The following is a 144,179-nucleotide window of genomic DNA, read 5'->3' as shown; positions in this document are numbered from 1 at the left end:
TCATCTTCTTCGGTTCTGACCGCGACTAGAGACGAGGCTCCTCCATCCTCGGGACCTTCAGATATACCTGTAGAGACTCCACAGACACATCAGGAGCCTATTCAGCCTCCTGTTATAGAGCAGCCTATATGTTCCCCTGTTGTTCAGAGCCCACGGACGACAGACCATCCAGGATTAGAGGCCCACCCTAGCGTGGAGGAGCATCCTGGAGTCGAGGACCGCACTACCCATCATGCCACAGAGCAGTGTCCCCGATTCGTATCACCCAGTATTTCTACATCTGATGCTACCTTAGCGCATTGGGGTGCTACGATTTTACGTGAGATATCGAGTTTTCGTGACGATATCTCTTCCCAGATGACCCGATTACGTGACGATGTCTCTTCTCAGATGACTCGATTAGAGGATCGTATGACTCGTTTGGAGGACATCGTCACGCGTACATATCCAGCCTTCGTCGCTCAGGTTGTAAAACCACTTATAATTTATTACTTATATAAAATGTCTACAGTGTTATAATTCTGACAACTATTATTACATTCGCACAGGAGAGGGACGAGGATATCCCACCGACATCCCCCGTTGATACCGCAATACCATCCCGTCACCCACACGAGGTCCGTATGATGTTTGAAATTTATATTTATTGTTAAATGTCATTATTATATTATAGTATTGTTATATATGAAATATCACTAATTAAGTTATTATTACTAATATGTTAGGGTAGTCGCCCCGAGGACGCATCGATTAGTCCTTCTGTTGCATCGATCGAGGGTTCTCCCCGAACACCTTCCCCGGAAGTTCAGGTTAACTTTATTTTTAAATTGTCATTGATTGATCTGTCTTTTCAATTATATCATTTATTTGATGATGTTTTGACTGTTTTTCAGGACGAGCGATTATGGTTACTTGCTGATATCCCGAGCTCGACCAAAAAATTAGTGGATATTGGTTCACAGGAGGAGGACTTCCAGGAGGATGATTTTGAGGCCATCCCTATTGAGGTATATCAATCATACTTAGTATATAAATAGTTGTATATATTGGTTATTGAGATGTTCAAAATTTATATTTTCTAGTCTGCCGAGGGAGCACGTGTGGTGGACTTGACCGTGATTCAGGATTCTCCAGCTAAACCTCCTCCCGCATACTTGGAGAAGGTAAGATAAATCGATTAATACTAATTGTAACGTAGGATGAATGACGAATTAATTATTTTTTTGGGATCATGCAGATGATTCGTACAGCACGTGGCCGGATCGTCCGAAAGGGTCCGCTGGTTCACACCCCGTATACGAATCCACTCAAAGGGAGGGCGAAACGGCAACCTACGACCATTCCATCCTCTGCCTCTGAGCGTGAGGAATCTTTCCTCACGTGGTACACCAGCGCTGCAGCTTTCGACTCACATGATGTCTACTTCATCGGGTCGAAGTCGAAGGCCAGCTTCTGGAGGCTTGTTGTAGAGTTGCGCGAGTGGTTGACCGACGATGTGAGTTGTCTATAATTTCATAAAAAGCTAGATATATTTATTACTAACTAACACGTGAACTTGTTTAAACCATTTTAGCATGTGGACTCCTTTTTGGCTTTATTACGTCGACAGCAGGCCGATCACCAGTCGACTATCTCACAGCGTTGGACGACTGCCCACACATTCTTTGGAGGCCATATTGAGATGGCCTGGAAGAGTTGGCAGACCACACCGATTGGAGAGTTTGAGTTTTCGGGGCTCTTCACGAGGATGGTTGATGCATCGTACACCCCGGGATTATTGTACAAACCATGGGGGATGGTCGATCAGGTAGAGTTTATATATATTTCTATTATATTCAATTGGTTAACGACAACGATAAGTAACTAAAATATCTCATTGTTTATAGGTTTTCATCCCTATAAACTTCGAGAACGCACATTGGATCGCCGGAGTTATAGATTTCCGTGAGTGATTGATTACGGTGTACGATTCAGAGGTTTCATTTTCAGGGAATATAGGGACTCTAGAGCAGCGCATGCGACCATACATGACCTTTATTCCCGCATTATTAGAGGCGACGAGTTTTTGGACTGCTTCGAGGATGACTCCACGACGTGATCCTTTCACTTTGCATCGAGCGTCGGATGTCCCTCAGCAGGGGGTAGGCTCCGGTGACTGTGGCGTGTTTATGTTGCGATTTTTTGAGTGTTTGGCGTTGTCACGGAGCTACGTTTTCCCCGAGAGTCGTCTACCTCTATGCGTCGACGATTAGCGACGCAGTTGTACTTTCATTGTATCGAGTAGCTCACGGATGTATATTTATCGTTATTCCTATGTTTAGATGTATATATTTAGTGTATGTTCATATGTATATGATATACTTTATTTGTGGTTATATATAGATGTGTATCGTATTTGAGTTCATTTTTTACATAATCTTGTCCTGAAAAAACAATAAAAACGTATAATTACTCAAACATTTACACAATTGAAACAATTAGAGAAAATAAAGTAATACTGAAATAAAGTAACACTAAATTTATTACATCAAATGACAATACAATTACACATTTGAAACAATAATAAAAATACATCGGTTACATAAACCTGGAGTACAACAATGAAGAATCATAAAAAAAACAAAATTGAGTATAAGCATGTCAAGATCTTGTTCCTTTGCCTTTTGTATGTGAACGCTGGGGGGCAGAGCTCGGGACAGGTGCTGGAGATTTACATTGGGTTCGTGTATGCCCCGGTTCATGGCAACGACTGCAAATCCTCGGTGTAACAATTTCTCCTTGTGATGGACGTCGATTTCTATTGGCTGGACGACCTGGACGATGACTATCGAGGACGGGGGGCAATATAACTCTGTCTTCCGGTGAGTGTAACCAATCACATTGATTTCCAAGAGGATTGATTGGTTCCTGATATATTGCACGATAAATATCGGTGCGGAAGAATGGATGAACCCATGCGTGCACATTTGTCAGTCTCATATGTCGTGCAACGGCAATGGCATGCTTGCACGGAATACGTGAAAGCTGAAACTTTCTACACGTGCATGACATGTCACCAAAGTCCACAATACCCATGAATCCACCAATTTCAACAACCTGATACCGAGTAGGTGTAATCGGTCGAACATCCAAACTTGCAGACTTTGAAAGACGATCACTGATCTTATCTTCCGCCCAAGGAGTGAGGAAGTTATGACATTCACCTGTAATTCAGAAAAAATATTAAGAACACATTTGGTAATATGATTAACAAAGTGGAAAAAAAGTATATGAGACAACTTTTAATTAATATCGATTTGATACTTACTTGCATGAGTTCTCCTCTCGTAAAACCATCGTTGCATTGTACCACGAATAAACTCCAAGAGCATGGTTATAGGTAGGCCCCGTGCATGTCTGACAAGGGCATTAAATGACTCAGCAATATTTGTGGTCATGATATTATATCGATGCCCTGGAAAGTACGCTCTACTCCAACGGGTAAAGCCGACATCCCGTAGATAAGCTCCAGCTTGGGGGTTCATTGAGTCAATGGATTGCATCATCTGCCCAAATTCAGACTCTGTGTATGATTTAGCGGCTTTCCAATATGCACCCGCGACCTGTAAGAGGGAAAAAATATGAAAACTCATTGTAAGCAAAATGTTTGAAAATGATAAACTGTTATAAATGTAATAACTTGTTTACAATATACCTTTGAGTCTCGTTTATACTTTGCCCGCATGTTACACAGAAGGTGATGACAACAACATCCATGGTGGACATCTGGAAAGACTTCAGCCATTACCGAGTAGATAGCATGATGTCGATCGGAGATTATTGTAAGCTCAGAGAGGTCAGAGATGCATTCTTTAATTCTCATAAGAAACCAACACCACGTGTCGTGATCTTCTTTTTTGCCGACACCGAAACCAATAGGGTATATTTGATTATTACCATCAAGAGCCACCGCGATAAATAAATGCCCTAGATATCGACCTTTAAGGAAAGCAGCGTCAATGCAAATAACGGGGCGAAGATATTGACTAAACGCACGAACGGAACATCCTAACGCCATGAAAAAATTTGTAAATCGATGCTTATCGTCTGTTTCAATAGTAGTAATGGTGCCCGGATTAGTACGTTGTAAATTGTAGCAATAATCTGGTAACAACATAAAAGATTCCTCCGGTGAACCCCTCAATGAATTGATAGCCCAATTTCTTGCCCGCCAAGCCTGTGAGTAGGAAATATCAATTTTATATCGGTCGGCGATGTCTACAATTATTTCTTTAGGTCGATAAATTCGATCAATCATCACAAACTTTGATCTCATTAATTGACCTAAAGCTCGGGCCCCAGCTTGTCTGTGATGTGGCATGATTTGATCAACTAAACATGTGTGGGTAGGATTTATAGAGTTGATCCCCCACACATCACCGACAGTGGACTTGGTTGCATGTATATACCACTTACAATTTTCAGCCTTGCATTTAATTTCCCACCGTTTCTTGTCAGACTTTTTAACACCAAATTGAAATCCTTTTAGTAAGGCGAATTGTCTCATGGCGTCAATCAATTGGACTTTACTATGAAAAATATCACCAATCTTGACCCCATTCTCCTCTCGGATTGATCTGGAACCACTTGATGATGCTGATGGTTGTGGAGGAAAATCAGGAAGCCACCTAAATGGATCAGTGGGGACATTGTCAAAAAACGGCCCAGAATAATTTCCACCACCTGAAGTAGGATCTTCAAGCCGTAAACTATCTATACCCTCGGTTACTGATGTCATATACTCAGGCTCTACATCGTCTGAAGGAATGTCGGACATATCGTTTCCATCGAAATCACCCCAATAGGGAACTATATCTTTTTCTCCATGAGCCCATGAGTTTGCAATATATAATGGGTCATTACTGAAATCAATCAACTTTTCCAAATCGTATTCTTTTTTGACCCAATTGCTTTCTTTTTCATCTTCATCCTCATCTTCATCTTCATCCTCATCTTCATCTTCATCTTCATCTTCATCTTCTTCCTTCTGCCCTTCAATTGGGGTACATGTAACAAAAACAGGAATACATTCCTGAAAGTACTGGGACATATCAAGAAGACCTTGCACATCTTCATCATTTTGGATCTGGATGGGACAGTCGAGCTCAATTTTTCTTGGCTTCATTGATACTTGAATGTAGTTTTTCATTGGATCAATACTGCAATACTCCGTCAAAAGCTCAATAAATCCCTCGAATGTTGTTCCATAAGGGATTTTAATCAATTGTTTGGCTCCTCCAACATATTTCATTGTGTTGTTGCGACCTTGAATCCATTCTCCTTGGTAACGAACCGATGCATAACCCTCCATTTTAAATATCAATCCTGCAATGACAAGTTTTTGAAGATAATTATTCAGGTATAAAAAAAAATCAATAATAACTATGTAAATCAGCCGTACAATTATTAATAATTAAAAAAAACACCTCATATTTTTCTAATATGTTATTTATCCCCCTATAATTATTTAACAATTTATATAACACTTTCGTATGTTATCTTATATCAAAATGCATCTATCTGTTTATAACGTTCTATTTAAAACGTTTTTATAATATCTATACTTTGAAATAGATATTCAAATTCTATACTTTGAATTACTTTAAAATGTCAATAATAAATAATTTCTGCAGAAATCTGAAAAATACTAGTGGATATATCCTAAAACGATAATTAAAAAAAAAACTGAGCTTAAATTCGAATTCTAAAAATTGAAATACCCTAGAATGGTATTAATCGAACAATTCTAAAAAAATCTGAAAAATACGAGTTGATATATGCTAAAACAGTGAAATTCGAAAAAACAAAACTGAAATTTGAATCCTAAAAGTTGAAATACCATAGAATGACAACAATCGAAAAATTCTTCAGAAATAAGAAAAATGTGCATTGATATATCCTAAAGCGGTGAAACTCGAAAAAACCTATAATTTTAATTATAATGCGCCTACAATGTTTAATATGAAAATACGTCCTAATTTTAATAACATTTCATTTGACACCCTTGTATGTCGTCTTGTATCAAAGCAATCCCTATATATTTTTAACATGTTATATAAATCCTATATATATTGTAAAATATCTAAAACCCCCATAGCAATGTAAAATATCCAAAAACCCCCTATATTTATCCTAAATTATTTTAACCCCCATACTTGTCAAATATTACATTTAACCCCATTGCAACGACATAAAAACTATACTTAACAAATAAAATGAAGTTTTAGGGTAAGATTGACATAAATACCTTTTTTTGATGAATAGTATTTTTCGAATCAAATTCAGAAATACGAACTTCCTTCGTCCGAACGAATCCCTACTAATTGATGTTAACAAAAAAAATGAAAATGAGAGTGAGTGTTTGAGTGATATGAGAAGTGTGTGAAAATAAAATGAGTAAGGAGGGTTTATATAGATGAGGGGAAGGGTATTTTTGACATTTTAGAAAAAGTAATAAAAATATATAAATAAATATGAAAATGCCTTTACAATGTAAAATATCCAAAAACCCCCCATTTTTATCCTAAATTACCTTTAACCCTTAATACTTGTCACATATTGCATTTAACCCCCATATTACGACATAAAAACTATACTTAACAAATAAAATGAAGTTTTAGGATAAGATTGACATAAATACCTTTTTTTGATGAATAGTATTTTTTCGAGTCGAATTCAAAAATACGAACTTCCTTCGTCCGAACGAATCCCGACTAATTGATGTTGAAAAAAAATGAAAATGAGAGTGAGTGTTTGAGTGATATAAGTGTGTGGAAATAAAATGAGTGAGGAGGGTTTATATAGATGAGGGGAAGGGTATTTTTGACATTTTAGAAAAAGTAATAAAAATATATAAATAAATATGAAAATGCCTTTACAATGTAAAATATCCAAAAACCCCCCATTTTTATCCTAAATTACATTTAACCCCCAATACTTGTCACATATTGCATTTAACCCCCATATTACGACATAAAAACTATACTTAACAAATAAAATGAAGTTTTAGGATAAGATTGACATAAATACCTTTTTTTGATGAATAGTATTTTTTCGAGTCGAATTCAGAAATACGAACTTCCTTCGTCCGAACGAATCCCTACTAATTGATGTTGAAAAAAAATGAAAATGAGAGTGAGTGTTTGAGTGATATGAGAAGTGTGTGGAAATAAAATGAGTGAGGAGGGTTTATATAGATGAGGGGAAGGGTATTTTTGACATTTTAGAAAAAGTTATAAAATATATAAATAAATATGAAAATGCCTTTACAATGTAAAATATCCGAAAACCTCCCATATTTATCCTAAATTACATTTAACCCCCAATACTTGTCACATATTGCATTTAACCCCCATATTACGACATAAAAACTATACTTAACAAATAAAATGAAGTTTTAGGATAAGATTGACATAAATACCTTTTTTTGATGAATAGTATTTTTTCGAGTCGAATTCAGAAATACGAACTTCCTTCGTCCGAACGAATCCCTACTAATTGATGTTGAAAAAAAATGAAAATGAGAGTGAATATTTGAGTGATATGAGAAGTGTGTGGAAATAAAATGAGTGAGGAGAGTTTATATAGATGAGGGGAAGGGTATTTTTGACATTTTAGAAAAAGTAATAAAATATATAAATAAATATGAAAATGCCTTTATAATGTAAAATATCTAAAAACCCTCCATATTTATCCTAAATTACATTTAACCCTATAGTGAGTGAGGAGAGTTATATAAATGAAGGGAGGGGTAATTTTGTCATTTTAGAAAAAGTTTTAAATAAATAAATAAATATCAAAATCTTTTATAGTGTAAAATATCTAAAAACCCTCCATATTTATCTAAAATTGCCTTAAAACCCCTATAGTGAGTGGAAAAGTTATATAAATATGAGGGAAAGGGCAATTTCGGTATTTAAAAAAAGTCATAGGTTTTTTGTTTTTTAGAACAGTGATTTTGGGCATTTTGGCTTGAAAATAGTGATTTTGGGCATTTTGGCTTAATGGGAGGGTATTTTGGCTATTTTTTAAAATTTCCCTTATTATAATCTTTGGGCATGAAGGCATATGATCTCACTGTATACTTAAGATTTCCAATAATTAAATTACCCACCACACGAAACGATCAAGCTTGGTCTTAGTCGAGTGTTTGGGGAGTTTCAGATACAAGCTATGGTGGCAGTGGTGATAGTTATAGTAAGCCAGAGTGTTGGTGTGGCTCGACAGACAGCCGAGCCTAAGTGTTGTTTTTTTGTGCTTTGGAAGCTTAGGTCGTTTATCTGTTGAACGGCTGAAGGAAATCGCTGTGGGGTTGGAGAGAAGTGGCGAAAGGTTTTTATGGGTGGTGAAGAATCCACCTCACTTTGACGACGCCGATTTCAATTCGATTTTCCCAGCAGGGTTCTTGGATCGAACCAAGGAAAGAGGATTCATCGTCAAGTCCTGGGCTCCGCAGGTGGAGATTTTGAATCATGAATCGGTGGGTGGATTCGTGACTCACTGCGGGCGGAACTTGGTGCTTGAAGCAGTTTGTGCTGGTGTTCCAATGGTGGCATGGCCTCTCTACGCTGAGCAAAGATGCAACCGGATATTGCTGGTGGAAGAAATCAAAATCGCTTTACCGATGATGGAGTCGACTGAAAACGGGTTTGTCAGTTCAAGTGAAGTGGAGAAGCGAGTTAGAGAGTTGATGAACTCGGACGAAGGTAACTCAGTTAGGAGAAAGACTCAGGGCATGAAAGATGAAGCAAAAGCAGCATTGAATGAAGGCGGGCCCTCTTGTGTGGCCATATTCAAATTGTTTGAGTCATGGAAGCTAAAATAATGAGTTCGTTATGACTTGATACATAACTCATTCTGTATTGGTGGATTGGAATTCTATGGTTTTGGAATTTTAATTTGTTAATATAAAAAAAAATTTTAAAAATAATAAAATTGAATAATTTTAAATTAAAAATAAAATAATACATAATGATATATCACTTATTTACTTAATTATATACTTAAAAATATATACGTAAACCATTAAAAATATATAAGTAAACCATTACTCGTAGGGAGGTGGTAACATAATTTTTACAAGAGAGTAAATAAAATTTTCCCACCCAAGTTTTGGTCTAAAAACTTTTTTTTACTCTTAATTGACATTTATAACACTTTCTTACTTAAAATCAAATTTTGTTTTAAAAAAATTAATGATGTCAGAATAAAATTATAATTTCATCACAAAAACAATTTTTTATCAAATTTAAACGTCTTAAACATAATAATTTAACTCTTAAAAAAACTTAAAAATCTCATAAATTAATTTTTAAAATCTTTTCAAATCCCTATATGTTTTGAAATTAGTATATGGTCTCAATAGTTGTAATATGACATTTATACATTTAATTTTTTCATTCTGTTCAATTTTTTGGGGTATAACTATCAATTTTTTAAAATTTGGGAGACATGAAGGGTTGTAGATTGATATTTAAAAATTTTATAAAAGATTCAACCTTTTTTCTAAATTTTCAAAAACCCCAAGAATTTTCAAAAAGACCCCCAATATATTGAAAAATTATGTTTACCCTTGCTAGACAATCGGACTTTTTATATAATTTGGATGTTAATTTAAAATATTTTTTTATTTTTTTATTAATTTAAGATTATATTATAATTTTAAAAAATAAAATAATAGAGATAAAATAATAAATTCACTTCCTAATACTATTGTTTTATTAATTTAGTTTAATTTTGGGTGAAATTTTGTTAATTATACTTGGTTTTGAATGAAAAAATGTTATTCTAAATCAATTCGGGATGCAAAGTTCATTTAGGTCAAGCTGTAGGGGGAATATGTTATTTACTTTGTTACTTTTTATTTCTTAGAGGAAGGTATTAACATAAAAAAAAAAACAACTTTTTTACCGAAATCTTTTATAGAAGGCATCCACAATAACAGTAATTTATGCTGTCATCTTCTTAAGATTTGGCGCAAATTTTATGATCCTCTAAGGGTGTTTGGTTTCACGACTATTTTATTATTAAAATTAGAGAATTGTTTTGAAGGTTGAATATTTTAATAATTAATAGATATAAATTATTATTATATTTGATAAAATTTGATAAATTATATAGATATAAATAATTATTATATTTGGTTAGGGGTAAAAGAATATTAAAAAATATTAGTATATTATTTTACTTAAATACTTTTAGATATAATTATTTTAAAATATTTTTTATATTATTAAATATATTAATTAAAAATACGATTATTTTTATCTTAAAAAAAAATAAATAAGGATATAATTATAATAAAATAAATATAACCTTAATAATCTTTTAATACCTACGAAGGAGGTGTAATCAGATAACTCTTTATATTACTTATCACATCATTATTAGTAATAAAATATAATCAAATTTTTTTTATTATTTATAAATCAAATCAAATAATATAAATTATAAAAGATATATTATTAGAATAATATTTAATAACCCCTATCCAAATGCCCCTTGATTTGAAAAAACAATCATTTATTGTTGCAGACTAAGCACCAAAATGATGTGCAAATTAAGCAATTCAAATGACATGAACCGTTCAACCAATAGGTGATCAATCATGTCATGTGTAAATACAAGCAAACTAAAAACCCAATAGACTTATTGCCATCCAAGGTTTAATTCAATTACTAAAGTGACTCTTGTTAACTTTTGAAAATCTAAATAGTTACATATCATTTAATTTTTATTAAAATTTTTAGTTAGTTATAATGGTAAAAACGTTATTTAACAAGTAATATTAAAAAAAATAAAATTTTATCTTATTTCTCTATCTCAATTTAAATACAAATAATTTCTCTGTAACCTAAGTTTGTAAACTCCGTCGTTCTCTATATGGTTTAAAACAATCTTCTCACGCTTGGTTTGATCAGTTTAGTACTGTTATTCAAGAATTTGGGATGCGATGAAGTAAATCTGATCATTCAGTATTCTATAGACATACTTCACATGACAAATGTATCTATCTAGTGGTCTATGTTGATGATATTGTTATTACAGGAAGTGATCAGGAGGGTATTGAACAATTAAAGAAGCATTTGTTTAGTAATTTTCAAACCAAAGATTTGGGTCCACTAAGATACTTTCTTGGTATAGAAGTCACCCAGTCTAAATCTGGAATTGTCATCTCTCAAAGGAAGTATGTATTGGATATTCTGGAGGAAACAAGATGTTAGATTGCAAACCTATAGACTCTCCTATGGATCCTAATACTAAGCTCTTACTTGGACAGAGGGAGCCGCTTGTAGATCCTTGGAGATATCGAAGACTTGTTGGAAAATTTAATTATCTCACCATCACACGACCAGATATTTCTTTTGCTGTTAGTGTGGTAAATCAATTCCTTCAGTCTCCATGTGACAGTCGTTGGGATGTAATTATTCAAATCTTGAGGTACATTAAGAGGACACTTGGAAAAGGATTGTTATATGAGAATAAAGGACATACTCAAATCTTTGGGTACTCAGATGCTGATTGGGCAGGTTCTCCATCTGACAGATGATCTACTTCTGGGTATTGTGTATTAGTTGGAGGAAATCTAGTATCATAGAAAAGTAAAAAGTAAGATGTTGTTGCTAGATCTAGCGTAGAAGCAGAATATCGTGTTATGGCCTTAGTCACTTGTAAGCTTATCTGGTTGAAGCAGTTGATCTAAGAATTAAAGTTTACAGAAATATCACAAATGTCATTATTTTGTGATAATCAAACTGCTCTTCACATTTCTTCAAATCCTGTGTTTCATGAAAGAACAAAACATATAAAAATCGATTGTCATTTTGTGAGAGAAAAGATTCTGTCTGGTTGTATCTCTATAAGTCATATCAGTTGAAATGATCAGCTAACGAATATACTTACTAAATCTTTTCGAGGGTCTCGAATTAATTTCATTTGTAACAAGCTTGGTGCATATGATTTATATGCTCCAGCTTGAGAGAGAGTGTTGAATTAGTCCGTTTGATTCTGTTATATTAGGAAGGTTATCATATCATATATTGTTGATTTGATTCTATTATATTAGGAAGGTTATCAGTACATGTTAGGATATAATATATTTTTAGGGATTTGATTTGATTCATTTTTTGTTATATTTTCTCTGTAAACTGTATATATTATAATGTTCTGTACTCTGAAATAACAAAAAAACAATATTCTCAATTCATAAGTATAATACCCGCAACTGATTTTGCAGTTACTGGAGCTCAACGACCTACTTACCCATAATCAAAACCTACAAAAGATTGGGATAAGCTTGAAGCTCAAGTGAAGAAGGAGGTGTGCATACAATTTAGTTGCTTTTAAATTAGTTTCTATATTTATGGGTACTTCACTCTCTGTCAAAGCCATGATTGTTGGTCACTTGTCTTCCAGGAAAAGGATGAGAAGCTAGACGGTGATGCAGCGTTAAACAAGTTTTTCCGGGGCATTTATGCCGACGCTGATGAGGACACAAGAAGAGCCATGAAAAAATCTTTCCTAAGAAAAAATTCCCGTTTATCTGTATTAATTCTAACCCGGAATATGCACGCTAAGCCTTCATATTATTTTGCCTATTTTACAGGTGGAGTCAAATGGGACAGTGCTCTCCACAAACTGGAAAGAAGTTGGTTCCAAGAAGGTAGAAGGAAGTCCTCCAGATGGTATGGAAATGAAGCAATGGGAGTACTAAACTCTCTAATCGAACATGACTGTAATTTAGAGTTTGATTTTTTGTCTGTTGAAATTTGTGATCACTTGTTGAGAGACTCCATTTTATTATCTGTTGCTGGTTGTGTTCCAATGTCTAGATTTAATCATCATGTACATTTTCGTTGTTTGCTTTTATATTTTAGAGGTTTGGTGTTGATGTTGAAACTTGAAATGAATTTTAATCTCGTCACTTGTTTGTTGATTTCTTCTAAAATTAGGGCACATACTATGTACTCTTCTGTTTTGCCTATAGAGTACCATGAAGTGAATTTCATTTCCCCTGATCAAAGAAAATTATGTTGATTGAAATTTCATAATAACCATGATAAAATATAATACTTGCAGATATAAATCACCATTTTGAGCAAGCGAAGAGCACCCATTTGACTACAAATTGAAATGGCTGTCAAATTTATTCTCTCACCTAGGGTTTGATTCAAGTGGACCTGAATTCTTGTTTGGGTTTTTTGAGTTTAGTTCGTTTTAAGGGAGTTGAATTCTAGTTAGGTTTAAGTTCGGCTATAATGTTAAATACTATAGTTAAATAAAAAATGATTAAAATAAATAATGTTATTTTAACTAATTTGTATTAAATTTTGTTAGGTTTGTAAGTTTGATGAGTTGAATATTTATTTGTTCTGAGTTTGTTCAAACCGAGATTATTTTCGAATTGGAATAAGTTTGGTTCTGAATCCAGCCCAACTCTCACCACCCAAGCGTATCTCGGGGCTTCGTGCCTAGGTTTTGAATCGTGGATGCCACACATAATGGATTTGCAGATGGAGGCCGTGTATCTTTCTCTCTTTTAAAAGACCAAGAGAATGGATATTATATAAATATAAGTACTCTAAATTTATTGGACACCGTAGAGGTGACAGCACGGATGCAAGATTTCTGGTGCACTTTTTTATAATTAAGTTTCTATTTTTTTAAGGCAAAATAGTGTGTACGTTGTATCCAGTAGGACTTGTTTTATATATATATATATATATATATATAAATATAATTTTGGTAGGCTTATGATTAAATACCTCTCTTGAGGTGTTAGCTTTTTCCAATACACCTTCTACCGTCTTTAAAGAGAATAATTTTTTGGTACGGGATAAAATATCTCAATCTATAATTTGATTAGTAATAATGACTATAAAATCTATAGTTATAAGCCTCTAATGAATTGAGTTGTCAACTTAACCCATTTTTGGTAGGTCATTGTTTCAACAATCAAACACTTAAAAATCAATGGCTGTTACGAGATGAACATTATTTTTATGTTTGAATCTTGATGAAATATTTGATGACGAAAAGGTTTGATTACATAATAATTATATTATTGACAAGTTTATATTTTCCATCAACTCTTTATCAAAAGAGTGATCATGATATTTAACGAGAGATTAATTTTAATCTGTGAATAAAAAAATGACTAATTGTGTATTAATTATGATTCTATTTATCATCAACATGTAGAAAACTTATGAGTCACACACAATAGAAGTTTATTGCCAAAGTTTAAGAAGTTTTGTGCTTACTATAATATAGAGTGGATCACTACTAGTTTTTGTAAAATATCGCAAAATGGCCTAATATAAGTAAGGAGCTAGGACTTTTGGTAATCCTAGTTTAACTAGATTTCTTAGGTTTTCCAAAAATTTAGATTTTGATCTCTATTAATACATGATTTAGGTCTAGCTTTTTTTGTGGATTCGGGTCTTATTATAAATTGGTTTTAGTAACTTTTTAGGTTTCATGGATATTAGACTTAAGTGCGCTAAATGCTTACTTAAAGGCAAGTAGTAATGACACCCACAATTATGTTATTAAAGACTCTAATGAACAATAATTACAAGAGAGATATTCTGAAGAGGACTTGATTTTGATATGATCTCTGATAAAAGATAGTTATCTCTCTTTAAAAGCTTCATCATCTATCTAAAAAGTGATTCTTATATAATCCTCTATGCATGATACCCCTCTTTCTCAGAATTTTTTATATTTATAGAACATAGATGAAAAATTATAGTCTTATCACTTACAAGTTATATCTAAATTCAAAAATAAACTTTTTATTCTATTATATTAAAAGATATGATGACGATCTTATCCTGAATTATTGTTTTTTCATATTGACATGAGATAAACTTTAAACGTAAGTTGACAAGTCGATTTCTCCATATGAGGGACATTTATATATCCGTATGTCTGAATTGCTAGTCGTTAATTCTATAATTGACCATTTATGTGAATGTTATGTCCTAAGTTTAGTCAAATAAGAGCTTTACTTTGTATGACAATATACAATGCACTTAAGGTTAAGCTCCATAGAAATGGAAACCTTAGTAGTCAAACAAATCCCAAACTTTGTTTTATTATATATAGTATCTGGGAACTTGTTGCCCATGTCGCCATCATACTTCTTGTTCCTTAATTTATTAGCACTGAGTATGGGTCGTGCTATGTTATGCTTGACATTAATGGAAAAAACTAATTCTAAAAAAATGGAGACCTTATAACACTATTGAAACTTAATTAGGAGCCGTGTGATCCTGCACCAAGAATACTATTAGATATACAAATAAATTATATAATTTTTTTTTCTACAAACAAAGGTGATAGTTTGTGATTAAGTGATACGATTATTTTTTTTTCTTATTTTAAAATCATCCAATCAGATATTACCATACCATGTTATACAAAAAAGCTAATATAATTTGTTCATTCATTTTTTTTTATTAATAAAGAACTTCGCCTGAACCGGATCATTACATTGGATTAGAACCAACAATATTAAATAGAACAAACCTCGAGTACAGTAACTGATCCCATAATTACTGAATCAGGAAAGTCAATAGTTTGATCTTTGTATATTATCATATGAGATTTGGTCTTATATATTTTTTATATATAATGCCTCTTTTTTTTATCATTTAAACTATCAATTGGAGATGAGTATTCCTCATACTTTACCCAAAACACCTGTGAAATCTGTATTTGAAATCCTTATATTTTCATTAAGGAAGACAAAATATAGTGTTTTCGTGAATATAAATTAAATTAGAAAAACGATTTGACAACATATATATTATTTTACTAAATCACATGTGGGTTCTTGATTTGAGAATCCCCGTTTCCTTCATGAAGACGAGACCTTGTGATTTATAAAAACCATGTCACCTTTACGTTCCAATACAGTTGTTAGCCTAACAGGCAATACCTACAAGCATTTCTTCTTACCCTTATTCGCTGTTTTGTATTATAAATGGTAGAACCTTGTGTAGAATTTTTATTGAGATAAGAATTAAATTCGAATTGAATCAAACCCGTCTAAATTCGAGTTTGGTTTAATTTGAATAAAACCAAGGTTGAACTCGTTTCAAAGGAATTCAAGTTCGGTTTATTTCAAAAGAGTTAAACTTAAGTTTGAACTCGGTTTTATTGATTAAAACAATATCATTTTCTATTGAATTTTTTAAGTTTACAAGCTTGATAAATCGAATACTCTTAAAGTTTAAGTTTAAAAATATTAAACTTTTAAACTTGAACTTGTTTAAATTAAGCTCATTTTAAAATCATTTGAATCGAGTTTAAATTTATTCTCGAATAAGCTTGACTCTAATCCAACACTAATTGAGAAAGGCTAAAGCCTCCCCAAGGAGACCCATCAAGTTGAAATTAATTGTTATTTACACTCCATATATAAATAAATTACCGGTGGTTTTGACTTTTTTTTTATAATAAATTAAAATAGAAAAATAATATTATACTCACAAAGACTTTATATAAAATAACATGGTATCTATATTAATCTTCGTAAAATTTGAGGTCATAGGATAAAACAAATCCCGAAATATCATGTTGCAAGATTCATACATATTTGGGGACATCTTGTTTAGATTTGGCAATTTGCTAAAAGAGAAGATGCAAACCCAAAAAAAAAAAAAAAAAAAAAAGGGTTTAGATTCAGAATTTTTAATGTGAATAACAAACCGATCATGTTTGTATCAATTTATTTGCGAAATCAATCATGATTTGTATAAACATCGTGTCATGTTTGAGTCGTATTGTTCCGTGTTAGCCAATGAGGTTCAAACAGATGAATTGTCTACTTAACATTGTTGCCCATGTTTCCTTCATAAATATTAGTCTTTCCAGTATTAATTATGCCAAAGAAATGTCAGATCTAGATTTGAAAGTACCTGTTCTATTGGAGATGAGAGTTTTATTTTTAAAAGACTAAGAGACTATTTTCCATCCAAATTTTAGTTAAATTTCAAAAATGTATTTATATTAATTAAATAACTTATATACTTATTTGTAAACTAATTTCTGTTATAGGTAAAAGTAAAATTATTATTTTCTATTAAACCCTAAAATTTAAAAGTTTATATCATTTTTCTGTTTTATTTTAGACAACTAATAATTTCTCTTCGTGATAAAACTTTAAACAGCTAAAATTTCCCCGTTAGGGCTTTAATTTTTCAAGTGTTCCACCAAAATTTGGTAGCTCAACAGATCTAGCCTCCATGGAGAAGAAGATTCGATGAAGGATTCATAGGAGAACTGCCCTTCGTAGGTGCTTCTAGAGTCGACAAAGAGTGTTTCTTTAGTGCTATTGAGCCACTAGATTCTAGTGGATCATCTAAAAAATTGAAACCCTAGGGGAAAAATTGTAGATTTTCAAAGTTTTATTATAGGAAAAAATTATTAGTTTTTTAAACTAAGAGAGAAAAATGATATAAATTTTTAGGGTTTTAGGATTTAGTAGTAAAATGATGATTTTACCTTTATTTCTAACAGAAGTTGGTCTATGAGTAAGTATTTGACTTTTTGAACTATCATGGTTGTGCTTTTGAGATTCAACCAAAATTTAGGTGGGAAATAGTCCTTTGGCCTTTTTAAAATAAAAAGTTTTATACCTTTTATTTAAATGCAAGTTACTAGATCTATATTGAAAATAATAAAATTATGTGCGTATAATTTTGAATATTAATTAGATTATGTGTTATTATATGATTTAGTAATTTTAAATTAAATAATGTTATGTGTATATATTTTTGGTACATAATTTAGGTACACAGATGATGTATCATCATGTGATTGGATGTTACTGTATCTTTAATTTAAAATCATCTAATCACAAGATAATATATCATCTGTATACTCAAATTGTGTATAAAAAATATATAGGTGTAGTTTCATTGTTTTAAGTTAAGACCAACTAATACCCAATTTGAAAATATCTTTTTAATGATGTGAGAGTTGATATACTAGATTCAAATTTACATGATATGTCATTTTACCCTATTTATTATGAAAAACATTATACACCCTTACCATTCAAAGCAAAACACTTTGCTTATGGAGTAAAATGCTTCCACCACACTAATCACAATTGAATATTTTTTCACAAACAGTTGTTTAATGCTATCATTTTGTTAAAAAATGTTATATAAATATGTAATTAAATATTAATTAACTGGTGTAGATCATGTTTTCATCTTCTTCCTCATCCAAACTCCATTTTTACCCACCAAACCCCTCCATTTTTCTTCTTTCAGTCCCTCTTATAAGCTCTCCAATCAAACTAATCATGATTTCATATGCTAAAGATTATTTAATCTAACTAGGGTTTTACTTATCAAGGTTATAAATCAAATTAATTAGCAATCAATATATATATATATATACCCAGGAACAGCACTTGACTTAGGTGGTTTCTTCAAAGTCGAATCTATTATATTAAATATATCAAATCTTAGATATAATAATTAATCTTACCATCACTAAAATAGTTAAATCAAGAATTTGATCTTTAAATATAGAGATTTAACTCATGCTCTCTTATTATAATCAGCTGTATTTATAACAAGAGAAATTTGAGCTGATAAACAAGAGAATTCGACTAATGAATCGAGCAGAAGAGAAAAATTTTGGTGAAGATATGACTGAAATATGATATTCCAATTCTTAATTTATTTTCACATGCAACGTGAGAGGAGTTGGCAGGTTTTGATTCAACGTTCTATCATGTATAAATCGAGATTGACTTGTAGTTTAAGAAAATCTCTGATAAAATATTGGATCCTTGGGAGTAGTGACAGGCTTAGTGCTATAAGTATGTGTGTTTCATATTCTCTCTGCGAAATCACATGGAATCAAGCTTAATGGAGTCCATAGTTATGTACCCATCACCAGCCATTGGCCACATGATCTCCATGGTTGAGTTAGCCAAGCTCATCCTCAAACATAAGCCTTCAGTCTTCATTCACATCATCATCTTCGATTTACCCTACAACGATGGCTCTACAGCCACTTACATTGACAAAGTTTCAGCTACCATTTCTTCCATTATCTTCCACCATCTTCCCACGGTTACCCTTCCTCCATCAATCACCTCCTCCACTCGCCACCATGAGGAACTCACCTTCGAAGTTCTGCGGGTCAATAACCCTAATCTTCACCAAGCCCTCCTGTCTATCTCCAAAAGCTACACCGTTTCAGCTTTTATTTTAGACTGCTTCTGCACTACTGCTCTCTCTGTCACTGCTAAGCTCAACATACCTTCTTTCGGATTCTTCACTTCTGGTGCTGGTGCTTTGGCTGTGCTTCTGTATCTTCCCACAATACACAAAACCATCACCAAAAACCTTAAAGATATCGATACTATTATTCACATCCCTGGTGTGCCGCCGATTCCTTCCAAGGGAATGCCAAAACCAGTGCTTGAACGTGAAAACAAGGCCTATCAGTTCTTTATGGACACCTCGATGAAGTTGTCAAAGTCAGCAGGAATTATAGTAAACACTTTTGAAAAGCTAGAATCTAGAAGTATCAAAGCAATGAATGATGGACTATGCGTGCTGGATGGCTCCACCCCACCGATTTACTCCATCGGACCATTAACCACAGCTGATGATCCAAGCGGCGGCAATGGTGTAGATGACAATCATGATAGGCCCGAGTGTTTGAAATGGCTCGACTCACAGCCTCCCCAAAGCGTAGTTTTTCTATGTTTTGGTAGCCTGGGAGTATTCTCCGAGGAACAGTTGAAGGAAATTGCTATTGGGTTGGAGAAAAGTGGGCAAAGGTTCATCTGGGTGGTGAGGAATCCACCTTCTAAGAACAAAATGATGGCCATTCCGGAGCAATTAGACCTAGATTTAGATTTGATTCTTCCAGAAGGTTTCTTGGATCGTACGAAGGAAAGAGGATTAGTTCTCAAGTCTTGGGCTCCACAAGTGAAGATTTTGAATCACGATTCGGTGGGTGGGTTTGTGACACACTGCGGGTGGAACTCGGTGCTTGAAGCAGTGCTTGCTGGTGTACCAATGGTGGCATGGCCTCTGTATGCTGAGCAAAAACTGAATAGCGTATTCATGGTGGAGGAAATGAAAATCGCTTTACCAGTGAAGGAGTTTGAGAACGGGCTTGTAAGTTCAACTGAGGTGGAGAAGCGAGTTAGAGAGTTGATGGAGTCGGAGGAAGGAAAGTGTTTGAGGAAACAAACCATGGCAATGAAAAACGAAGGAAAAGCTGCACTGAACGAGGGCGGGTCCTCTTTACTTGCCTTGTCCAATTTGTTCAAGTCATGCAATTTACAAAGAGAGTTCTAATGACTCTTAATTAGAATCATACGAGTGTTAATTTTCTGTCATTCTATCCATTTCAAGACTGTTAATTTGCTGATTGTGGTGAAATAAAGTGTCTCCTATGCCCAACGCTATTCGAAAACAAACGAAGGATAGATCTCACAAAGGATATGAGAAGGTAGAACTTCGCTCGTAAATAATTTGTATTGCTTGATTCATTTGGCTATAGGAGCTTAAGTTAAATCGTTAACTATACAATAAATGTTATCCTCCAACACTCAATTGCCCAAGACTTTTATGGATATTTCCCGACGCCTAATTATCTTAGGTTCTTCTAATTGAAAGGCCGTTGACATATTTTAGAACTTGGACTGTTATAACATTTGGGTTTAGCTTCATTGCTTGACGGATGGAAAGTGGGTTAAACACACTCAAACTGTCTGTACTTCTGCATACGTTTTGAATTGTACTGTGACAATGTCCTGCCGTACTCCCACCTATCGGGGTGTCAATATTCATAGCCATAGGTTTACATTCTTTATAAGGGTTGCCGAATGATGCGTGGGCCACATGCGGTTGCTCAGCCCAGTTGGCTTCTCAGAGTAATGACATTTAAACAAGAGATACGGATTAAGATTCAAAAAGTGGTTCCCCAGAACTTATATGACACCAAGTAGGCCCTCTAACCTGGTGGTGGGAACCTTCTGAGGTAAAATGATGATGTCCAATCCATAGTACAACCTCGAACTTATACGGCAGAAGAAAAGGTTTCTCGTCAATTAATTTCTAAATGGACTTATTTCCACCGAGGATTCGTAAAATCTTACAGTCAACTCCGGTAAATTTTAAAAATTAAAAAAATATATTTATAAATTATTAAAATTAATAAAAATCTTTAGTTTTAGAGTGAAATTATTATTTAATTATCAAGATAAAAAAAAAATCTTATTTTTTATTAAACCTTAAAAATTAATATTTTTTTATGAGTAAATTTTAAAAAGTTACATATTTATCTATGTTAAGTTTCTAATTCTTCAGTGATTTTCTAACGATGTCTCTCCCTCTCTAATGTGTCTCTCTTTTTTGGTTATCTCCTTTATGTGTTGTCGACATCATCTTTCTTGGCGTTTCCATCATCGACAAAACCTAACAACGGTGAAGATGTAACTTTCAAAGTTTAATCTCTAGAAAAATTGTTAGTTTTCAAAGTTTGGGGAAAAAGGTAAATGAGAAAAATTTGAATTTTTTTAATATCACTAATTGAATGACAATTTTACTTTTAAAATTAACAAATTTTGTCAATTTTAACAGTCTATAGATGAGTATTTGAATTTCTAAAAATTAACGGGTATGACTTTGGAATTTCACTAAACCTTGGGTGGGAATTATTTGTTTGGCCTTTATGTTTATATCATATCCATGTTCCTTCAAAATGCCTTTTGTTGGGCAGTATTGGTTACTCCTATCATTTGCAAGCTTCTATTTCACTAAAATACATGTGAGATCTAGATCTAAAAATCCCCGTTTCATTAACGAATTAGAGTATATATTTAAACTTAGAAGTTATGGATAAAACTTCTTAGTCTCTTTGAGGAAAAAAAAAACATAACATTAATAGCTCAATTAAAGCCACAGTTAGGGTTCGAATTCACCGAATTAGAAAATTTTTGACTCAAACTCGAGATAGATTCAACTAACTTAAGTTTGACTAAATAAATTAAATCAAATTTCGTAACTTATATATTTATTTATTACTCTCACATACTATGTATTTATCATAGAAGATATTTGACACACTACACTTAAAATTAATGAAATGACATATTTTTCATCGGTTTATACAAGTACCCACTATCCCATTTTTCATAATTCACGTTACCACTCTTTACTTGCCTTTCATTAGAGTTAGTTAACCTAAAATTAGAAACCCATAATCACAATTAAACAAATCACATATGGACTCTTTTAATCTAATTGAAGTTATTTATTTATCTTTATTTAATAAATAAAATTTAAATTATTCTTCGACAGATAAGAACCACTTATGTGAATCCACTATCACCAACTTTATTAGACTCACAATCACTGTATTATATAAGTCAAAATTTCATAAATATTATAAAAACTCAAATTTAAATCTTCTCTTTAAAAGTTTTAATATTATGTCAGTTTTGCTAACTCCTAAGATCTTTCAGTCAATTATCTTCATCACACTTTAGTTCTTCCAGCATCTCATAATGCTGATATAACATTTGAGTTAAAAATTTAACATAATACCAAATAATTTAATATAATAAAAATATAAATTCATCAACATGTTAAGGTGTTTTTATCTTAATGTATCCCAACCAAATCCCGCGCGAGAAATCAGTTCTTCAATTTCACGATGGTTTTTACGTACACTATTGAATTTGGATTTTAGTTGAGACATCGTGAAACGTTTGTCACATACTTCCAGTAACTCATCAGGCCAAAAGACTTTTCCCACCTAACGTTAAGTGTAATTCCAAACTCATATTTTTTAATTTTCAAAAATTATAAAATTTTGTGTTAATTTTTTAAAAATCATGAAATTTTGTGTTAATGTTTAAGATAAAATCGTTATTTAAAAAAAAAATTTAAAACTAAATTTTGATTGTATTTTACCCTCTCAATTTGAAATTTTAACAATTTTTCCTCATTCAAAATTTAAAAAGTGACAATTGATCTTCTAGGGTTTTGAAACCATCACTAGCCATCTTCGATCACATTGCATCTCCCTCTCGGTTTATCTCTTCTTGCCAACTTGTTCTCACCTACCAATAACAATGATTTCCTTTAACAAAAATGAAATTCTCTTTATCTGAGACGAAAATAATTTTATCTTCGTTGGAGGTAATCGCTTTAATTAGAAGCATGAGTTTGATCGACAAGAAGAGATAACTTGGGTGGGAGGACGAATACAATTACAGATGATGAACTTTATCGTCTTTGATGATAGTTTCAAAATTCTAAGAATAAAATTATCACTTTTTAAACTTTACATAGAAAAAAATTATTAAAATTTTAAATTAAAAAAAGAAAAATATGATAAAATTTTAATTTTTAAATTTTTTAATTAAATAACAGTTTTATTTTTAATTTTAATTAAAAATTTTAATAAAATTGTAGTTATAGGTGAAACTTTAAAATTTTAAAAGTTCGAATACGGGAGTTTGACAATCCACCTAACCTAGGGTGAGAATAAGTTCATTGCCCGATTTGTGAACAACCCAAGCCACACGCGTCTTCAGTCTTCAAAAAGAGTTTCGAGATAGCCCCAAGATACATTGAACCTAGCTGGGAATCAGCTTTGCAAAGGTTCCAATGTGTAGTTGATCAATTGGGGTGATTGTGTTGATCACTTTATCAGAGGTGGCAATGTGGGAAGTAGGCCCTAAATACTTTAATTTTTGTCTTTATTCTCTTAAAGAAGATATTTTTTTATCCTTGTTTTCGCTTGATACAAGGATGATAAAAAAATTTTATTCACTTTTCACCGGAAAATTTTCTCCCTCTTTCCCCTCTCCTCTTCTCAAAAAAAATTTCCTACACTTCCCTTCTCATCTTTGTTAAAAAAATAAAAAAATATTTATTATATATAAAACCATATTTATAATAATTTAAGATTTTAAGGTAATTTAATATGTAAAACTCTAAAGAATATATAAAGGAGAAGACAGATTGAGATATATTTATATTTATCCTGACTGTAAAAATTTTGGTTATTATTATTTTTATCTCTGTTTTTATTAGAGGATCTTCCTTTTTTCAATTTGATGAGGATAAACTGATACCCTAATTTTACGAATTGAATTTATATCTTTATCACTTTATAAGAAATGCAATATATTTTTTTGATAAAAAGAAATTATATTAGAATCAGACTGTTATTTAAAAATAAAATTAATTATATTAAATAGTTTAAATTTTAAATCTAATAATAAATTAGGTAAGTCAAGTGTCATACCTCGGAATGTCATAATCAGATTTGAATTTAAAATCTCTACTTCAAAAAATTGTTCTTTTATCACTCAAGTTAGCTCGTGAGAAAAACGGTGCAATATTTGAAGCAGGTGAAATTCAATTCGACTTTTGCATGCTGGAAATCGGTGGGGAGTTCAAGATCAACACGTAAATGGGGAAAATTATTAAATTAATACATTAACGAGTTAAACTCAATTGTAGTTAAGTTATGAACCTTGGTTAATTTTTGTGAATTGAGTCCAAGAAGTGGGGAAAATGCATTGGCAATCACTTATTATAGAAATTTCTTGGCATTTTTTTCTAAGCTCGTTCTATTATTAAGTTGGGAAATTATTAAAAATAGACAAAATTAAAGGGGTCAAAGCGAAATTGCCCAAAAAATTTAGGTTTAAGCAAAAATGCCCATGTTTTGTGAAATGACGAAAATACCCCCATATATAAAGTTAACTAATTTTCACTGTACAACGGCAAGAATATTCCAAAGTTTCCCACCTCCCACGGCAATCCCACGGCGAGCGTCATTTCCGCCGATTTTCTTTCGTTCCGGCAACCGAAAATGGCAAATAAGGTTAGTATATCTCCCGTAATCTTCTTTGGATCAAGTTATTGCTAATATTATTGAGATTTAACTGAGAATTTTAGGTTTGAAATTTTAGGGTTTACGAGTTGAATAATGCTTAAAATGTTTCGATTTTTGGTTGTTTTCGTTGAATTGATTGAGGGGTTTTATGTTATAAAATGTGTAGATTTGATTTATGTGAAAATCGGAGGTCGAAACGACCAAAAATTGGCCGAAAATGCTGCCGAATGGATCGGCCGAACGAAGTTTCCCACGGCAAGAGATTTCTCCCACGGCAGCTAAATGGACAATGGGTTTTTGGGGGTGTGAAATGGCTTTTTTAAAACATTGGGTTTTCGGGGAAATATTTATCCCACGTCGGGTTTTTATGATATTTCGCAAGTTGGTGTGGGAAAAGCGCAATTACGAAAATGCCCCCCCTTATAAGCACAGCAAAATTTCATTTCCTCCCACGACAAGTTGCGTTCTTTTCCACGAAAATTCCAAAAGCATTCCACCTCCCACGGCAATTCCACGGCGATCTCATTTCCGTCGATTTTGAAGCTTCCCGGCAACCGCAAATGGCAAAGAAGGTTAGTGTATCTCCCGTAATATTGTTTGGATCAAGTTATTGCTGAAATAATTGAGATTTGATTGAGAATTTTGGTTTTGAAATGTTAGGGTTTACGTTTGAATATTGCTTAAAATCTTTCGATTTTTGGTTGTTTTGGTTGAATTGATTGAGGGCTTTGATGTTATACAATGTTTACCTTTGATGTATGTGAAAATTGGAGGTCAAAACGACCAAAATTGGGTCGAAAATCGCTGCCAAATGAATCGGCAGTCTGCCGTGGGAACGGCGTTTCCCACGGCAGCACGAGTTTTCCCACGGCAGCGAATTTTCCTTGTTTAGTTGGGGCTGAAGTTGGTTTTTTAAAACCTTGGGGAGCCGGATGAGTTTCGTTACAGCACAGGGGTTTTAGGAAATTTGGCATATAACAGTGGACTTTTTTGATTAAAAAATTTTCATGAGGGGTTAAATTGAAGATTTTCTTATCTACGCTTTCTGACCGTGTAGTTTTCGAATTTTATATCCGTTTTTTTTGTTTTAGGTTTTTGTATATCTATTTTTCAAATTTCAAATTCGAGTTTTCGAATTTTGATGCTTTTTGACACAACTTACGATGTAACGACGTTATTTAAACTTAATATTTTGATTTTTTTGTTTATAGGATATATCGATTCGTTTTTTTCAATTTTTCAAATGATTTTTCCGTTAGCGAAATTCATAGGTATTTCAACGTATAGAATTCGAATTTTAGTCCCGTTTTTTAGAATTTCACCATTTTAGGATATATCGAATCGTATTTTCACGATCTCCGAACGATTTTCCGAGTATCGTCACTTTTAGGTATTTCAACGTATAGAATTCGAATTTCAGTTCCGTTTTTTCGAATTTCACCATTTTAGCATATACGATTCGTATTTTCACGATCTCCGAACGATTTCCCGAGTATCGTCACTTTTAGGTATTTCAACGTATAGAATTCGAATTTCATTTTCGTTTTTCGAATTTCACCATTTTATGATATATCAATTCATATTTTCACGCTTCCCGAACCATTTTCTGAGAATCGTCACTTTAAGGTATTGCAACGTATAGAATTTGAATTTCAGTTACGTTTTTTCGAATTTCACTATTTTAGGGTATATCAATTCGTATTTTCAAGATCTCCGAATGATTTTCTGAATATCGTCACTTTTAGGTATTTCAACGTATAGAATTCGAATATCAGTTCCGTTTTTTCGAATTTCACTATTTTAGGGTATATCAATTCGTATTTTCAAGATCTCCGAACTATTTTCTGAATATCGTCACTTTAAGGTATTTCAACATATAGAATTCGAATTTCAGTTCCGTTTTTTCGAATTTCACCATTTTAGGATATATCGATTCGTATTTTCAAGATTTTCGAACGATTTTCTGAGTATCGTCACTTTAAGGTATTTCAACGTATAGAATTCGAAATTCAGTTCCGTTTTTTCGAATTTCACCATTTTAGGTTATATCGATTCGTATTTTCAAGATCTCCGAACGATTTTCCGAATATCGTCACTTTTAGGTATTTCAACGTATAGAATTCGAATTTCAGTTCCGTTTTTTCGAATTTCACCATTTTAGGATATATCGATTCGTATTTTCAAGATTTCCGAACGATTTTCTGAGTATCGTCACTTTAAGGTATTTCAATGTATATAATTCAAATTTCAGTTTCGTTTTTTCAAATTTAACCATTTTAGGATATATTGATTCGTATTTTCAAGATCTGCGATCGATTTCCTTAGTATTGTCACTCTAAAGTATTTCAACGTATAGAATTTGAATTTTAGTTCCGTTTTTCTGAATTTCACCATTTTAGGATATATCGATTCATATTTTCAAGATCTCCAAACGATTTTCTGAGTATCTTCACTCTAAGGTATTTCAACGTATAGAATTTGAATTTTAGTTTCGTTTTTCCCAATTTCACCATTTTAGGATATATCGATTCGTATTTTCAAGATTTCCGAATCATTTTCTTATTATCGTCACTTCAAGGTATTTCAATATATAGAATTCGAATTTCAGTTCCGTTTTTTCGAATTTCATCATTTTAGGGTATATCGATTCGTCTTTTCAAGATTTTCGAACCATTTTCTGATTATCGTCACTTTAAGGTATTTCATTGTATAGAATTCAAATTTCTATTCTTATTTCTTACGTTTTGTTATTTTCATTTTAATTATTTGATATTTCTCATCTTTTTATATTTTTTTCATTACTACATTTGTTTACATATTTATTTATATGAAAGTCTAACAATTTTTACGTGATTGTTACAGGATATTTCTCGCAAAAGAAGACGAGTTGACAGCGAGCTACGCATTCCCGACGAGTCCAGACACTTCCGGGCAGATGCGATATCTCGTGCACAGCGTACTGCATTATCTCGAATTTCTTCTACATTGACCCCGCGTCAGCAGCGACTATTTGAGAGGACATGTTTCGGGTCATTCCTTCGTTTACCCGAAACAAAATTCTGCGGGATATTAGTTCATGCATTTCTACTACGACAGTTACATCCACCATTTGCCAGAGACGAGTTTTGGTTTAGGATTAGCGGGGTCGATGTGAGGTTTAGCCCGTTTGAGTTTGCGTTGGTGACAGGGCTTTCGTTTAGCTGTCGGACTGATGTTTCTTCATATATTCCTCGCTCCTCCGGACATAGGATCAGATCTACGTACTTTCGCGGTTGTTCGAAGGTGCAGTATCACGACATTGAGCGTGTTTTCTTATCGAGGGCATGGGGGGATGACGATATTGACGCTGTCAAGCTCGCCTTGTTGTATATTCTACACATGGTTTTGTTGGGGAATGATCGACGAAAGAAGGTGTTCACGGAGTACTTACAGTTAGTTGATCATTTGGACGGGTTTAATTCCTACCCTTGGGGCGTCGTTGTTTGGCAGATGACATATGATTCTATGTCACAGACGTGTGAGAGACTCTGTTCTGGACGTATGCAGGAAATCCGTAAATACGACCTTTACGGATTTCCTTTCGCATTTCAGGTAAGTTTTATATTATTATTTATATATATTAATTGGCAAAAATATAAATTGATTTATTTACATCGTAAATGATTATATTGCAGTATTGGATATATGAGACTCTAGAGACGTTACACGAGTGGATTGACCTTGTTGATCTTTATGTGTCCCCACGGATGTTGAGGTGGCGTACGCGAGACGTCCCTGTTTGGACTCATATCGGTCGTATTTTCACTGGTGATCCGGTATGTATTAGTAAATTAATAAGTCGATTAATTCATTATATATTATAATTATTTTGACTTATATATCTTCATCATTAGGAGGATGTCACATTCCCTCTTCGTCCATCAGTCATCGAGGAGGGTTTACCGTGGTACACGGAGATTCGTGAGTACACCGGTTTACCAGATGCTGATTCCTCCTCATCTTCTTCGACCCCGACCGCGACTGCAGACGGGGCTCCTCCATCCTCGAGACATTCTGATGTACCCGTAGAGACTTCTGAGACACGTGAGGAGCCTATTCAGCCTCCTGTTATCGAGCAGCATGTATGTTCCCCTGTTGTTCAGAGCCCACGGACGACAGACCATCCTAGAGTGGAGGAGCACCCTACCGTGGACGAGCATCCTAGTGTGGAGGACCACACTACCTTAGCGCACTGGGGTGCTACGATTTTACGTGAGATATCGAGTTTTCGCGACGATATCTCTTCGCAGATGACTCGATTACGTGACGATATCTATTCCCAGATGACTCGATTAGAGGATCGTATGACTCGTTTAGAGGACATTGTCACGCGTACATATCCAGCCCCCGTCGTTGAGGTTGTAAAACTACTTCTAATTTATTACTTATATAAAATGCGTTTAGTGTTATTATTCTGACAACTATTCGAACCATTCGGACAGGAGAGGGACGACGTTATTGGGATGACCTCCCCCATTGATACCACAATACCATCCCATCAGTCACATGAGGTACGAATATAATTCAAATTTATATTTAATATCCAATGTCCAATGTTGTTATTATATTATAATATCGTTATATATAAAATGTCACTAAATAGATTTAATATTACTATTATCTTAGGGTCATCGACAGGATGGGGCACCGGTTGACCCTTCGGTGACTTCACCGATCCGATCTGAGGTATGTCAGTTATCATTATAACTTAATTTTTAATACTATTTTGTTATCGATTAATTCATGATATATATTTGTATAGGGTTTACCGATCGGATCTCCTATCATTTTAGATCATCCACTGGAGGTATAAAAATTATTGTTCATATGATATTTTATATTAAATATCATTAACCGTTTTTTCCTTTTCATATATATAGGGACTCCACATTGACATATCATCGATCGAGGGTTATTTTCGGACACCTTCCCCGGAAGTTCAGGTTATGGGGATTTAAGAAATATCATTGACCATTTTGTCTTTAATATTATATATTTTTTTAAATGATGTTTTGTCTCTTTTTCAGGATGAGCGACTCTGGTTACTTGCTGATATCCCGAGCTCGACCAAAAAGCTTGTGGATATCAGTTCACAGGAGGAGGACGTCCAGGAGGATGTTTATGAGACCGTTGACATTGAGGTTTGTCAATTATAATTACTAAATAAATATAATTGTTAAATATATGTCACTAAGATGTTTGAATATATAATTATGTAGCCTATCGACGGAGCACGCGATATTGACTTTACCGTGAGTCAGCATTCTCCGGTTAAACCTCCTCCCGCATACGTACAGAAGGTAACATAAATCGAATAATGTGTATGTTTTTGTTGAATGAAATAATGAATTAATAGTTTTTTGTAACATGCAGTTGGTTCGTACTGCACGTGGTCGAATCGTCCGGAAGGGTCCACTGGTTCGCACCCCGTATACAAATCCACTCAGAGGGAGGGCGAAACGGCAACTCACGACGATTCCATCCTCTGCGGCAGACCGTGAGGAATCTTTCCTCACATGGTATACCAGAGCTGCGCCTTCTGACACACATGATGTGTACTTCATAGGATCGAAGACGAAAGACAGCTTCTGGAGGCTTGTTGTAGAGTTACGCGAGTGGTTGACCGACGATGTGAGTTGTCCATATTATATAATTTGGTAAAAAGCTAGATATATTTATTAATAACTAACACGTGAACTTGTTTATACCATTTTAGCATGTGGATTCCTTTTTGGCTTTATTACGTCGGCAGCAGGACGATCACCAGTCGACTATCTCACAGCGTTGGACGACTGCGCACACATTCTTCGGAGGCCATATTGAGATGGCCTGACAGAGTTAGCAGACCACCCCGATTGACGAGTTTGAGTTTTCGGGGCTCTTCACGAGGATGGTTGATGCAGCGTACACCCCGGGATTGTTATACAAACCATGGGGGCTGGTCGATCAGGTATAGTTTATATATATTTCTATTACATTCAAGAACATAACGACAACGATAAGTAACTGAAATGTCTCATTGTTTATAGGTTTTCATCCCTATAAACTTCGGGAACGCACATTGGGTCGCCGGAGTTATAGATTTCCGTGAGTGGTCGATTACGGTGTACGATTCAGAGGTTTCATTTTCAGGGAATATAGGGACTCTAGAGCAGCGCATGCGACCATACATGACCTTTATTCCCGCATTATTAGAGGCGACGAGTTTTTGGACTGCTTCGAGGATGACTCCACGACGTGATCCTTTCACTTTGCATCGAGCATCGGATGTCCCTCAGCAGGGGGTAGGCTCCGGTGACTGTGGCGTGTTTATGTTGCGATTTTTTGAGTGTTTGGCGTTGTCACGGAGCTACGTTTTCCCCCGAGAGTCGTCTACCTCTATGCGTCGACGATTAGCGACGCAGTTGTACTTTCATTGTATCGAGTAGCTCACGGATGTATATTTATCGTTATTCCTATGTTTAGATGTATATATTTAGTGTATGTTCATATGTATATGATATACTTTATTTGTGGTTATATATAGATGTGTATCGTATTTGAGTTTATTTTTTACATAATCTTGTCTTGAAAAAACAATAAAAACGTATAATAACTCAAACATTTACACAATTGAAACAATTAGAGAAAATAAAGTAATACTGAAATAAAGTAACACTAAATTTATTACATCAAATGACAATACAATTACACATTTGAAACAATAATAAAAATACATCGGTTACATAAACCTGGAGTACAACAATGAAGAATCATATAAAAAACAAAATTGAGTATAAGCATGTCAAGATCTCGTTCCTTTGCCTTTTGTATGTGAACGCTGGGGGGCAGAGCTCGGGACAGGTGCTGGAGATTTACATTGGGTTCGTGTATGCCCCGGTTCATGACAACGACTGCAAATCCTCGGTGTAACAATTTCTCCTTGTGATGGACGTCGATTTCTATTGGCTGGACGACCTGGACGACGACTATCGAGGACGGGGGGCAATATAACTCTGTCTTCCGGTGAGTGTAACCAATCACATTGATTTCCAAGAGGATTGATTGGTTCCTGATATATTGCACGATAAATATCGGTGCGGAAGAATGGATGAACCCATGCGTGCACATTTGTCAGTCTCATATGTCGTGCAACGGCAATGGCATGCTTGCACGGAATACGTGAAAGCTGAAACTTTCTACACGTGCATGACATGTCACCAAAGTCCACAATACCCATGAATCCACCAATTTCAACAACCTGATACCGAGTAGGTGTAATCGGTCGAACATCCAAACTTGCAGACTTTGAAAGACGATCACTGATCTTATCTTCCGCCCAAGGAGTGAGGAAGTTATGACATTCACCTGTAATTCAGAAAAAATATTAAGAACACATTTGGTAATATGATTAACAAAGTGGAAAAAAAGTATATGAGACAACTTTTAATTAATATCGATTTGATACTTACTTGCATGGGTTCTCCTCTCGTAAAACCATCGTTGCATTGTACCACGAATAAACTCCAAGAGCATGGTTATAGGTAGGCCCCGTGCATGTCTGACAAGGGCATTAAATGACTCAGCAATATTTGTGGTCATGATATTATATCGATGCCCTGGAAAGTACGCTCTACTCCAACGGGGAAAGCCGACATCCCGTAGATAAGCTCCAGCTTGGGGGTTCATTGAGTCAATGGATTGCATCATCTGCCCAAATTCAGACTCTGTGTATGATTTAGCGGCTTTCCAATATGCACCCGCGACCTGTAAGAGGGAAAAAAATATGAAAACTCATTGTAAGCAAAATGTTTGAAAATGATAAACTGTTATAAATGTAATAACTTGTTTACAATATACCTTTGAGTCTCGTTTATACTTTGCCCGCATGTTACACAGAAGGTGATGACAACAACATCCATGGTGGACATCTGGAAAGACTTCAGCCATTGCCGAGTAGATAGCATGATGTCGATCGGAGATTATTGTAAGCTCAGAGAGGTCAGGGATGCATTCTTTAATTCTCATAAGAAACCAACACCACGTGTCGTGATCTTCTTTTTTGCCGACACCGAAACCAATAGGGTATATTTGATTATTACCATCAAGAGCCACTGCGATAAATAAATGCCCCAGATATCGACCTTTAAGGAAAGCAGCGTCAATGCAAATAACGGGGCGAAGATATTGACTAAACGCACGAACGGAACATCCTAACGCCATGAAAAAATTTGTAAATCGATGCTCATCGTCTGTTTCAATAGCAGTAATGGTGCCCGGATTAGTACGATGTAAATTGTAGCAATAATCTGGTAACAACATAAAAGATTCCTCCGGTGAACCCCTCAATGAATTGATAGCCCAATTTCTTGACCGCCAAGCCTGTGAGTAGGAAATATCAATTTTATATCGGTCGGCGATGTCTACAATTATTTCTTTAGGTCGATAAATTCGATCAATCATCACAAACTTTGATCTCATTAATTGACCTAAAGCTCGGGCCCTAGCTTGTCTGTGATGTGGCATGATTTGATCAACTAAACATGTGTGGGTAGGATTTATAGAGTTGATCCCCCACACATCACCGACAGTGGACTTGGTTGCATGTATATACCACTTACAATTTTCAGCCTTGCATTTAATTTCCCACCGTTTCTTGTCAGACTTTTTAACACCAAATTGAAATCCTTTTAGTAAGGCGAATTGTCTCATGGCGTCAATCAATTGGACTTTACTATGAAAAATATCACCAATCTTGACCCCATTCTCCTCTCGGATTGATCTGGAACCACTTGATGATGCTGATGGTTGTGGAGGAAAATCAGGAAGCCACCTAAATGGATCAGTGGGGACATTGTCAAAAAACGGCCCAGAATAATTTCCACCACCTGAAGTAGGATCTTCAAGCCGTAAACTATCTATACCCTCGGTTACTGATGTCATATACTCAGGCTCTACATCGTCTGAAGGAATGTCGGGCATATCGTTTCCATCGAAATCACCCCAATAGGGAACTATATCTTTTTCTCCATGAGCCCATGAGTTTGCAATATATAATGGGTCATTACTGAAATCAATCAACTTTTCCAAATCGTATTCTTTTTTGACCCAACTGCTTTCTTTTTCATCTTCATCCTCATCTTCATCTTCATCCTCATCTTCATCTTCATCTTCATCTTCTTCCTTCTGCCCTTCAATTGGGGTACATGTAACAAAAACAGGAATACATTCCTTAAAGTACTGGGACATATCAAGAAGACCTTGCACATCTTCATCATTTTGGATCTGGATGGGACAATCGAGCTCAATTTTTCTTGGCTTCATTGATACTTGAATGTAGTTTTTCATTGGATCAATACTGCAATACTCCGTCAAAAGCTCAATAAATCCCTCGAATGTTGTTCCATAAGGGATTTTAATCAATTGTTTGGCTCCTCCAACATATTTCATTGTGTTGTTGCGACCTTGAATCCATTCTCCTTGGTAACGAACCGATGCATAACCCTCCATTTTAAATATCAATCCTGCAATGACAAGTTTTTGAAGATAATTATTCAGGTATAAAAAAAAATCAATAATAACTATGTAAATCAGCCGTACAATTATTAATAATTAAAAAAAGCACCTCATATTTTTCTAATATGTTATTTATCCCCCTATAATTATTTAACAATTTATATAACACTTTCGTATGTTATCTTATATCAAAATGCATCTATCTGTTTATAACGTTCTATTTAAAACGTTTTTATAATATCTATACTTTGAAATAGATATTCAAATTCTATACTTTGAATTACTTTAAAATGTCAATAATAAATAATTTCTGCAGAAATCTGAAAAATACTAGTGGATATATCCTAAAACGATAATTTAAAAAAAAAACTGAGCTTAAATTCGAATTCTAAAAATTGAAATACCCTAGAATGGTATTAATCGAACAATTCTAAAAAAATCTGAAAAATACGAGCTGATATATGCTAAAACACTGAAATTCGAAAAAACAAAACTGAAATTTGAATCCTAAAAGTTGAAATACCATAGAATGACAACAATCGAAAAATTCTTCAGAAATAAGAAAAATGTGCATTGATATATCCTAAAGCGGTGAAATTCGAAAAAACCTATAATTTTAATTATAATGCGCCTACAATGTTTAATATGAAAATACGTCCTAATTTTAATAACATTTCATTTGACACCCTTGTATGTCGTCTTGTATCAAAGCAATCCCTATATATTTTTAACATGTTATATAAATCCTATATATATTGTAAAATATCTAAAACCCCCATAGCAATGTAAAATATCCAAAAACCCCCTATATTTATCCTAAATTATTTTAACCCCCCATACTTGTCAAATATTACATTTAACCCCATTGCAATGACATAAAAACTTTACTTAACAAATAAAATGAAGTTTTAAGGTAAGATTGACATAAATACCTTTTTTTGATGAATAGTATTTTTCGAATCAAATTCAGAAATACGAACTTCCTTCGTCCGAACGAATCCCTACTAATTGATGTTAACAAAAAAAATGAAAATGAGAGTGAGTGTTTGAGTGATATGAGAAGTGTGTGAAAATAAAATGAGTAAGGAGGGTTTATATAGATGAGGGGAAGGGTATTTTTGACATTTTAGAAAAAGTAATAAAAATATATAAATAAATATGAAAATGCCTTTACAATGTAAAATATCCAAAAACCCCCCATTTTTATCCTAAATTACATTTAACCCCCAATACTTGTCACATATTGCATTTAACCCTCATATTACGACATAAAAACTATAATTAACAAATAAAATGAAGTTTTAGGATAAGATTGACATAAATACCTTTTTTTGATGAATAGTATTTTTTCGAGTCGAATTCAGAAATACGAACTTCCTTCGTCCGAACGAATCCCTACTAATTGATGTTGAAAAAAAATGAAAATGAGAGTGAGTGTTTGAGTGATATAAGTGTGTGGAAATAAAATGAGTGAGGAGGGTTTATATAGATGAGGGGAAGGGTATTTTTGACATTTTAGAAAAAGTAATAAAATATATAAATAAATATGAAAATGCCTTTACAATGTAAAATATCCAAAAACCCCCCATTTTTATCCTAAATTACATTTAACCCCCAATACTTGTCACATATTGCATTTAACCCCCATATTACGACATAAAAACTATAATTAACAAATAAAATGAAGTTTTAGGATAAGATTGACATAAATACCTTTTTTTGATGAATAGTATTTTTTCGAGTCGAATTCAGAAATACGAACTTCCTTCGTCCGAACGAATCCCTACTAATTGATGTTGAAAAAAAATGAAAATAAGAGTGAGTGTTTGAGTGATATAAGTGTGTGGAAATAAAATGAGTGAGGAGGGTTTATATAGATGAGGGGAAGGGTATTTTTGACATTTTAGAAAAAGTAATAAAATATATAAATAAATATGAAAATGCCTTTACAATGTAAAATATCCAAAAACCCCCCATTTTTATCCTAAATTACATTTAACCCTCAATACTTGTCACATATTGCATTTAACCCCCATATTACGACATAAAGACTATACTTAACAAATAAAATGAAGTTTTAGGATAAGATTGACATAAATACCTTTTTTTGATGAATAGTATTTTTTCGAGTCGAATTTAGAAATACGAACTTCCTTCGTCCGAACGAATCCCTACTAATTGATGTTGAAAAAAAATGAAAATGAGAGTGAGTGTTTGAGTGATATGAGAAGTGTGTGGAAATAAAATGAGTGAGGAGGGTTTATATAGATGAGGGGAAGGGTATTTTTGACATTTTAGAAAAAAGTAATAAAATATATAAATAAATATGAAAATGCCTTTACAATGTAAAATATCCGAAAACCTCCCATATTTATCCTAAATTACATTTAACCCCCAATACTTGTCACATATTGCATTTAACCCCCATATTACGACATAAAAACTATACTTAACAAATAAAATGAAGTTTTAGGATAAGATTGACATAAATACCTTTTTTTGATAAATAGTATTTTTTCGAGTCGAATTCAGAAATACGAACTTCCTTCGTCCGAATGAATCCCTACTAATTGATGTTGAAAAAAAATGAAAATAAGAGTGAATGTTTGAGTGATATGAGAAGTGTGTGGAAATAAAATGAGTGAGGAGAGTTTATATAGATGAGGGGAAGGGTATTTTTGACATTTTAGAAAAAGTAATAAAATATATAAATAAATATGAAAATGCCTTTATAATGTAAAATATCTAAAAACCCCTCATATTTATCCTAAATTACATTTAACCCTATAGTGAGTGAGGAGAGTTATATAAATGAAGGGAGGGGTAATTTTGTCATTTTAGAAAAAGTTTTAAATAAATAAATATATATCAAAATCTTTTATAGTGTAAAATATCTAAAAACCCTCCATATTTATCTAAAATTACCTTAAAACCCCTATAGTGAGTGGAAAAGTTATATAAATATGAGGGAAAGGGCAATTTCGGTATTTAAAAAAGGTCATAGGCTTTTTTTTTTTGAAACAGTGATTTTGGGCATTTTGGCTTGGAAATAGTGATTTTGGGCATTTTGGCTTAATGGGAGGGCATTTTGGCTATTTTTTAAAATTTCCCTATTAAGTTGGACAAGTTAAGCTTGAATCATTGGATTTATGAAATTTTTGTATTCCCTTGGCTTGGGACAATTCCACTGGACCGTCTAGAGGCCTGCCTTTTCCTTTCTCTCCTAACACAGCCAACAGTGAAGCTAGCCCCATGGACGCCATTGCTCTTTATCCATCGCCTGCAATTGGTCACCTAATTTCCATGGTTGAGTTAGCTAAGCTCATCCTCAATCAAAAGCCTTCACTTTACATCCACATCATCATTTTTGAGCCACCCTACAACGCCGGCTCCACCGCCCCTTATATCAACAAAGTTTCAGCTACTATTCCTTCCATTATCTTCCACCACCTCCCCAGTGTTACCCTCCCTCCATCAGTCACCTCCACCTGTCGCCACCATGAAAGCCTCACCTTTGAAGTTCTTCGACTCAGTAACCCTAATCTTCAGCAAACCCTTCTTTCTATTTCGAATGATTACACCATCTACGCTTTTATCGCTGACTTTTTCTGCTACGCTTCACTGTCTGTCACTGCCCAACTCAATATTCCTAGTTATTTTTTCTTCACTTCTGGCGCTGGTTTTCTCTCTTCTATCCTTTATCTTCCTACGATTCACAGAAACAGCAACAAAAGCTTTAAAGATATGGATACCCTTATTCATATCCCCGGCGTTCCCCGATGCCAGCCAAAGACATGGCAAAACCATTGCTTGAACGTGGTGATAAAGCCTATCAGTTCCTCTTAGATGGGTCAATTCACTTTCCAAAATCAGCTGGAATTATACTCAACACTTTTGATTCTCTCGAGCCAAGAGCTGCCAAAGCAATGAGAGATGGGCTTTCTGTGACCGACGGTCCCACTCCACCCCTCTACTGCATCGGGCCGTTAATCGTATCAGATGATCGGAGCAGTGGCGGTGCTGTTGATCAGAAGCCAGAGTGTTTATCTTGGCTAGACACACAGCCGAGCAAAAGTGTTATCTTTCTGTGCTTTGGTAGCTTGGGATTGTTCTCTGTGGCGCAATTGACGGAAATTGCTTTGGGGTTGGAGAGAAGTGGCCAAAGGTTCTTATGGGTTGTGAAGAATCCACCTTGTAACGATAAAAACATGGCCATTCCAGAAGAATCGGATCCGGATTTAGATACAATACTTCCAGCCGGGTTCTTGGATCGAACCAAAGAAAGAGGATTCGTTCTCAAGTCCTGGGCTCCACAGGTGGCGATTTTAAATCACGACGCGGTCAGTGGGTTCGTGACTCACTGCGGGTGGAACTCGGTGCTTGAAGCAGTACATGCTGGTGTTCCAATGCTGGCCTGGCCTCTCTATGCTGAGCAAAGATTCAACAGGATTTTGCTGGTGGAAGAAATCAAAATCGCTCTACCGATGATGGAGTCGACTGAAAACGGGTTTGTGAGTTCAAGTGAAGTGGAGAAGCGAGTTAGAGAGTTGATGGAGTCAGCGGAAGGTAACTGGATTAGGAAACAAATAATAGCGATGAAAAACGATGCAAAAGAAGCATTGAGTGAGGGTGGGTCGTCCCGTGCTGCGTTATCCAAATTGGTTGAGTCATGGAAATTAAAATGAGTTGAGTTGAGTCGAGTCTCACCAGGTTCACAACTCGTATTGCCATGCTGGGTTTCTATTTTTATTAAATATTATGTATAATTTTTTTTTTATATTTTTCTCTTTTTATTTATATATTTGTTCAATTGCCTCTTTTGAGTTGAAAGTAAAAAATTTAATAAAAAATATTATTAAAAGATTTGAATCTTATTTTTATATGTAGAAACTTAATTTTTTTATTATTTAAAATATCATAAATATAATAACATTACAAATATATATTTTTTAAAATATAATTAAATATATAATTATATGTTAAAATATAATTAAAAGATTTGTAATAATATATTATTGGTATAACTGGGATGTCTCATTGGGGATTGCTTGTGGCACTTAGGCTGTCACGCTCCATGTGACCATTAATTAGAGGTTGGGCTTTCTGGTTCCATAATCATTAATTCCATGTAATGTAATAATTGAAGCATTAAAAGAAGCTCCCCAATCCCAACATGAAAACCCACTACTGTGACTCTGACTCTGATACCAACTGTTTTCCACCTAAAACAAAGCACATTCATGACTTTCTTTTGTGGAAAATTGGATAGTGGGTAATGAAAAAGAATAAAACTAGGTTAACAAGGTGATTTGATTTGTGTTTGATTTAATTTAAAAAATTTAAATTTATGTTTGATAAGATTTTTTTAAATTTATTTGAATTTATCTTGAGTTGAGTGAAGATAATTTTAAATTAGGCTTTGATATCAAGTGAATTCTAACAAAGCTTAGTTTAATACTGTAATTAAAATAAAATAATGTTATTTTGATGTATTTTGATAAAAAATAATATTATTTTAGTTAATTTAAGTCGGACTTAAAGCACCGCCCATATTTGTTTTACTTCATGGGCGGGAAACATATTCTTCATAGGTGGAAAATCTACCTTATATTATTAGTTATGGTAATTTAAATTTAAATTTAAGATTTTTGATTCTTTCTGATTAGCATGAGAAGAAAAATCTCTGATAAAAATAAAAAAAGAGAAAATAAATATTCTCGTAATAGATGATAGAGATACATATGTCTTATTCTTGTCTTTTCATATTAATATTTTTACTTAAAATATTAATATATTTTAATAGTTTTAAAATATTTATATTTTATAAATTTATTTATATTTTTATTGTGTATATTATGTTATTTGTGATATTTAAAATAGAAAATTAATTTTAATTTTATTATTTAATATATTTATAGTAGGTTTAAAAGAAAAAATTTCACGGGTATAAGAATGGAAAGGGAATTTTTTTTTCTGCTAATAAGGGATCAGGAGAAAATTTTTTAAATATTTTACTAGTAAATTATTTTATTTAAATGCCCATGAATATAATTATTTTGAAATATTTTTTATATTATTTGTCATATTAATTAAAAATAAATTTATTTTTATTTCAAAAAATTAATAAATACTAATATAATTATAATAAAATCAAGATTACTTTGGTAATTTTTAAATACCTAAGATGAAGGTGGTAATCAGATTACCACCTATATTACCTATCACGTCAGTATAGGTAATAGAAGATTACTGTAATTTTTTATTACTGACAACCCAAACAAATGAATAAAAAATAGATTATCAAAGTAATATTTAAAACCCATAACCAAACGGCCTTATGGATATTTCCCTACGCCTAATTATCTTAGGTTCTTCTAATTGAAAGGCCGTTGACACATTTTAGAACTTGGACTGTTATAACATTTGGGTTTAGCTTCATTGCTTAACGGATGGAAAGTGGGTTAAACACACTCAAACTGTCTGTACTTCTGCATACGTTTTGAATTGTACTGTGACAATGTCCTGCCGTACTCGCACCTATCGGGGTGTCAATATTCATAGCCATAGGTTTACATTCTTTATAAGGGTTGCCGAATGATGCGTGGGCCACATGCGGTTGCTCAGCCCAGTTGGCTTCTCATAGTAATGACATTTAAACAAGAGATACGGACAAAGATTCAAAAAGTGGTTCCCTAGAACTTATATGACACCAAGTAGGCCCTTTAACCTGGTGGTGGGAACCTTATGTGGTAAAATGATGATGTCCAATCCATTGTACAACCTCGAACTTATACGGCAGAAGGAAAGGTTTCTCGTCAATTAATTTCTAAATGGACTTTTTTCCACTGAGGATTAGTAAAATCTTACAGTCAACTCCTGTAAATTTTAAAAATTAAAAAATATATTTATAAATTATTAAAATTAATAAAATTTTTGAGTTTTAGAGTGAAATTATTATTTAAGTATCGAGATTAAAAAAAATTATTTTATTTTTTATTAAATCCTAAAATTAATAATTTATTTTATGATTAAATTTTAAAAAGTTATATTTTTATCTATGTTATGTTTCTAATTCTTTAGTGATCTTCTAACAATGTCTCTCCCTCTTTAACCTGTCTCTTCTTCTTGGTTATCTCCTCTATGTGTTGTCGACATCATCTTTCTTGACGTCTTCATCATCGACAAAACCTAATAAGGGTGAAGATGTAACTTTCAAAGTTTAATCTCTAGGAAAATTGTTAGTTTTCAAAATTTGGAGAGAGGGATAAATGAGATAAAATTTGAATTTTTTTAATATCACTAATTGAATGACAATTTTACTTTTAAAATTAACAAATTTTTCTTAATTTTAACAGTTTATAGATGAGTATTTGAATTTCTAAAAATTAACGAGTATGGCTTCGGAATTTCACTAAACCTTGGGTGGGAATAATTTGTTTGGCCTTTATGTTTATATCATATCCATGTTCCTTCAAAATGCCTTTTGTTGGGCAGTATTGGTTATTCCTATCATTTGCAGGCTTCTATTTCACTAAAATACATGTGAGATTTAGATCTAAAAATCCCCATTTCATTGATGAATTAGAGTGTATATTTAAACTTAGAAGTTATGGATAAAACTTCTTAGTCTCTTTGAGAGAAAAAAAAAAAAACATAAATAGCTCAATTAAAGCCATATTCAAGATTCGAGTTCACGGAGTTAGAAAGTTCTTAACTCAAACTTAAAATAGATTCAACTAACTTAAGTTTGATTAAATAAATTAAATTAAATTTCATAACTTATATATTTATTTATTACTCTACATACTATATATTTATCATAGAAAATATCTGACACACTACACTTAAAATTAATGAAATGACATATTTTTTATAGGTTTATACAAGTATCCACTATCCCATTTTTCATAATTCACGTTACCACTCTTTACTTGCCTTTCATTAGAGTTAGTTAACTTAAAATTAGAAACCCATAATCACAATTAAACAAATCACATATTGGCTCTTTTAATCTAATTGAAGTTACTTATTTATCTTTATTTAATAAATAAAATTTAAATTACTCTCTGACAGATAAGGACCACTTATGTGAATCCACTATCACCAACTTCACTAGACTCATAATCACTGTATTATGTAAATCAAATTTTTACTAATATTGTAAAAGCTCAAATCTAAATATTCTCTTTAAAAGCTTTAATATTATATCAGTTTTACTAACTCCTAAGATCTTCCAGTCAATTATCTTCATCACACTTTAGTTTTTCGAGCACCTCATAATGCTGATATAACATTTGAATTAAAAATTTAACATAATACCAAATATAATTTAATATAATAAAAATATAAATTCATCAACATGTTAAGGTGTTTTTATCTTAATGTATCCCAACCAAATCCCGCGCGAGAAATCAGTTCTTCAATTTCACGATGGTTTTTACGTACACTATTGAATTTGGATTTCAGTTGAGACATCGTGAAACGTTTGTCACATACTTCCAGTAACTCATCAGGCCAAAAGACTTTTCCCACCTAAGGTTAAGTGTAATTCCAAACTCATACTTTTTAATTTTCAAAAATTATAAAATTTTGTGTTAATTTTTTAAAAATCATGAAATTTTGTGTTAATGTTTAAAGTAAAATCGTTATTTAAAAAAAAAATTTAAAACTAAAGTTTGATTGTATTTTGCCCTTTCAATTTGAAATTTTAACAATTTTTCCTCATTCAAAATTTAAAAAGTGACAATTGATCTTCTAGGGTTTTGAAACCATCACTAGCCATCTTTGATCGCATTGCCTCTCCCTCTCGGTTTATCTCTTCTTGCCAACTTGTTCTCACCCACCAATAACAATGATTTCCTTTAACAAAAATGAAATTCTCTTCATCTGAGAGGAAAATAATTTCATTTTCGTTAGAGGTAATCGCTTTAATTAGAAACATGAGTTTGATCAACAAGAAGAGATAACTTGGATGGGAGGACGAATACAATTAGAGATGATGAACTTTATCGTCTTTGATGATAGTTTCAAAACCTTAAGGGTAAAATTATCACTTTTTAAAATTTACATAGAAAAAAATTATCAGATTTTTAAATTAAGAAAACAAAAATATGATAAAACTTTAATTTTAAAATTTTTTTAATTAAATAACAGTTGTTTTTAATTTTAATTAAAAATTTTAATAAAATTTTAGTTATAGGTTAAACTTTAAAATTTTAACAGTTCGAATACGGGAGTTTGACAATCCACCTAACCTTGGGTGAGAATTAGTCTTGCGGCCTAATAAGTTCATTGCCCGATTTGTGAACAACCCAAGCCACACGCATCTTCAGTCTTCAAAAAGAGTTTCGAGATAGCTCCTAGATACATTGAACCTAGCTGGGAATCAGCTTTGCAAAGGTTCCAATGTGTAGTTGATCAATTGGGGTGATTGTGTTGATCACTTTATCAGAGGTGGCAATGTGGGGAGTAGGCCCTAAATACTTAAATTTTTGTCTTTATTCTCTTAAAGAAGATATTTTTTTATCCTTGTTTTCGCTTGATACAAGGATGATAAAAAAATTTTATTCACTGTTCACCGGAAATTTTCTCCCTCTTTCCCCTCTCCTCTTCTCAACAAAAATTTTCTACACTTCCCTTCTCATCTTTGTTAAAAAAATAAAAAAATATTTATTATATATAAAACCATATTTATAATAATTTAAGATTTTAAGGTAATTTAATATGTAAAACTCTAAAGAATATATAAAGGAGAAGACAGATTGAGATATATTTATATTTATCCTGACTGTAAAAATTTTGGTTATTATTATTTTTATCTCTGTTTTTATTAGAGGATCTTCCTTTTTTCAATTTGATGAGGATAAACTGATACCCTAATTTTACGAATTGAATTTATATCTTTATCACTTTATAAGAAATGCAATATATTTTTTTGATAAAAAGAAATTATATTAGAATCAGACTGTTATTTAAAAATAAAATTAATAATATTAAATAGTTTAAATTTTAAATCTAATAATAAATTAGGTAAGTCAAGTGTCATACCTCGGAATGTCATAATGAGATTTGAATTTAAACTCTCTACTTCAAAAAATTGTTCTTTTATCACTCAAGTTAGCTCGTGAGAAAAACGGTGCAATATTTGAAGCAGGTGAAATTCAATTCGACTTTTGCATGCTGGAAATCGGTGGGGAGTTCAAGATCAACACGTAAATGGGGAAAATTATTAAATTAATACATTAACGAGTTAAACTCAATTGTAGTTAAGTTATGAACCTTGGTTAATTTTTGTGAATTGAGTCCAAGAAGTGGGGAAAATGCATTGGCAATCACTTATTAAAGAAATTTCTTGGCATTTTTTTCTAAGCTCGTTCTATTATTAAGTTGGACAAGTTAAGCTTGAATCATTGGATTTATGAAATTTTTGTATTCCCTTGGCTTGGGACAATTCCACTGGACCGTCTAGAGGCCTGCCTTTTCCTTTCTCTCCTAACACAGCCAACAGTGAAGCTAGCCCCATGGACGCCATTGCTCTTTATCCATCGCCTGCAATTGGTCACCTAATTTCCATGGTTGAGTTAGCTAAGCTCATCCTCAATCAAAAGCCTTCACTTTACATCCACATCATCATTTTTGAGCCACCCTACAACGCCGGCTCCACCGCCCCTTATATCAACAAAGTTTCAGCTACTATTCCTTCCATTATCTTCCACCACCTCCCCAGTGTTACCCTCCCTCCATCAGTCACCTCCACCTGTCGCCACCATGAAAGCCTCACCTTTGAAGTTCTTCGACTCAATAACCCTAATCTTCAGCAAACCCTTCTTTCTATTTCGAATGATTACACCATCTACGCTTTTATCGCTGACTTTTTCTGCTACGCTTCACTGTCTGTCACTGCCCAACTCAATATTCCTAGTTATTTTTTCTTCACTTCTGGCGCTGGTTTTCTCTCTTCTATCCTTTATCTTCCTACGATTCACAGAAACACCAACAAAAGCTTTAAAGATATGGATACCCTTATTCATATCCCCGGCGTTCCCCCGATGCCAGCCAAAGACATGGCAAAACCATTGCTTGAACGTGGTGATAAAGCCTATCAGTTCCTCTTAGATGGGTCAATTCACTTTCCAAAATCAGCTGGAATTATACTCAACACTTTTGATTCTCTCGAGCCAAGAGCTGCCAAAGCAATGAGAGATGGGCTTTCTGTGACCGACGGTCCCACTCCACCCCTCTACTGCATCGGGCCGTTAATCGTATCAGATGATCGGAGCAGTGGCGGTGCTGTTGATCAGAAGCCAGAGTGTTTATCTTGGCTAGACACACAGCCGAGCAAAAGTGTTATCTTTCTGTGCTTTGGTAGCTTGGGATTGTTCTCTGTGGCGCAATTGACGGAAATTGCTTTGGGGTTGGAGAGAAGTGGCCAAAGGTTCTTATGGGTTGTGAAGAATCCACCTTGTAACGATAAAAACATGGCCATTCCAGAAGAATCGGATCCGGATTTAGATACAATACTTCCAGCCGGGTTCTTGGATCGAACCAAAGAAAGAGGATTCGTTCTCAAGTCCTGGGCTCCACAGGTGGCGATTTTGAATCACGACGCGGTCAGTGGGTTCGTGACTCACTGCGGGTGGAACTCGGTGCTTGAAGCAGTACATGCTGGTGTTCCAATGCTGGCCTGGCCTCTCTATGCTGAGCAAAGATTCAACAGGATTTTGCTGGTGGAAGAAATCAAAATCGCTCTACCGATGATGGAGTCGACTGAAAACGGGTTTGTGAGTTCAAGTGAAGTGGAGAAGCGAGTTAGAGAGTTGATGGAGTCAGCGGAAGGTAACTGGATTAGGAAACAAATAATAGCGATGAAAAACGATGCAAAAGAAGCATTGAGTGAGGGTGGGTCGTCCCGTGCTGCGCTATCCAAATTGGTTGAGTCATGGAAATTAAAATGAGTTGAGTTGAGTTGAGTCGAGTCTCACCAGGTTCACAACTCGTATTGCCATGCCGGGTTTCTATTTTTATTAAATATTATGTATAATTTTTTTTATATTTTTCTCTTTTTATTTATATATTTGTTCAATTGCCTCTTTTGAGTTGAAAGTAAAAAATTTAATAAAAAATATTATTAAAAGATTTGAATCTTATTTTTATATGTAGAAACTTAATTTTTTTATTATTTAAAATATCATAAATATAATAACATTACAAATATATATTTTTTAAAATATAATTAAATATATAATTATATGTTAAAATATAATTAAAAGATTTGTAATAATATATTATTGGTATAACTGGGATGTCTCATTGGGGATTGCTTGTGGCACTTAGGCTGTCACGCTCCATGTGACCATTAATTAGAGGTTGGGCTTTCTGGTTCAATAATCATTAATTCCATGTACTGTAATAATTGAAGCATTAAAAGAAGCTCCCCAATCCCAACATGAAAACCCACTACTGTGACTCTGACTCTGATACCAACTGTTTTCCACCTAAAACAAAGCACATTCATGACTTTCTTTGGTGGAAAATTGGATAGTGGGTAATGAAAAAGAATAAAACTAGGTTAACAAGGTGATTTGATTTGTGTTTGATTTAATTTAAAAAATTTAAATTTATGTTTGATAAGATTTTTTTAAATTTATTTGAATTTATCTTGAGTTGAATGAAGATAATTTTAAATTAGGCTATGATATTAAGTAAATTCTAACAAAGCTTAGTTTAATACTGTAATTAAAATAAAATAATGTTATTTTGATGTATTTTGATAAAAAATAATATTATTTTAGTTAATTTAAGTCGGACTTAAAGCACCGCCCATATTTGTTTTACTTCATGGGCGGGAAACATATTCTTCATAGGTGGAAAATCTACCTTATATTATTAGTTATGGTAATTTAAATTTAAATTTAAGATCTTTGATTCTTTTTTACTAGCATGAGAAGAAAAATCTCTGATAAAAATAAGAAAAGAGAAAACAAATATTCTCGTAATAGATGATAGAAATACATATGTCTCATTTTTGTCTTTTTATATTAATATTTTTATTTAAAATATTAATATATTTTAATAGTTTTAAAATATTTATATTTTATAAATTTATTTATGTTTTTATTGTGTATATTATATTATTTGTGATATTTAAAATAAAAAATTAATTTTAATTTTATTATTTAATATATTTATAATAGGTTTAAAAGAAAAAATTTCACGGGTATAAAAATGGAAAGGGAATTTTTTTTCTGCTAATAAGGGATCAGGAGAAAATTTTTTTATACAAACAGTAGATAAAGAGAAAATTTTTTCATGTGAATAAGAGACCGGGAGAAAATTCCTTTTGTTCGAGTGAGGGATAAAATAAAATTTTTTTTCCATAGAAAGAAGGCAAAATAAAATATTCAATATTGTCCCTTCTCTTTGGCGTCCCTACCTATTATAATTGATGCCATCTCATTGCTCCATATAATTATTTACTCGAATAAAAATAGTGTTATTGTGGAGCACATCAAAATCAATAGTCTAGAGGTGAAGACTGGATAAGGGAGTTGACGAAAGCGAAACAAGGCAATAAAAAAAGAGTTAAAAGTTTTGGGAAGAAACTCCAAAGAAATTAAAGTTTATTCAAGAATCTTTTGACATATCAAGGCATATGACGTCATTATATACATAAGATTTTTAATAATTAGATCTTCGAGCCACTATAATATATTAAAATCAAATCTCTACCTTATCTAATTTAATAATTATAAAATTATTTATTAATTAAAAACATTAATTATATAATAATATATATAAATATAATCATTCTTATGTATTTGAAATAAATTTATATAATATCATCTATTAAAATATATATGTATTCTTTTTTATCTATTTTCTTTGACATTATTCGATGTAAGATGGCTCTTTCGTACACGATATGTCACAAACTTGTCATTTTGTATCAATTTCAAATCAAAACGATACCGTTTGCAGTTGGCGAACGAAGACGCGATCAGACTTAAAAGAGCGACAAATTTGATCTCTTGTGCAGAGCCCATACAACGGCAAGTCCCATGGAGGCCATAGTTATGTACCCATCACCAGCAATTGGTCACCTAATCTCCATGGTTGAGTTAGCTAAGCTCATCCTCAACCATCGGCCGTCTCTTTCCATTCACATCATCATATTTGAGCCACCGTACGACGCCGGCTCCACCGCTACTTATATTAACAAAGTTTCTGCTACAATTCCTTCCATAATCTTCCACCGTCTCCCCACCATCACCCTCCCGCAATCACTCATCTCCTCTGCTAAAATCCCTGAAACACTCACCTTTGAAGTCTTACTCCTTAATAACCCTAATCTTGAACAAGCCCTTCTTAAGTTTTGTGGTTGAAAAATTACATGTTTTATACCAGTTAATATTGATTTTATTCATTATGATAATAGTGCAACTAGGTTAAAGACTATCGGCAAATTGAGACATGCAGAAGTAGAAGAATTTATAGTCATGAATCTCATAAAAAAAGAGACACTAGGATAAAATACAAAAATACAAAGTTGACAAGGTTAGACCCCCACCCAAAGGAATAAGATTTGTAGTCTATAAACTCATATTGAAAATATGATAGTGTTTAAGGTCTTTTGATATTTACGGTTAGTGAAAGTTTGATATTGTTGTCGTTATTATTTATTTATTGATCATGATTATATTGACATATTTATTTGTCTATAGATATATGCATATATATACGGTTAAAATACAACATATGTCAAAAGATAATATTTCTCTTGAATATGATAATTGTATATGTATATTTCATGAGTCTTGAACAAGATTGAAATATACTGACTTCGTTAGAAGTAATAAGATTTCTCTCGTTTGTTTTAAAACATAAGGTTGAAGAAAAATCATAAAGAGGATTGACAGCGACATAATACATGGTTTTGATCACTTTGTTGGATGCTATTTTTGTCAAATTCTCAAATTTAATCCACATTAATTTGATTATTAATTATTGTGGTCAACGACGATCTTACGTCAATAAAAAATAGAAGTAATGTTTTGGTTCATTATTAGTGATCATATTAACTAAATTATTTATTTAAATATAATTTATCTTTATCCTATTTTGTTTTCTAAAATAGTGACTACTTAAAATTAAAATATTAATTACCCGACTATCAAAAATTGTAATCTGTATTGCTAAAATAAAATAAATAATCATAATAATTAATGTTGTCTAAGTAGAAGAATGTTAGAAATGTTTTTTATATGGACTAACATTAATTATTATTTTGATTTAATAAAATCGGATAATTGAATAATCCAATATCAATTTATAAATAAGTTTAAGTGATCAATAAAGATAAGTCTAATATATTTAAAAGTTATAATCTGAGTTGATACTTTAGTGTGGGTCTTCAGGTTATTGGACTTTTAATAGGAGGGTCCAATTAATCCTTTTTATAAACTAACTAGGTCTCCATTTCAAACCCTAATTGCTATAGCTTTCCCCATTGAAAGCTGTCATAAGGAAAATTTATGGAATAGAAGAGCAATCATAACAAATCTTCAATTTCAAGTGATTCTCAAAAGGTTTTTTAGTTTCACATTAAGTGACATTTCAGGTATTTCTATAATCTTAAAGTTTAATTCAATATTTTATAATATATATATAGATTTTGTAGATTTAAAATTGTATATTTTATATATGTTTATGCAAAAATATGTTACACTTAATCCTTGTTAAACTTAAAAAATGGATCGATTTATATCTATAAAATTATTGGTAGAAACTGATAAATAATATATGATATAATATATTTATTGTATTATATCGATTTTTAATGTATATTAAAATATATATAATTTTTCATTTTATTTGGTATTATTTTAGGGTTGGATTCGAACCGAGCCGAGTTTGAACTTGCTTGAGTTTGAGCTTGACTCGGTTTGTATATAACAGAGCTTGAGTTCAAACTTGTAGAAGCCAAGCTCGAATTCGATTCGTTTTGAGCTTGAGTTTTTAACCATTTTGTTATATACAAACGTGACGATAAGATCTATCAGTTCCTTTTGGATGCCTCAATTCTGTTGCCAAAGTCAGCTGGAATTATAGTCAACACTTTCGAGTCTCTTGAACCAAGAGCTGTTAAAACAATGACAGCCGGGCTAGGTAATCTGATTATTTTTGCTGTATTTTTTTTCTCAAATTTCATAGAGTTAGGATCCTTTCATACTGTAATTACAATATTTTGTCAAGAATATTCATTCAATTCATAATTTTTTGCTAGGTGCTCCGGATGGCCCCCTTCCTCCGTGTCCACCCCTCTACTGCATCGGGCCACTGATTGTATCAAATAATCGGGGAGTTTCAGATACAAGCCATGGTGGCAGCGGCGGCGGCAGTGGTGATAGTTATAGTAAGCCGGAGTGTTTGGTGTGGCTCGACAGACAGCCGACCCAAAGTGTTGTTTTTTTCTGCTTTGGAAGCTTAGGCCGTTTCTCTGTAGAACAGCTGAAGGAAATCGCTGTGGGGTTGGAGAGAAGTGGCGAAAGGTTTTTATGGGTGGTGAAGAATCCACCTTACTTTGACGAGGCCGATTTCAATTCGATTTTCCCAGCTGGGTTCTTGGATCGAACCAAGGAAAGAGGATTCATCGTCAAGTCCTGGGCTCCGCAGGTGGAGATTTTGAATCATGAATCGGTGGGTGGATTCGTGACTCACTGCGGGTGGAACTCGGTGCTTGAAGCAGTTTGTGCTGGTGTTCCAATGGTGGCATGGCCTCTCTACGCTGAGCAAAGATGCAATAAGATATTGCTGGTGGAAGAAATCAAAATCGCTTTACCGATGATGGAGTCGACTGAAAACGGGTTTGTCAGTTCAAGTGAAGTGGAGAAGCGAGTTAGAGAGTTGATGAACTCGAAGAAAGGTAACTCAGTTAGGAAAAAGACCGAGGCCATGAAAGATGAAGCAAAAGCAGCACAGAATGATGGCGGGTCCTCGTGTGTAGCCTTAATCAAATTGTTTGAGTCATGGAAGCCAAAATAATGAGTTCGTTATGGCTTGCTACATAACTCATTCTGTATTGGTGTTTGGAATTCTATGGCTTCGGAATTTTAATTTTTTAATATACAATAAAAAAGACATTTATGATTTTGAATTAAAAAAAAAACATGTGACAACGTATTATTTATTTATTTAATTATATATTTGAAATATATATATATAAAATATTATTCAGAAAGGAATTGTGTGGATTGTATTTTGTAGGAAGATGGTAAAATAATTTTTACATAGAGGGGGCGTTTGGTTTGGGTAATATTTTATTATCAAATTAGAAAGATTACTGAGTATAAATAATTACTATGTTTGATAAAATTTGATAGGTATAAATAATTATTATATTTGGTTAAAGGTAATAAAAGATTACTAGTAAATTATTTTACTTAAATACCCTTGAATATAATTATTTTTAAATATTTTTCATATTAATTAAAAATAAATTTATTTTTATTTCAAAAAATTAATAAATAATAATATAATTATAATAAAATCAAGATTATCTTGGTAATATTTAAATACCTAAGGTGAAGGTAGTAATTAGATTACCACTTATATTATCTGCTACATTAACATTGGTAATAAAAGATTAATGTAATCTTTTATTACTGATAAACTAAATAAGGAAATAATAGATAATTACCATCTTTAAATACAGAAACCAAATGCCCGAGAGAGTAAATAACATTTTGCCAAGTAAGGTTTTGTCTAAAAACACTTTTTCACCTTTAATTGGCATCCATAACACTTTCTTATTTAAATTCAAATTTTGTTTTAAAAAACTAACGATATAAGAATAAAATTGTAATTATATCATAAAAATAATTTTTTCTCAATCTCAATTGTTTTAAACACAATAACTTAACTTTTAAAAAAACTTAAAAACTCACAAATCATTTTATGAAAACTTTTCAAATCCTCGTATATTTTTAAATTAGTATATGCCCTAATACTTAAATATAATATTTACATCCATAATTTATTCATTTGTTCAATTTTTTAGGGTGTAATTATTATTATTTTTTTAATTTTGGGAGGGGAGTTGTAGGTTGATATTTCATAATTTTATAAAAGATCTCAAACTTTTTTTCTAAATTTTCCATCACCCCTAAAATTTTCAAAAAAGACCCCCAATACATTGAAAAATTATAGTTTACCCTTGCTAGACAATTGGACTTTTTATATAATTTGGATGTTAATTTCAAATATATATATATACTTTTGTTAATTTAGAGTTATATTATAATTTTAAAAAATAAAATAGTAGAGATAAAAGTAGAAAATTCACTTTTGTAATACTATTGTTTTATCAATATAGTTTAATTTTGGGTGAAATTTTGTTAATTATCCTCGGTTTTGGACTACAAAATGTTACTTAAGTCAATTTGGGATGGAAAAATGCATAAAGGTCAAACCTTGGGTGGAAATATGTCATTTACCCTGTTATTCTCTATTTCTTTGAGGAAGGTATTAACATTAAAAAAAAATAAATAATTTTTTTACCAAAATCTTTTATGGTAGACATTCATAATATCAGTAATTTATGCTGTCATCTTCTTAAGATTTGGCGCAAATTTATGATCCTTTAATTTGAAAAAAACAATCATTTATTGTTGTGGTCTAAGTACCAAAATTATGTGCAAATTAAGCAATTCAATTGACTTGAACCGGATCAACCAACAGGTGATCAATCATGTAATGGGTAAATGCAAGCAAACTGTATATTCTCCTTAGAAAGGTTCAACAAGGACTTTCTTGTCAAATCCATTTACATTAAAAAAAGAAAAAGAAAAACCCCGATAGACTTATTGCCATCCAAGGTTTAATTCAATTGTTGTAGTAAGTCTCGTTAACTTTCGAAAATCTAAATATCCACATGTTATCTAATTTTTGTTAAAATTTTTAGTTAGTTATGAAGGTAAAAAAATCATTTAACAAGTAATATTAAAAGAAATAAAATTTTATCTCATTTTTTTGTTTTAGTTTAAATATTAATAATTTCTCTATAACCTAAGCTTTAAAAGCTTATATTTTTCCTGTTAGAGTTTCATTCTTTTCCCTTTTTTATCTGATAACTGTTTTCTAATCGATCTCTTATATCTTCTTCTTTATTGGCGCTCCTACTTGCCTCCTAGACAAAGATAAATCAAAGATGACAACATGCAACGAAAGGTAGATTCATCTCTACCTTTTGCCAAATTGACATGTGACAAAAGATGAATTGGATAGACATATCTATGCAATGGATCTTGATCGATCTTGGCGGCACGCAACAAAAGGCAGAAAGCAAAGTGTTGCATTTGTTAGTTGATATATGCAATAGGCAGATGCCAGGGACAAATTTGCCTTCTATTGCGTGTTGCCATCTTTGATTCATCTTTGTTCAAGATGGGAGGGAGTGTCAACAAAGAAGAAAGTATGAGAGGTCAGTTGGAGAACGGTCGTCGAAGAAGGAAGGTACAAGAAGGAAACTCTAGGGGGAAAATGTTAGTTTTTAAAATTTAGGTTGGAGGAAAATTATTAGTTTTTAAAACTAAGGTGAGAAAATTAGATAAAATTTTATTTCTTATAATATTACTAGTTAAATGATGTTTTTACCTTTATTATTAATTAAAAATTTTAATCGAAGTTGAATGATAAATAGGTTTTTAGATTTTTAAAAGTTAATAAAGATTACTTAGCAATAGACGAAACCTTGGGTGAGAATAAGTCTTTTGGCAACAAACATAAAAGAACTTTAAATCGTGGCATATCAACAATTGATTTCAATCCCAATCACACAAAACCAACTAAATATGCAAATACAAGTATATGAGTGATGACCTTGTACATATCAACATTCAAATTTTAAGGATAAATTATGAAATAATATTTTCGAGTAAAGGAGGGTCCAAGTTCAATTTAAGTTCAACTTAGTTTGAAAGAGTCAAACTTAAATCTAAACTCAAATTTGACAAAGTATTCTCAGAAGTAGGATATAATGGGCTCCTCAAGATTCAAACAAAAGAAATCAATTTATATTCGTTTAGAAAACAACAATGAAGTAATGCTGAATAATAAATAATTAGAAACACATTTACAATTATAAAAATACTAAGAGATTCAATTCACGGTATTTTTCTAACATTGTAAGTATCAAATATTTTTATATAAATAAAAAGTGTTTTCAAGTAATTAACATTTTCCAATTAGGGTTTGATTAAAAACATATATAAATAATATATATATATATATAGATTTTGTTATTTAAAATCTAATTTCTTTCGCGAAAAGTGAAATGGTTAAAGATATAATAATCATTTTTATTTTCTAAAATTTTTAAAAAATTAAAATAAAAAATCTTTTCTTTTTTTTTCAGCAGCTAGTCTCTCCCCAACAACACACCATCATCACAACACCGTTCCACGTTCGCCCACCTAATCTTGTTGTCACCCGTAAACCAACAAGAACTTGGCAACGACAAGGAATAGAATGGTTCCAATGGAGACCTAAACGGGGCTTGAAATGATGAGCAAAGGCGCAATGAAGATGAGGCTGAGAATGTTAATGTATATATTAATTCCACAATATCGTTTGGGTGTTTGGCATTAATAATATTTGTATACATAGAAGATAGACTCAGTGTTAAGAAGTCATAAAAGTAACTATGAAAAAGACAGATCTAAAATTCCCATTCATGTTTGTAAAATAATTATCCAAAGGTTCTTAAAGCAGGTGGTGGTGGGTTCAGGTTTCAGGATTTGATAGGATAAATGTAAGGCAGCATAAATAATTTCATTGCTGGTGGACGACTGTTGAAAATGGTGATGATAATGAAATCGGACGACTACTGACCAGTTGTTGCTGCTGTTGCTTTCTAATGACCTACTAGAGATCAAGCTTGCCGCTGTTGCTTTCTAATGACCTACTGGTTTGCCATAGCTAGAGTCGATTTGATTCAAATTGAATCAAGTTTTAAACTAGTTCAAGTTCAAATTCAAATCAAATTTATAATACTTAATTGAAAATTATTTGAATTGATATATAATGTTATTAGAAAGTTGCTATAGGGTGAATAATATTATCAAATGAATAAATAAGTTGATTTAGAAATCAAACTTAATACGATTATTTTCTAATGATCACTAATCTATCAAAATTAAGAATAAATTTAATTTGAATTGAGTTAAATTTAAAACTAATTTAAATTTGAATGTATTTATAATAACTGATCAAATTTATTTGAATTGAAATAATATAATAATCCATATATCTGAAAACGACACTAAACGGATTCATTTATTTAATTTCGTTTATCAAAATATCAGCATTAGATGGAACTCATTTCAAGTGGGTGCCATCAAATGAGTCGGCCAATTTGGCCAAGGCAAATACGAGATGACCCACCTTCCTTCATGGCCAACGCAGCTCTGTCTCTCATTGCTTTAACCCGCTCTCTCACGGCTTTTCCCTTATCCGACTCCATCAACTCACTCACTCGTTTCTCTAACTCGATTGCACTCACCAGCCCCTCCTCTGACGCGTCCACTGGCAAAGCAATCTTCATTTCCTCCACCAAGACAGTTCTATTCATCTTTTGCTCTGCATACTGAGGCCAAGCCAACGTTGGCACCCCAGCACACACTGCTTCCAGAATTGAGTTCCAGCCACAATGAGTGACGAAACCACCTACTGAGTCGTGACTGAGTATAGCCTTCTGTGGAGCCCATGATTTCACTAAACATCCTCTATCTTTTGTTCTCTCTGAAAACCCTTCTGGTAGGAAACGATTCAATGCTTGGATCAGTTTCTGCTAATTTCTGAACTGTTTCATCATTTGGTGGTGGAGTACGAACCACCCACAAAAACTTGACTCCACTTCTCTCTAATCCATCTGCAATTTCTTTTAACTGCACTGTATAAAACACCCCCATGCTTCCAAAGCATAAAAACAGTACGCTTTGACTCGGTTGAAGGCCTAGCCAACTCAGACACTCGGGATTTTCTTTACTTCCTTCCTCCTTTTCACTCACCAATGGGCCTATGAAAAACACAGGTGGCGTGGAGTCGCCTAGTGCGCATTCTTTATTGGCCAATGCCCTGCAAGCCCTTTCTTCAAGCAATTCAAACGAGTTTACGATGAGCCCTGAAGATTTTGTCATGTTGTGGGCAGTATCCACGATGCACTGATGCACATACTTCTCACGATCAAGCATGAATTCTGGCATGTCTTTTGCTCGAATGGATGGTGAGCCAGGGACATCTATGTTCATATCATCTAGATCTTTCAAGTACTTGGTTAAGCTTCCATGAATCTTTGGGAAGTAAATGAAATAGGACAAGTTGTTTGCTCCAGAGGTAAAGTAATAGTAGGTTGCGATATTGAGACTCGATGAGACTTGGAACGAAGCGTTGCAAAAGAGATCAATAACAAAGGCTTTGATTTTTGAGCGATTGGAAATGGCCAACAGGGTTTCATGGAGATTAGGGTTATTGAGTTGACTAAGCTGGCAAACAACGGCTGGGAAATCCTTTGCAGAATAGAAAGCATTTTGAGGGAGAGCAACGGGTGGGAGGTGGTAGAAGGTGATGGAGGGTATGGCAGCGGAGACAACCGCTATATAGTCGTGAGTTGCGGCGGCTTCGAACGGAGCAGTTAGGATAATAACAAAGATTGAGAAAGAAGAGTGATTGGTAAGTATGAGTTTGCCTAGCTCAACCATGGAGACTAGGTGATCACTTCCTGGACAGGGATATAAGGATTTGTACTTTGCGTTGCGGTGAAGACACTCAATCAAAGTCTCCTGCTTCTCACACGGAAGTTCGTTTATGTGACTCCAATTAGCTTCTAGAAAGACTTCTGTGATATTTTATAAGGATATAGAAATTTTTACCTTAATTTAGATTTGCGTATATATTTATATTATATTTTAAATATTTTTATTACTTTATTTATTAAAATATTTAAATTGTCTTTATCTTTAATTTTGATAAACTGAAATAAAACAGTAGTATTATTATTTTTTTAAATATATTATAGAGAGAAAATATATATAAATATTTAATATCAATATTTAAAACAAGATTTTTATATATATTAGATAAAATTAAGTGAATTTAAAAATTTTAAATTAAATATACTAAATTTTTCTGTTAAAAAAGTATTTTTTTATGCTACAGAGATTCTTTCTTCATTAAAAAGTCAAAGAAAAAGATAGATGGTATATTTTTTTATATGTATGAGTTACATTAAGGGAATATTTTAAAAAATAAAATATTATTATAATATTTTTATTTAAGTTTTGAGATGAATGATATATAAATATACACGAAAAAAAAAGTGGAAAAAAATTTCAATTCCCCTATTTTTAATAAAACAACTTTCTGACTATTAGATGACAATAGACCTTCCATCTGTATCTTTTTTGGCTAGTAGTTGATGCATTGACGTGCTTTGTTATGGAAAAATGTGATTAAATTTTTTTTATATATTTTTATTAAATAATTATTTTAATTTTAATATTTATTTTTAAAATTAATAAATGAATAAATATTTATATTTTAAAAAATTGGAGAGAAGAAGACCTTTGACCGTAAATGGAAGTTTATTATAATCTTTGGGCATGAAGGCATATGATCTCACTGTATACTTAAGATTTCCAATAATTAAATTACCCACCACACGAAACGATCAAGCTTGGTCTTAGTCGAGTGTTTGGGGAGTTTCAGATACAAGCTATGGTGGCAGTGGTGATAGTTATAGTAAGCCAGAGTGTTGGTGTGGCTCGACAGACAGCCGAGCCTAAGTGTTGTTTTTTTGTGCTTTGGAAGCTTAGGTCGTTTATCTGTAGAACGGCTGAAGGAAATCGCTGTGGGGTTGGAGAGAAGTGGCGAAAGGTTTTTATGGGTGGTGAAGAATCCACCTCACTTTGACGACGCCGATTTCAATTCGATTTTCCCAGCAGGGTTCTTGGATCGAACCAAGGAAAGAGGATTCATCGTCAAGTCCTGGGCTCCGCAGGTGGAGATTTTGAATCATGAATCGGTGGGTGGATTCGTGACTCACTGCGGGCGGAACTTGGTGCTTGAAGCAGTTTGTGCTGGTGTTCCAATGGTGGCATGGCCTCTCTACGCTGAGCAAAGATGCAACCGGATATTGCTGGTGGAAGAAATCAAAATCGCTTTACCGATGATGGAGTCGACTGAAAACGGGTTTGTCAGTTCAAGTGAAGTGGAGAAGCGAGTTAGAGAGTTGATGAACTCGGACGAAGGTAACTCAGTTAGGAGAAAGACTCAGGGCATGAAAGATGAAGCAAAAGCAGCATCGAATGAAGGCGGGCCCTCTTGTGTGGCCATATTCAAATTGTTTGAGTCATGGAAGCTAAAAAAATGAGTTCGTTATGACTTGATACATAACTCATTCTGTATTGGTGGATTGGAATTCTATGGTTTTGGAATTTTAATTTGTTAATATAAAAAAAATTTTAAAAATAATAAAATTGAATAATTTTAAATTAAAAATAAAATAATACATAATGATATATCACTTATTTACTTAATTATATACTTAAAAATATATACGTAAACCATTAAAAATATATAAGTAAACCATTACTCGTAGGGAGGTGGTAACATAATTTTTACAAGAGAGTAAATAAAATTTTCCCACCCAAGTTTTGGTCTAAAAACTTTTTTTTACTCTTAATTGACATTTATAACACTTTCTTACTTAAAATCAAATTTTGTTTTAAAAAAATTAATGATGTCAGAATAAAATTATAATTTCATCACAAAAACAATTTTTTATCAAATTTAAACGTCTTAAACATAATAATTTAACTCTTAAAAAAACTTAAAAATCTCATAAATTAATTTTTAAAATCTTTTCAAATCCCTATATGTTTTGAAATTAGTATATGGTCTCAATAGTTGTAATATGACATTTATACATTTAATTTTTTCATTCTGTTCAATTTTTTGGGGTATAACTATCAATTTTTTAAAATTTGGGAGACATGAAGGGTTGTAGATTGATATTTAAAAATTTTATAAAAGATTCAACCTTTTTTTCTAAATTTTCAAAAACCCCAAGAATTTTCAAAAAGACCCCCAATATATTGAAAAATTATGTTTACCCTTGCTAGACAATCGGACTTTTTATATAATTTGGATGTTAATTTAAAATATTTTTTTATTTTTTTATTAATTCAAGATTATATTATAATTTTAAAAAATAAAATAATAGAGATAAAATAATAAATTCACTTCCTAATACTATTGTTTTATTAATTTAGTTTAATTTTGGGTGAAATTTTGTTAATTATACTTGGTTTTGAATGAAAAAATGTTATTCTAAATCAATTCGGGATGCAAAGTTCATTTAGGTCAAGCTGTAGGGGGAATATGTTATTTACTTTGTTACTTTTTATTTCTTAGAGGAAGGTATTAACATAAAAAAAAAAATAACTTTTTTACCGAAATCTTTTATAGAAGGCATCCACAATAACAGTAATTTATGCTGTCATCTTCTTAAGATTTGGCGCAAATTTTATGATCCTCTAAGGGTGTTTGGTTTCACGACTATTTTATTATTAAAATTAGAGAATTGTTTTGAAGGTTGAATATTTTAATAATTAATAGATATAAATTATTATTATATTTGATAAAATTTGATAAATTAGATAGATATAAATAATTATTATATTTGGTTAGGGGTAAAAGAATATTAAAAAATATTAGTATATTATTTTACTTAAATACTTTTAGATATAATTATTTTAAAATATTTTTTATATTATTAAATATATTAATTGAAAATACGATTATTTTTATCTTAAAAAAATAATAAATAAGGATATAATTATAATAAAATGAATATAACCTTAGTAATCTTTTAATACCTACGAAGGAGGTGTAATCAGATAACTCTTTATATTACTTATCACATCACTATTAGTAATAAAATATTATCAAAACTTTTTTATTATTTATAAATCAAATCAAATAATATAAATTATAAAAGATATATTATTAGAATAATATTTAATAACCCCTATCCAAATGCCCCTTGATTTGAAAAAACAATCATTTATTGTTGCAGACTAAGCACCAAAATGATGTGCAAATTAAGCAATTCAAATGACATGAACCGTTCAACCAATAGGTGATCAATCATGTCATGTGTAAATACAAGCAAACAAAAAACCCAATAGACTTATTGCCATCCAAGGTTTAATTCAATTACTAAAGTGACTTTTGTTAACTTTTGAAAATCTAAATAGTTACATATCATTTAATTTTTATTAAAATTTTTAGTTAGTTATAATGGTAAAAACGTTATTTAACAAGTAATATTAAAAAAAATAAAATTTTATCTTATTTCTCTATCTCAATTTAAATACAAATAATTTCTCTGTAACCTAAGTTTGTAAACTCCGTCGTTCTCTATATGGTTTAAAACAATCTTCTCGCGCTTGGTTTGATCAGTTTAGTACTGTTATTCAAGAATTTGGGATGCGACGAAGTAAATCTGATCATTCAGTATTCTATAGACATACTTCACATGACAAATGTATCTATCTAGTGGTCTATGTTGATGATATTGTTATTACAGGAAGTGATCAGGAGGGTATTGAACAATTAAAGAAGCATTTGTTTAGTAATTTTCAAACCAAAGATTTGGGTCCACTCAGATACTTTCTTGGTATAGAAGTCACCTAGTCTAAATCTGGAATTGTCATCTCTCAAAGGAAGTATGTATTGGATATTCTGGAGGAAACAAGATGTTAGATTGCAAACCTATAGACTCTCCTATGGATCCTAATACTAAGCTCTTACTTGGACAGAGGGAGCCGCTTGTAGATCCTTGGAGATATCGAAGACTCGTTGGAAAATTTAATTATCTCACCATCACACGACCAGATATTTCTTTTGCTGTTAGTGTGGTAAATCAATTCCTTCAGTCTCCATGTGACAGTCGTTGGGATGTAATTATTCAGATCTTGAGGTACATTAAGAGGACACTTGGAAAAAGATTGTTATATGAGAATAAAGGACATACTCAAATCTTTGGGTACTCAGATGCTGATTGGGCAGGTTCTCCATCTGACAGATGATCTACTTCTGGGTATTGTGTATTAGTTGGAGGAAATCTAGTATCATAGAAAAGTAAAAAGTAAGATGTTGTTGCTAGATCTAGCGTAGAAGCAGAATATCGTGCTATGGCCTTAGTCACTTGTAAGCTTATCTGGTTGAAGCAGTTGATCTAATAATTAAAGTTTACAGAAATATCACAAATGTCATTATTTTGTGATAATCAGACTGCTCTTCACATTTCTTCAAATCCTGTGTTTCATGAAAGAACAAAACATATAAAAATCGATTGTCATTTTGTGAGAGAAAAGATTCTGTCTGGTTGTATCTCTATAAGTCATATCAGTTCAAATGATCAGCTAACGAATATACTTACTAAATCTTTTCGAGGGCCTCGAATTAATTTCATTTGTAACAAGCTTGGTGCATATGATTTATATGCTCCAGCTTGAGGGAGAGTGTTGAATTAGTCCGTTTGATTCTGTTATATTAGGAAGGTTATCATATCATATATTGTTGATTTGATTCTATTATATTAGGAAGGTTATCAGTACATGTTAGGATATAATATATTTTTAGGGATTTGATTTGATTCATTTTTTGTTATATTTTCTCTGTAAACTGTATATATTATAATGTTCTGTACTCTGAAATAACAAAAAAACAATATTCTCAATTCATAAGTATAATACCCGCAACTGATTTTGCAGTTACTGGAGCTCAACGACCTACTTACCCATAATCAAAACCTACAAAAGATTGGGATAAGCTTGAAGCTCAAGTGAAGAAGGAGGTGTGCATACAATTTAGTTGCTTTTAAATTAGTTTCTATATTTATGGGTACTTCACTCTCTGTCAAAGCCATGATTGTTGGTCACTTGTCTTCCAGGAAAAGGATGAGAAGCTAGACGGTGATGCAGCGTTAAACAAGTTTTTCCGGGGCATTTATGCCGACGCTGATGAGGACACAAGAAGAGCCATGAAAAAATCTTTCCTAAGAAAAAATTCCCGTTTATCTGTATTAATTCTAACCCGGAATATGCACGCTAAGCCTTCATATTATTTTGCCTATTTTACAGGTGGAGTCAAATGGGACAGTGCTCTCCACAAACTGGAAAGAAGTTGGTTCCAAGAAGGTAGAAGGAAGTCCTCCAGATGGTATGGAAATGAAGCAATGGGAGTACTAAACTCTCTAATCGAACATGACTGTAATTTAGAGTTTGATTTTTTGTCTGTTGAAATTTGTGATCACTTGTTGAGAGACTCCATTTTATTATCTGTTGCTGGTTGTGTTCCAATGTCTAGATTTAATCATCATGTACATTTTCGTTGTTTGCTTTTATATTTTAGAGGTTTGGTGTTGATGTTGAAACTTGAAATGAATTTTAATCTCGTCACTTGTTTGTTGATTTCTTCTAAAATTAGGGCACATACTATGTACTCTTCTGTTTTGCCTATAGAGTACCATGAAGTGAATTTCATTTCCCCTGATCAAAGAAAATTATGTTGTTTGAAATTTCATAATAACCATGATAAAATATAATACTTGCAGATATAAATCACCATTTTGAGCAAGCGAAGAGCACCCATTTGACTACAAATTGAAATGGCTGTCAAATTTATTCTCTCACCTAGGGTTTGATTCAAGTGGACCTGAATTCTTGTTTGGGTTTTTTGAGTTTAGTTCGTTTTAAGGGAGTTGAATTCTAGTTAGATTTAAGTTCGGCTATAATGTTAAATACTATAGTTAAATAAAAAATTATTAAAATAAATAATGTTATTTTAATTAATTTGTATTAAATTTTGTTAGGTTTGTAAGTTTGATGAGTTGAATATTTATTTGTTCTGAGTTTGTTCAAACCGAGATTATTTTCGAATTGGAATAAGTTTGGTTCTGAATCCAGCCCAACTCTCACCACCCAAGCGTATCTCGGGGCTTCGTGCCTAGATTTTGAATCGTGGATGCCACACATAATGGATTTGCAGATGGAGGCCGTGTATCTTTCTCTCTTTTAAAAGACCAAGAGAATGGATATTATATAAATATAAGTACTCTAAATTTATTGGACACCGTAGAGGTGACAGCACGGATGCAAGATTTCTGGTGCACTTTTTTATAATTAAGTTTCTATTTTTTTAAGGCAAAATAGTGTGTACGTTGTATCCAGTAGGACTTGTTATATATATATATATATATATATATATATATATATATATATATATATATATAAATATAATTTTGGTAGGCTGATGATTAAATACCTCTCTTGAGGTGTGAGCTTTTTCCAATACACCTTCTACCGTCTTTAAAGAGAATAATTTTTTGGTACGGGATAAAATATCTCAATCTATAATTTGATTAGTAATAATGACTATAAAATCTATAGTTATAAGCCTCTAATGAATCGAGTTGTCAACTTAACCCATTTTTGATAGGTCATTGTTTCAACAATCAAACACTTAAAAATCAATGGCTGTTACGAGATGAACATTATTTTTATGTTTGAATCTTGATGAAATATTTGATGACGAAAAGGTTTGATTACATAATAATTATATTATTGACAAGTTTATATTTTCCATCAACTCTTTATCAAAAGAGTGATCATGATATTTAACGAGAGATTAATTTTAATCTGTGAATAAAAAAATGACTAATTGTGTATTAATTATGATTCTATTTATCATCAACATGTAGAAAACTTATGAGTCACACACAATAGAAGTTTATTGCCAAAGTTTAAGAAGTTTTGTGCTTACTATAATATAGAGTGGATCACTACTAGTTTTTGTAAAATATCGCAAAATGGCCTAATATAAGTAAGGAGCTAGGACTTTTGGTAATCCTAGTTTAACTAGATTTCTTAGGTTTTCCAAAAATTTAGATTTTGATCTCTATTAATACATGATTTAGGTCTAGCTTTTTTTGTGGATTCGGGTCTTATTATAAATTGGTTTTAGTAACTTTTTAGGTTTCATGGATATTAGACTTAAGTGCGCTAAATGCTTACTTAAAGGCAAGTAGTAATGACACCCACAATTATGTTATTAAAGACTCTAATGAACAATAATTACAAGAGAGATATTCTGAAGATGACTTGATTTTGATATGATCTTTGATAAAAGATAGTTGTCTCTCTTTAAAAGCTTCATCATCTATCTAAAAAGTGATTCTTATATAATCCTCTATGCATGATACCCCTCTTTCTCAGAATTTTTTATATTTATAGAACATAGATGAAAAATTATAGTCTTATCACTTACAAGTTATATCTAAATTCAAAAATAAACTTTTTATTCTATTATATTAAAAGATATGATGACGATCTTATCCTGAATTATTGTTTTTTCATATTGACATGAGATAAACTTTAAACGTAAGTTGACAAGTCGATTTCTCCATATGAGGGACATTTATATATCCGTATGTCTGAATTGCTAGTCGTTAATTCTATAATTGACCATTTATGTGAATGTTATGTCCTAAGTTTAGTCAAATAAGAGCTTTACTTTGTATGACAATATACAATGCACTTAAGGTTAAGCTCCATAGAAATGGAAACCTTAGTAGTCAAACAAATCCCAAACTTTGTTTTATTATATATAGTATCTGGGAACTTGTTGCCCATGTCGCCATCATACTTCTTGTTCCTTAATTTATTAGCACTGAGTATGGGTCGTGCTATGTTATGCTTGACATTAATGGAAAAAACTAATTCTAAAAAAATGGAGACCTTATAACACTATTGAAACTTAATTAGGAGCCGTGTGATCCTGCACCAAGAATACTATTAGATATACAAATAAATTATATAATTTTTTTTTCTACAAACAAAGGTGATAGTTTGTGATTAAGTGATACGATTATTTTTTTTTCTTATTTTAAAATCATCCAATCAGATATTACCATATCATGTTATACAAAAAAGATAATATAATTTGTTCATTCATTTTTTTTTTATTAATAAAGAACTTCGCCTGAATCGGATCATTACATTGGATTAGAACCAACAATATTAAATAGAACAAACCTCGAGTACAGTAACTGATCCCATAATTACTGAATCAGGAAAGTCAATAGTTTGATCTTTGTATATTATCATATGAGATTTGGTCTTATATATTTTTTATATATAATGCCTCTTTTTTTTATCATTTAAACTATCAATTGGAGATGAGTATTCCTCATACTTTACCCAAAACACCTGTGAAATCTGTATTTGAAATCCTTATATTTTCATTAAGGAAGACAAAATATAGTGTTTTCGTGAATATAAATTAAATTAGAAAAACGATTTGACAACATATATATTATTTTACTAAATCACATGTGGGTTCTTGATTTGAGAATCCCCGTTTCCTTCATGAAGACGAGACCTTGTGATTTATAAAAACCATGTCACCTTTACGTTCCAATACAGTTGTTAGCCTAACAGGCAATACCTACAAGCATTTCTTCTTACCCTTATTCGCTGTTTTGTATTATAAATGGTAGAACCTTGTGTAGAATTTTTATTGAGATAAGAATTAAATTCGAATTGAATCAAACCCGTCTAAATTCGAGTTTGGTTTAATTTGAATAAAACCAAGGTTGAACTCGTTTCAAAGGAATTCAAGTTCGGTTTATTTCAAAAGAGTTAAACTTAAGTTTGAACTCGGTTTTATTGATTAAAACAATATCATTTTCTATTGAATTTTTTAAGTTTACAAGCTTGATAAATCGAATACTCTTAAAGTTTAAGTTTAAAAATATTAAACTTTTAAACTTGAACTTGTTTAAATTAAGCTCATTTTAAAATCATTTGAATCGAGTTTAAATTTATTCTCGAATAAGCTTGACTCTAATCCAACACTAATTGAGAAAGGCTAAAGCCTCCCCAAGGAGACCCATCAAGTTGAAATTAATTGTTATTTACACTCCATATATAAATAAATTACCGGTGGTTTTGACTTTTTTTTTTTTAAATAAATTAAAATAGAAAAATAATATTATACTCACAAAGACTTTATATAAAATAACATGGTATCTTCGTAAAATTTGAGGTCATAGGATAAAACAAATCCCGAAATATCATGTTGCAAGATTCATACATATTTGGGGACATCTTGTTTAGAGTTGGCAATTTGCTAAAAGAGAAGATGCAAACCCAAAAAAAAAAAAAAAAAAGGGTTTAGATTCAGAATTTTTAATGTGAATAACAAACCGATCATGTTTGTATCAATTTATTTGCGAAATCAATCATGATTTGTATAAACATCGTGTCATGTTTGAGTCGTATTGTTCCGTGTTAGCCAATGAGGTTCAAACAGATGAATTGTCTACTTAACATTGTTGCCCATGTTTCCTTCATAAATATTAGTCTTTCCAGTATTAATTATGCCAAAGAAATGTCAGATCTAGATTTGAAAGTACCTGTTCTATTGGAGATGAGAGTTTTATTTTTAAAAGACTAAGAGACTATTTTCCATCCAAATTTTAGTTAAATTTCAAAAATATATTTATATTAATTAAATAACTTATATACTTATTTGTAAACTAATTTATGTTATAGGTAAAAGTAAAATTATTATTTTCTATTAAACCCTAAAATCTTAAAAGTTTATATCATTTTTCTGTTTTATTTTAGACAATTAATAATTTCTCTTCATGATAAAACTTTAAAAAACTAAAATTTCCCCCGTTAGGGTTTTAATTTTTCAAGTGTTCCACCGAAATTTAGTAGCTCAACAGATCTAGCCTCTGTGGAGAAGAAGATTCGATGAAAGATTCATAGGAGAACTGCCCTTCGTAGGTGCTTTTAGAGTTGACAAAGAGTGTTTCTCCAGTGCTATTGAGCCACCAGATTCTAGTGGATCATCTAAAAAATTGAAACCCTTGGGGAAAAATTGTAGATTTTCAAAGTTTTATTATAGGAAAAAATTATTAGTTTTTTAAACTAAGAGAGGAAAAATGATATAAATTTTTAGGGTTTTAGGATTTAGTAGTAAAATGATGATTTTACCTTTAATTCTAACAGAAGTTAGTATATGAGTGAGTATTTGACTTTTTGAACTATCACGGTTATGCTTTTGAGATTCAACCAAAATTTAGGTGGGAAATAGTCCTTTGGCCTTTTTAAAATAAAAAGTTTTATACCTTTTATTTAAATGCAAGTTACTAGATCTATATTGAAAATAATAAAATTATGTGCGTATAATTTTGAATATTAATTAGATTATGTGTTATTATATGATTTAGTAATTTTAAATTAAATAATGTTATGTGTATATATTTTTGGTACATAATTTAGGTACACAGATGATGTATCATCATGTGATTGGATGTTACTGTATCTTTAATTTAAAATCATCTAATCACAAAATAATATATCATCTGTGTACTCAAACTGTGTATAAAAAATATATGTGTAGTTTCATTGTTTTAAGTTAAGACCAACTAATACTCAATTTGAAAATATCTTTTTAATGATGTGAGATAGGGTTGGATACGAGTTGAGCCGAACCTGAACAGGGCCTAGCTCGTTTTCAATGAGCCTAAGCTCGAGCTTGGCGAGCTCGCTAAATACATGTTTGTGTTCGGCTTGTTTCATAATTTTAGTATTCGGACTCGGCTCGCACTTAACTCGAGTTTGTGTGTTCGGGCTTGGGTTCGCTTTGGGCTTGTATTTCAAAGAACAAACGGTGTCGTTTGTTCTCAGTTAAATGTTTTTGTATTTGAGAGCTCGGCTCACGAGCTGAGCTCAGCTCGCTTAACCTGTGTTCGTATTTGGGCTCGTATTCGTTTTTTGCTTAAAATTTAGGCTCATGTTCGGGCTCGGGTTCGTTCAAGGCAAGCTCGGGCTCACTCTCGTTGGAGCAAAGCTCATTTTGAGCCTAAACAAGCTCGCTTCGAATCTACCCCTAATGTGAGAGTTGATATACTAGATTAAAATTTACATGATATGATCATTTTACCCTATTTATTATGAAAAACATTATACACCCTTACCATTCAAAGCAAAACACTTTGCTTATGGAGTAAAATGCTTCCACCACATCAATCACAATTGAATATTTTTTCACAAACAGTTGTTTAATGCTATCAGTTTGCTAAAAAATGTTATATAAATATGTAATTAAATATTAATTAACTGGTGTAGATCATGTTTTCATCTTCTTCCTCATCCAAACTCCATTTTTACCCACCAAACCCATCCATTATTCTTCTTTCAGCCCCTCTTATAAGCTCTCCAATCAAACTAATCATGATTTCATATACTAAAGATTATTTAATCTAACTAGGGTTATACTTATCAGGGTTATAGATCAAATTAATCAGCAATCAATATATATATACCCAGGAACATCACCTAACTTAGATCGTTTCTTTAAAATCGAATCAATTATATTAAATAGATCAAATCTCAGATGTGATAACTAATTTTACAATTATTAAAATAATTAAATCAAAAGTTTCATTTTTAAATATAGAGATTTAACTCATGCTCCCTTATTATAATCAGCTGTATTTATAACAAGAGAAATATGAGCTGATAAACAAGAGAATTCGACTAATGAATCGAGCAGAAGAAAGAGAAAATTTTTGATGAAGATATGACTGAAATATGATATTCCAATTCTTAATTTATTTTCACATGCAACGTTAGAGGAGTTGGCAGGTTTTGATTCATCGTCCTATCACGTATAAATCGAGATTGACTTGTAAGTTAAGAAAATCTCTGATAAAATATTGGATCCTTGGGAGTAGTGACAAGCTTAGTGCTATAAGTATGTGTGTTTCATATTCTCTCTGCGAAATCACATGGAATCAAGCTTAATGGAGTCCATAGTTATGTACCCATCACCAGCCATTGGCCACATGATCTCCATGGTTGAGTTAGCCAAGCTCATCCTCAAACATAAGCCTTCAGTCTTCATTCACATCATCATCTTCGATTTACCCTACAACGATGGCTCTACAGCCACTTACATTGACAAAGTTTCAGCTACCATTTCTTCCATTATCTTCCACCATCTTCCCACGGTTACCCTTCCTCCATCAATCACCTCCTCCACTCGCCACCATGAGGAACTCACCTTCGAAGTTCTGCGGGTCAATAACCCTAATCTTCACCAAGCCCTCCTGTCTATCTCCAGAAGCTACACCGTTTCAGCTTTTATTTTAGACTGCTTCTGCACTACTGCTCTCTCTGTCACTGCTAAGCTCAACATACCTTCTTTCGGATTCTTCACTTCTGGTGCTGGTGCTTTGGCTGTGCTTCTGTATCTTCCCACAATACACAAAACCATCACCAAAAACCTTAAAGATATCGATACTATTATTCACATCCCTGGTGTGCCGCCGATTCCTTCCAAGGGAATGCCAAAACCAGTGCTTGAACGTGAAAACAAGGCCTATCAGTTCTTTATGGACACCTCGATGAAGTTGTCAAAGTCAGCAGGAATTATAGTAAACACTTTTGAAAAGCTAGAATCAAGAAGTATCAAAGCAATGAATGATGGACTATGCGTGCTGGATGGCTCCAGCCCACCGATTTACTCCATCGGACCATTAACCACAGCTGATGATCCAAGCGGCAGCAATGGTGTAGATGACAATCATGATAGGCCCGACTGTTTGAAATGGCTCGACTCACAGCCTCCCCAAAGCGTAGTTTTTCTATGTTTTGGTAGCCTGGGAGTATTCTCCGAGGAACAGTTGAAGGAAATTGCTATTGGGTTGGAGAAAAGTGGGCAAAGGTTCATCTGGGTGGTGAGGAATCCACCTTCTAAGAACAAAATGATGGCCATTCCGGAGCAATTAGACCCAGATTTAGATTTGATTCTTCCAGAAGGTTTCTTGGATCGTACGAAGGAGAGAGGATTAGTTCTCAAGTCTTGGGCTCCACAAGTGAAGATTTTGAATCACGATTCGGTGGGTGGGTTTGTGACACACTGCGGGTGGAACTCGGTGCTTGAAGCAGTGCTTGCTGGTGTACCAATGGTGGCATGGCCTCTGTATGCTGAGCAAAAACTGAATAGCATATTCATGGTGGAGGAAATGAAAATCGCTTTACCAGTGAAGGAGTCTGAGAACGGGCTTGTAAGTTCAACTGAGGTGGAGAAGCGAGTTAGAGAGTTGATGGAGTCGGAGGAAGGAAAGTGTTTGAGGAAACAAACCATGGCAATGAAAAACGAAGGAAAAGCTGCACTGAACGAGGGCGGGTCCTCTTTACTTGCCTTGTCCAATTTGTTCAAGTCATGCAAATTATAAAGAGAGTTCTAATGACTCTTAATTAGAATCATACGAGTGTTAATTTTCTGTCATTCCATCCATTTCAAGACTGTTAATTTGCTGATTGTGGTGAAATAAAGTGTCTCCTATGCCCAACGCTATTCGAAAACAAATGAAAGATAGATCTCAAAAAGGATATGAGAAGGTAGAACCTCGCTCGTAAATAATTTGTATTGCTTGATTCATTTGGCTATAGGAGCTTAAGTTAAATCGTTAACTATACAATAAATGTTATCTTCCAACACTCAATTGCCCAAGACTTTTATGGATATTTCCCGACGCCTAATTATCTTAGGTTCTTCTAATTGAAAGGCCGTTGACACATTTTAGAATTTGGACTGTTATAACATTTGGGTTTGGCTTCATTGCTTGACGGATGGAAAGTGGGTTAAACACACTCAAACTGTCTGTACTTCTGCATACGTTTTGAATTGTACTGTGACAATGTCCTGCCGTACTCGCACCTATCGGGGTGTCAATATTCATAGCCATAGGTTTACATTCTTTATAAGGGTTGCCGAATGATGCGTGGGCCACATGCGGTTGCTCAGCCCAGTTGGCTTCTCAGAGTAATGACATTTAAACAAGAGATACGGATTAAGATTCAAAAAGTGGTTCCCTAGAACTTATATGACACCAAGTAGGCCCTTTAGCCTGGTGGTGGGAACCTTCTGAGGTAAAATGATGATGTCCAATCCATAGTACAACCTCGAACTTATACGGCAGAAGAAAAGGTTTCTCGTCAATTAATTTCTAAATGGACTTATTTCCACCGAGGATTAGTAAAATCTTACAGTCAACTCCGGTAAATTTTAAAAATTAAAAAAATATATTTATAAATTATTAAAATTAATAAAAATCTTTAGTTTTAGAGTGAAATTATTATTTAATTATCAAGATAAAAAAAAAAATCTTATTTTTTATTAAACCTTAAAAATTAATATTTTTTTTATGAGTAAATTTTAAAAAGTTACATATTTATCTATGTTAAGTTTCTAATTCTTCAGTGATTTTCTAAGGATGTCTCTCCCTCTCTAATGTGTCTCTCTTTTTTGGTTATCTCCTTTATGTGTTGTCGACATTATCTTTCTTGGCGTTTCCATCATCGACAAAACCTAACAACGGTGAAGATGTAACTTTCAAAGTTTAATCTCTAGAAAAATTGTTAGTTTTCAAAGTTTGGGGAAAAAGGTAAATGAGATAAAATTTGAATTTTTTTAATATCACTAATTGAATGACAATTTTACTTTTAAAATTAACAAATTTTGTCAATTTTAACAGTCTATAGATGAGTATTTGAATTTCTAAAAATTAACGGGTATGACTTTGGAATTTCACTAAACCTTGGGTGGGAATTATTTGTTTGGCCTTTATGTTTATATCATATCCATGTTCCTTCAAAATGCCTTTTGTTGGGCAGTATTGGTTACTCCTATCATTTGCAAGCTTCTATTTCACTAAAATACATGTGAGATCTAGATCTAAAAATCCCCGTTTCATTAACGAATTAGAGTATATATTTAAACTTAGAAGTTATGGATAAAACTTCTTAGTCTCTTTGAGGAAAAAAAAAACATAACATTAATAGCTCAATTAAAGCCACAGTTAGGGTTCAAATTCACCGAATTAGAAAATTTTTGACTCAAACTCGAGATAGATTCAACTAACTTAAGTTTGACTAAATAAATTAAATTAAATTTCATAACTTATGTATTTATTTATTACTCTACATACTATGTATTTATCATAGAAAATATTTGACACACTACACTTAAAATTAATGAAATGACATTTTTTTTATAGGTTTATACAAGTACCCACTATCCCATTTTTCATAATTCACGTTACCACTCTTTACTTGCCTTTCATTAGAGTTAGTTAACCTAAAATTAGAAACCCATAATCACAATTAAACAAATCACATATTGACTCTTTTAATCTAATTGAAGTTATTTATTTATCTTTATTTAATAAATAAAATTTAAATTATTCTTCGACAGATAAGAACCACTTATGTGAATCCACTATCACCAACTTTATTAGACTCACAATCACTGTATTATATAAGTCAAAATTTCACAAATATTATAAAAACTCAAATTTAAATCTTCTCTTTAAAAGTTTTAATATTATGTCAGTTTTGCTAACTCCTAAGATCTTCCAGTCAATTATCTTCATCACACTTTAGTTCTTCCAGCATCTCATAATGCTGATATAACATTTGAGTTAAAAATTTAACATAATACCAAATAATTTAATATAATAAAAATATAAATTCATCAACATGTTAAGGTGTTTTTATCTTAATGTATCCCAACCAAATCCCGCGCGAGAAATCAGTTCTTCAATTTCACGATGGTTTTTACGTACACTATTGAATTTGGATTTTAGTTGAGACATCGTGAAACGTTTGTCACATACTTCCAGTAACTCATCAGGCCAAAAGACTTTTCCCACCTAACGTTAAGTGTAATTCCAAACTCATATTTTTTAATTTTCAAAAATTATAAAATTTTGTGTTAATTTTTTAAAAATCATGAAATTTTGTGTTAATGTTTAAGATAAAATCGTTATTTAAAAAAAAAATTTAAAACTAAATTTTGATTGTATTTTACCCTCTCAATTTGAAATTTTAACAATTTTTCCTCATTCAAAATTTAAAAAGTGACAATTGATCTTCTAGGGTTTTGAAACCATCACTAGCCATCTTCGATCACATTGCATCTCCCTCTCGGTTTATCTCTTCTTGCCAACTTGTTCTCACCTACCAATAACAATGATTTCCTTTAACAAAAATGAAATTCTCTTTATCTGAGACGAAAATAATTTTATCTTCGTTGGAGGTAATCGCTTTAATTAGAAGCATGAGTTTGATCGACAAGAAGAGATAACTTGGGTGGGAGGACGAATACAATTACAGATGATGAACTTTATCGTCTTTGATGATAGTTTCAAAATTCTAAGAATAAAATTATCACTTTTTAAACTTTACATAGAAAAAAATTATTAAAATTTTAAATTAAAAAAAGAAAAATATGATAAAATTTTAATTTTTAAATTTTTTAATTAAATAACAGTTTTATTTTTAATTTTAATTAAAAATTTTAATAAAATTGTAGTTATAGGTGAAACTTTAAAATTTTAAAAGTTCGAATACGGGAGTTTGACAATCCACCTAACCTTGGGTGAGAATAAGTTCATTGCCCGATTTGTGAACAACCCAAGCCACACGCGTCTTCAGTCTTCAAAAAGAGTTTCGAGATAGCCCCAAGATACATTGAACCTAGCTGGGAATCAGCTTTGCAAAGGTTCCAATGTGTAGTTGATCAATTGGGGTGATTGTGTTGATCACTTTATCAGAGGTGGCAATGTGGGAAGTAGGCCCTAAATACTTTAATTTTTGTCTTTATTCTCTTAAAGAAGATATTTTTTTATCCTTGTTTTCGCTTGATACAAGGATGATAAAAAAATTTTATTCACTTTTCACCGGAAAATTTTCTCCCTCTTTCCCCTCTCCTCTTCTCAAAAAAAATTTCCTACACTTCCCTTCTCATCTTTGTTAAAAAAATAATAAAATATTTATTATATATAAAACCATATTTATAATAATTTAAGATTTTAAGGTAATTTAATATGTAAAACTCTAAAGAATATATAAAAGAGAAGACAGATTGAGATATATTTATATTTATCCTGACTGTAAAAATTTTGGTTATTATTATTTTTATCTCTGTTTTTATTAGAGGATCTTTCTTTTTTCAATTTGATGAGGATAAACTGATACCCTAATTTTACGAATTGAATTTATATCTTTATCACTTTATAAGAAATGCAATATATTTTTTTGATAAAAAGAAATTATACTAGAACCAGACTGTTATTTAAAAATAAAATTAATTATATTAAATAGTTTAAATTTTAAATCTAATAATAAATTAGGTAAGTCAAGTGTCATACCTCGGAATGTCATAATGAGATTTGAATTTAAATTCTCTACTTCAAAAAATTGTTCTTTTATCACTCAAGTTAGCTCGTGAGAAAAACGGTGCAATATTTGAAGCAGGTGAAATTCAATTCGACTTTTGCATGCTGGAAATCGGTGGGGAGTTCAAGATCAACACGTAAATGGGGAAAATTATTAAATTAATACATTAACGAGTTAAACTCAATTGTAGTTAAGTTATGAACCTTGGTTAATTTTTGTGAATTGAGTCCAACAAGTGGGGAAAATGCATTGGCAATCACTTATTATAGAAATTTCTTGGCATTTTTTTCTAAGCTCGTTCTATTATTAAGTTGGACAAGTTAAGCTTGAATCATTGGATTTATGAAATTTTTGTATTCCCTTGGCTTGGGACAATTCCACTGGACCGTCTAGAGGCCTGCCTTTTCCTTTCTCTCCTAACACAGCCAACAGTGAAGCTAGCCCCATGGACGCCATTGCTCTTTATCCATCGCCTGCAATTGGTCACCTAATTTCCATGGTTGAGTTAGCTAAGCTCATCCTCAATCAAAAGCCTTCACTTTACATCCACATCATCATTTTTGAGCCACCCTACAACGCCGGCTCCACCGCCCCTTATATCAATAAAGTTTCAGCTACTATTCCTTCCATTATCTTCCACCACCTCCCCAGTGTTACCCTCCCTCCATCAGTCACCTCCACCTGTCGCCACCATGAAAGCCTCACCTTTGAAGTTCTTCGACTCAATAACCCTAATCTTCAGCAAACCCTTCTTTCTATTTCGAATGATTACACCATCTACGCTTTTATCGCTGACTTTTTCTGCTACGCTTCACTGTCTGTCACTGCCCAACTCAATATTCCTAGTTATTTTTTCTTCACTTGTGGCGCTGGTTTTCTCTCTTCTATCCTTTATCTTCCTACGATTCACAGAAACACCAACAAAAGCTTTAAAGATATGGATACCCTTATTCATATCCCCGGCGTTCCCCCGATGCCAGCCAAAGACATGGCAAAACCATTGCTTGAACGTGGTGATAAAGCCTATCAGTTCCTCTTAGATGGGTCAATTCACTTTCCAAAATCAGCTGGAATTATACTCAACACTTTTGATTCTCTCGAGCCAAGAGCTGCCAAAGCAATGAGAGATGGGCTTTCTGTGACCGACGGTCCCACTCCACCCCTCTACTGCATCGGGCCGTTAATCGTATCAGATGATCGGAGCAGTGGCGGTGCTGTTGATCAGAAGCCAGAGTGTTTATCTTGGCTAGACACACAGCCGAGCAAAAGTGTTATCTTTCTGTGCTTTGGTAGCTTGGGATTGTTCTCTGTGGCGCAATTGACGGAAATTGCTTTGGGGTTGGAGAGAAGTGGCCAAAGGTTCTTATGGGTTGTGAAGAATCCACCTTGTAACGATAAAAACATGGCCATTCCAGAAGAATCGGATCCGGATTTAGATACAATACTTCCAGCCGGGTTCTTGGATCGAACCAAAGAAAGAGGATTCGTTCTCAAGTCCTGGGCTCCACAGGTGGCGATTTTGAATCACGACGCGGTCAGTGGGTTCGTGACTCACTGCGGGTGGAACTCGGTGCTTGAAGCAGTACATGCTGGTGTTCCAATGCTGGCCTGGCCTCTCTATGCTGAGCAAAGATTCAACAGGATTTTGCTGGTGGAAGAAATCAAAATCGCTCTACCGATGATGGAGTCGACTGAAAACGGGTTTGTGAGTTCAAGTGAAGTGGAGAAGCGAGTTAGAGAGTTGATGGAGTCAGCGGAAGGTAACTGGATTAGGAAACAAATAACAGCGATGAAAAACGATGCAAAAGAAGCATTGAGTGAGGGTGGGTCGTCCCGTGCTGCGTTATCCAAATTGGTTGAGTCATGGAAATTAAAATGAGTTGAGTTGAGTCGAGTCTCACCAGGTTCACAACTCGTATTGCCATGCTGGGTTTCTATTTTTATTAAATATTATGTATAATTTTTTTTTATATTTTTCTCTTTTTATTTATATATTTGTTCAATTGCCTCTTTTGAGTTGAAAGTAAAAAATTTAATAAAAAATATTATTAAAAGATTTGAATCTTATTTTTATATGTAGAAACTTAATTTTTTTATTATTTAAAATATCATAAATATAATAACATTACAAATATATATTTTTTAAAATATAATTAAATATATAATTATATGTTAAAATATAATTAAAAGATTTGTAATAATATATTATTGGTATAACTGGGATGTCTCATTGGGGATTGCTTGTGGCACTTAGGCTGTCACGCTCCATGTGACCATTAATTAGAGGTTGGGCTTTCTGGTTCAATAATCATTAATTCCATGTACTGTAATAATTGAAGCATTAAAAGAAGCTCAACAATCCCAACATGAAAACCCACTACTGTGACTCTGACTCTGATACCAACTGTTTTCCACCTAAAACAAAGCACATTCATGGCTTTCTTTGGTGGAAAATTGGATAGTGGGTAATGAAAAAGAATAAAACTAGGTTAACAAGGTGATTTGATTTGTGTTTGATTTAATTTAAAAAATTTAAATTTATGTTTGATAAGATTTTTTTAAATTTATTTGAATTTATCTTGAGTTGAATGAAGATAATTTTAAATTAGGTTATGATATCAAGTGAATTCTAACAAAGCTTAGTTTAATACTGTAATTAAAATAAAATAATGTTATTTTGATGTATTTTGATAAAAAATAATATTATTTTAGTTAATTTAAGTCGGACTTAAAGCACCGCCCATATTTGTTTTACTTCATGGGCGGGAAACATATTCTTCATAGGTGGAAAATCTACCTTATATTATTAGTTATGGTAATTTAAATTTAAATTTAAGATTTTTGATTCTTTCTGATTAGCATGAGAAGAAAAATCTCTGATAAAAATAAAAAAAGAGAAAATAAATATTCTCGTAATAGATGATAGAGATACATATGTCCTATTCTTGTCTTTTCATATTAATATTTTTACTTAAAATATTAATATATTTTAATAGTTTTAAAATATTTATATTTTATAAATTTATTTATATTTTTATTGTGTATATTATGTTATTTGTGATATTTAAAATAGAAAATTAATTTTAATTTTATTATTTAATATATTTATAGTAGGTTTAAAAGAAAAAATTTCACGGGTATAAGAATGGAAAGGGAATTTTTTTTTTTGCTAATAAGGGATCAGGAGAAAATTTTTTAAATATTTTACTAGTAAATTATTTTATTTAAATGCCCATGAATATAATTATTTTGAAATATTTTTCATATTATTTGTCATATTAATTAAAAATAAATTTATTTTTATTTCAAAAAATTAATAAATACTAATATAATTATAATAAAATCAAGATTACTTTGGGAATTTTTAAATACCTAAGATGAAGGTGGTAATCAGATTACCACCTATATTACCTATCACGTCAGTATAGGTAATAGAAGATTACTGTAATTTTTTATTACTGACAACCCAAACAAGTGAATAAAAAATAGATTATCAAAGTAATATTTAAAACCCATAACCAAACGGCCTTATGGATATTTCCCTACGCCTAATTATCTTAGGTTCTTCTAATTGAAAGGCCGTTGACACATTTTAGAACTTGGACTGTTATAACATTTGGGTTTAGCTTCATTGCTTGACGGATGGAAAGTGGGTTAAACACACTCAAACTGTCTGTACTTCTGCATACGTTTTGAATTGTACTGTGACAATGTCCTGCCGTACTCGCACCTATCGGGGTGTCAATATTCATAGCCATAGGTTTACATTCTTTATAAGGGTTGCCGAATGATGCGTGGGCCACATGCGGTTGCTCAGCCCAGTTGGCTTCTCATAGTAATGACATTTAAACAAGAGATACGGACAAATATTCAAAAAGTGGTTCCCTAGAACTTATATGACACCAAGTAGGCCCTTTAACCTGGTGGTGGGAACCTTATGTGGTAAAATGATGATGTCCAATCCATTGTACAACCTCGAACTTATACGGCAGAAGGAAAGGTTTCTCGTCAATTAATTTCTAAATGGACTTTTTTCCACCGAGGATTAGTAAAATCTTACAGTCAACTCCTGTAAATTTTAAAAATTAAAAAATATATTTATAAATTATTAAAATTAATAAAATTTTTGAGTTTTAGAGTGAAATTATTATTTAAGTATCGAGATTAAAAAAAATTATTTTATTTTTTATTAAATCCTAAAATTAATAATTTATTTTATGATTAAATTTTAAAAAGTTATATTTTTATCTATGTTATGTTTCTAATTCTTTAGTGATCTTCTAACAATGTCTCTCCCCCTTTAACCTGTCTCTTCTTCTTGGTTATCTCCTCTATGTGTTGTCGACATCATCTTTCTTGACGTCTTCATCATCGACAAAACCTAATAAGGGTGAAGATGTAACTTTCAAAGTTTAATCTCTAGGAAAATTGTTAGTTTTCAAAATTTGAAGAGAGGGATAAATGAGATAAAATTTGAATTTTTTTAATATCACTAATTGAATGACAATTTTACTTTTAAAATTAACAAATTTTTCTTAATTTTAACAGTTTATAGATGAGTATTTGAATTTCTAAAAATTAACGAGTATGGCTTCGGAATTTCACTAAACCTTGGGTGGGAATAATTTGTTTGGCCTTTATGTTTATATCATATCCATGTTCCTTCAAAATGCCTTTTGTTGGGCAGTATTGGTTATTCCTATCATTTGCAGGCTTCTATTTCACTAAAATACATGTGAGATCTAGATCTAAAAATCCCCATTTCATTGACGAATTAGAGTGTATATTTAAACTTAGAAGTTATGGATAAAACTTCTTAGTCTCTTTGAGAGAAAAAAAAAAAACATAAATAGCTCAATTAAAGCCATATTCAAGATTCAAGTTCACGGAGTTAGAAAGTTCTTAACTCAAACTTAAAATAGATTCAACTAACTTAAGTTTGATTAAATAAATTAAATTAAATTTCATAACTTATATATTTATTTATTACTCTACATACTATATATTTATCATAGAAAATATCTGACACACTACACTTAAAATTAATGAAATGACATATTTTTTATAGGTTTATACAAGTATCCACTATCCCATTTTTCATAATTCACGTTACCACTCTTTACTTGCCTTTCATTAGAGTTAGTTAACTTAAAATTAGAAACCCATAATCACAATTAAACAAATCACATATTGGCTCTTTTAATCTAATTGAAGTTACTTATTTATCTTTATTTAATAAATAAAATTTAAATTACTCTCTGACAGATAAGGACCACTTATGTGAATCCACTATCACCAACTTCACTAGACTCATAATCACTGTATTATGTAAGTCAAATTTTCACTAATATTGTAAAAGCTCAAATCTAAATATTCTCTTTAAAAGCTTTAATATTATATCAGTTTTACTAACTCCTAAGATCTTCCAGTCAATTATCTTCATCACACTTTAGTTTTTCGAGCATCTCATAATGCTGATATAACATTTGAGTTAAAAATTTAACATAATACCAAATATAATTTAATATAATAAAAATATAAATTCATCAACATGTTAAGGTGTTTTTATCTTAATGTATCCCAACCAAATCCCACGCGAGAAATCAGTTCTTCAATTTCACGATGGTTTTTACGTACACTATTGAATTTGGATTTCAGTTGAGACATCGTGAAACGTTTGTCACATACTTCCAGTAACTCATCAGGCCAAAAGACTTTTCCCACCTAAGGTTAAGTGTAATTCCAAACTCATACTTTTTAATTTTCAAAAATTATAAAATTTTGTGTTAATTTTTTAAAAATCATGAAATTTTGTGTTAATGTTTAAGGTAAAATCGTTATTTAAAAAAAAAATTTAAAACTAAAGTTTGATTGTATTTTGCCCTTTCAATTTGAAATTTTAACAATTTTTCCTCATTCAAAATTTAAAAAGTGACAATTGATCTTCTAAGGTTTTGAAACCATCACTAGCCATCTTTGATCGCATTGCCTCTCCCTCTCGGTTTATCTCTTCTTGCCAACTTGTTCTCACCCACCAATAACAATGATTTCCTTTAACAAAAATGAAATTCTCTTCATCTGAGAGGAAAATAATTTCATTTTCGTTAGAGGTAATCGCTTTAATTAGAAACATGAGTTTGATCAACAAGAAGAGATAACTTGGGTGGGAGGACGAATACAATTAGAGATGATGAACTTTATCGTCTTTGATGATAGTTTCAAAACCTTAAGGGTAAAATTATCACTTTTTAAAATTTACATAGAAAAAAATTATCAGATTTTTAAATTAAGAAAACAAAAATATGATAAAACTTTAATTTTAAAATTTTTTTAATTAAATAACAGTTTTTTTTAATTTTAATTAAAAATTTTAATAAAATTGTAGTTATAGGTGAAACTTTAAAATTTTAAAAGTTCGAATACGGGAGTTTGACAATCCACCTAACCTTGGGTGAGAATAAGTTCATTGCCCGATTTGTGAACAACCCAAGCCACACGCGTCTTCAGTCTTCAAAAAGAGTTTCGAGATAGCCCCAAGATACATTGAACCTAGCTGGGAATCAGCTTTGCAAAGGTTCCAATGTGTAGTTGATCAATTGGGGTGATTGTGTTGATCACTTTATCAGAGGTGGCAATGTGGGAAGTAGGCCCTAAATACTTTAATTTTTGTCTTTATTCTCTTAAAGAAGATATTTTTTTATCCTTGTTTTCGCTTGATACAAGGATGATAAAAAAATTTTATTCACTTTTCACCGGAAAATTTTCTCCCTCTTTCCCCTCTCCTCTTCTCAAAAAAAATTTCCTACACTTCCCTTCTCATCTTTGTTAAAAAAATAATAAAATATTTATTATATATAAAACCATATTTATAATAATTTAAGATTTTAAGGTAATTTAATATGTAAAACTCTAAAGAATATATAAAAGAGAAGACAGATTGAGATATATTTATATTTATCCTGACTGTAAAAATTTTGGTTATTATTATTTTTATCTCTGTTTTTATTAGAGGATCTTTCTTTTTTCAATTTGATGAGGATAAACTGATACCCTAATTTTACGAATTGAATTTATATCTTTATCACTTTATAAGAAATGCAATATATTTTTTTGATAAAAAGAAATTATACTAGAACCAGACTGTTATTTAAAAATAAAATTAATTATATTAAATAGTTTAAATTTTAAATCTAATAATAAATTAGGTAAGTCAAGTGTCATACCTCGGAATGTCATAATGAGATTTGAATTTAAATTCTCTACTTCAAAAAATTGTTCTTTTATCACTCAAGTTAGCTCGTGAGAAAAACGGTGCAATATTTGAAGCAGGTGAAATTCAATTCGACTTTTGCATGCTGGAAATCGGTGGGGAGTTCAAGATCAACACGTAAATGGGGAAAATTATTAAATTAATACATTAACGAGTTAAACTCAATTGTAGTTAAGTTATGAACCTTGGTTAATTTTTGTGAATTGAGTCCAACAAGTGGGGAAAATGCATTGGCAATCACTTATTATAGAAATTTCTTGGCATTTTTTTCTAAGCTCGTTCTATTATTAAGTTGGACAAGTTAAGCTTGAATCATTGGATTTATGAAATTTTTGTATTCCCTTGGCTTGGGACAATTCCACTGGACCGTCTAGAGGCCTGCCTTTTCCTTTCTCTCCTAACACAGCCAACAGTGAAGCTAGCCCCATGGACGCCATTGCTCTTTATCCATCGCCTGCAATTGGTCACCTAATTTCCATGGTTGAGTTAGCTAAGCTCATCCTCAATCAAAAGCCTTCACTTTACATCCACATCATCATTTTTGAGCCACCCTACAACGCCGGCTCCACCGCCCCTTATATCAATAAAGTTTCAGCTACTATTCCTTCCATTATCTTCCACCACCTCCCCAGTGTTACCCTCCCTCCATCAGTCACCTCCACCTGTCGCCACCATGAAAGCCTCACCTTTGAAGTTCTTCGACTCAATAACCCTAATCTTCAGCAAACCCTTCTTTCTATTTCGAATGATTACACCATCTACGCTTTTATCGCTGACTTTTTCTGCTACGCTTCACTGTCTGTCACTGCCCAACTCAATATTCCTAGTTATTTTTTCTTCACTTGTGGCGCTGGTTTTCTCTCTTCTATCCTTTATCTTCCTACGATTCACAGAAACACCAACAAAAGCTTTAAAGATATGGATACCCTTATTCATATCCCCGGCGTTCCCCCGATGCCAGCCAAAGACATGGCAAAACCATTGCTTGAACGTGGTGATAAAGCCTATCAGTTCCTCTTAGATGGGTCAATTCACTTTCCAAAATCAGCTGGAATTATACTCAACACTTTTGATTCTCTCGAGCCAAGAGCTGCCAAAGCAATGAGAGATGGGCTTTCTGTGACCGACGGTCCCACTCCACCCCTCTACTGCATCGGGCCGTTAATCGTATCAGATGATCGGAGCAGTGGCGGTGCTGTTGATCAGAAGCCAGAGTGTTTATCTTGGCTAGACACACAGCCGAGCAAAAGTGTTATCTTTCTGTGCTTTGGTAGCTTGGGATTGTTCTCTGTGGCGCAATTGACGGAAATTGCTTTGGGGTTGGAGAGAAGTGGCCAAAGGTTCTTATGGGTTGTGAAGAATCCACCTTGTAACGATAAAAACATGGCCATTCCAGAAGAATCGGATCCGGATTTAGATACAATACTTCCAGCCGGGTTCTTGGATCGAACCAAAGAAAGAGGATTCGTTCTCAAGTCCTGGGCTCCACAGGTGGCGATTTTGAATCACGACGCGGTCAGTGGGTTCGTGACTCACTGCGGGTGGAACTCGGTGCTTGAAGCAGTACATGCTGGTGTTCCAATGCTGGCCTGGCCTCTCTATGCTGAGCAAAGATTCAACAGGATTTTGCTGGTGGAAGAAATCAAAATCGCTCTACCGATGATGGAGTCGACTGAAAACGGGTTTGTGAGTTCAAGTGAAGTGGAGAAGCGAGTTAGAGAGTTGATGGAGTCAGCGGAAGGTAACTGGATTAGGAAACAAATAATAGCGATGAAAAACGATGCAAAAGAAGCATTGAGTGAGGGTGGGTCGTCCCGTGCTGCGCTATCCAAATTGGTTGAGTCATGGAAATTAAAATAAGTTGAGTTGAGTTGAGTCGAGTCTCACCAGGTTCACAACTCGTATTGCCATGCTGGGTTTCTATTTTTATTAAATATTATGTATAATTTTTTTTTATATTTTTCTCTTTTTATTTATATATTTGTTCAATTGCCTCTTTTGAGTTGAAAGTAAAAAATTTAATAAAAAATATTATTAAAAGATTTGAATCTTATTTTTATATGTAGAAACTTAATTTTTTTATTATTTAAAATATCATAAATATAATAACATTACAAATATATATTTTTTAAAATATAATTAAATATATAATTATAAGTTAAAATATAATTAAAAGATTTGTAATAATATATTATTGGTATAACTGGGATGTCTCATTGGGGATTGCTTGTGGCACTTAGGCTGTCACGCTCCATGTGACCATTAATTAGAGGTTGGGCTTTCTGGTTCAATAATCATTAATTCCATGTACTGTAATAATTGAAGCATTAAAAGAAGCTCCCCAATCCCAACATGAAAACCCACTACTGTGACTCTGACTCTGATACCAACTGTTTTCCACCTAAAACAAAGCACATTCATGACTTTCTTTGGTGGAAAATTGGATAGTGGGTAATGAAAAAGAATAAAACTAGGTTAATAAGTTGATTTGATTTGTGTTTGATTTAATTTAAAAAATTTAAATTTATGTTTGATAAGATTTTTTTAAATTTATTTGAATTTATCTTGAGTTGAATGAAGATAATTTTAAATTAGGCTATGATATCAAGTGAATTCTAACAAAGCTTAGTTTAATACTGTAATTAAAATAAAATCAAATAAAATAATGTTATTTTGATGTATTTTGATAAAAAATAATATTGTTTTAGTTAATTTAAGTCGGACTTAAAGCACCGCTCATATTTATTTTACTTCATGGGCGGGAAACATATTCTTCATTGGTGGAAAATCTACCTTATATTATTAGTTATGGTAATTTAAATTTAAATTTAAGATCTTTGATTCTTTTTTACTAGCATGAGAAGAAAAATCTCTGATAAAAATAAGAAAAGAGAAAACAAATATTCTCGTAATAGATGATAGAAATACATATGTCTCATTTTTGTCTTTTTATATTAATATTTTTATTTAAAATATTAATATATTTTAACAGTTTTAAAGTATTTATATTTTATAAATTTATTTATGTTTTTATTGTGTATATTATATTATTTGTGATATTTAAAATAAAAAATTAATTTTAATTTTATTATTTAATATATTTATAATAGGTTTAAAAGAAAAAATTTCACGGGTATAAAAATGGAAAGGGAATTTTTTTTCTGCTAATAAGGGATCAGGAGAAAATTTTTTTATACAAACAGTAGATAAAGAGAAAATTTTTTCATGTGAATAAGAGACCGGGAGAAAATTCCTTTTGTTCGAGTGAGGGATAAAATAAAATTTTTTTTCCATAGAAAGAAGGCAAAATAAAATATTCAATATTGTCCCTTCTCTTTGGCGTCCCTACCTATTATAATTGATGCCATCTGATTGCTCCATATAATTATTTACTCGAATAAAAATAGTGTTATTGTGGAGCACATCAAAATCAATAGTCTAGAGGTGAAGACTGGATAAGGGAGTTGACGAAAGCGATACCGTTTGCAGTTGGCGAACGAAGACACGATCAGACTTAAAAGAGCGACAAATTTGATCTCTTGTGCAGAGCCCATACAACGGCAAGTCCCATGGAGGCCATAGTTATGTACCCATCACCAGCAATTGGTCACCTGATCTCCATGGTTGAGTTAGCTAAGCTCATCCTCAACCATCGGCCGTCTCTTTCCATTCACATCATCATATTTGAGCCACCGTACGACGCCGGCTCCACCGCTACTTATATTAACAAAGTTTCTGCTACAATTCCTTCCATAATCTTCCACCGTCTCCCCACCATCACCCTCCCGCAATCACTCATCTCCTCTGCTAAAATCCCTGAAACACTCACCTTTGAAGTCTTACTCCTTAATAACCCTAATCTTGAACAAGCCCTTCTTTCCATCTCCAACAATTTCAACATCTTTGCATTTATCCCTGATTTCTTCTGCTACGCTGCTTTATCTGTCACTGCTAAACTCAATATCCCTACTTATGAATTCTTCACATCTGGTGCTGGCTGTCTCTCTCTTATGCTTTGCTTTCCCTCGATGCACAAAAACACAACAAAAAATTTCAAAGATATGGATGCCCTTCTTCATATTCCCGGCATCCCACCGATACCGGCCAAAGACGTGCCAACACCAATGCTTGAACGTGATGATAAGATCTATCAGTTCCTTTTAGATGCCTCAACTCTGTTGCCAAAGTCAGCTGGAATTATAGCCAACACTTTCGGGTCTCTTGAGCCAAGAGCTGTTAAAACACTGACAGACGAGCTAGGTAATCTGATTATTTTTGTTGTATATTATTTTTCAATTTTATAGAATTATGGCCTAATATTCATTCAATTCATAATAGGTGCTCCGGATGGCCCCCTTCCTCCGTGTCCACCTCTCTACTGCATCGGGCCACTGATTGTATCAGATAATCGTGTAGTTTCAGATGCAAGCCATGGTGGCGGCGACGGCGTTGGTGTTAGTTATAGTAAGCCGGAGTGTTTGACGTGGCTCGACAGACAGCCGAGCCAAAGTATTGTTTTTTTGTGCTTTGGAAGCTTAGGCCGGTTCTCTGTAGAACAGCTGAAGGAAATCGCTGTGGGGTTGGAGAGAAGTGGCGAAAGGTTTTTATGGGTGGTGAAGAATCCACCTCACTTTGACGAGGCCGATTTCAATTCGATTTTCCCAGCTGGGTTCTTGGATCGAACCAAGGAAAGAGGATTCATCGTCAAGTCCTGGGCTCCGCAGGTGGAGATTTTGAATCATGAATCGGTGGGTGGATTCGTGACTCACTGCGGGTGGAACTCGGTGCTTGAAGCGGTTTGTGCTGGTGTTCCGATGGTGGCATGGCCTCTCTACGCTGAGCAAAGATGCAACAGGATATTGCTGGTAGAAGAAATCAAAATCGCTTTACCGATGATGGAGTCGACTGAAAACGGGTTTGTGAGTTCAACTGAAGTGGAGAAGCGAGTTAGAGAGTTGATGAACTCGGATGACAGTAATTCGGTTAGGAAAAAGACTAAGGCCATGAAAGATGAAGCAACGGCAGCATTGAATGAGGGCGGGTCCTCGTGTGGGGCGTTATTCAAATTGTTCGAGTCATGGAAACTAAAATAGTGAGTTCGTCATGACTTGCTGTATAACTCATTCTGCATTGGTGATTCGGAATTCTATGGTTTCGGAATTTTAATTTGTTAATAATTTGAATGATAGAATTGAGGTCTAAAAAGACTTTTCCACTCATGCATAATGGCATAAGGGTGAAATAATAATTTTATTATTAATTATTTAAAAAAATAAATTTTAATTAGAATCAAATATTTAAAAAACGATAATTTAATTTTTAAAAATATTTAAAAACTCATAAAAAAAATTTATAAGGTCTTTTCAAACCATCATATATATTGAAATTACTACATGGTCTAAATAATTATAATATAACACCTATAATTTGTTATATCCAATTCAATTCTTTGATAATGTAATGTTATTATTAAATTATTAAAGGGCAAATTAATATTTCAAAATTTCCAAGGATCCCTAAACTTTTAGCCGAATCTCTAGTAACCTTTGCATTTTTCCAAAAAGACAACCAAACATTGAGTAAAGGATAAAGTTGAAAGAGATTTAATGTGAAATATCCCTTATGATAATGCTATTAGAAGCTTGATGAAGGCACAAGTATACACAAGTCTAATATGCAACTTTTGCATTTAAGATTTTTAATCCTTACATCTAAAATTTAAGTTTTGATTATTAGGTTGTGGGTTAAGAAGTTATAAGATACTTATAAAAGTTCAAGATTTTGGTGATTGTAAGAATGATTTAAAACTATTTTTGGAAATATTGTTAAACTCACTGAATGAGTCGTATTTAAAAAAATATTAAGTAGTCATTAGTAATAGCCTCAATCATAAAAATTGGATTCGTAGCTTGCTATGGGGCAACTTCTTAAGTTTTGTGGTTGAAAAATTACATGTTTTATACCAGTTAATATTGATTTTATTCATTATGATAATAGTGCAACTAGGTTAAAGACTATCGGCAAATTGAGACATGCAAAAGTAGAAGAATTTATAGTCATGAATCTCATAAAAAAAGAGACACTAGGATAAAATACAAAAATACAAAGTTGACAAGGTTAGACCCCCACCCAAAGGAATAAGATTTGTAGTCTATAAACTCATATTGAAAATATGATAGTGTTTAAGGTCTTTTGATATTTACGGTTAGTGAAAGTTTGATATTGTTGTCGTTATTATTTATTTATTGATTATGATTATATTAACATATTTATTTGTCTATAGATATATGCATATATATACGGTTAAAATACAACATATGTCAAAAGATAATATTTCTCTTGAATATGATAATTGTATATGTATATTTCATGAGTCTCGAACAAGATTGAAATATACTGACTTCGTTAGAAGTAAGAAGATTTCTCTCGTTTGTTTTAAAACATAAGGTTGAAGAAAAATCATAAAGAGGATTGGCAGCGACATAATACATGGTTTTGATTACTTTGTTGGATGCTATTTTTGTCAAATTCTCAAATTTAATCCACATTAATTTGATTATTAATTATTGTAGTCAACGACGATCTTACGTCAATAAAAAATAGAAGTAATGTTTTGGTTCATTATTAGTGATCATATTAACTAAATTATTTATTTAAATATAATTTATCTTTATCCTATTTTGTTTTCTAAAATAGTGACTACTTAAAATTAAAATATTAATTACCCGACTATCAAAAATTGTAATCTGTATTGCTAAAATAAAATAAATAATCATAATAATTAATGTTGTCTAAGTAGAAGAATGTTAGAAATGTTTTTATATGGACTAACATTAATTATTATTTTGATTTAATAAAATCGGATAATTGAATAATCCAATATCAATTTATAAATAAGTTTAAATGATCAATAAAGATAAGTCTAATATATTTAAAAGTTATAATCTGAGTTGATACTTTAGTGTGGGCCTTCAGGTTATTGGACTTTTAATAGGAGGGTCCAATTAATCCTTTTTATAAACTGACTAGGTCTCCATTTCAAACCCTAATTGCTATAACTTTCCCCATTGAAAGCTGTCATAAGGAAGATTTATGGAATAGAAGAGCAATCATAACAAATCTTCAATTTCAAGTGATTCTCAAAAGGTTTTTTAGTTTCATATTAAGTAACATTTCAGGTATTTCTATAACCTTAAAGTTTAATTCAATATTTTATAATATATATATAGATTTTGTAGATTTAAAATTGTATATTTTATATATGTTTATGCAAAAATATGTTACACTTAATCCTTGTTAAACTTCAAAAATGGATCGATTTATATCTATAAAATTATTGGTAGAAACTGATAAATAATATATGATATAATATATTTATTGTATTATATCGATTTTTAATGTATATTAAAATATATATAATTTTTCATTTTATTTGGTATTATTTTAGGGTTGGATTCGAACCGAGCCAAGTTTGAACTTGCTTGAGTTTGAGCTTGACTCGGTTTGTATATAATAGAGCTTGAGTTCAAACTTGTAGAAGCCAAGCTCGAATTCGATTCGTTTTGAGCTTGAGTTTTTAACCATTTTGTTATTAAAACGATGTCGTTTTAATACATATTAGTAAAAACAATATTGTTTTGTATTAACATTTTTAATTGAAAAATTTGACGAGTAGTTTAAGCTTTTATAGGATTGACTCATTTCAAACTTATTTGAGCTGAGTTCAAACTTAAAAATGCTCGATTCTAGTCTAACCCTATATTATTTGAAAGATGACTATTTTGTATACAGTATATCACAAACTTGACATTTTATATCGATTTCAAATCAAAACGACACCGTTACTAGTTGGCGGACGAAGACACAATTGGACTTAAAAGCGCGACAAATTTGATCTCTTTTGCAGAGCACAAACAACGGCAACCGCCATGGAAGCCATAGTTATGTACCCATCACCAGCTATTGGTCACCTGATCTCCATGGTTGAGTTAGCCAAGCTCATCCTCAGCCATCGGCCATCACTTTCCATTCACATCATCATATTTGAGCCACCGTACGACGCCGGCTCCACATCTACTTATATTAACAAAGTTTCTGCTACAATTCCTTCCATAATCTTCCACCGTCTCCCCACCATTACCCTCCCTCAATCACTCATCTCCTCTGCTAAAATCCCTGAAACCCTCACCTTTGAAGTCCTACTCCTTAATAACCCTAATCTTGAACAAGCCCTTGTTTCCATCTCAAACAATTTCAACATCTTTGCCTTTATCGCTGATTTCTTCTGCTACGCTTCTTTATCTGTCACTGCTAAACTCAGTATCCCCACTTATGAATTCATCACCTCTGGTGCTGGTTCTCTCTCTCTCGTGCTTTGTTTTCCCTCGATGCACAAAAACACAAATAAAAATTTTAAAGATATGGATGCCCTTCTTCATATTCCCGGCATCCCGCCGATACCGGCCAAAGACATGCCAACACCAGTGCTTGAACGTGACGATAAGATCTATCAGTTCCTTTTGGATGCCTCAATTCTGTTGCCAAAGTCAGCTGGAATTATAGTCAACACTTTCGAGTCTCTTGAACCAAGAGCTGTTAAAACAATGACAGCCGGGCTAGGTAATCTGATTATTTTTGCTGTATTTGTTTTCTCAAATTTCATAGAGTTAGGATCCTTTCATACTGTAATTACAATATTTTGTCAAGAATATTCATTCAATTCATAATTTTTTGCTAGGTGCTCCGGATGGCCCCCTTCCTCCGTGTCCACCCCTCTACTGCATCGGGCCACTGATTGTATCAAATAATCGGGGAGTTCAGATACAAGCCATGGTGGCAGCGGCGGCGGCAGTGGTGATAGTTATAGTAAGCCGGAGTGTTTGGTGTGGCTCGACAGACAGCCGACCCAAAGTGTTGTTTTTTTCTGCTTTGGAAGCTTAGGCTGTTTCTCTGTAGAACAGCTGAAGGAAATCGCTGTGGGGTTGGAGAGAAGTGGCGAAAGGTTTTTATGGGTGGTGAAGAATCCACCTTACTTTGACGAGGCCGATTTCAATTCGATTTTCCCAGCTGGGTTCTTGGATCGAACCAAGGAAAGAGGATTCATCGTCAAGTCCTGGGCTCCGCAGGTGGAGATTTTGAATCATGAATCGGTGGGTGGATTCGTGACTCACTGCGGGTGGAACTCGGTGCTTGAAGCAGTTTGTGCTGGTGTTCCAATGGTGGCATGGCCTCTCTACGCTGAGCAAAGATGCAATAAGATATTGCTGGTGGAAGAAATCAAAATCGCTTTACCGATGATGGAGTCGACTGAAAACGGGTTTGTCAGTTCAAGTGAAGTGGAGAAGCGAGTTAGAGAGTTGATGAACTCGAAGAAAGGTAACTCAGTTAGGAAAAAGACCGAGGCCATGAAAGATGAAGCAAAAGCAGCACAGAATGATGGCGGGTCCTCGTGTGTAGCCTTAATCAAATTGTTTGAGTCATGGAAGCCAAAATAATGAGTTCGTTATGGCTTGCTACATAACTCATTCTGTATTGGTGTTTGGAGTTCTATGGCTTCGGAATTTTAATTTTTTAATATACAATAAAAAAGGCATTTATGATTTTGAATTAAAAAAAAAACATGTGACAACGTATTATTTATTTATTTAATTATATATTTGAAATATATATATATATATATATATATAAAATATTATTCAGAAAGGAATTGTGTGGATTGTATTTTGTAGGAAGATGGTAAAATAATTTTTACATAGAGGGGGCGTTTGGTTTGAGTAATATTTTATTATCAAATTAGAAAGATTACTGAGTATAAATAATTACTATGTTTGATAAAATTTGATAGGTATAAATAATTATTATATTTGGTTAAAGGTAATAAAAGATTACTAGTAAATTATTTTACTTAAATACCCTTGAATATAATTATTTTTAAATATTTTTATATTATTTTTCATATTAATTAAAAATAAATTTATTTTTATTTCAAAAAATTAATAAATAATAATATAATTATAATAAAATCAAGATTATCTTGGTAATATTTAAATACCTAAGGTGAAGGTAGTAATTAGATTACCACTTATATTATCTGCTACATTAACATTGGTAATAAAAGATTAATGTAATCTTTTATTACTGATAAACTAAATAAGGAAATAATAGATAATTACCATCTTTAAATACAGAAACCAAATGCCCGAGAGAGTAAATAACATTTTGCCAAGTAAGGTTTTGTCTAAAAACACTTTTTCACCTTTAATTGGCATCCATAACACTTTCTTATTTAAATTCAAATTTTGTTTTAAAAAACTAACGATATAAGAATAAAATTGTAATTATATCATAAAAATAATTTTTTCTCAATCTCAATTGTTTTAAACACAATAACTTAACTTTTAAAAAAACTTAAAAACTCACAAATCATTTTATGAAAACTTTTCAAATCCTCGTATATTTTTAAATTAGTATATGCCCTAATACTTAAATATAATATTTACATCCATAATTTATTCATTTGTTCAATTTTTTAGGGTGTAATTATTATTATTTTTTTAATTTTGGGAGGGGAGTTGTAGGTTGATATTTCATAATTTTATAAAAGATCTCAAACTTTTTTTCTAAATTTTCCATCACCCCTAAAATTTTCAAAAAAGACCCCCAATACATTGAAAAATTATAGTTTACCCTTGCTAGACAATTGGACTTTTTATATAATTTGGATGTTAATTTCAAATATATATATATACTTTTGTTAATTTAGAGTTATATTATAATTTTAAAAAATAAAATAGTAGAGATAAAAGTAGAAAATTCACTTTTGTAATACTATTGTTTTATCAATATAGTTTAATTTTGGGTGAAATTTTGTTAATTATCCTCGGTTTTGGACTACAAAATGTTACTTAAGTCAATTTGGGATGGAAAAATGCATAAAGGTCAAACCTTGGGTGGAAATATGTCATTTACCCTGTTATTCTCTATTTCTTTGAGGAAGGTATTAACATTAAAAAAAAATAAATAATTTTTTTACCAAAATCTTTTATGGTAGACATTCATAATATCAGTAATTTATGCTGTCATCTTCTTAAGATTTGGCGCAAATTTATGATCCTTTAATTTGAAAAAAACAATCATTTATTGTTGTGGTCTAAGTACCAAAATTATGTGCAAATTAAGCAATTCAATTGACTTGAACCGGATCAACCAACAGGTGATCAATCATGTAATGGGTAAATGCAAGCAAACTGTATATTCTCCTTAGAAAGGTTCAACAAGGACTTTCTTGTCAAATCCATTTACATTAAAAAAAGAAAAAGAAAAACCCCGATAGACTTATTGCCATCCAAGGTTTAATTCAATTGTTGAAGTAAGTCTCGTTAACTTTCGAAAATCTAAATATCCACATGTTATCTAATTTTTGTTAAAATTTTTAATTAGTTATGAAGGTAAAAAAATCATTTAACAAGTAATATTAAAAGAAATAAAATTTTATCTCATTTTTTTGTTTTAGTTTAAATACTAATAATTTCTCTATAACCTAAGCTTTAAAAGCTTATATTTTTCCTGTTAGAGTTTCATTCTTTTCCCTTTTTTATCTGATAACTGTTTTCTAATCGATCTCTTATATCTTCTTCTTTATTGGCGCTCCTACCTGCCTCCTAAACAAAGATAAATCAAAGAAGACAACATGCAACGAAAGGTAGATTCATCTCTACCTTTTGCCAAATTGACATGTGACAAAAGATGAATTGGATAGACATATCTATGCAATGGATCTTGATCGATCTTGGCGGCACGCAACAAAAGGCAGAAAGCAAAGTGTTGCATTTGTTAGTTGATATATGCAATAGGCAGATGCCAGGGACAAATTTGCCTTCTATTGCGTGTTGCCATCTTTGATTCATCTTTGTTCAAGATGGGAGGGAGTGTCAACAAAGAAGAAAGTATGGGAGGTCAGTTGGAGAACGGTCGTCGAAGAAGGAAGGTACAAGAAGGAAACTCTAGGGGGAAAATGTTAGTTTTTAAAATTTAGGTTGGAGGAAAATTATTAGTTTTTAAAACTAAGGTGAGAAAATTAGATAAAATTTTATTTCTTATAATATTACTAGTTAAATGATGTTTTTACCTTTATTATTAATTAAAAATTTTAATCGAAGTCGAATGATAAATAGGTATTTAGATTTTTAAAAGTTAATAAAGATTACTTAGCAATAGACGAAACCTTGGGTGAGAATAAGTCTTTTGGCAACAAACATAAAAGAACTTTAAATCGTGGCATATCAACAATTGATTTCAATCCCAATCACACAAAACCAACTAAATATGCAAATACAAGTATATGAGTGATGACCTTGTACATATCAACATTCAAATTTTAAGGATAAATTATGAAATAATATTTTCGAGTAAAGGAGGGTCCAAGTTCAATTTAAGTTCAACTTAGTTTGAAAGAGTCAAACTTAAATCTAAACTCAAATTTGACAAAGTATTCTCAGAAGTAGGATATAATGGGCTCCTCAAGATTCAAACAAAAGAAATCAATTTATATTCGTTTAGAAAACAACAATGAAGTAATGCTGAATAATAAATAATTAGAAACACATTTACAATTATAAAAATACTAAGAGATTCAATTCACGGTATTTTTCTAACATTGTAAGTATCAAATATTTTTATATAAATAAAAAGTGTTTTCAAGTAATTAACATTTTCCAATTAGGGTTTGATTAAAAACATATATAAATAATATATATATATATAGATTTTGTTATTTAAAATCTAATTTCTTTCGCGAAAAGTGAAATGGTTAAAGATATAATAATCATTTTTATTTTCTAAAATTTTTAAAAAATTAAAATAAAAAATCTTTTCTTTTTTTTTCAGCAGCTAGTCTCTCCCCAACAACACACCATCATCACAACACCGTTCCACGTTCGCCCACCTAATCTTGTTGTCACCCGTAAACCAACAAGAACTTGGCAACGACAAGGAATAGAATGGTTCCAATGGAGACCTAAACGGGGCTTGAAATGATGAGCAAAGGCGCAATGAAGATGAGGCTGAGAATGTTAATGTATATATTAATTCCACAATATCGTTTGGGTGTTTGGCATTAATAATATTTGTATACATAGAAGATAGACTCAGTGTTAAGAAGTCATAAAAGTAACTATGAAAAAGACAGATCTAAAATTCCCATTCATGTTTGTAAAATAATTATCCAAAGGTTCTTAAAGCAGGTTGATTTGATTCAAACTGAATCAAGTTTTAAACTAGTTCAAGTTCAAATTCAAATTATACTTATAATACTTAGTTGAAAATTATTTGAATTGATATATAATGTTATTAGAAAGTTGCTATAGGGTGAAAAATATTATCAAATGAACAAATAAGTTGATTAAGAAATCAAACTTAATATGATTATTTTCTAATGATCACTAATCTATCAAAATTAAGGGTAAATTTAATTTGAATTGAGTTAAATTTAAAACTAATTTAAATTTGAATGTATTTATAATAACTGATCAAATTGATTTGAATTGAAATAATATAATAATCCATATATCTGAAAACGACACTAAACGGATTCATTTATTTAATTTCGTTTATCAATATATCAGCATTAAATGGAACTCATTTCAAGTGGGTGCCATCAAATGAGTCGGCCAATTTGGCCAAGGCAATACGAGATGACCCACCTTCCTTCATGGCCAACGCAGCTCTGTCTCTCATTGCTTTAACCCGCTCTCTCACGGCTTTTCCCTTATCCGACTCCATCAACTCACTCACTCGTTTCTCTAACTCGATTGCACTCACCAGCCCCTCCTCTGACGCGTCCACTGGCAAAGCAATCTTCATTTCCTCCACCAAGAAAGTTCTATTCATCTTTTGCTCTGCATACTGAGGCCAAGCCAACGTTGGCACCCCAGCACACACTGCTTCCAGAATTGAGTTCCAGCCACAATGAGTGACGAAACCACCTACTGAGTCGTGACTGAGTATAGCCTTCTGTGGAGCCCATGATTTCACTAAACATCCTCTATCTTTTGTTCTCTCTGAAAACCCTTCTGGTAGGAAACGATTCAATGCTTGGATCAGTTTCTGCTAATTTCTGAACTGTTTCATCATTTGGTGGTGGAGTACGAACCACCCACAAAAACTTGACTCCACTTCTCTCTAATCCATCTGCAATTTCTTTTAACTGCACTGTATAAAACACCCCCATGCTTCCAAAGCATAAAAACAGTACGCTTTGACTCGGTTGAAGGCCTAGCCAACTCAGACACTCGGGATTTTCTTTACTTCCTTCCTCCTTTTCACTCACCAATGGGCCTATGAAAAACACAGGTGGCGTGGAGTCGCCTAGTGCGCATTCTTTATTGGCCAATGCCCTGCAAGCCCTTTCTTCAAGCAATTCAAACGAGTTTACGATGAGCCCTGAAGATTTTGTCATGTTGTGGGCAGTATCCACGATGCACTGATGCACATACTTCTCACGATCAAGCATGAATTCTGGCATGTCTTTTGCTCGAATGGATGGTGAGCCAGGGACATCTATGTTCATATCATCTAGATCTTTCAAGTACTTGGTTAAGCTTCCATGAATCTTTGGGAAGTAAATGAAATAGGACAAGTTGTTTGCTCCAGAGGTAAAGTAATAGTAGGTTGCGATATTGAGACTCGATGAGACTTGGAACGAAGCGTTGCAAAAGAGATCAATAACAAAGGCTTTGATTTTTGAGCGATTGGAAATGGCCAACAGGGTTTCATGGAGATTAGGGTTATTGAGTTGACTAAGCTGGCAAACAACGGCTGGGAAATCCTTTGCAGAATAGAAAGCATTTTGAGGGAGAGCAACGGGTGGGAGGTGGTAGAAGGTGATGGAGGGTATGGCAGCGGAGACAACCGCTATATAGTCGTGAGTTGCGGCGGCTTCGAACGGAGCAGTTAGGATAATAACAAAGATTGAGAAAGAAGAGTGATTGGTAAGTATGAGTTTGCCTAGCTCAACCATGGAGACTAGGTGATCACTTCCTGGACAGGGATATAAGGATTTGTACTTTGCGTTGCGGTGAAGACACTCAGTCAAAGTCTCCTGCTTCTCACACGGAAGTTCGTTTATGTGACTCCAATTAGCTTCTAGAAAGACTTCTGTGATATTTTATAAGGATATAGAAATTTTTACCTTAATTTAGATTTGCGTATATATTTATATTATATTTTAAATATTTTTATTACTTTATTTATTAAAATATTTAAATTGTCATTATCTTTAATTTTGATAAACTGAAATAAAACAGTAGTATTATTATTTTTTTAAATATATTATAGAGAGAAAATATATATAAATATTTAATATCAATATTTAAAACAAGATTTTTATATATATTAGATAAAATTAAGTGAATTTAAAAATTTTAAATTAAATATACTAAATTTTTCTGTTAAAAAAGTATTTTTTTATGCTACAGAGATTCTTTCTTCATTAAAAAGTCAAAGAAAAAGATAGATGGTATATTTTTTTATATGTATGAGTTACATTAAGGGAATATTTTAAAAAATAAAATATTATTATAATATTTTTATTTAAGTTTTGAGATGAATGATATATAAATATACACGAAAAAAAAAGTGGAAAAAAATTTCAATTCCCCTATTTTTAATAAAACAACTTTCTGACTATTAGATGACAATAGACCTTCCATCTGTATCTTTTTTGGCTAGTAGTTGATGCATTGACGTGCTTTGTTATGGAAAAATGTGATTAAATTTTTTTTATATATTTTTATTAAATAATTATTTTAATTTTAATATTTATTTTTAAAATTAATAAATGAATAAATATTTATATTTTAAAAAATTGGAGAGAAGAAGACCTTTGACCGTAAATGGAAGTTTATTATAATCTTTGGGCATGAAGGCATATGATCTCACTGTATACTTAAGATTTCCAATAATTAAATTACCCACCACACGAAACGATCAAGCTTGGTCTTAGTCGAGTGTTTGGGGAGTTTCAGATACAAGCTATGGTGGCAGTGGTGATAGTTATAGTAAGCCAGAGTGTTGGTGTGGCTCGACAGACAGCCGAGCCTAAGTGTTGTTTTTTTGTGCTTTGGAAGCTTAGGTCGTTTATCTGTAGAACGGCTGAAGGAAATCGCTGTGGGGTTGGAGAGAAGTGGCGAAAGGTTTTTATGGGTGGTGAAGAATCCACCTCACTTTGACGACGCCGATTTCAATTCGATTTTCCCAGCAGGGTTCTTGGATCGAACCAAGGAAAGAGGATTCATCGTCAAGTCCTGGGCTCCGCAGGTGGAGATTTTGAATCATGAATCGGTGGGTGGATTCGTGACTCACTGCGGGCGGAACTTGGTGCTTGAAGCAGTTTGTGCTGGTGTTCCAATGGTGGCATGGCCTCTCTACGCTGAGCAAAGATGCAACCGGATATTGCTGGTGGAAGAAATCAAAATCGCTTTACCGATGATGGAGTCGACTGAAAACGGGTTTGTCAGTTCAAGTGAAGTGGAGAAGCGAGTTAGAGAGTTGATGAACTCGGACGAAGGTAACTCAGTTAGGAGAAAGACTCAGGGCATGAAAGATGAAGCAAAAGCAGCATTGAATGAAGGCGGGCCCTCTTGTGTGGCCATATTCAAATTGTTTGAGTCATGGAAGCTAAAATAATGAGTTCGTTATGACTTGATACATAACTCATTCTGTATTGGTGGATTGGAATTCTATGGTTTTGGAATTTTAATTTGTTAATATAAAAAAAAAATTTAAAAATAATAAAATTGAATAATTTTAAATTAAAAATAAAATAATACATGATAATATATCACCTATTTACTTAATTATATACTTAAAAATATATACGTAAACCATTAAAAATATATAAGTAAACCATTACTCGTAGGGAGGTGGTAACATAATTTTTACAAGAGAGTAAATAAAATTTTCCCATCCAAGTTTTGGTCTAAAAACTTTTTTTTACTCTTAATTGACATTTATAACACTTTCTTACTTAAAATCAAATTTTGTTTTAAAAAAATTAATGATGTCAGAATAAAATTATAATTTCATCACAAAAACAATTTTTTATCAAATTTAAACGTCTTAAACATAATAATTTAACTCTTAAAAAAACTTAAAAATCTCATAAATTAATTTTTAAAATCTTTTCAAATCCCTATATGTTTTGAAATTAGTATATGGTCTCAATAGTTGTAATATGACATTTATACATTTAATTTTTTCATTCTGTTCAATTTTTTGGGGTATAACTATCAATTTTTTAAAATTTGGGAGACATGAAGGGTTGTAGATTGATATTTAAAAATTTTATAAAAGATTCAACCTTTTTTCTAAATTTTCAAAAACCCCAAGAATTTTCAAAAAGACCCCCAATATATTGAAAAATTATGTTTACCCTTGCTAGACAATCGGACTTTTTATATAATTTGGATGTTAATTTAAAATATTTTTTTTATTTTTTTATTAATTTAAGATTATATTATAATTTTAAAAAATAAAATAATAGAGATAAAATAATAAATTCACTTCCTAATACTACTGTTTTATTAATTTAGTTTAATTTTGGGTGAAATTTTGTTAATTATACTTGGTTTTGAATGAAAAAATGTTATTCTAAATCAATTCGGGATGCAAAGTTCATTTAGGTCAAGCTGTAGGGGGAATATGTTATTTACTTTGTTACTTTTTATTTCTTAGAGGAAGGTATTAACATAAAAAAAAAAAATAACTTTTTTACCGAAATCTTTTATAGAAGGCATCCACAATAACAGTAATTTATGCTGTCATCTTCTTAAGATTTGGCGCAAATTTTATGATCCTCTAAGGGTGTTTGGTTTCACGACTATTTTATTATTAAAATTAGAGAATTGTTTTGAAGGTTGAATATTTTAATAATTAATAGATATAAATTATTATTATATTTGATAAATTAGATAGATATAAATAATTATTATATTTGGTTAGGGGTAAAAGAATATTAAAAAATATTAGTATATTATTTTACTTAAATACTTTTAGATATAATTATTTTAAAATATTTTTTATATTATTAAATATATTAATTGAAAATACGATTATTTTTATCTTAAAAAAATAATAAATAAAGATATAATTATAATAAAATGAATATAACCTTAGTAATCTTTTAATACCTACGAAGGAGGTGTAATCAGATAACTCTTTATATTACTTATCACTTCACTATTAGTAATAAAATATTATCAAAATTTTTTTATTATTTATAAATCAAATCAAATAATATAAATTATAAAAGATATATTATTAGAATAATATTTAATAACCCCTATCCAAATGCCCCTTGATTTGAAAAAACAATCATTTATTGTTGCAGACTAAGCACCAAAATGATGTGCAAATTAAGCAATTCAAATGACATGAACCGTTCAACCAATAGGTGATCAATCATGTCATGTGTAAATACAAGCAAACTAAAAACCCAATAGACTTATTGCCATCCAAGGTTTAATTCAATTACTAAAGTGACTCTTGTTAACTTTTGAAAATCTAAATAGTTACATATCATTTAATTTTTATTAAAATTTTTAGTTAGTTATAATGGTAAAAACGTTATTTAACAAGTAATATTAAAAAAAATAAAATTTTATCTTATTTCTCTATCTCAATTTAAATACAAATAATTTCTCTATAACCTAAGTTTGTAAACTCCGTCATTCTCTATATGGTTTAAAACAATCTTCTCGCGCTTGGTTTGATCAGTTTAGTACTGTTATTCAAGAATTTGGGATGCGACGAAGTAAATCTGATCATTCAGTATTCTATAGACATACTTCACATGACAAATGTATCTATCTAGTGGTCTATGTTGATGATATTGTTATTACAGGAAGTGATCAGGAAGGTATTGAACAATTAAAGAAGCATTTGTTTAGTAATTTTCAAACCAAAGATTTGGGTCCACTCAGATACTTTCTTGGTATAGAAGTCACCCAGTCTAAATCTGGAATTGTCATCTCTCAAAGGAAGTATGTATTGGATATTCTGGAGGAAACAGGATGTTAGATTGCAAACCTATAGACTCTCCTATGGATCCTAATACTAAGCTCTTACTTGGACAGGGGGAGCCGCTTGTAGATCCTTGGAGATATCGAAGACTCGTTGGAAAATTTAATTATCTCACCATCACACGACCAGATATTTCTTTTGCTGTTAGTGTGGTAAATCAATTCCTTCAGTCTCCATGTGACAATCGTTGGGATGTAATTATTCAGATCTTGAGGTACATTAAGATGACACTTGGAAAAGGATTGTTATATGAGAATAAAAGACATACTCAAATCTTTGGGTACTCAGATGCTGATTGGGCAGGTTCTCCATCTGACAGATGATCTACTTCTGGGTATTGTGTATTAGTTGGAGGAAATCTAGTATCATAGAAAAGTAAAAAGTAAGATGTTGTCGCTAGATCTAGCGCAGAAGCAGAATATCGTGCTATGGCCTTAGTCACTTGTAAGCTTATCTGGTTGAAGCAGTTGATCTAAGAATTAAAGTTTACAGAAATATCACAAATGTCATTATTTTGTGATAATCAGACTGCTCTTCACATTTCTTCAAATCTTGTGTTTCATGAAAGAACAAAACATATAAAAATCGATTGTCATTTTGTGAGAGAAAAGATTCTGTCTGGTTGTATCTCTATAAGTCATATCAGTTCAAATGAACAGCTAACGAATATACTTACTAAATCTTTTCGAGGGCCTCGAATTAATTTCATTTGTAACAAACTTGGTGCATATGATTTATATGCTCCAGCTTGAGGGAGAGTGTTGAATTAGTCCGTTTGATTCTGTTATATTAGGAAGGTTATCATATCATATATTGTTGATTTGATTCTATTATATTAGGAAGGTTATCAGTACATGTTAGAATATAATATATTTTTAGGGATTTGATTTGATTCATTTTCTGTTATATTTTTTCTGTAAACTGTATATATTATAATGTTCTGTACTATGAAATAACAAAAAAACAATATTCTCAATTCATAAGTATAATACCCGCAACTGATTTTGCAGTTACTGGAGCTCAACGACCTACTTACCCATAATCAAAACCTACAAAAGATTGGGATAAGCTTGAAGCTCAAGTGAAGAAGGAGGTGTGCATACAATTTAGTTGCTTTTAAATTAGTTTCTATATTTATGGGTACTTCACTCTCTGTCAAAGCCATGATTGTTGGTCACTTGTCTTCCAGGAAAAGGATGAGAAGCTAGACGGTGATGCAGCGTTAAACAAGTTTTTCCGGGGCATTTATGCCGACGCTGATGAGGACACAAGAAGAGCCATGAAAAAATCTTTCCTAAGAAAAAATTCCCGTTTATCTGTATTAATTCTAACCCGGAATATGCACGCTAAGCCTTCATATTATTTTGCCTATTTTACAGGTGGAGTCAAATGGGACAGTGCTCTCCACAAACTGGAAAGAAGTTGGTTCCAAGAAGGTAGAAGGAAGTCCTCCAGATGGTATGGAAATGAAGCAATGGGAGTACTAAACTCTCTAATCGAACATGACTGTAATTTAGAGTTTGATTTTTTGTCTGTTGAAATTTGTGATCACTTGTTGAGAGACTCCATTTTATTATCTGTTGCTGGTTGTGTTCCAATGTCTAGATTTAATCATCATGTACATTTTCGTTGTTTGCTTTTATATTTTAGAGGTTTGGTGTTGATGTTGAAACTTGAAATGAATTTTAATCTCGTCACTTGTTTGTTGATTTCTTCTAAAATTAGGGCACATACTATGTACTCTTCTGTTTTGCCTATAGAGTACCATGAAGTGAATTTCATTTCCCCTGATCAAAGAAAATTATGTTGATTGAAATTTCATAATAACCATGATAAAATATAATACTTGCAGATATAAATCACCATTTTGAGCAAGCGAAGAGCACCCATTTGACTACAAATTGAAATCGCTGTCAAATTTATTCTCTCACCTAAGGTTTGATTCAAGTGGACCTGAATTTCTGTTTGGGTTTTTTGAGTTTAGTTCGTTTTAAGGGAGTTGAATTCTAGTTAGGTTTAAGTTCAGCTATAATGTTAAATACTATAGTTAAATAAAAAATGATTAAAATAAATAATGTTATTTTAGTTAATTTGTATTAAATTTTGTTAGGTTTGTAAGTTTGATGAGTTGAATATTTATTTGTTCTGAGTTTGTTCAAACCGAGATTATTTTCGAATTGGAATAAGTTTGGTTCTGAATCCAGCCCAACTCTCACCACCCAAGCGTATCTCGGGGCTTCGTGCCTAGGTTTTGAATCGTGGATGCCACACATAATGGATTTGCAGATGGAGGCCGTGTATCTTTCTCTCTTTTAAAAGACCAAGAGAATGGATATTATATAAATATAAGTACTCTAAATTTATTGGACACCGTAGAGGTGACAGCACGGATGCAAGATTTCTGGTGCACTTTTTTATAATTAAGTTTCTATTTTTTTAAGGCAAAATAGTGTGTACGTTGTATCCAGTAGGACTTGTTATATATATATATATATAAATATAATTTTGGTAGGCTTATGATTAAATACCTCTCTTGAGGTCTTAGCTTTTTCCAATACACCTTCTACCGTCTTTAAAGAGAATAATTTTTTGGTACGGGATAAAATATCTCAATCTATAATTTGATTAGTAATAATGACTATAAAATCTATAGTTATAAGCCTCTAATGAATCGAGTTGTCAACTTAACCCATTTTTGGTAGGTCATTGTTTCAACAATCAAACACTTAAAAATCAATGGCTGTTACGAGATGAACATTATTTTTATGTTTGAATCTTGATGAAATATTTGATGACGAAAAGGTTTGATTACATAATAATTATATTATTGACAAGTTTATATTTTCCATCAACTCTTTATCAAAAGAGTGATCATGATATTTAACGAGAGATTAATTTTAATCTGTGAATAAAAAAATGATTAATTGTGTATTAATTATGATTCTATTTATCATCAACATGTAGAAAACTTATGAGTCACACACAATAGGAGTTTATTGCCAAAGTTTAAGAAGTTTTGTGCTTACTATAATATAGAGTGGATCACTACTAGTTTTTGTAAAATATTGCAAAATGGCCTAATATAAGTAAGGAGCTAGGACTTTTGGTAATCCTAGTTTAACTAGATTTCTTAGGTTTTCCAAAAATTTAGATTTTGATCTCTATTAATACATGATTTAGGTCTAGCTTTTTTTGTGGATTCGGGTCTTATTATAAATTGGTTTTAGTAACGTTTTAGGTTTCATGGATATTAGACTTAAGTGCGCTAAATGCTTACTTAAGGGCAAGTAGTAATGACACCCACAATTATGTTATTAAAGACTCTAGTGAACAATACTTATAAGAGAGATATTCTGAAGAGGACTTGATTTTGATATGATCTCTGATAAAGATAGTTGTATCTCTTTAAAAGCTTCATCGTCTATTTAAAAAGTGATTCTTATATAATCCTCTATGCATGATACCCCTCTTTCTCTTAGAATTTTTTATATTTATAGAACATAGATAAAAAATTATAGTCTTATCACTTACAAGTCATATTTAAATTAAAAAATAAACTTTTTATTTTATTATATTAAAAGATTTGATGACGATCTTATCCAGAATTATTGTTTTTTCATATTGATATGAAATAAACTTTAAACGTAGGTTGACAAGTTGATTTCTCCATATGGGGGACATTTATATATCCGTATGTCTGAATTGCTAGTCGTTATTTCTATAATTGATCATTTCTTTGAATGTTATATCCTAAATTTAGTCAAATAAGAGCTTTACTTTGTATGACAATATACAATGCACTTAAGGTTAAGCTCCATAGAAATGGAAACCTGAGTAGTCAAACAAATCCCAAACTTTGTTTTATTATATATAGTATCTGGGAACTTGTTGCCCATGTCGCCATCATACTTCTTGTTCCTTAATTTATTAGCACTGAGTATGGGTCGTGCTATGTTATGCTTGACATTAATGGAAAAAACTAATTCTAAAAAAATGGAGACCTTATAACACTATTGAAACTTAATTAGGAGCCGTGTGATCCTGCACCAAGAATACTATTAGATATACAAATAAATTATATAATTTTTTTTTTTCTACAAACAAAGGTGATAGTTTGTGATTAAGTGATACGATTATTTTTTTTTCTTATTTTAAAATCATCCAATCAGATATTACCATACCATGTTATACAAAAAAGTTAATATAATTTGTTCATTCATTTTTTTTTATTAATAAAGAACTTCGCCTGAACCGGATCATTACATTGGATTAGAACCAACAATATTAAATAGAACAAACCTCGAGTACAGTAACTGATCCCATAATTACTGAATCAGGAAAGTCAATAGTTTGATCTTGGTATATTATCATATGAGATTTGGTCTTATATATTTTTTTATATATAATGTCTTTTTTTTTATCATTTAAACTATCAATTGGAGATGAGTATTCCTCATACTTTACCCAAAACACCTGTGAAATCTGTATTTGAAATCCTTATATTTTCATTAAGGAAGACAAAATATAGTGTTTTCGTGAATATAAATTAAATTAGAAAAACGATTTGACAACATATATATTATTTTACTAAATCACATGTGGGTTCTTGATTTGAGAATCCCCGTTTCCTTCATGAAGACGAGACCTTGTGATTTATAAAAACCATGTCACCTTTATGTTCCAATACAGTTGTTAGCCTAACAGGCAATACCTACAAGCATTTCTTCTTACCCTTATTCGCTGTTTTGTATTATAAATGGTAGAACCTTGTGTAGAATTTTTATTGAGATAAGAATTAAATTCGAATTGAATCAAACCCGTCTAAATTCGAGTTTGGTTTAATTTGAATAAAACCAAGGTTGAACTTGTTTCAAAGGAATTCAAGTTCGGTTTATTTCAAAAGAGTTAAACTTAAGTTTGAGCTCGGTTTTATTGATTAAAACAATATCATTTTCTATTGAATTTTTTAAGTTTACAAGCTTGATAAATCGAATACTCTTAAAGTTTAAGTTTAAAAATATTAAACTTTTAAACTTGAACTTGTTTAAATTAAGCTCATTTTAAAATCAATTGAATCGAATTTAAATTTATTCTCGAATAAGCTTGACTCTAATCCAACACTAATTGAGAAAGGCTAAAGCCTCCCCAAGGAGACCCATCAAGTTGAAATTAATTGTTATTTACACTCCATATATAAATAAATTACCGGTGGTTTTGACTTTTTTTTTTATAATAAATTAAAATAGAAAAATAATATTATACTCACAAAGACTTTATATAAAATAACATGGTATCTATATTAATCTTCGTAAAATTTGAGGTCATAGGATAAAACAAATCCCGAAATATCATGTTGCAAGATTCATACATATTTGGGGACATCTTGTTTAGAGTTGGCAATTTGCTAAAAGAGAAGATGCAAACCCAAAAAAAAAAAAAAAAAAAAAGGGTTTAGATTCAGAATTTTTAATGTGAATAACAAACCGATCATGTTTGTATCAATTTATTTGCGAAATCAATCATGATTTGTATAAACATCGTGTCATGTTTGAGTCGTATTGTTCCGTGTTAGCCAATGAGGTTCAAACAGATGAATTGTCTACTTAACATTGTTGCCCATGTTTCCTTCATAAATATTAGTCTTTCCAGTATTAATTATGCCAAAGAAATGTCAGATCTAGATTTGAAAGTACCTGTTCTATTGGAGATGAGAGTTTTATTTTTAAAAGACTAAGAGACTATTTTCCATCCAAATTTTAGTTAAATTTCAAAAATGTATTTATATTAATTAAATAACTTATATACTTATTTGTAAACTAATTTCTGTTATAGGTAAAAGTAAAATTATTATTTTCTATTAAACCCTAAAATTTTAAAAGTTTATATCATTTTTCTGTTTTATTTTAGACAACTAATAATTTCTCTTCATAATAAAACTTTAAACAGCTAAAATTTCCCCGTTAGGGCTTTAATTTTTCAAGTGTTCCACCAAAATTTGGTAGCTCAACAGATCTAGCCTCCATGGAGAAGAAGATTCGATGAAGGATTCATAGGAGAACTGCCCTTCGTAGGTGCTTCTAGAGTCGACAAAGAGTGTTTCTTTAGTGCTATTGAGCCACTAGATTCTAGTGGATCATCTAAAAAATTGAAACCCTAGGGGAAAAATTGTAGATTTTCAAAGTTTTATTATAGGAAAAAATTATTAGTTTTTTAAACTAAGAGAGAAAAATGATATAAATTTTTAGGGTTTTAGGATTTAGTAGTAAAATGATGATTTTACCTTTATTTCTAACAGAAGTTGGTCTATGAGTAAGTATTTGACTTTTTGAACTATCATGGTTGTGCTTTTGAGATTCAACCAAAATTTAGGTGGGAAATAGTCCTTTGGCCTTTTTAAAATAAAAAGTTTTATACCTTTTATTTAAATGCAAGTTACTAGATCTATATTGAAAATAATAAAATTATGTGCGTATAATTTTGAATATTAATTAGATTATGTGTTATTATATGATTTAGTAATTTTAAATTAAATAATGTTATGTGTATATATTTTTGGTACATAATTTAGGTACACAGATGATGTATCATCATGTGATTGGATGTTACTGTATCTTTAATTTAAAATCATCTAATCACAAGATAATATATCATCTGTATACTCAAACTGTGTATAAAAAATATATGTGTAGTTTCATTGTTTTAAGTTAAGACCAACTAATACTCAACTTGAAAATATCTTTTGAATGATGTGAGATAGGGTTGGATACGAGTTGAGCCGAACCTGAACAGGGTCTAGCTCGTTTTCAATGAGCCTAAGCTCGGGCTTGGCGAGCTCGCTAAATACATGTTTGTGTTCGGCTTGTTTCATAATTTTAGTATTCGGACTCGGCTCACACTTAGCTCGAGTTTGTGTGTTCGGGCTTGGGTTCGCTTTGGGCTTGTATTTCAAAGAACAAACGGTGTCGTTTGTTCTCAGTTAAATGTTTTTGTATTTGAGAGCTCGGCTCACGAGCTGAGCTCAGCTCGCTTAACCTGTGTTCGTATTTGGGCTCGTATTCGTTTTTTGCTTAAAATTTAGGCTCATGTTCGGGCTCAGGTTCGTTCAAGGCAAGCTCGGGCTCACTCTCGTTGGAGCAAAGCTCATTTTGAGCCTAAACAAGCTCGCTTCGAATCTACCCCTAATGTGAGAGTTGATATACTAGATTAAAATTTACATGATATGATCATTTTACCCTATTTATTATGAAAAACATTATACACCCTTACCATTCAAAGCAAAACACTTTGCTTATGGAGTAAAATGCTTCCACCACATCAATCACAATTGAATATTTTTTCACAAACAGTTGTTTAATGCTATCAGTTTGCTAAAAAATGTTATATAAATATGTAATTAAATATTAATTAACTGGTGTAGATCATGTTTTCATCTTCTTCCTCATCCAAACTCCATTTTTACCCACCAAACCCATCCATTATTCTTCTTTCAGCCCCTCTTATAAGCTCTCCAATCAAACTAATCATGATTTCATATACTAAAGATTATTTAATCTAACTAGGGTTATACTTATCAGGGTTATAGATCAAATTAATCAGCAATCAATATATATATACCCAGGAACATCACCTAACTTAGGTCGTTTCTTCAAAATCGAATCAATCATATTAAATAGATCAAATCTCGGATGTGATAACTAATTTTACAATTATTAAAATAGTTAAATCAAAAGTTTCATTTTTAAATATAGAGATTTAACTCATGCTCCCTTATTATAATCAGCTGTATTTATAACAAGAGAAATATGAGCTGATAAACAAAAGAATTCGACTAATGAATCGAGCAGAAGAAAGAGAAAATTTTTGATGAAGATATGACTGAAATATGATATTCCAATTCTTAATTTATTTTCACATGCAACGTTAGAGGAGTTGGCAGGTTTTGATTCATCGTCCTATCACGTATAAATCGAGATTGACTTGTAAGTTAAGAAAATCTCTGATAAAATATTGGATCCTTGGGAGTAGTGACAAGCTTAGTGCTATAAGTATGTGTGTTTCATATTCTCTCTGCGAAATCACATGGAATCAAGCTTAATGGAGTCCATAGTTATGTACCCATCACCAGCCATTGGCCACATGATCTCCATGGTTGAGTTAGCCAAGCTCATCCTCAAACATAAGCCTTCAGTCTTCATTCACATCATCATCTTCGATTTACCCTACAACGATGGCTCTACAGCCACTTACATTGACAAAGTTTCAGCTACCATTTCTTCCATTATCTTCCACCATCTTCCCACGGTTACCCTTCCTCCATCAATCACCTCCTCCACTCGCCACCATGAGGAACTCACCTTCGAAGTTCTGCGGGTCAATAACCCTAATCTTCACCAAGCCCTCCTGTCTATCTCCAGAAGCTACACCGTTTCAGCTTTTATTTTAGACTGCTTCTGCACTACTGCTCTCTCTGTCACTGCTAAGCTCAACATACCTTCTTTCGGATTCTTCACTTCTGGTGCTGGTGCTTTGGCTGTGCTTCTGTATCTTCCCACAATACACAAAACCATCACCAAAAACCTTAAAGATATCGATACTATTATTCACATCCCTGGTGTGCCGCCGATTCCTTCCAAGGGAATGCCAAAACCAGTGCTTGAACGTGAAAACAAGGCCTATCAGTTCTTTATGGACACCTCGATGAAGTTGTCAAAGTCAGCAGGAATTATAGTAAACACTTTTGAAAAGCTAGAATCAAGAAGTATCAAAGCAATGAATGATGGACTATGCGTGCTGGATGGCTCCAGCCCACCGATTTACTCCATCGGACCATTAACCACAGCTGATGATCCAAGCGGCAGCAATGGTGTAGATGACAATCATGATAGGCCCGACTGTTTGAAATGGCTCGACTCACAGCCTCCCCAAAGCGTAGTTTTTCTATGTTTTGGTAGCCTGGGAGTATTCTCCGAGGAACAGTTGAAGGAAATTGCTATTGGGTTGGAGAAAAGTGGGCAAAGGTTCATCTGGGTGGTGAGGAATCCACCTTCTAAGAACAAAATGATGGCCATTCCGGAGCAATTAGACCCAGATTTAGATTTGATTCTTCCAGAAGGTTTCTTGGATCGCACGAAGGAGAGAGGATTAGTTCTCAAGTCTTGGGCTCCACAAGTGAAGATTTTGAATCACGATTCGGTGGGTGGGTTTGTGACACACTGCGGGTGGAACTCGGTGCTTGAAGCAGTGCTTGCTGGTGTACCAATGGTGGCATGGCCTCTGTATGCTGAGCAAAAACTGAATAGCATATTCATGGTGGAGGAAATGAAAATCGCTTTACCAGTGAAGGAGTCTGAGAACGGGCTTGTAAGTTCAACTGAGGTGGAGAAGCGAATTAGAGAGTTGATGGAGTCGGAGGAAGGAAAGTGTTTGAGGAAACAAACCATGGCAATGAAAAACGAAGGAAAAGCTGCACTGAACGAGGGCGGGTCCTCTTTTCTTGCCTTGTCCAATTTGTTCAAGTCATGCAATTTACAAAGAGAGTTCTAATGACTCTTAATTAGAATCATACGAGTGTTAATTTTCTGTCATTCTATCCATTTCAAGACTGTTAATTTGCTGATTGTGGTGAAATAAAGTGTCTCCTATGCCCAACGCTATTCGAAAACAAATGAAAGATAGATCTCAAAAAGGATATGAGAAGGTAGAACCTCGCTCGTAAATAATTTGTATTGCTTGATTCATTTGGCTATAGGAGCTTAAGTTAAATCGTTAACTATACAATAAATGTTATCTTCCAACACTCAATTGCCCAAGACTTTTATGGATATTTCCCGACGCCTAATTATCTTAGGTTCTTCTAATTGAAAGGCCGTTGACACATTTTAGAACTTGGACTGTTATAACATTTGGGTTTAGCTTCATTGCTTAACGGATGGAAAGTGGGTTAAACACACTCAAACTGTCTGTACTTCTGCATACGTTTTGAATTGTACTGTGACAATGTCCTGTCGTACTCGCACCTATCGGGGTGTCAATATTCATAGCCATAGGTTTACATTCTTTATAAGGGTTGCCGAATGATGCGTGGGCCACATGCGGTTGCTCAGCCCAGTTGGCTTCTGAGAGTAATGACATTTAAACAAGAGATACGGATTAAGATTCAAAAAGTGGTTCCCCAGAACTTATATGACACCAAGTAGGCCCTCTAACCTGGTGGTGGGAACCTTCTGAGGTAAAATGATGATGTCCAATCTATAGTACAACCTCGAACTTATACGGCAGAAGAAAAGGTTTCTCGTCAATTAATTTCTAAATGGACTTATTTCCACCGAGGATTAGTAAAATCTTACAGTCAACTCCGGTAAATTTTAAAAATTAAAAAAATATATTTATAAATTATTAAAATTAATAAAAATCTTTAGTTTTAGAGTGAAATTATTATTTAATTATCAAGATAAAAAAAAAATCTTATTTTTTATTAAACCTTAAAAATTAATATTTTTTTTATGAGTAAATTTTAAAAAGTTACATATTTATCTATGTTAAGTTTCTAATTTTTCAGTGATTTTCTAACGATGTCTCTCCCTCTCTAATGTGTCTCTCTTTTTTGGTTATCTCCTTTATGTGTTGTCGACATCATCTTTCTTGGCGTTTCCATCATCGACAAAACCTAACAACGGTGAAGATGTAACTTTCAAAGTTTAATCTCTAGAAAAATTGTTAGTTTTCAAAATTTGGGGAAAAAGGTAAATGAGATAAAATTTGAATTTTTTTAATATCACTAATTGAATGACAATTTTACTTTTAAAATTAACAAATTTTGTCAATTTTAACAGTCTATAGATGAGTATTTGAATTTCTAAAAATTAACGGGTATGACTTTGGAATTTCACTAAACCTTGGGTGGGAATTAGAGTATATATTTAAACTTAGAAGTTATGGATAAAACTTCTTTAGTCTCTTTGAGGAAAAAAAAAACATAACATTAATAGCTCAATTAAAGCCACAGTTAGGGTTCGAATTCACCGAATTAGAAAATTTTTGACTCAAACTCGAGATAGATTCAACTAACTTAAGTTTGACTAAATAAATTAAATCAAATTTCGTAACTTATATATTTATTTATTACTCTCACATACTATGTATTTATCATAGAAAATATTTGACACACTACACTTAAAATTAATGAAATGAGATATTTTTCATAGGTTTATACAAGTACCCACTATCCCATTTTTCATAATTCACGTTACCACTCTTTACTTGCCTTTCATTAGAGTTAGTTAACCTAAAATTAGAAACCCATAATCACAATTAAACAAATCACATATGGACTCTTTTAATCTAATTGAAGTTATTTATTTATCTTTATTTAATAAATAAAATTTAAATTATTCTTCGATAGATAAGAACCACTTATGTGAATCCACTATCACCAACTTTATTAGACCCACAATTACTGTATTATATAAGTCAAAATTTCACAAATATTATAAAAACTCAAATTTAAATATTCTCTTTAAAAGTTTTAATATTATGCCAGTTTTGCTAACTCCTAAGATCTTCTAGTCAATTATCTTCATCACACTTTAGTTCTTCCAGCATCTCACAATGCTGATATAACATTTGAGTTAAAAATTTAACATAATACCAAATAATTTAATATAATAAAAATATAAATTCATCAACATGTTAAGGTGTTTTTATCTTAATGTATCCCAACCCAATCCCGCGCGAGAAATGAGTTCTTCAATTTCACGATGGTTTTTACGTGCACTATTGAATTTGGATTTTAGTTGAGGCATCGTGAAACGTTTGTTACATACTTCCAGTAACTCATCAGGCCAAAAGATTTGTTTTCGCCTAAGATTAAGTGTAATTCCAAACTCATACTCTTTAATTTTTAAAATTGTAAAATTTTGTATTAATGTTAAAAGTAAAATCGTTATTTAAAAAAAATTTAAAACTAAAGTTTGATTGTATTTTACCCTCTCAATTTGAAATTCTAATAATTTTCTCTCATTCAAAGTTTGAAAAGTGACAATTGACTTTTTAGAGTTTTGAAACCATCACCGAAGATAACAAAGTTTGCCATCTATAACCACATTGACTATCCCTCTCGATTTATCTCCTCTTCCAACTTGTTCTTACCCACCAATGACAATGATTTCCTTTGATAAAGATGAAATCCTTTTCGTCTGAAGTAAAAACAATTTCATCTTTTTTTTGATTAAATAATAATTTTACTTTTAACTTTAATTAAATATTTTAATAAAATTTTGCTTATTTAAAATTTTAAAAGTTAGAGTACCGGAGTTTGACATTACACTTGAGCTTGCGGCCTAACAAATCATGTTTGCAATAAGTTCATTGCCCGATTTGTGAACAACCCAAGCCACACGCATCTTCAGTCTTCAAAAAGAGATTCATGATAGCTCCAAGATACATTGAACCTAGCTGGGAATCAGCTGTACAAAGATTCCAATGTGTAGTTGATTAATTGGGGTGGTTGTGTTGTGTTGATCACTTTATAAGAGGTGGCAATGTGGGAAGTAGGCCCTACATACTTTAATCTTCGTTTTTATTATCACAAAAAAAATCTTTTTCTATTCTCATCTTCGCTTGATATGAAGATGATAAAAAATTTTCATCCGTTCTTCATAAGAAAATTTTCTCCCTCTTTCCCCTCCCTTCTTCTCAAAAAAAATTTTCTACACTTCTCTTCTCATCTTTGTTAAAAAAATGATAAAATATTTATTATATATAAACTATATTTAAAATAATTTAAAATTTTAGGATAATTCAATATATAAAACTTTAGAGTATATGTAAAGGAGGAGACAAGTTGAAATATATTTATATTTGTCCTGATTACAAGAATTTTAATCATCACTGTTTTTCTTTCTGTTTTTATTAGAGAATTCTCCTTCGCTCAATTTGATAAGGGTAAGTTGATAACCTAATTTTACGAATCAGATTTAGATCTCTATAACTTTATAAGAGATGCAATATATTTTTCTGGTAAAAAGAAATTACACCAAAATCAGACTGTTTTTTAAAAATATAATCAACTATACTAAATAGTTTAAATTCCAAAACTAATAATAAGTCAGTTAAGTCAAAATGTCATATCTTGGAATGTCACTATGAGATTTAAATTCAAACTAAAATCTCGATGCAATATTTGAATTTGAGCTTTGCATGCTGGAAATCGGTCGGGAGTTCAAGATCAACACGTAAATGGGGGAGATTATTAAATTAATACATTAATTAGTTGAACTCAATTGTAGTTAAATTATGAACCTTGGTTAATTTTTGTGAATTGAGTCCAAGAAGTGGTAAAAATGCATACGCAATCACTTACTATAGAAATTTCTTGGCATTTTTTTCTAAGCTCGTTCTATTTTTAAGTTGGACAAGTTAAGCTTGAATCATTGGATTTATAAAATTTTTGTATTCCCTTGGCTTGGGACAATTCCACTGGACCGTCTAGAGGCCTGCCTTTTCCTTTCTCTCCTAACACAGCCAACAGTGAAGCTAGCCCCATGGACGCCATTGCTCTTTATCCATCGCCTGCAATTGGTCACCTAATTTCCATGGTTGAGTTAGCTAAGCTCATCCTCAATCAAAAGCCTTCACTTTACATCCACATCATCATTTTTGAGCCACCCTACAACGCCGGCTCCACCGCCCCTTATATCAACAAAGTTTCAGCTACTATTCCTTCCGTTATCTTCCACCACCTTCCCAGTGTTACCCTCCCTCCATCAGTCACCTCCACCTGTCGCCACCATGAAACCCTCACCTTTGAAGTTCTTCGACTCAATAACCCTAATCTTCAGCAAACCCTTCTTTCTATTTCTAATGATTACACCATCTGCGCTTTTATCGCTGACTTTTTCTGCTACTCTTCACTGTCTGTCACTGCCCAACTCAATATTCCTAGTTATTTTTTCTTCACTTCTGGCGCTGGTTTTCTCTCTTCTTTCCTTTATCTTCCTACGATTCACAGAAACACCAACAAAAGCTTTAAAGATATGGATACCCTTATTCATATCCCCGGCGTTCCCCCAATGCCAGCCAAAGACATGGCAAAACCATTGCTTGAACGTGGTGATAAAGCCTATCAGTTCCTCTTAGATGGGTCAATTCACTTGCCAAAATCAGCTGGAATTATACTCAACACTTTTGATTCTCTCGAGCCAAGAGCTGCCAAAGCAATGAGAGATGGGCTTTCTGTGACCGACGGTCCCACTCCACCCCTCTACTGCATCGGGCCGTTAATCGTATCAGATGATCGGAGCAGTGGCGGTGTTGTTGATCAGAAGCCAGAGTGTTTATCTTGGCTAGACACACAGCCGAGCAAAAGTGTTATCTTTCTGTGCTTTGGTAGCTTGGGATTGTTCTCTGTGGCGCAATTGACGGAAATTGCTTTGGGGTTGGAGAGAAGTGGCCAAAGGTTCTTATGGGTTGTGAAGAATCCACCTTCTAACGATAAAAACATGGCCATTCCAGAAGAATCGGATCCGGATTTAGATACAATACTTCCAGCCGGGTTCTTGGATCGAACCAAAGAAAGAGGATTCGTTCTCAAGTCCTGGGCTCCACAGGTGGCGATTTTGAATCACGACGCGATCAGTGGGTTCGTGACTCACTGCGGGTGGAACTCGGTGCTTGAAGCAGTATATGCTGGTGTTCCAATGCTGGCCTGGCCTCTCTATGCTGAGCAAAGATTCAACAGGATATTGCTGGTGGAAGAAATCAAAATCGCTCTACCGATGATGGAGTCGACTGAAAACGGGTTTGTGAGTTCAAGTGAAGTGGAGAAGCGAGTTAGAGAGTTGATGGAGTCAGCGGAAGGTAACTGGATTAGGAAACAAATAATAGCGATGAAAAACGATGCAAAAGAAGCATTGAGTGAGGGTGGGTCGTCCCGTGCTGCGCTATCCAAATTGGTTGAGTCATGGAAATTAAAATGAGTTGAGTTGAGTCGAGTCTCACCAGGTTCACAACTCGTATTGCCATGCTGGGTTTCTATTTTTATTAAATATTATGTATAATTTTTTTTATATTTTTCTCTTTTTATTTATATATTTGTTCAATTGCCTCTTTTGAGTTGAAAGTAAAAAATTTAATAAAAAATATTATTAAAAGATTTGAATCTTATTTTTATATGTAGAAACTTAATTTTTTTATTATTTAAAATATCATAAATATAATAACATTACAAATATATATTTTTTAAAATATAATTAAATATATAATTATAAGTTAAAATATAATTAAAAGATTTGTAATAATATATTATTGGTATAACTGGGATGTCTCATTGGGGATTGGTTGTGGCAGTTAGGCTGTCACTCTCCATGTGACCATTAATTAGAGGTTGGGCTTTCTGGTTCAATAATTATTAATTCCATGTACTGTAATAATTGAAGCATTAAAAGAAGCTCCCCAATCCCAACATGAATACCCACTACTCTGACTCTGACGTTCGGTGTACCAAACTGTTTTCCACCTAAAACAAAGCACATTCATGACTTTCTTTGGTGGAAAATTGAATAGTGGGTAATGAAAAAAATAAAACTGGGTTAATAAGGTATTTTGGTTTGAGTTTGATTTAATTAAAAAAATTAAATTTAAATTTAAATTTATGTTTGATAAGATTTTTTTAAATTTATTTGAGTTTATCTTGAGTTGAATAAAGATAATTTTAAATTAGGCTATGATATGAAATAAATTCTTATTAAATTTAGTTTAATATTGTAATTAAAAAATATTATTTTGACGTGTTTTAATAAAAAATAATATTATTTTAATTAATTTAAGTCAAGCTTAGAGCACTGCCCATATTTGTTTTACTTCATGGGTGGGAAACGTATTCTTCATAAGTGGAAAATCCACCTTCTATTATTAGCTACGGTAACTTTAGTTTGAATTTAAGATTTTTGATTCTTTATAACCTGAACGAGAAGAAAATTTTTTGATAATAATAAAAAAAAAAAAGAAAAATATTCTCATAATAGATAATAGAGATACATATGTCTCATCATTATCTTTTTATATTAATATTTTGATTTAAAATATTAACGTATTTTAATAATTTTAGAGTATTTATATTTTATAAATTTATTTATATTTTTATTATGTATATTATATTATTTGTAATATTTAAAATAATAAATTAGTTTTAATTTTAATTAATTTTATTAATTAATATATTTATATTGTGTTTAAAAATTTTTTTTTCACAAGTATAAAAATGAAAAGGAAATTTTTTCTACTAGCAGGGGATAAGAAGGAAATCCTTTTATATAAGTAATGCAGGCAGAAGAAAATTTTCCGTTTATACGTTTTAAGGCCAACATAAAAAAGTTTCATCAAATTAAGCAAACACTAATTTTTTTACCCTTTTTATCCTTACGTTGAAATACTAAGTAAAAATATTTTTTTTTGAGAATATTCGTTGGTTTATGGTGGTTACGATGGTGGCTAGGAATTTTATAGTAAAACTCTAAATATGTCGAATTATATATATGAATGTTTTTGAATGTTTCGAATGGTATAAAATGATGTAGTTTCGATGTTAATAGATGTTTGGAAGTATAGCCATTGAGAGACAAAAGCGCGCAAATTTACAGTGCCGTGCAAACTGCGTAAATCGTGTAAACACTGTTTACACAGTGCAAACACTGTTCAAACCGTGCAAACCGCTTGCAAAATCGCGCTGTAAATTTGCGCGCTTTTGTCTCTCAACAACTACACTTCCAGACATCTATTAACATCGAAATTACATCATTTTATACCATTCGAAATATTCAAAAATATCCATATACATAATTCGACATATTTAGGGTTTCACTGTAAAATCTCTAGCTACCATCGTAACCACCATAAATCGACGCACATTCTCAGAAAAAATATTTTTTCTATCCAATCAATAACATCCTAACATTAAACCATACCCACAATAGATTATTTATACCAGATCAATAAAGATTATTTCACCAATGATTCTTGCTCTGTATTTTTAGATTTTTGATTTTGACCTTCTCTTTTCCCTTTTTTTAAAGTAACTTTTAAAGTGTTTTACTTTTGATTTTACTTGGTTTTTCAACATAAGGGTAAAAAAGGTAAAAAAATTAGTGTTTTAAATGAAACTTTTTTATATTGGCCTAAAAATGTATAAACAGTTAAATTTTTATTTATTTTTATTAATTTTTTGAGATAAAATAAAATTTTATTCGATAGAAAGAAGACAAATAGAATATTCAATATTGTCCTTTCTCTTTGCCGTCCCTACCTATTATAGTTGATGCCATCTCATTGCTCCATATAATTATTTACTCCAATAAAAATAGTGTTTGTTAGTGTGGCGCACATCTCAAAATCAATTTTCTAGAGGTGAAGACTGGATAAGGGAGTTGACGAAAGCGAAACAAGGCAATAACAAAAGAGTTAAAAAGTGTCGGGAAGAAACTACAGAGAAATTAAAGTTTATTCAACAATCTTTTGACATACCAAGGCATATGACGTCATTGTATACATAAGATTTTCAATAATTAAATTTTCCAACCACTTAAAAGTGACTTATACAAATTTTTTTTAATAATATATTAAAATCAAATCTTTAATTATAAAAATTTTTATTAATATATATATATATATATTTATATATATTATTATATAATTAAATTTATATAATATTGCCTATTAAAAAATATATATCCTTTTTCATCCATTTTCTTTGGTATTATTCGACGTAAGATGGCTCTTTCGTATACGGTATATCATAAATTTGTCATTTTATATTAATTTCAAATTAAAACGGCACCGTTCGTAGTTGGCGAACGAAGACACGATCGAACTTAAAAGAGCGACAAATTTGATCTCTTGTGCAGAGCCCATACAACGGCAAGTCCCATGGAGGCCATAGTTATGTACCCATCACCAGCAATTGGTCACCTGATCTCCATGGTTGAGTTAGCTAAGCTCATCCTCAACCATTGGCCGTCACTTTCGATTCACATCATCATATTTGAGCCACCGTACGACGCCGGCTCCACCGCTACTTATATTAACAAAGTTTCTGCTACAATTCCTTCCATAATCTTCCACCGTCTCCCCACCATCACCCTCCCGCAATCACTCATCTCCTCTGCTAAAATCCCTGAAACCCTCACCTTTGAAGTCCTACTCCTTAATAACCCTAATCTTGAACAAGCCCTTGTTTCCATCTCCAACAATTTCAACATCTTTGCATTTATCCCTGATTTCTTCTGCTACGCTGCTTTATCTGTCACTGCTAAACTCAATATCCCTACTTATGAATTCTTCACATCTGGTGCTGGCTGTCTCTCTCTTATGCTTTGCTTTCCCTCGATGCACAAAAACACAACAAAAAATTTCAAAGATATGGATGCCCTTCTTCATATTCCCGGCATCCCACCGATACCGGCCAAAGACGTGCCAACACCAATGCTTGAACGTGATGATAAGATCTATCAGTTCCTTTTAGATGCCTCAATTCAGTTGCCAAAATCAGCTGGAATTATAGTCAACACTTTCGGGTCTCTTGAGCCAAGAGCTGTTCAAACACTGACAGACGAACTAGGTAATCTGATTATTTTTGTTGTATATTATTTTTCAATTTTATAGAATTATGGCCTAATATTCATTCAATTCATAATAGGTGCTCCGGATGGCCCCCTTCCTCCTTGTCCACCCCTCTACTGCATCGGGCCACTGATTGTATCAGATAATCGTGTAGTTTCAGATGCAAGCCATGGTGGCGGCGACGGCGTTGGTGTTAGTTATAGTAAGCCGGAGTGTTTGGCGTGGCTCGACAGACAGCCGAGCCAAAGTATTGTTTTTTTGTGCTTTGGAAGCTTAGGCCGTTTCTCTGTAGAACAGCTGAAGGAAATCGCTGTGGGGTTGGAGAGAAGTGGCGAAAGGTTTTTATGGGTGGTGAAGAATCCACCTCACTTTGACGACGCCGATTTCAATTCGATTTTTCCAGCAGGGTTCTTGGATAGAACCAAGGAAAGAGGATTCATCATCAAGTCCTGGGCTCCGCAGGCGGAGATTTTGAATCATGAATCGGTGGGTGGATTCGTGACTCACTGCGGGTGGAACTCGGTGCTTGAAGCGGTTTGTGCTGGTGTTCCAATGGTGGCATGGCCTCTCTACGCTGAGCAAAGATGCAACAGGATATTGCTGGTGGAAGAAATCAAAATCGCTTTACCGATGATGGAGTCGACTGAAAACGGGTTTGTGAGTTCAACTGAAGTGGAGAAGCGAGTTAGAGAGTTGATGAACTCGGATGTCGGCAACTCAGTTACGAGAAAGACTAAGGCCATGAAAGATGAAGCAACGGCAGCATTGAATGAGGGCGGGTCCTCGTGTGGGGCATTGTTCAAATTGTTCGAGTCATGGAAACTAAAATAGTGAGTTCGTCATGACTTGCTCTATAACTCATTCTGTATTGGTGATTTGGAATTCTATGGTTCGGAATTTTAATTTGTTAATAATTTGAATAATAGAATTGAGGTCTAAAAAGACTTTTCCACTCATATATAATGGCAAAAGGGTGAAATAATAATTTTATTATTAATTATTTAAAAAAATAAATTTTAATTGGAATCAAATATTTAAAAAACGATAATTTAATTTTTAAAAATATTTAAAAACTCATAAAAAAAATTTATAAGGTCTTTTCAAACCATCATATATATTGAAATTACTACATGGTCTTAATAATTATAATATAACACCTATAATTTGTTATCTCCAATTCAATTCTTTGATAATGTAATGTTATTATTAAATTATTAAAGGGCAAATTAATATTTCAAAATTTCCCAAAGATCCCTAAACTTTTAGCCGAATTTCTAGTAACCTTTGCATTTTTCCAAAAAGACAACCAATAATTGAGTAAAGGATAAAGTTGAAAGAGATTTAATGTGAAATATCCCTTATAATAATGCTATTAAAAGCTTGATGAAGGCACAAGTATACACAAGTCTAATATGTAACTTTCGCATTTAAGATTTTTAATCCTTACATCTAAAATCTAAGTTTTGATTATTAGGTTGTGGGTTAAGAAGTTACAAGATACTTATAAAGGTTCAAGATTTTGATGATCGTAAGAATGATTTAAAACTATTTTTAGAAATATTGTTAAACTCACTGAATGAGTCATATTTAAAAAAATATTAAGTAGTTATTAGTAATAGCCTCAATCATAAAAATTGGATTCGTAGCTTGCTATGGGGCAACTTCTTAGGTTTTGTGGTTGAAAAATTACATGTTTTATACCACTTAATGTTGATTTTATTCATTATGATAATAGTGCAACTAGGTTAAAGACTATCGGCAAATTAAGACATGCAGAAGTAGAAGAATTTATACTCATGAATCTCATAAAAAAAGAAACATTAGGATAAAATACAAAAATACAAAGTTGACAAGGTTAGACCCCCACCCAAAGGAATAAGATTTGTAGTCTATAAACTCATATTGAAAATATGATAGTTTTTAAGGTCTTTTGATATTTAGGGTTAGTGAAAGTTTGATATTGTTGTCGTTGTTATTTATTTATTGATAATGATTATATTGACATATTTATTTGTCTATAGATATATGCGTATATATACGATTAAAATACAACATGTCAAAAGATAATGTTTCTTTTGAATATGATAATTGTATATGTATGTTTCATGAGTCTTGAACAAGATTGAAACATACTGACTTTGTTAGAAGTAAAAAGATTTCTCTCGTTTATTTTAAAACATAAGGTTGAAGAAAAATCATAAAGAAGATCCATAGCGGCATAATACATGGTTTTGATCACTTTATTGGGTGCTATTTTTGTCAAATTCTCAAATTTAATCCACATTAATTTGATTATTAATTATTGTGGTCAATGACGATCTTACATCAATAGAAAATATAAGTAATGTTTTGATTAATTATTAGTGATCATATTAACTAAATTATTTATTAAAATATAATTTATCTTTAAATTATTTTGTTTTCTAAAATAGTGACTACTTAAAATTAAAATATTAATTACCCAACTATCAAAAATTGTAATCCGTATTGCTAAAATAAAATAAATAATCATAATAATTAATGTTTTCTAAGTAGAAGAATGTTAGAAATTTTTTTATGTGGACTAACATTAATTATTATTTTGGTTTAATAAAATCAGATGATTGAATAATCTAATATCAGTTTATAAATGAGTTTAAGTGATCAATAAAGATAAGTCAAATACATTTAAAAGTTATAATCTGAGTTGATACTTTAGTGTGGGCCTTCAGGTTATTGGACTTTTAATAGGAGGATCCAATTAATCCTTTTTATAAACTGATTAAGTCTCCATTTCAAACCCTAATTGTTATAGCTTTTTCCATTGAAAGCCGTCATAAGGAAGATTTATGGAATAGAAGAGCAATCATAACAAATCTTCAATTTCAAGTGATTCTCGAAAGGTTTTTCAGTTTCACATTAAGTGACATTCCAGATATTTTTATAACCTTAAAGTTTAATTCAATATTTTATAATATATGCATAGATTTTATAGATTTAAAATTGTATATTTTTTATATGTTTATGCAAAAATATGTTACACTTAATCCCTGTTAAACTTCGAAAATGGATCGATTTATATCTATAAAATTATTGGTAGAAATTGATAAATAATATATGATATAATATATTTATTGTATTATATCAATTTTTAATGTATATTAAAATATATATAATTTTTCATTTTGTTTGGTATTATTTTAGGGTTGGATTTGAACCGAGCTAAGTTCGAGTTTGCTTGAGCTTGAGCTTGACTCGATTTATATATAGTAGAGCTCGAGTTCGAGCTCGTAGAAGTCAAGCTCGAATTCGGTTCGTTTTGAGCTTGAGTCTTTAATTATTTTGTTATTAAAACGACGTCGTTTTAATACATATTAGTCAAAACAATATTGTTTTGTATTAAAATTTTTAATTGAAAAATTTGATAAGTAGTTTGAGCTTTTATAGGACTGGCTCATTTCAAACTTATTTGAGTTAGGTTTAAACTTAAACAGACTTATTCGAGTTTAACCCTATAATATTTGAAAGATGACTCTTTCATATACAGTATATCACAAACTTGTCATTTTATATCGATTTTAAATCAAAACGATGCCGTTACTAGTTGGCGGTCGAAGACATAATTGGACTTAAAAGCACGACAAATTTGATCTTTTTTGCAGAGCACAAACAACGGCAAGCGCCATGGAAGCCATAGTTATGTACCCATCACCAGCTATTGGTCACCTGATCTCCATGGTTGAGTTAGCCAAGCTCATCCTCAGCCATCGGCCATCACTTTCCATTCACATCATCATATTTGAGCCACCGTACGACGCCGGCTCCACCGCTACTTATATTAACAAAGTTTCTTCTACAATTCCTTCCATTATCTTCCACCGTCTCCCCACCATTACCCTCCCTCAATCACTCATCTCCTCTGCTAAAATCCCTGAAACCCTCACCTTTGAAGTCCTACTCCTTAATAACCCTAATCTTGAACAAGCCCTTGTTTCCATCTCAAACAATGTCAACATCTTTGCCTTTATCGCTGATTTCTTCTGCTACGCTGCTTTATCTGTCACTGCTAAACTCAATATCCCCACTTATGAATTCATCACCTCCGGTGCTGGTTCTCTCTCTCTCGTGCTTTGCTTTCCCTCGATGCACAAAAACACAAATAAAAAGTTTAAAGATATGGATGCCCTTCTTCATATTCCCGGCATCCCGCCGATACCGGCCAAAGACATGCCAACACCAATGCTTGAACGCGATGATAAGATCTATCAGTTCCTTTTGGATGCCTCAATTCTGTTGCCAAAGTCAGCTGGAATTATAGTCAACACTTTCGAGTCTCTTGAACCAAGAGCTGTTAAAACAATGACAGCCGGGCTAGGTAATCTGATTATTTTTGTTGTATTTTTTTTCTCAAATTTCATAGAGTTAGGATCTTTTCATACTGTAATTACAATATTTTATCAAGAATATTAATTAAATTCATAATCTTTTGTTAGGTGCTCCGGATGGCCCCCTTCCTCCGTGTCCACCCCTCTACTGCATCGGGCCACTGATTGTATCAAATAATCGGGGAGTTTCAGATACAAGCCATGGTGGCAGCGGCGGCGGCAGTGGTGATAGTTATAGTAAGCCGGAGTGTTTGGTGTGGCTCGACAGACAGCCGAGCCAAAGTGTTGTTTTTTTGTGCTTTGGAAGCTTAGGCCGGTTCTCTGTAGAACAGCTGAAGGAAATCGCTGTGGGATTGGAGAGAAGTGGCGAAAGGTTTCTATGGGTGGTGAAGAATCCACCTCACTTTGACGACTCCGATTTCAATTCGATTTTCCCAGCAGGGTTCTTGGATCGAACCAAGGAAAGAGGATTCATCGTCAAGTCCTGGGCTCCGCAGGCGGAGATTTTGAATCATGAATCGGTGGGTGGATTCGTGACTCACTGCGGGTGGAACTCGGTGCTTGAAGCAGTTTGTGCTGGTGTTCCAATGGTGGCATGGCCTCTCTACGCTGAGCAAAGATGCAATAAGATATTGCTGGTGGAAGAAATCAAAATCGCTTTACCGATGATGGAGTCGACTGAAAACGGGTTTGTCAATTCAAGTGAAGTGGAGAAGCGAGTTAGAGAGTTGATGAACTCGGAGGAAGGTAACTCAGTTAGGAAAAAGACTAAGGCCATGAAAGATGAAGCAAAAGCAGCACTGAATGATGGCGGGTCCTCGTGTGTGGCCTTAATCAAATTGTTTGAGTCATGGAAGCCAAAATAATGAGTTCGTTATGACTTGCTACATAACTCATTCTGTATTGGCGTTTGGAATTCTATGGCTTCGGAATTTTAATTTTTTAATATACAATAAAAAAAGACATTTATGAATTTGAATTAAAACCAAAAAAGAAAAAACATGTGACAACGTATTATTTATTTATTTAATTATATATTTAAAATATATATATAAAATATTATTCAGAATGGAATTGTGTGGATTGTATTTTGTAGGAAGATGGTAAAATAATTTTTACATAGAAAGTAAATAACATTTTGCCAAGTAAAGTTTTGTCTAAAAACACCTTTTTACCTTTAATTGACATTAATAACATTTTCTTATTTAAATTTAAATTTTGTTTTAAAAAACTAACCATATAAAAATAAAATTATAATTTTATCATAAAAATAATTTTTTATCAAACTCAATCGTTTTAAACATAATAACTTAACTCTTAAAAAAACTTAAAAACTTACAAATCAATTTATGGAAACTTTTCAAATCCTCATATATTTTAAAACTAGTATATGGCTGTATGACATTTACATCCATAATTTATTCATTTGTTCAATTTTTTAGGGTGTAATTTTATTTATTTTTAAATTTTGGGAGGGGAGTTGTAGATTGATATTTCAAAATTTTTTAAAAGATCTCAAACCTTTTCTTCTAAATTTTCCATCACCCCTAAAATTTTCAAAAAGGACCCCCAATACATTGACAAATTATAGTTTACCCTTGCTAGAAAATTGGACCTTTTATATAATTTGGATGTTAATTTCAAATATTATTATTTTTTGTTGATTTAGAGTTATATTATAATTTTAAAAAATAAAATAGTAGAGATAAAGTAGAAAATTCACTTTTTAATACTATTGTTTTATCAATATAGTTTAATTTTGGGTGAAATTTTGTTAATTATACTTGGTTTTGGATTACAAAATGTTACTTAAGTCAATTTGGGATGGAAAAATCTATTAAGGTCAAACCTTGGGTGGAAAATGTTATTTACCTGTTATTCTCTATTTCTTAGAGGAAGGTATTAACATAAAAAAAATAAATAATTTTTTTACTAAAATCTTTTATGGTAGACATTCATAATATCAGTAATTTATGTTGTCATCTTCTTAAGATTTGGTGCAAAATTTATGATCCTTTAAGAGGTGTTTGGTTTAGAGATTATTTTATTACTAAAATTAAAAAATTATTTTAAAGATAGATTACTTTAAGGATTATTAGGTATAAATTATTATTATATTTGATAAAATTTCTGTATCATTAATTAAAGAAGATGAATAGGAGGGAGTCAAATCTCAAATGGTTTGCGCTGTGTGTTTCTGGAATCTCATATGGTTTGCATGAAAGACGACATTCAAATTGTTTGTTTGTAGGCCAAACTCATATGACAGTTTGATTGATTCTGATCTACGGTTAAGATGTTATTAAAGACGTTTTAGATTCTAGTCATTAATAAAGATCATTCACTAGAAGGATATAATGAGCTACTCAAGATTCAAACAAAAGAAATCGATTCACAGAGTTTAAGAACGAAGAGATTTTTATAAAATATATATATATATATATATATATATATATATATATATATATATTGGAGACGCATCCATATAGTTTACGTTTGAAGATTGAGAGATAACATTTTCTAATCAGATTAAACTAACAACAATGTATGAAGGAGTGTTGACCTTTTAAGATAAGCCAAAAAATAAAAATAATAATAAAAGCAATTAGTTTGTATTATCTGATGGGATAGTGATCTGACATTTTGGTTAAAATACGATAATATTTTATTATTAAAAATAAAAAATATCTTTAAAATAAATTATTTAAAAATTATTATTATATATTAATAAATATAAATAATATTTTTAATAAATAATTTTACCAAATAATTAAATAAATTAATATTAAATAAAACGATAGAATTGAAATTTTAGGGCAAACTGCTTAACTATTGGAAGGACATTGCGTAAAAAAATGCTTCTTTCCTCACATTAATAATAACCCATGTGCTTGAAAACGACACTAACAGATTAATTTATTAAATTAATTTATCGTATCAAACGACTAAACCACCCCCTGGAAACAGCTCAATTAATTTTCTCCCACCTCCCCCACAGCTCACCTCCACTAGATGTCAAGCTTGCCGCTGCTGCTTCCTAATGATCTACTGGTTTGCCATTGTTAGGGTTGGTTTAATTTAAATCAAGTCAAGTTTCAGGCTAGTTTAAGTTCAAATCAAACTTATTATACTCAGTTTGAATTTATTTAAACTGGTGTATAATGTTATTACAAAGTTAGCTGAGAGATGAATAATATTACTAAAGTTCTAATGTTTCAAGGTTAAACTGTTTAACTGAAGCTCGATGTCAAAATTGTTTAGTTCAAATTTAGCAATGAATTGAATTGAATCATCAATGACAGGTTCCAGCCTTAGACATATTTCTGCATGTTTCTTCCCTGACATCAATAATCCAGATACCTGAAAACTACACTAACGGATTCATTTATTTAATTTCGTTCATCAATAGATCAGCATATCAGCATTAAATGGAACTCATTTCAAGTGGATGCCACCAAATGACTCGGCCAATTTGGCTAAGGCAATACGAGATGACCCTCCTTCCTTCAAGGCCACTGCAGCTCCGTCTTTCATTGCTTTAACCCGCTCTCTCACGGCTTTTCCCTCTTCCGACTCCGTCAACTCACTCACTCGTTTCTCTAACTCGATTGCACTCACCAGCTCCTCCTCTGACGCGTCCACTGGCAAAGCAATCTTCATTTCCTCCACCAAGAAAATTTTATTCATCTTTTGCTCTGCATACTGAGGCCAAGCCAACATTGGCACCCCAGCACACACTGCTTCCAGAATTGAGTTCCAACCACAATGAGTGACGAACCCACCCACTGAGTCGTGACTGAGTATAGCCTTCTGTGGAGCCCATGATTTCACTAAACGTCCTCTATCTTTTGTTCTCTCTGAAAACCCTTCTGGTAGGAATGATTCAATGCTTGGATCAGTTTCTGTTAATTTTCGAACTGTTTCATCGCTTGGTGGCGGATTACGCACGACCCACAAAAATCTGACTCCACTTCTCTCTAATCCAAGTGCAATTTCTTTTAACTGCTCTGTATAAAACACTCCCATGCTTCCAAAGCATAAAAACAGTACGCTTTGACTCGGTTGAGAGTCTAGCCAACGCAGGCACTCGTGTATTTGTTCACCACCTTGCTCCTTTTCACTCACTACTGGGCCTATGAAATACACAGGTGGCATGGAGTCGCCTGGTGCGCATTCTCCATTCGCCAGTGCCCTACAAGCCCTTTCTTCAAGCAATTCAAACGAGTTTACGATAATCCCTGATGATTTTGTCATGTTGAGGGCAGTATCCACGAAGCACTGATATACATACTTCTCACGGTCAAGCATGGGTTCTGGCATGTCTTTTGCTCGAATGGACGGCGATCCAGGGACGTTTATTTTCATATCCTCTAGATCTTTCAAGCTCTTGGTTGAGCTTCTATGAATCGTAGGGAAGTAAATGAAATTGGACAAGCAGTTTGCTCCAGAGGTAAAGTAAAAGTAGGTTGGGATATTGAGATTTGATGAAACTTGGGACGAATAGTTGCAAAAGATATCAACAACAAAGGCTTTGATTTTTGAGCGATTGGAAATTGCCAGAAGGGTTTCATGGAGATTAGGATTATTGAGTTGACAAAGCTGGTAAACTAGGGCTGGGAAATCCTTTGCAGAAAAGAAAGCATTTTGAGGGAGAGCGACGGGTGGGAGGTAGTAGAAGGTGATGGAGGGTATGGTGGCGGAGATAGCCGCTATATAGTCTTGAGTTGCGGCGGCTTCGAACGGTGCAGTGGGGATAATAACGGAGATTGAGAAAGAAGGGTGGTTGGAAAGTATGAGTTTGCCTAGCTCAACCATGGAGACTAGGTGACCACTTCCAGGACAAGGATACAAAACAATGGCACCTTCCATATTATTACTAGTAACCTCTTGTTTCAAGAACAATACTAGGATGCCTATGTTTGCTCGTTTCTAAATCAACTCTGCTTAAATAGAGTTTGTCGAGCTGATCCATCAGGATTCACACTAAGCTTAAACAAGACTTAATTTGAAATTAATTCCAATAAAAAAGGTTAATTTAAATGTGACGAATTGTAATTAAAACTCGGTTAAAATATAATTTAGCTTTATATTAGTTTAACTGTAAAACATAAAATATACGGATTTGTACTTTGCGTTGCGGTGAAGACCCTCAATCAAAGTCTCCTGCTTCTCACACGGAAGTTCGTTTATATGACTCCAATTAGCTTCTAGAAAGACTTCTGTTATATTTTATAAGGATATAGAAATTTTTACCTTAATTTATATTTGCGTATATATTTATATTATATTTTAAATATTTTTATTACTTTATTTATTAAAATATTTAAATTGTCGTTATCTTTAATTTTGATAAACTGAAATAAAACAGTAGTATTATTTTTTTTTAATACATTATAGAAAAAAATATATATAGATATTTAATATCAATATTTGAAACAAGATTTTTATATATATTAGATAAAATTAAGTGAATTTAAAATTTTTAAATTAAATATACTAGATTTTTCTGTTAAAAAAGTGTTTTTTTTATACTGCAGAGATTCTTTCTTCATTAAAAAATTAAAGAAAAAAGAGACGATATTTTTTTTATACGTATGAGTTACATTAAGGAAATATTTTTATAATATTTTTATTTAAGTTTTGAGATGAATGATATATAAATAAATACGAAAAAAAAAAAAGAAAAAAAATTTCAATTCCCCTATTTTTAATAAAACAACTTTCTGACTATTAGATGACAATAGACCTTCCATCTGTATCTTTTTTGGCTAGTAGTTGGTGCATTGACGTGCTTTGTTATGGCAAAATGTGATTAATTTTTTTTTTATATATATTTTTATTAAATAATTGTTTTAATTTTAATATTTATTTTAAAAATTAATAAACGAATAAATATTTAAATTTTAAAAAATTGGAGAGAAGAAGACCTTTGACCGTAAATGGAAGTTTATTATAATCTTTGGGCATGAAGGCATATGATGTCACTGTATACTTAAGATTTCTTGGATCGAACCAAGGAAAGAGGATTCATCGTCAAGTCCTGGGCTCCGCAGGTGGAGATTTTGAATCATGAATCGGTGGGTGGATTCGTGACTCACTGCGGGCGGAACTCGGTGCTTGAAGCAGTTTGTGCTGGTGTTCCAATGGTGGCATGGCCTCTCTACTCTAAGCAAAGATGCAATAAGATATTGCTGGTGGAAGAAATCAAAATCGCTTTACCGATGATGGAGTCGACTGAAAAAGGGTTTGTCAATTCAAGTGAAGTGGAGAAGCGACTTAGAGAGTTGATGAACTCGGACGAAGGTAACTCAGTTAGGAAAAAGACTCAGGGCATGAAAGATGAAGCAAAAGCAGCATTGAATGAAGGCGGGTCCTCGTGTGTGGCCATATTCAAATTGTTTGAGTCATGGAAGCTAAAATAATAATGAGTTCGTTATGACTTGCTACATAACTCATTCTGTATTGGTGGATTGGAATTCTATGGTTTTGGAATTTTAATTTGTTAATATAAAAGAAAAAATTTAAGAATAATAAAATTGAATGATTTTGAATTAAAATATATATATATATATATATATATATATATATATATATATATATATATATATATATATATATATATATATAATAATATATCATCTATTTACTTAAATATATACTTAAAAATATATAAGTAAACCATTATTTGTAGGAAGATGGTAACATAATTTTTACAAGAGAGTAAATAAAATTTTCCCACCCAAGTTTTGGTTTAAAAACACTTTTTTATCCTTAATTGACATTTATAACACTCTTTTACTCAAAATCAAACTTTGTTTTAAAAAAATTAACGATGTAAGAATAAAATTATAATTTCATCACAAAAACAATTTTTTATCAAATTTAAACGTCTTAAACATAATAATTTAACTCTTAAAAAAACTTCAGTTAATTTTTATTAAAATTTTTAGTTACATATCATTTAATTTTTATTAAAATTTTTAGTTAGTTATAAAGGTAAAAACGTCATTTAACAAGTAATATTAAAAGAAATAAAATTTTATTTTATTTCTCTATCTCAGTTTAAATACAAATAATTTCTCTGTAACCTAAGTTTTAAAAATTTATATTTTTATTGCTAGAGTTTCATTTTTTTCCCTTCCTTATCCAGTAACCGTTCTTTGATCGACCTCTCATACCTTCTTCTCTACTGGTGCTCCCTCCTGCCTCCTAGATGAAGACGAATAGAAGATGACAACATGCAATGGAAGGTAGATTCATCTCTACCTTTTGCCAGATTGACACGTGACGGAAGATGAATTGGATAGACATATCTGTGCAACGGATCTCGATGGATCTTGGTAGCACGCAACAAAAGGCAAAAGACAGAGCATTGCATTTGTCGGTTGATATGTGCGATAGGCAGATGGTAGAGACGAATTTGCCTTCTATTGCGCGTTGCCATCTTTGATTCATCTTTGTTCAAAAAGGGAGGGAGTGCCAACAGAGAAGAAGGTATGAGAGGTTAGTTAGAGAACAGTTGTTGGAGAAGGAAAGGACAAAAATGAAACTCTACGAGGAAAAATGTTAGTTTTTAACACATAGGTTGAAGAAAAATTATTAGTTTTTGAAATTAAGATAAGAAAATTAGGTAAAATTTTATTTCTTATAATATTACTAGTTAAATGATGTTTTTACTTTTATAACTAATTGAAAATTTTAATAGAAGTTGAATAATAGGTACATATTTAGATTTTTGAAAGTTAGTAGAGGTTACTTAGCAATTGACAAAACCTTGGGTGGGAATAAGTCTTTTGGCCAAAAATATGAAAAAACTTGAAATTGTGACATATTAACAATTGAGTTCAATCCCAATCAAACAAAACCAATTAAATATGGAAATAAAAGTATATGAGTGATAACCCTGTACATATCAACATTCAAATTTTAAGGGTAAATTATGAAATGAGACTTTCGTGAAAAGGAGGATTCAAGTTCAAATTGAGCTAAACTCAAGTTTAAATCAATTTAAGTTTAATTTAGTTTGAAAAAGTCAAACTCAAGCCTACGCTCAAATTTGACAAATTGTTCTCAGATTAGTTTAAGTTTGAGTTGACTTGAGAGAAATCAAACTTGAACTTGACTATAATGTTGAGGTCAAATCAATATTAGTTAAAACGATATTGTCTTGACGTATTAATGAAAACAACATTGTTTGATTGATTCAAATTGAACTCTTCTAAATTTATGAGTTTGATAAGTTGAACACCTCTAACTTAGGTTTGATAGTATAAAATCTTTTACGCTTACACTTGTCTAAGTCAAATTTGTTTCAAACTTGATTAGACTGAACTAATAATAACCAAGCTTAAATCTAATTAACCCAACTATCATGTAGGCCCAGCCTCGAGTGAGGATCATTGCTCAGCGCAGTATGATCTCTAGAGCGACTTGTAGAGGGAAATTTTGTATACAAAGGTGAGTGGAGTGGATAAGTTTTATAGAATGACTTTGGTTTTAAAAAAATTAATAACACAAATACATCCATACCAAGATACTATTTTTTTGATTTCTTTACGCCAATGATTGTTATATGATATTAAAAAATTCTCACCACTATTAATACACGGGGAAAATATAGCCGAGCTCGGTTTACATATAACCGAGCTCGAGCTCGTGAAAGCTAAATTCGAATTCGGTTCGAATTCAGCTTGGTTTATTATTTGTTATTAAAATGATCGTTTTAATACATATTGATTAAAATGATATCGTTTTGTATCAAAATTTTTAATTGAAAATTTTGGCTCAAGCACGAGGTCGGCTAGGGCTCACTCGTTTTGGGCTCGTTCGAGTTTGAGTCCAACCCTATCCTCAACTCTACCTAGGTCTGCAAATGATACTATTTATTATTTGCCTATTTTTTAAACTTAACAAAAACATCCCTTTTAAGGTTTAGAGAACAATTCTCAAAATATATTCAAAGCATAATTCAAATGTTTGTAATCCAATTTATGTTATAAGGACCAAAATCATAACATAAATACTATGATAATACACAAAACAAAAACATATACTTGAAAATTTCAACTATATTTGATTCTTATAAATATTATTTTTATGATTTTAACGAGATACAATCAATTATTTATAATTTCATTAAAATTAATTGAGTTTATAACTTTAATAAAACAAAAATAGTTGTTAAAAATCTATTTCTTGTCATTAAAAAATTTTAACGGTAAGAAATCACCTGTTATTATAATTTCTCTAGTTAAAAGTAATAATAACGAGAATACTTTTAATAGAAGAAGTTGTATCAACAGGTAAAATATTTTTTTGCTGTGAAAACTTTTTAATGAGTAAAAATAGACTTTAAACAATCATTTTCTCTTTGTTAAAGTCATAAATTTATCTATTTTTAATAAGAATATAAATAGTTGATCATTAAAATTATGAAAATTATACTAATAATGATCGGATACTTTATTTTTCTTTTGTTGTTATTAATTTTAATGTTATTTGTTATATTAATTAAAAATAAAATTATTTTTATCTTAAAAAAATTAATAAACAAAAGATTGTTATAATAAAATTTAGATTATTGTAAAGGTGATTCTCTTATATTACATGTTATATTATCGTTGATAATAAATAATTATCTGAATTTTTTATTATTAATTAATTAAATTAAATAATATAAATAATAAGTAATAAATTATCAAAATATTCCTTTTTATTCCCTTGAATCAAACACTATTGTATTATCTGATGGGATGACGACCTATCATTCCTATTCATGATTGTCAAATAATTTTCTAGAGGTTCTTAAAGCAGGTGGTGTTTTCAGGATTTGATAGGATAAATGTAATACAGCATGAATAATTTTATTGCTGGTGGACGACAGTTAAGCGGTGATGATAATGAAATCAGACGACTATTGACCAATTCTTTTTGAAGTCCTGTAATGAGTAAGCACCTTCAACCAACCTAGAAACAGTTTCTTCCACCTCACTCACAGCTTAGATCATGCTTGCCGCTGCTGCTTTCTAATGACCTTCTGGTTTGCCATAGATAGGGTTGATTCGGTTCAAACCGAGTCAAGTTTTAGATTAGTTTAAATTTAAATCAAATTTATAATATTTAATTTGAATTCATTTAAATTAGTATATAATATTATTAAAAAGTTATTAAAGAGATGAATAATATCATTTATGAGATGAATAATATTATAAGATATTAATTAAAATAAGCATATTTTTTTCCGTTTATACCTTTTTAGGCACACGCACAGTTCTTTGACTTTTATAAGCAAATGTATTTTTAATCTCAAAAATACCCTTCGGCCCTGTAGGTGTCAGCGTAGCCTAGCGCGGGAAGTTTTTGAATAAGTTTATGGGATGCTCAGTACGTATAGGGTGCGTGCGAAGTGTGCGCGGTGCGTGCACAGTGCGCGGAGTGCGTTCGCCGTGCGCGCGGTACGTGCGGTGCGCGGAGTGCACGCGGTGCGTTCGCGGTGCGCGGAGTGCGCGCGATGCGTGCGGTGCGCGGAGTGCGCGCGATGCGTGCGGTGCGCTCCGAGTGCGCGCGATGCGTGCGGTGCGCGGAGTGCGCGCGATGCGTGCGGTGCGCTCCGAGTGCGCGCGATGCGTGCGTAGTGCGTGCGGAGTGCGTGAACTGCATAACTAAAAAATTTATTATTGTTAATCAACTACAAACAAATTTAAAAATAAAAATTGATTTGAATAATTAACGCATTAAATTGTTAGCTTGAAGGCAGATGAAGATATTTACTCCGCAAACACAGTTTCACCTTTTCATTCTTTATTTCACTTTTATCAGTTGACTTTCTCCGATTCATCTTTCTCTCATTTCACTTGTTTCAATTGATATTCCATCTGGTTAATTGAAAATTTTGATAAAGATGATATTCATGCTTGGATTTGGCGGGCAATGGCATAAAGAAGGTAATCATGATTTAAAATATATTGGTGGAGTTCAATCATTAGTTTCAGTAAGTAGAAAAATCGATTACAATAGATTTATTGAAGCAGTATCTTCTCGTTTAAATATCGGTACAAGTTCTTTTGAAGTAAAAATTTATATGCCAAATCCAACCGAATATAGTGATTTGCCATATTTATTAAAAGATGATTATGATATTAAGATGATGATGAAGTTGTTTAGCTCACAGAGAAAGTCTTCTGTATTTCTTGAAGTGGTAGCAAACCAAATTGAGCAACATGTAGAAGATATACAAGCTAACAATCAACAACAACATCCAGAAACAGAAGGATGTGATCAAATAGGCGACGTTAATCGTGATGATATTGAGGTTGGTGTTAGTTGGAATCCTTATCAAGATTGGACACATGACGAAAGAGATATAGCTGAAGGATGTTATCAAATGGGCGACTTACCAACAAATGATTTTCGTTCTGGCGGAGAAGATGAATATCATGCTCATGACGATGGTGGTATCGATTATAATTGTGTCAATAATATTGATGGTCCCGAAGAAGGTGTCGATAACACAGGGATTGGTCCATCAGGGTTAGTGCATGAAACTTCAACACATCATGGTTCAAATCCTTTTTTTGGTGTTCCAGAGCCATATAGAGATATAGAAAATGAAGTAAGTCAAATTCATTTAGTTGCACCACGTGATGGCAGATTCAAAATCACAGATCAATTCGCTTCTAAACAAGTTTTAATTGACACCATATGTAGGGATGCATTGGAAAATGGTTATCAATTCAAAGTATCAAGTTCTAATAAAAAGAGATGGGATATAAAGTGTTTGCATGAAGGGTGTAAATGGAAAGCAGGAGCTGGGAAGTTAAGTAACAGTGATGTTTTTGTGTTAAAGAAGTTTGGAACACATACTTGTCCTCGTGATATAATTAGACCTCATCATAGACAAGCGGGTAAAAGGGCAATGGGAAAAATATTACAGTCATTGTTTACTGCAGGTGACCGTGTATATAGGTCAAAAGATATTATCACGGATATAGCAGATAGATATCGAATTGATATCTCTTATACGTAGGCTTGGCGTGCTAAGAATTGGGCTTTAAATGAGATAAGAGGTTCGCCAGAGGAGTCATTCAAACTATTACCGATATTCTGTCATAACCTTGAACAACGAAACCCTGGCACCATTACACAAATAGACACGGATGAAGATCATCGATTTCATTTTGTCTTTATGGCTTTAGGATGTTCAATTAGGGCATTTCGTGATTTTTGTCGTCCGGTCATCTGTATTGATGGAGCATTCTTGAAAGGTCGATATTGGGGTACACTTTTTATTGCAGTGGGTAAGGATGGAAATAATCAAATTTTTCCATTAGCGTTTGACATTGGAGGAAAAGAGGAAACAATAACTTGGAGCCCGTTCCTTCGAGCTTTATATCGGTGTATTGGAGATATCCCTAATTTAGCAATTATTTCAGATAGACACAATGCTATAATTCGTTGTGTGAGAGAAGTATTTCCGAATGCACATCATGGGTGGTGCAACCATCATATCAAAGGAAATATGCGAAGTCGGTATAAACAAACAAAACATATTGAAGGATTATTTTGGCGAGCTGCGAAAGCATATCGAATAGAAGATTTTCAGGAGGCTTTGCGGATGATCAGAGCTGAAAATCCAACCGCAACAGCTTATCTGGAAGGTATTGACTATCAACGATGGGCTCGTGCATACTTTCCTGGCATTCGATATAATATCATGACTACAAATATTGCTGAGTCGTTTAATGCCTTGGCACGACAAACGCGAAAATTGCCAGTGATGATGCTTCTGGAATTTTTGCGCTCAACTTTACAAAAATGGTTTTATACTCGACGTAATATGGCAGGTTGGAATAATTTTTTTTCAATTATTTCATACTTTTCATAATTTATAAATGAGTAACATTCTGTATTCGTTTAATTATGCAGGTGCTTGTACTCATTCTCTAACTCCATGGGCTGAAGAGAAGATGGCCAGTCATATCCAAAAGTCTGCTAATATGGTTGTCAAGCCGATAACAATTGATCGATATGAAGTACATGCTCCGAGTAAACCTGTTGCTATAGTTGATCTTGCTAAAAAAGAGTGTACATGCAGAAAATTTCAACTATCACAAATAGCATGTACACACGTTGCAGCAATCGCCAGATTTCAAAAACTTTCGCACTGTTATCCATGGGTGAATAAGTATTACTCAGCTGAATATTGGCGAGCAGTATATAGAGAAAATGTTGAACCATTGGGTGATCCATCAGAATGGGTGCAATAAGAAGAAATACGTATAGTCCACCCACCTCAGATGGGATATCGACGTTCTGGTCGACCTTCCGAACACAATAGAAGGCCATCGCAAGGGGAGGAAACCCGTCAAGTTGAATGTAGTCGGTGTCATGAAAAAGGACATACGCGATTAGTTTGCAAAAATCCTTTGTCAGGTGTCGGGTCTGCAAGAGGGGTGTAAATTCAAATCTCCTATTTCTTCTATGTTTTGTTATTTATCTTTCTACTTTTGTAATATAATTAGCCCCTTGTTGACGGTAAAAAGGGATATGGTAAGCTGAACAAAAGGATATGGTAAACTGAACAAACGAAGAATTGCATTGACTGATAACTCAATTGTCCAGTTTGTGTTGTTTATTGTTACTTTCGCTGTTATTCTTTATTGTTACTTGTGAGTAATCTGTTTGGAGGGTTGCGCATTGTTTATTTATGTGATAGGCTTATATTCCTTTATTCAGAAGGGTTGTTTTGTTTGTATTGGTTTGTTTGATTGAGTGAGCAGGCTGGTTAAGACATTGCTTAGCGCCATCACGGGGCTGAAAAGGTGCGGTGCGCGCGGAGTGCGCGGAGTGCGCGTGCGGTGCGCGGAGTGCGCGTGCGGTGCGCGGAGTGCGTGAGTGCGCGGAGTGCGTGAGTGCGCGGAGTGCGCGTGCGGTGAGGGAGTGCGCTGAGTGCATTTGCGGTGCGCGGTGCCTTTTACATCATTTGGCCAAAAGTCTTTGCTTAATCGATTTTTGCTTTAAATTATTTCTGTTTATATAAATCAAAAAAATGATTGTTTTATGTTTCAATTAGAAGAAATTGATTTTTCTTGTTAAATCGAATGAAAATGAAATGCAAACCAAAGTTATAACTTTCAGTTAATTACTCCAAAATTACGCAAAATTGGAATGAAGAAACCAAATTTTCCCAAGGCATTTTAATGCCTTTACATAACCATTTGGCCAAACTCATGAATAAATCAATCATGTCATTACTTTTTTACAATAAAATTTTGGCAGCATTTCCCCTGTTTATTTAATATTTCCCAACCTGTTATCAAATTAAAACGCATCAATATATCGCAATCAAACACTTCAATATCAATATTTACGCCACCGATACTTCAATTGCTTTCATCTAACCATCAACTAATATCACTTCATCCAACCATCAACCAACCAAAGATATAGTAATAAAATGACAAAAATCAATCACAATACAACAGAAACAACTAATAAAATGATAAACATAATATAAATAAAATAACACTGATAAACCATAACATATAATCATAATTCAATCAATCACTCGTATGCATCAGGATATGAGTTCCCTCCTTGTTTCCATATCTTGGAGGCAACTTTACAACGCATGGAAGATGCATTAGCGGCAGTAAAAAGCAAATCACGTCCTGTTGCAAGATATTCCAATATATAAATAGTAAATATCCCACAATCACCGGAGGCTGTACCCTGTTGCGGTACATCCGTTCGTCTTCTGATTGTCAAGGGCTCTGTCCGAGGCTCAACACCCTTAACCTGCCAATAACTCGTTGTATTAAGAATGGTTGGAAGATAAGAATAACGTGTCATCGCCCGAGAGAAGCTATCCGTAGAGTCAAAGTAAGTCGATGATGAGTCATAAACGGTTAGAATCAATTCATTTAGATCCAACTCACCACATGCCCAATGCTGACATTCAAAATTAATTGGAATATAAACCTGACAAAATAACAATAAGTAAATCAAACAACCCTAAACCAATCAAAAGTAAATCAAACAATCCTAAAATTGATTTATTAGTCAATAACATTAAAATATGACAAACCTTATCCACATAAGCACATGGGATATAACCACGATCTAAAATTGGATCATTTATTCCTTCAATCGGGTCTAGAAATAACCGTGGCCACTGGTAATTATCAGGTCCAACTTCTTCTCGATTCTTGATCTCACGTGCCAACCACCCATCGAAAGATGTCTCAAGACAAGTCCATTTAGCCGATGGAAATGCATATCGCAACACCACCAAATAAGAATCGATATGCTATATCATCAGATATATAAATATATAGTAAAATCATTACAATAACATAATAATAGATATATAAACAAATAATCAGTGAATATAATTACGAACCTGATCCGTCAACCACTGATTATCTTCACATAATGTTTTCCACCAGTTAATTTTTCTACATAGCCCAAACAAAAAAGTGTTCACTGCAACTTCAGGACTTTCCTCGTACCATTTTAAATATTCTATCATATTATAGCTTTCTCCTTTCGGGTGTGAGGGTTTGAATACTTCTCGTGCACGATGCTGTCTCAATGGATCAGTGTATGGACTCCGAAGCGAGCGACCCTTTTTTACAATCCTTCCTCGTAAAGTCTTACGAGTATTGGATCGTTGTTGAATTAGTGTTTCAACCAAACCGTCAGTTGATTGCGGAAGTTCCATTTCATCCTGTCCGGAAAACTGAATCTCCACTTCAGCATCATCCTAAAATTTCAAAGGAAATATTATCAACAATCAAAAAAATATAATCACAAATTTTGAATAATGAATAATATGGAGAAAAATTTACCTGAATGAAAGGGACTGCGTTATACGTATGTTGCAACTCAGATAACTTGGCTTCTATTGACGCTTGACGTGCTTCAAGATTGGTTTGTCGTTCGTCAATATTTCCAAATCGCTCATCAACTTTTTGCATAAACCCTTCAATGAGATGCTGAAGTTGATTGAATTTATCTTCAATATTCGAAGTAGGACCAGGGGTAGTGACATGGGGGGTTGTTTCTGTAGTCGGCTGAAATGATGTCATGATGGGGCTATGCATAGATGGAGCTGATATGATAGGACTACAGATAGGTGTGCTTCGATGCCTATGTTGCTCTGAAAGTGGAGATTGGATTCCAGGAGAAGAGCTTATAGGAACACGGGCATTATCATACTCTTCGTTTTCACCGACATACTCTATAACATCATTGTAGCATGATAACTGTTGCTCGGTTGTGGATGGAATCAAAATAGGAGTCACAACATCCTACAAAATATAGTAAATTGGTTAGTCACAAAATTTTAAAAAATAGATATTTAATAAATAGATATATAGGATAATAACATACTTTCGAAGCTTCAAATATTCGATAAACATTCTCCCAACTTGGACCTTCCAAACTCTTCCATTTTAACATTCGAGGAATACTGTCTTTACTCTTACAAACTACGAAACGCCCTAAATTATGTAACGTTTCGTATATCCAAATCTACAATATTAACAACATCATATTAAATATATATCTTTAATATAAATATATATTTAACATAAAAATAAAATAAACAATAACATTGTATTACCTGAAAAGCCCCTACATATCCCATTATCGCATATGATACAGTTGGGATATCCTCTGAAAAAGGTGGATATGCATCACAAATTTCCTCGTATTTTTTCTGTAGATTTCGACTCATTGATTGTGTAGTCATCTTCCAAATAGGTATCGCCCATGGATATCTATTAAAAGCATCCCAATCATCAATGATACTTAATGTATGTTCTGAAATGACCTTCCTATTATCTGCTCCCATTAACCCATAGTGAAGCAAATATAAAGCAGCTATTTTTACAGCATCCTCATCATTATTTCCCCATGCTTTTTCTTTAAAAACTTTGACCAAATGACTATAGGTTACATGCTTAACCCCTGAAAAATACTTATTCCTTAACTCTAAATCTCCTATTATTCTATCATTTATATCCATTTCTTCACCAAATTTTAATCCTGTTATCAGAGCAAATTCAACAGGACCAAATCTACAATCAACTCCATTCAACCGAAACCAAAACTCTTCACCTAATACTCCCTTATTAATCTGTCGGAATAATACAGAATGAATAAGAAGAGAACTATATTTAAGAATTTCTAAATTCAAAAATTGCCCCAAACAACATTCTTTAAACATTCGTTTTTGCCGAGGAGTAAGTGAAACTCTGATATGCTTTACTGTTTCAACATGGCTTCTAACTTTGATTATAGCAGTAAAATTATACGCATCATTGAAACGACGTTCACCCGGCTCATTATTAACTGAAATTGCCTGAACAGAATCCTGAAAAAACAGAAAATTTGCAATATAGGTATAAGTGCGTATGGGGTGCGTATGGGTGCGCGCGGTGCGTATGGGGTGCGCGCGGTGCGCGCGGTGCGCGCGGTGCGTATGGGGTGCGTGCGGTGCTTTCGCGGTGCGTGCACGGTGCGTGCACGGTGCGCGCGCGGTGCCTGCGGTGCGTGCGCGGTGCGTGCACGGTGCGCGCGCGGTGCGCGGTGAGAAATCCAGTGCGTTTTCCTCTTCGTCGCTGGCAACACAGAAAGAATAAAATCCAGCCAAAATAGTAAACTCAAACTAAAAGCATGCATCCAGAGATCCACTTACCTCAGACGAATCCGACGACATTCTCGATCCACGATCTCACAATGCCGATCTCAGTAAAGCCAGCCAAAATAGATAGCAGAAGATGGGTGGGTTTTTTAGTGTGTTTTGGAGGTTGGGAACCAAATGGGCTGAATAACGCACCACGCACTTTACGCACGCACTTTACGCACCCTGTAACAAATATCCGATTTTGAAAGTTTTTTTTTCTTTTAATTAAACAGAAGGAGTAAGCTGAGGGGTATTTTGGGAATTAAAAATGCATTTGCTTATAAAAGTCAAAGAACTGTGCGTGTGCCTAAAAAGGTATAAACGGAAAAAAATATGCTTATTTTAATTAATATCATTTTAATTATAATTAATAACAAATAAGACAATTTTCATTACAATTATTTTCTCTTTACTAATTAATTTTCATATAAAAATATACCCTTATTTTCATTTAAAATTACCAACCACCCAAAACCCATTTGTTGACTCAATCTTGTTATCATGTGAGATTAAGATAAGAAAGCGGATGAACCTAAGATAAGTAAACGGTCATACAGTTGTAGTGAGATCAAGATAAAGATGAGCCCACAACCTGCACACTTTAGATCCGAAGGCAACTGTCTCCAAATCATAGCATCAATAGAGGGCAGGAGAGAAGAAGCTAGCCATCGTCTCACACGCATCAAATGAATGGAATACTAGGATTAGATTCGAATTGAATTTAATTAAATTTGAACATAAAATAAACCAAGTTTAAACGAACTCAAACTCAAACTCAAGTTTGAGCATAAAAGTTTAATATTTTCAAGTTTAAGTTTTGAAGTGTTTAACTCGTCAAACTCGTAAATTAAAAATTTTGATATAAAATGACATTATTTTAACTAATATATATTAAAACAATATCATTTTAATAATAAAATGATTAAAAATTCGATTCTAGTTTGACTCTTTTAAAATGAGTCAAATTTAAGTTTATTTGAAATGAGTTTGATGAATTTAAATTCGAATTTAAAATTAGTTTTTTACAAATTAAACTGAATTTATGTAAATTCAAATTTAACTAAATTCAAATCTACTCATATAGAACACCAATCAACATAATTCAAGCAACGGTTCATACCCTTGATTCAACTACCGTTTGATTTAATGTAGTTTTCTTCTATTGTTTAGTCAAGTCTCTTTTAACTTTTCTTTATTGCAATTTTACTTTTCTGCACACATTTTAATAAAGAAGAATATTTTAATAAAATAATATTTTATTATTATCAATGAAATGCAACAATTCTTTATACATATAATTTAAATAAATTTAATGATAATTTATTATCAATAATTTTTAAAGTAATCCAATCAAGATCTACGGTCATCAAGGGTACACGTAGTTTGAGAAATATGTAGGCTGTTATTTGTCCTTTCCATGCTTACAGTCAAATCTATCTAATTTTTATTACCGGCTAATGTTTTATTTATAAATAAATTATATAAATTTATTAATATCTCATTAATTAATTTTAAAATAAATAAATAATTATATTATTTAGTTTATAAAAATAAATTTGTATATATTATTTTGACCTCGATCGGACCGTTGGTAGTCTCTTTTAAGTGTGAACGCACGCTGTTCCACATTTTATGACAATAATAAAACCTCTTGCCATTTTGTTCTTTTAAGAGTAAATTTCATTTTCCCACCCAAAGTTTGGTTTATATTTTTTCACCCTTAGATAATATAAATAATAATTTTATTAATAAAATTGATAAAATATTAAAATTTTTAGAGAAAAATCTTAAATTCGAATCTCTGTTACATTTATGAAACCCTTTAATTAAACAATTAAAAAAAAAAGCAAGTCTTACACAAAATCAAATTATGTTTATAAAAACTATTATTGTAAAAATAAAATATTAATTTTATCATTCATAAATTTTGGAAAAATAATAAATAACTTTTTTACATATTAGACAAAAATATTCTAAACATAACAATTTAACCCAAACTTGTACATATTAGGCACAAAATATTTAAAAATCTACGAATCAATGGCTATAATTCTTTGAAAACAATAACTATCAGTGACACTTTTTTACTACCATCATGATCTTACCATTGTCAATCCTACCACCCTTGTCGATGTGGTATGAATTATCATTAACAACAACCTTTTATTAACGTAGTCTAATACCGGAACCAGAAATAAAAAAGTATTTTATCATCTAACCTTGTTAAACAAAATTGTAATTTATTCTCTTTTTAATGATTTATATCTCTTTTATACATGTTATCAGCATCTTTTTTTCTATTTTATTGT

General features: G+C 32.3%; 16 protein-coding genes, 2 long non-coding RNA genes and 4 pseudogenes across 18 annotated transcripts; 19 read left to right on the top strand and 3 right to left on the bottom strand.

The window, feature by feature from the left end:
* The first annotated feature begins 8,106 nt into the window (after positions 1 to 8,106).
* On the top strand, positions 8,107 to 8,880 carry LOC123198040 (UDP-glycosyltransferase 88A1-like). Its single transcript, XM_044612615.1, has 2 exons — positions 8,107 to 8,117; positions 8,245 to 8,880. The coding sequence occupies exons 1-2, from the start codon at positions 8,107 to 8,109 to the stop codon at positions 8,861 to 8,863; spliced, it is 630 nt and encodes a 209-aa protein (XP_044468550.1). The 3' UTR covers positions 8,864 to 8,880.
* A 10,049-nt stretch (positions 8,881 to 18,929) lies between these two features.
* On the top strand, positions 18,930 to 20,381 carry LOC123198039 (UDP-glycosyltransferase 88A1-like). Its single transcript, XM_044612614.1, has one exon. It carries the CDS (start codon positions 18,933 to 18,935, stop codon positions 20,379 to 20,381), a length of 1,449 nt encoding a protein of 482 aa, XP_044468549.1. The 5' UTR covers positions 18,930 to 18,932.
* A 17,213-nt stretch (positions 20,382 to 37,594) lies between these two features.
* LOC123197347 lies at positions 37,595 to 39,251 on the top strand (annotated as a pseudogene).
* Positions 39,252 to 44,852: 5,601 nt separating this feature from the next.
* LOC123197280 (UDP-glycosyltransferase 88A1-like) lies at positions 44,853 to 46,611 on the top strand. Its single transcript, XM_044611501.1, has one exon. It carries the CDS (start codon positions 44,997 to 44,999, stop codon positions 46,428 to 46,430), a length of 1,434 nt encoding a protein of 477 aa, XP_044467436.1. The 5' UTR covers positions 44,853 to 44,996; the 3' UTR covers positions 46,431 to 46,611.
* A 1,871-nt stretch (positions 46,612 to 48,482) lies between these two features.
* LOC123198038 (UDP-glycosyltransferase 88A1-like) lies at positions 48,483 to 51,537 on the top strand (the record flags this gene model as incomplete). Its single annotated transcript, XM_044612613.1, has 4 exons — positions 48,483 to 48,852; positions 49,890 to 49,912; positions 50,535 to 50,640; positions 50,759 to 51,537. Coding segments are annotated over 4 exons (1,257 nt in total), but the record flags the coding sequence as incomplete, so codon positions are not given.
* A 4,214-nt stretch (positions 51,538 to 55,751) lies between these two features.
* On the bottom strand, positions 55,752 to 57,282 carry LOC123198398 (annotated as a pseudogene).
* Positions 57,229 to 59,053, top strand: LOC123198037 (UDP-glycosyltransferase 88A1-like). The gene is made up of 2 exons (XM_044612611.1): positions 57,229 to 57,239; positions 58,279 to 59,053. The coding sequence occupies exons 1-2, from the start codon at positions 57,229 to 57,231 to the stop codon at positions 58,898 to 58,900; spliced, it is 633 nt and encodes a 210-aa protein (XP_044468546.1). The 3' UTR covers positions 58,901 to 59,053.
* A 3,228-nt stretch (positions 59,054 to 62,281) lies between these two features.
* LOC123198267 lies at positions 62,282 to 63,008 on the top strand. The gene is made up of 2 exons (XR_006497992.1): positions 62,282 to 62,392; positions 62,489 to 63,008. It is a non-coding gene; the product is annotated as an uncharacterized LOC123198267 (long non-coding RNA).
* A 6,404-nt stretch (positions 63,009 to 69,412) lies between these two features.
* Positions 69,413 to 70,852, top strand: LOC123197139 (UDP-glycosyltransferase 88A1-like). The gene has a single exon (XM_044611294.1). It carries the CDS (start codon positions 69,416 to 69,418, stop codon positions 70,850 to 70,852), a length of 1,437 nt encoding a protein of 478 aa, XP_044467229.1. The 5' UTR covers positions 69,413 to 69,415.
* Positions 70,853 to 75,156: 4,304 nt separating this feature from the next.
* LOC123197346 (UDP-glycosyltransferase 88A1-like) lies at positions 75,157 to 76,828 on the top strand. The gene has a single exon (XM_044611598.1). It carries the CDS (start codon positions 75,304 to 75,306, stop codon positions 76,735 to 76,737), a length of 1,434 nt encoding a protein of 477 aa, XP_044467533.1. The 5' UTR covers positions 75,157 to 75,303; the 3' UTR covers positions 76,738 to 76,828.
* Positions 76,829 to 82,408: 5,580 nt separating this feature from the next.
* LOC123197323 (UDP-glycosyltransferase 88A1-like) lies at positions 82,409 to 84,104 on the top strand. Its single transcript, XM_044611571.1, has one exon. It carries the CDS (start codon positions 82,555 to 82,557, stop codon positions 83,986 to 83,988), a length of 1,434 nt encoding a protein of 477 aa, XP_044467506.1. The 5' UTR covers positions 82,409 to 82,554; the 3' UTR covers positions 83,989 to 84,104.
* A 1,492-nt stretch (positions 84,105 to 85,596) lies between these two features.
* On the top strand, positions 85,597 to 87,347 carry LOC123197448 (UDP-glycosyltransferase 88A1-like). Its single transcript, XM_044611761.1, has 2 exons — positions 85,597 to 86,388; positions 86,467 to 87,347. Exons 1-2 carry the CDS (start codon positions 85,698 to 85,700, stop codon positions 87,219 to 87,221), a joined length of 1,446 nt encoding a protein of 481 aa, XP_044467696.1. The 5' UTR covers positions 85,597 to 85,697; the 3' UTR covers positions 87,222 to 87,347.
* Positions 87,348 to 90,056: 2,709 nt separating this feature from the next.
* LOC123197450 lies at positions 90,057 to 91,643 on the top strand (annotated as a pseudogene).
* Positions 91,644 to 95,763: 4,120 nt separating this feature from the next.
* LOC123198036 lies at positions 95,764 to 97,196 on the bottom strand (annotated as a pseudogene).
* Positions 97,197 to 98,054: 858 nt separating this feature from the next.
* LOC123198035 (UDP-glycosyltransferase 88A1-like) lies at positions 98,055 to 98,847 on the top strand. The gene is made up of 2 exons (XM_044612610.1): positions 98,055 to 98,065; positions 98,193 to 98,847. Exons 1-2 carry the CDS (start codon positions 98,055 to 98,057, stop codon positions 98,809 to 98,811), a joined length of 630 nt encoding a protein of 209 aa, XP_044468545.1. The 3' UTR covers positions 98,812 to 98,847.
* Positions 98,848 to 102,187: 3,340 nt separating this feature from the next.
* On the top strand, positions 102,188 to 102,914 carry LOC123198261. The gene is made up of 2 exons (XR_006497991.1): positions 102,188 to 102,298; positions 102,395 to 102,914. It is a non-coding gene; the product is annotated as an uncharacterized LOC123198261 (long non-coding RNA).
* Positions 102,915 to 109,296: 6,382 nt separating this feature from the next.
* On the top strand, positions 109,297 to 110,748 carry LOC123198033 (UDP-glycosyltransferase 88A1-like). The gene has a single exon (XM_044612599.1). It carries the CDS (start codon positions 109,300 to 109,302, stop codon positions 110,746 to 110,748), a length of 1,449 nt encoding a protein of 482 aa, XP_044468534.1. The 5' UTR covers positions 109,297 to 109,299.
* Positions 110,749 to 114,628: 3,880 nt separating this feature from the next.
* LOC123197271 (UDP-glycosyltransferase 88A1-like) lies at positions 114,629 to 116,356 on the top strand. The gene has a single exon (XM_044611491.1). The coding sequence runs from the start codon at positions 114,747 to 114,749 to the stop codon at positions 116,178 to 116,180; it is 1,434 nt and encodes a 477-aa protein (XP_044467426.1). The 5' UTR covers positions 114,629 to 114,746; the 3' UTR covers positions 116,181 to 116,356.
* Positions 116,357 to 119,033: 2,677 nt separating this feature from the next.
* LOC123197733 (UDP-glycosyltransferase 88A1-like) lies at positions 119,034 to 120,775 on the top strand. Its single transcript, XM_044612089.1, has 2 exons — positions 119,034 to 119,815; positions 119,894 to 120,775. The coding sequence occupies exons 1-2, from the start codon at positions 119,125 to 119,127 to the stop codon at positions 120,646 to 120,648; spliced, it is 1,446 nt and encodes a 481-aa protein (XP_044468024.1). The 5' UTR covers positions 119,034 to 119,124; the 3' UTR covers positions 120,649 to 120,775.
* Positions 120,776 to 123,464: 2,689 nt separating this feature from the next.
* Positions 123,465 to 125,139, top strand: LOC123197732 (UDP-glycosyltransferase 88A1-like). Its single transcript, XM_044612088.1, has 2 exons — positions 123,465 to 124,171; positions 124,290 to 125,139. The coding sequence occupies exons 1-2, from the start codon at positions 123,481 to 123,483 to the stop codon at positions 125,045 to 125,047; spliced, it is 1,449 nt and encodes a 482-aa protein (XP_044468023.1). The 5' UTR covers positions 123,465 to 123,480; the 3' UTR covers positions 125,048 to 125,139.
* Positions 125,140 to 127,616: 2,477 nt separating this feature from the next.
* LOC123198031 (UDP-glycosyltransferase 88B1-like) lies at positions 127,617 to 129,131 on the bottom strand. Its single transcript, XM_044612598.1, has one exon. The coding sequence runs from the start codon at positions 129,048 to 129,050 to the stop codon at positions 127,617 to 127,619; it is 1,434 nt and encodes a 477-aa protein (XP_044468533.1). The 5' UTR covers positions 129,051 to 129,131.
* A 6,193-nt stretch (positions 129,132 to 135,324) lies between these two features.
* On the top strand, positions 135,325 to 137,446 carry LOC123198030. Its single transcript, XM_044612597.1, has 3 exons — positions 135,325 to 136,137; positions 136,207 to 137,023; positions 137,106 to 137,446. The coding sequence occupies exons 1-3, from the start codon at positions 135,325 to 135,327 to the stop codon at positions 137,444 to 137,446; spliced, it is 1,971 nt and encodes a 656-aa protein (XP_044468532.1).
* The last annotated feature ends 6,733 nt before the right edge of the window (positions 137,447 to 144,179 follow it).

Source organism: Mangifera indica, chromosome 15 (assembly GCF_011075055.1).
Source record: "Mangifera indica cultivar Alphonso chromosome 15, CATAS_Mindica_2.1, whole genome shotgun sequence".
Taxonomy (NCBI): Eukaryota; Viridiplantae; Streptophyta; class Magnoliopsida; order Sapindales; family Anacardiaceae; genus Mangifera; species Mangifera indica.
Note: the sequence above shows the minus strand (reverse complement) of the source record. Positions and strands in the feature narration are given on the sequence as shown.

Coding starts and splice junctions, on each gene's coding strand:
- LOC123198039 (XM_044612614.1), top strand. CDS start 18,933: ATGGAGTCCATAGTTATGTACCCATCACCAGCCATTGGCCACATGATC.
- LOC123197346 (XM_044611598.1), top strand. CDS start 75,304: ATGGACGCCATTGCTCTTTATCCATCGCCTGCAATTGGTCACCTAATT.
- LOC123198030 (XM_044612597.1), top strand. CDS start 135,325: ATGATGATGAAGTTGTTTAGCTCACAGAGAAAGTCTTCTGTATTTCTT. Junction 136,138..136,206: donor TGTTTACTGCAGGTGACCGT/GTATATAGGTCA, acceptor TCTTATACGTAG/GCTTGGCGTGCTAAGAATTG. Junction 137,024..137,105: donor TACTCGACGTAATATGGCAG/GTTGGAATAATT, acceptor TTAATTATGCAG/GTGCTTGTACTCATTCTCTA.
- LOC123197448 (XM_044611761.1), top strand. CDS start 85,698: ATGGAGGCCATAGTTATGTACCCATCACCAGCAATTGGTCACCTGATC. Junction 86,389..86,466: donor AACACTGACAGACGAGCTAG/GTAATCTGATTA, acceptor AATTCATAATAG/GTGCTCCGGATGGCCCCCTT.
- LOC123198033 (XM_044612599.1), top strand. CDS start 109,300: ATGGAGTCCATAGTTATGTACCCATCACCAGCCATTGGCCACATGATC.
- LOC123197271 (XM_044611491.1), top strand. CDS start 114,747: ATGGACGCCATTGCTCTTTATCCATCGCCTGCAATTGGTCACCTAATT.
- LOC123197139 (XM_044611294.1), top strand. CDS start 69,416: ATGGAGTCCATAGTTATGTACCCATCACCAGCCATTGGCCACATGATC.
- LOC123197732 (XM_044612088.1), top strand. CDS start 123,481: ATGGAAGCCATAGTTATGTACCCATCACCAGCTATTGGTCACCTGATC. Junction 124,172..124,289: donor AACAATGACAGCCGGGCTAG/GTAATCTGATTA, acceptor ATCTTTTGTTAG/GTGCTCCGGATGGCCCCCTT.
- LOC123197733 (XM_044612089.1), top strand. CDS start 119,125: ATGGAGGCCATAGTTATGTACCCATCACCAGCAATTGGTCACCTGATC. Junction 119,816..119,893: donor AACACTGACAGACGAACTAG/GTAATCTGATTA, acceptor AATTCATAATAG/GTGCTCCGGATGGCCCCCTT.
- LOC123198031 (XM_044612598.1), bottom strand. CDS start 129,050: ATGGAAGGTGCCATTGTTTTGTATCCTTGTCCTGGAAGTGGTCACCTA.
- LOC123197280 (XM_044611501.1), top strand. CDS start 44,997: ATGGACGCCATTGCTCTTTATCCATCGCCTGCAATTGGTCACCTAATT.
- LOC123197323 (XM_044611571.1), top strand. CDS start 82,555: ATGGACGCCATTGCTCTTTATCCATCGCCTGCAATTGGTCACCTAATT.